Source organism: Watersipora subatra, chromosome 1 (genome assembly GCF_963576615.1).
Source record: "Watersipora subatra chromosome 1, tzWatSuba1.1, whole genome shotgun sequence".
NCBI classification, from domain to species: Eukaryota; Metazoa; Bryozoa; class Gymnolaemata; order Cheilostomatida; family Watersiporidae; genus Watersipora; species Watersipora subatra.
This window is the reverse complement of record NC_088708.1, coordinates 32,541,726-32,665,924: the sequence shown is the minus strand read 5'-3', so window position 1 is coordinate 32,665,924 and position 124,199 is coordinate 32,541,726. Positions and strand designations below refer to the sequence as shown.

General features: G+C 36.4%; 4 protein-coding genes across 4 annotated transcripts; 2 read left to right on the top strand and 2 right to left on the bottom strand.

Annotated features, from left to right (window-relative positions):
* Positions 1-3,296: 3,296 nt before the first annotated feature.
* On the top strand, positions 3,297-6,148 carry LOC137397636 (tribbles homolog 2-like). The gene is made up of 4 exons (XM_068083937.1): positions 3,297-3,550; positions 3,997-4,382; positions 4,576-4,868; positions 5,468-6,148. The coding sequence occupies exons 2-4, from the start codon at positions 4,056-4,058 to the stop codon at positions 5,943-5,945; spliced, it is 1,098 nt and encodes a 365-aa protein (XP_067940038.1). The 5' UTR covers positions 3,297-3,550; positions 3,997-4,055; the 3' UTR covers positions 5,946-6,148.
* On the bottom strand, positions 6,146-55,522 carry LOC137397628 (fasciclin-2-like). Its single transcript, XM_068083926.1, has 18 exons — positions 55,430-55,522; positions 49,995-50,211; positions 46,533-46,669; positions 45,545-45,679; positions 45,288-45,428; positions 41,129-41,241; positions 39,506-39,686; positions 37,616-37,773; positions 36,591-36,774; positions 35,026-35,249; positions 27,761-28,061; positions 22,213-22,341; positions 20,056-20,183; positions 17,375-17,540; positions 8,770-8,977; positions 8,087-8,243; positions 7,593-7,706; positions 6,146-6,533 (listed from the first exon to the last, which is right to left on the bottom strand). The coding sequence occupies exons 1-18, from the start codon at positions 55,476-55,478 to the stop codon at positions 6,438-6,440; spliced, it is 2,838 nt and encodes a 945-aa protein (XP_067940027.1). The 5' UTR covers positions 55,479-55,522; the 3' UTR covers positions 6,146-6,437.
* Positions 55,523-55,639: 117 nt separating this feature from the next.
* On the top strand, positions 55,640-81,231 carry LOC137410534 (DNA-directed RNA polymerase II subunit RPB2). The gene is made up of 20 exons (XM_068095965.1): positions 55,640-55,773; positions 62,678-62,904; positions 63,488-63,600; positions 64,358-64,614; positions 65,674-65,960; positions 66,605-66,801; positions 67,002-67,143; positions 70,177-70,341; positions 70,451-70,594; positions 72,273-72,412; positions 72,646-72,757; positions 72,973-73,127; positions 74,175-74,367; positions 76,371-76,539; positions 76,695-76,886; positions 79,131-79,471; positions 79,905-80,126; positions 80,288-80,448; positions 80,551-80,746; positions 81,091-81,231. The coding sequence occupies exons 1-20, from the start codon at positions 55,758-55,760 to the stop codon at positions 81,178-81,180; spliced, it is 3,519 nt and encodes a 1,172-aa protein (XP_067952066.1). The 5' UTR covers positions 55,640-55,757; the 3' UTR covers positions 81,181-81,231.
* Positions 81,232-81,247: 16 nt separating this feature from the next.
* LOC137410535 (WD repeat-containing protein 11-like) lies at positions 81,248-116,280 on the bottom strand. The gene is made up of 26 exons (XM_068095966.1): positions 116,191-116,280; positions 115,818-115,887; positions 114,896-114,937; positions 114,281-114,431; positions 113,862-114,032; positions 113,594-113,683; positions 108,977-109,073; positions 104,716-104,893; positions 104,246-104,339; positions 103,025-103,209; positions 100,890-101,115; positions 100,086-100,344; positions 99,782-99,890; positions 99,275-99,342; positions 98,075-98,183; positions 94,869-94,975; positions 93,404-93,518; positions 92,585-92,747; positions 92,052-92,348; positions 89,994-90,091; positions 87,668-87,834; positions 87,170-87,264; positions 86,396-86,493; positions 84,253-84,336; positions 81,942-82,086; positions 81,248-81,389 (listed from the first exon to the last, which is right to left on the bottom strand). Exons 1-26 carry the CDS (start codon positions 116,253-116,255, stop codon positions 81,259-81,261), a joined length of 3,414 nt encoding a protein of 1,137 aa, XP_067952067.1. The 5' UTR covers positions 116,256-116,280; the 3' UTR covers positions 81,248-81,258.
* Between the last annotated feature and the right edge of the window lie 7,919 nt (positions 116,281-124,199).

Here is a 124,199-nt window from a genome sequence, read left to right as displayed (position 1 = left end):
TGTATTAGAATATTTAGCTATATTAGAATAGATAGCGCAAAGTTAGCTTGACTTAAGCTTTATGATGGCAATCTAACAAAACTGAAAGCTGCAAAAACTGTAAGAGGGTTGAGTAAGAGGGTTGGGTTAATCAAACCATAATATGAAGCTTTAGCATGGTGTATAGTAAAGAATATATTTGAACTTTTATATCACTTAGTAAAGTGTTATAGCAACTCAATTTACAATTATAGTGACATTTTTAATGTTAGTATTTGACATTTAAGAGATTTGAAATACTGTAGTAATGGAAAAACTGAATTGAAACATGGTTTATGATCCGACTATTCATGTAACTAAAAAAGAATGATTCAAAAGGAGAGCTTGAAGGTTGCACAAATTAAAGGAGGGTCATGACATCTCAACAAAAATCAAGCCTTTTGCTGGTAGCCAATATAGATTCCATTTTTACTGAACTTTTAGATGTTTTTGAGCTTTAGATTACGTTCAACTAAACACTTTAGCAATGATTGGATAAAGGAAGACAAATGTTTGCTGTTCTTTTGAGTGAATTTACAAACGCTCTACTGATTCTTCCCTTGCATCTCAACCCAGCATGCAAGTCTAACCTTCTCTAGCAATTTTACGTCAAATTTACAATTCGTAAATCTGTTAACTCTGTTCAAGTTCAAGTTAGGATAGAGTCCCTAGACCACCCATAAGTGGAAGTGGAGACCATCAGACTCATACAAGTGTCAACTTAAATATTTGCATATCTCTGGTTTTTTTTAGTATAAAACTGTTAAAATACAAATTTTGGTTAGATGAGATAGCTCTTGGCTGGCCCTGACATTTTGCACGAGTTCAAGGATGCTCATCATTAAAACACTGCTCAATAAAACCATTTAGTTCTTGGCAAGAGGGGTTTTCAGATTGCATTATGTTATGAAAGGTCTTGACTCTCTGATTTTCCCTACGATTCTGTAATGAATTAAGTCCCAACAATTTCCTCTCTTGGGTAACACCCTCCTTCCCTTTAGACCACTATCAAAACGAGCAGCCTTGTTTTGTATCATCTCAAGTGATTGAATAAGAGATTTCAGGCTGGGGTCCCCACACCTCTGATGCACACAGAGGTCGGGCTGGGGTCCCCACACCTCTGATGCAAATTCTACTTTAGGCCGACAAAGAGTTTTATATGCCAGCAGTTTTATTTTAGATGTCGAAATATTACGTCTGAGCATGCTCATAACCCGCATCGCTTTTCAGTGTTTTCTTATAGATGTGCTCACTCCAGTTAAAATCACTAGTTATGAAAGCTCCTAAATGCTTGATACTAATAATAAGATTTAAAACCACATTAATAATTAATGTGGTTGTTTAACTAAACAATTATAGTTTAGTTTATACTATATAGTACAAAAATCAACAATCTTTGAAGTTTCAAAAATTATAACAGAACACTTAGATGTATTAAAAACATCTCCTATTTTTCAGTCCACTTCTCCAAGATATTCAAATTTTCCTGAAAGACTTCAACAGAAGCGGCACTGGTAACTGGATGATGCAACAATGCATCATCAGCATATAGGCGAATAGTTGAAGTCAGGGAATGACTAATGTCATTAATATACAGTAAAAAGAGCCCGAGGCCAAGGACCGACCCTTGAGGAACGCCCGAGGTTACTGCCTTAACTTGTGAAAAAGAACCCTTTAAAACCATCCTCTGTGTTTCATCTGTCAAAAAATCTCAAATCCATGAAAGAATGTCATTCGTAAAACCATAACCTAAAAGTTTATTCATCAAAAGTGCAAAGGACACTTTATCGAACGCTTTTGAAAAATCTAAAACCATTGTCTGCACGCACACCCTCCTTTGTCAACTTCCCTTAAAATAGACTGTATGGTAGTTAATAGTTGACTGGTGCACACGGCAGTCTTCGTCTAAAACCGTGCTGTGGAGGTATGGAGCTGTGGAGGTATGGGTATGGCATTTAACTTTGAACTAATATGATGTAAAATGATCTTTTCAAGAAATTTTGAGCAAATACAAGTTGAAGACGCAGGCCGATAGTTACCGACTGTTTGCTTACTACCAAATTTAAATATTGGAGCTACATTAGCTTGTTTCAATTGCGGGGAAAGCCTACCCATATCTAAAAAATACTGAAATTCTAGTGTTAAAACCGATGAAATTTCATCAATAGCCAAACAAAAATCTTTCTCTCGGAGTCCACCCGGCCCAGGTGCTTTCCAAGGTTTCAAGTCAGTAATTAATTTTTTGACTCTATCCCTGGTTATCTTGATTGTAGATTTATCAAACAAGGGATAAGGAATACAGTCTTATCTCAGACCAAAAACCCTACCAAAATAGTTGTTCAACTCATTTGCCATGTCCTCGGACTCCTCCAAAAATTTTTTTTCATGTTCACTACTAGTCAACAACTTTATGCTGTTGTTTGTGCCGGTCTTGATCATTGAAAATTGATAAAAAAATTTGTGGTCTCTCTCAGCTATAGGAGTGAAAATATGTTTAGTTAGGTAGTGATTGTGTATTTTCCTAAGTCTTTTTTGGTACTTTTTCTAAATATTTTGTATTTTTGGAGGTTTAACTCATTCCAGACGTTCTGTATTTGTTATACAACTTTTTTGCTTGTTTACAAGTTGCCTTGCAATTTAATTGCAAAGCATGTCTGTGACATTGATCTCATTCAATTGTTTCGATGCCTAATTTTTATCAAAGTCACCTTTTAAAGGATTTTGTAACAAAGTTCAGTGCAGGACTTCGTTATGAATCCATGAAGAATGTTTGACTCCAAAGCTACAACGCATCAAGGTTGACAAGTAATTGTCTATGTGTTCTTTGAACATGTAGAATAGCTTAAAGATTTTTTTGTCTAAATGTTTCTAATGCTTTGACTCATTATTCCTTTATCAATAACTTTATTTTGTATATTCTGCTGAAAATGCGACTAAAAAATTGTATTTGTCTCCAATATGAAACGTAAGTACTATAGGACATTACTCTGAACATTCAACCTCTGACAGTGTATCTTGCTTGAACAAGATTTACAATCTTGATTTTGGATAATTAAATGTCGTTTATGCAACGTTAGAGCTGTATGTCTCAGAGAGTCTGTATGTCTTTTATACCGGTAATAGGTATGTAACGGTCTTCAGAGGTCGTTCTGGTCGTTCTACGTCAATGCATTTAGAGTTGTTCTCTTTATGCGTAAACTTAGCGCATTAATACAGTGCCTATTCTCATCTGTTTACCTACGCAGCCTGATTGACCAGGATATTCATCGCAAATATTGTGCAATTATTATTAGTTACGAAGAGCTGAACTTAAAGAGCTGTTTAGTCAAATCGTTATTTGTTTCGTGTAGTTAATCATTCTAGTTGATAAAAATGCTTATTTGCGAACAGGGTTGTTGAAACACGCCTTACCTAGTCACCACAGTCAAAAACGAGTAGCTTTTTTGAACTTGTCGAATTTGTTTCTAACTAGTAATTATTCCAACGCAACGTACTTCCTAAAGCTATAGTTTCAACTAGTACACGCTTAAAGGTATGTGATATTTGTCTATTTAAACTCCTCTGTTGTTTGGCTAACTATATTACTTTAATATGAATAGTCATGTAATCTTAATTTGCTATGTTGAACTTGCTAATATTATTATTTTCATCAGTTAAATTAATATGATGTGGCATGTAGTTTTAGCCATGCTTGGTGAGTTTGTTAGTTTAATCTGAGTCTAGACTATTTTTACTTATGCTTTGCAGGCTGCATTAGTTTGGTGATGCATAGTAGGCTCAATTACACTAAATAAAGAAGTTTCTAGAAAATACCTGCTAACCAATCCGGTTAGTTTGATATCACGCCTACATTCAAGCGTACAACTAGACGTATCGGGCATCTTGTGTTAAAATATGTGGTTTACGATTTAAATGTTTGTTTAGAATATTCTTTACCGAGCAATGATTATTCTATCACATCCTGCTGTCGTATTGTAGATTTACTTCAACTCAACATGGATATGGGCTTCTGTTGCTGATCTCAATTTTTCTACGTTATGGCAAGCCTTGTTGTTAGAAGGCAATCTCTTGGTAATCGACCTCCTCGCATTATAATTCCTCCCCGAAACAGTAAGGATGAAAATGATATTACTTACGACGAAACCCAGTCTCCTTCATTAGATACGGACACACCCGAGCCATTAGCTGTTACACCTCCCATCCCTGCAGGATTATCTCCCGATCTGCAACCAAATACTCCACCTATTATCGACAGCAAAAATGATAAAGTTTTACAGATTGGAAAGTATTTGCTTGTGGCACTCATTGACAACCTTGTATACAAAGCTGTAGATATCCATACCAATGAAGAAAAGGTTTGCAAGGTGAGGAAATTACATCTGTATTACCGAGATTGGATTCTGAACTTGTGTTTTTAATGTTGGCTTGACACTAATGTTTTGCTGGAATGATGATTTAGTCTAGAACAGATGAATGAGAAGTTGCTATGCAGCCACTTGTAGTACAGGAAATTAGAGATTGAGTGTAATAGTTATATTGATGAGTTTGATGTTGCAGGTCTTCACCCAGGAAAACTATCGATCTAAAATTGCTGCATACTGCAGACTTTATGAAAACAGTTCAGTAGTGGAAATCACCGAAATTATTCAAGGAGACAGATTTGTCTACGTGTTCTTTAACAAACATTATGGAGATCTGCATTCATATGTTCGAAGCAAGAAGCGGTTAAAAGCAGATGAAGCAGTACGCTTATTTCAACAGATCGCTCAAGCAGTAGCTGAGTGTCATGACTGTGGCGTTGTCATAAGGGACCTTAAACTTCGCAAGTTCGTTTTTACAGACAAAGAAAGGTAGGCGTAACATTAATCATTATTCAAGGGCATGACTTGTATAAGTAGTTGAAAATCTCCACTTCGGTGATTTTTTTCATTATAAACATGAACTTCTTGGTACCCTCCCGGTGGTGAAACACGCTTTCACATTGTTTATAAACCGTTATTGGCGGATAAATTAGGTCTTTTTTATTGCACACCAAAAGGCTTTTCATGAAGTTGGCTTAACAGTTCCTGATCCAGTAAATAACCTAAATTTATCAGGCTTTTTAAACATTTCACTGGAAAATTGTTGTTAGTGGGCTTTTCTTTCTGAGCCTAGGTAATTATTAAATATGCCATGTATCTTTTAGTAACTGTTCATTGGCTTGGCATGACCACAGAGCTATCGTGACGTCGATACATTCATTTGAGAGTGAATACCATTTCATAGTGCAATTCATCATATAGTACTGCGATTGGCGATTAAATAAGCTCTTGCCAATCATCTTGTATTGCATCATCATTTGTACAGGTCGCTTATCAGGAATTTGATAGCTGTGTATCAGCTAGAATATCCTGGAACACTAAGGCCATTTGTACTTACACGGAATTTCATGAATCACATGATATTTTAGAACGAGGATACAACTGGAGGGTCTAGAGGATAGCCATCTATTAAATGATGATGATGATGATATCCTCAAAGACAAGCAAGGCTGTCCCGCATATGTCAGCCCTGAAATATTGGAGTGTGCTCAATCTGGTTACTCCGGAAAAGCTTCGGACCAGTGGAGTTCTGGCGTTATGCTTTATACCATGCTGATTGGACGGTATCCGTTTCAAGAATCTGAACCAAGCAAATTGTTTGAAAAGATAAAACTTGGCAATTTTAGTATTCCAAATATTGCGTCCAGTAAAGCTAAATGCTTGATCCAGAATCTATTAAGGAGGGATGCAGCTGATCGGCTCACAGCCAGAGAGGTGCTCCGACACCCCTGGCTCAGAGTTGCTCAACACTCTCCACCCTTCAATACTCGTGTTCCTAATAGTAAGGAATGTACTAATGATCATGTAGTTCCTGACAGTTACAACCTTCAATTGCCACACAGTTAACACTACAAAGTAAAGCTTGTAAAACCAGTGCAGGCTTTTCATTATTCCACCCATTGCTAATTAAAGAAATACATATTTTTTTTGGAAATTTAAAAAACTTTTCTTTCGCATTTCTCGTATCATATATTATTGAAGTTTCCATGTTTGGAGAGTTTCACTTTGGAGTATTGCAGTTTGAATAAAATTTTACAACCAAGAAATAATTTGTTGATTACAAGATTTATTGATGCAATAAAAAGTTGAATTTAGTTCTGAAATAATACAAATATTGTATATGATCAAGAAAAACGCATACCTATAACTTGTTTAAAACAACACTAAAAAGAGTACTGGAATGTTATTGTGGAATGGCAAAAATATACACTTGAAATGCAAGTGCTTTTAAAAAGATGTAAACAATTGTTTTTCATAAAAATGGTACTCAAGGAATGGTACATTTCCTTGGGAGAGGGTTCTATAGCCTAGTTGAATAGGTGATAAGCTGTGGCAGGCCTACATCATAGTTGATCTACCAGCCGGACGCGGTGCAGGTGTGTATCGCAGCCTCTCGTGGTAGTCAATATCATTCTCTTGGTTTCCTTTATAGCTCTAAAATTTGCATACATTATCATTACAAACTTGTCAACAGCCGCAATGGCCCATATGACTAGTGAGTGATAAGAGTACATGTATGTATAGTAAATTGCATCAGCAGTAGGTAATAAACAAGTTGGGCATGGTTAGTTACCTATACAGCAAGCCAACTTGCCACGTTAGCGCATTTTATTGAAAACAAGTTTGTGAGGAAACTAGTAGAGCTATGCGCACGCACGAAGTCTTATTTGATCAACAATCACTTGACATCCTAGAATGAATCTTTTGTTGGCAGGCATGATTCACAGAGCCATGGCATACAAAAACATCAATGACCTGTTGGGAGCGTAGGGAAGTGTTTCACTTGTTTAGAGGAGCGCTGAAGGAGAATAACAACAACATTACTGAAAAAATACAAACCATAAACAAGTGTACTAGAGTTTTCCTGGACACGTTTGATTGAAACGGAAGGCCAGCTAAGACTGACAAAGCGAACGATTCGTGTAGTCAGCTAGGGTACAGGGTAAAGACATCCTATACATATGGTACAAAATTTTCTATTTATAAGGTGCAAACACACTACCATAAGTTCATAAGATGCAAACATTCCATCTATAAAACACAAGTTGTAAAAGATGCATAATGTACAAACATAATAAATATGTACATACATATGCCATAAATTGGTACAAACACTACATATATGGTATAAACATTCCATACATTAGGTATAAACACACTATACAATTGACAAACGTGCAATACATAAGGTACAAACACGCTATATATATATGGAATAAACATGTTATACATTAGATACAAACACAGTATACATAAGATAACCGAATATTCTAAGAACTGTATCACCTTAATAAACGTGATAACACTGTCAGACTGCTTGCCAAGAGTTACTATTTGGTAGACCAATTTTTTCCCTATTACTACTTACCGAGTGCAATGATGATCGTGATGATCTATCACGTGTCCATTCTGTTGTTATAAAAAAGGGTTAACAGAGCATGTAGCAAAAGTGAATGAACAATAAAGTGAAACGTGAATAGTAAATAAACCTACCTGTATGGGAGGGTGAGGAGTGGTGGTAGGCTGGTACTGATGGTACGGTTGCTCGCTGCCATAGCGACTTGGCACTCTTGGTGGGGCGACTGGTCGAGCATTGGTGTTAGTCCTCTACAAACAAGTAAAGACAGCCCTCAGGATATGATCATACAGAAAATACCACCGAATCATTAAAACTACGCCTACTGAGCTCAAGGGAGGCTTCATATAACTAGCTATACAACTGAAGTCAATACAGCTTGTAGCTAGTACTTGCACCATTTTAGAGTGTCAACAAGTTAGGAACCGACTAATGAAAGTTTTACAGCACAAAGTCTATTCAGCTCAGGGTTTGTCAAGTGCCCTCAGCTGCTTTTATTGGCAGCTCTACTTAACCAAAGTTTCTACATAGTTTTATTTATACCACATCTTCCTACCTCACACACAGGGCATCCAGCCACGAAGATCCATTCATTAATGAAAAAAGTTCAACAGTGTGAATAACAATTTACCTGTGGTGCTATTGGCCTCTCCGATGTTGCTGGCCTGCTAGATTGCAACCTTGCAGTGTTTACATACTCATGTGGTACTGGTGTATCTGACAGGGTTTCGCCAACTTTCTGCTCTTTGACGCTGCTCAGTTGGAGAGATGCTTGGCTATTGCTATAGCTACAAACAAAACAACACCCCAGCTGAAACAGATGATACTGCAATTTGATGAGAATGTTAAAACCTGCTGAATAAGTTGGCAAATGTGAGGTGAACTGACAGACGTACTACTACTGTTATTGCAAGGAACACTCAGGGTCAGTTAGTAGATCTCTGGTAGTGCTACTAGTTAGGAAAATCTTGCCTGGTGGCTAAATTTCAGTGGGTCATGTGGATGACTCGGGGACTACTCCTACTTTAAAGGTGAGACAATGCAGACTGCATACTGTAGATTGCATACTGTCGAAATAACATAGCATCATGATTTTTACCATTTCTTTTGATTACTGGAAATATGATCTTTTAGTCAGGATTATGAATGAAAAATGGCGCATGGTTGTCGAGAAAACTCGGTATCTTGTAAATTAGAGAGCGGTGGACCGATCTGGCTTGACCATGAACAACCAATCAATGTGGCAATAGTAAAGAGTATTACCAAAAGACAACTAATAAGCTTGTTTTGTAGTAGACTGGACTGGATACTTACTCAAATCCACCGCTGAGTGGCACAAATTCTTGTTTTTTTAGTTCCTTATCGGAGCTAATGCCCCCGCAGATCATGGCGAGAATTCCACGATTTATGGAGCAAAAACAGATCATGTCGAGTGCAATGAGCACTGCGAGCAAGCCTAGAACAGCTATGATGATGATAAAATGCAGCTGCAAGACCACCTCTTGTTTGCTTCCGGATGGATCTACAGATGAGAAATGAGTTGTTAGTCCTACAATAAGCATGACGACGTCTAGAACTATTACACTATCACAACCATTTTTTAGAATCAATTCGTGCATGAGTCAATTGCTGCGATATTTGTTTAATTTCCTAATCTTACGACAGCAAGTATAGACGTTTGAAAATAATATTTCTTCTTTGTTTATACTTGCACTGTTTTCTCTATGAGCATAGTATCTTAGATAGCATTAGTTATTACTTTAAGAACAAAAAGCGCTGAATAAAATTGTTGCTGCTGGTATTGCACAACCATACAAAACTCATGACAATAATTGCAAATTCAGAAGATTTATCTACTAGGTTGTGAGATAGCGAAGGTTGTTTCTGATGAAAGCAGCGCGTATGTGAGAACAACAGCAAGTCTGTACTTTCACTACTTTGTGGCAGCATTAACTTTCAATATATAAACATGTTTAAAGTTGATAGCTTCATTACATACTCAAAAGCTAGAATATTTGGGTCCCTTCCCATACATTTATATGACCACAATGGCTGCCTAAATAAATACCTTGCCCACGCTTTTGGTATTTCACGACAAAAAGCAATGATTTAATATACAGAAACAGAAAGAATACTTTGAAATAAACTGTTTGCTCGAGCTAAGTTATCATTTGACGCATCATATATATCTATATATATACATATACACAGGGTTATATGATGCAGGCCCTACTAATGCTGAGGAAAGTTGCGCAGGTAAATGATCATCCAAGGTGGAACCTGTATGCAGATTCATACAAAGATGTATCAAAAGGCCATCCATCTTTCTTTACGCTAAATGACGAATTGAATTGAGCTTCTGAATTTGTGCCATGCATCTCTGGAGAAACACCCGAGTCAGACAGCGAGAATCTGTGGTCAGGGATAAATCTCGAGGTACAGGCGTGGTCAGGTATTTTTCTTTGTGTAACTGACAGATGGCCAATTGGAATGGCAAAAGGAAGATGAATAGAGTGTGAGTAGAAGATTGAAGACAAGCCTATTAGTTTCTATGGTGAAGCAACCGCCCAACTTGGATTAATGACATTGCTGGGAGTTGCTCTGCATGTCTATATGGGTAGAGTGCTCATACTCACACTTATGCAAAAATTGCACAAGACGTTGAAGATGACATACACTCGCTTTCTGATAAAAACGTACATATTTGATAACATTAATGAATCTGCTATACAGGGCCAATTAATGTTATGCTTTTGTCTTATTTCGCTAGGCTAGTGTTTATGAAGCTTATTTAGTATAGACAAGACCACTTTCTTTGAATAGTAATTTATTTTCCTCATATATAAAAGAGAATTTGCAGTATTTTCAAAAGTTTTTAAAACTCCACAAGATAAACTTTTGAAAATTTATTTCAGGTTGCGCGTTAGCTAAGCAAATCAGGTTTGGAGTATATTTCATGATAAGGATAAGGCAACTTATAACTTACTTTAGAGCTATTAAAAACTGAAAGTCTCTTAGAAACCTACTTTCTATATTGCACTCCACAAACAGTAATTACAGGACGCCTTTCTAGTAGCTATGCCACAGAAATAGTTCAACGACTGTTATCAAACGCAGAGACGGATGCATTGTCTCGGTCAATATCCTCGTCACAAGAGACAAACTTGTCCCTGGTCACATACGCATGTCCTATAAACGTTATCTGCACGTTAGTCATGGCCTCAGCAACGTATGCGTACATCGATGTTATATAATCTCTTCTAAAGTGTATACTCAGCTTAGACCATCAACTGTTTAAACAATGATCAAACAGCTATTGATCAAAGCACATAGAGGCTGGGCTATTCATAGCGTACCGTGTGCTGGGCTGATGCAAAGGGAAGCAATCGATGGGCGTAACTGGAACACTCCCCTTTATTAACTGAGTCGGAACAAAGAGCTGAGGTATGCAGAATGATTTGCATGTTGCTAGCAAATTCTTCAGTAAGTTAAGAGTAGAGGAATGATTTAGCATTAAGCAATCTCCAGCACTACGCATCTCCCAGGTGTAGTCTAGGACGACCAATGGGATGCTTCATACAAGCTAACGGAGGCGTAAACCATGAAGCTAGTTGCAACAATGTAGATAAGCGGATTAACTAAAACGAAAATAAATTATATTCTTTGTCTGATCTGCTCAAAAGGTCTGATTGGATGGAGATATAACGTTCAATCCATTGACGTTCCTCTAGAGCACCTCGGTAATTCTATTAACAAAGACAAACTCATTTCTTACCATATTTCACTATGATACTACTAACATGAATACCTTTGATATACATTATTATTCAGTTCCAAACCAAGTACATGTACTTAGTTGACATTGAACAGCTATCATGCTTTATATTAAGGGTTTGAATAATAGTGATAGGCCAATGGCCTATTACTGAAAATGCTCATAGTTAATGCGCTTTTGGATTAGCCATACCTGCACTTCTGGAGTGTAAAAATCATCTCTTGTTGACAGATTGAGGATATACAATAAACGTTGAGTCATACTCCTATCCATAAATTTGAACATAAGCATAGGCTACCTCCTACGAGTAAATAACTTGAACGCATCCTAAGTGTTTCTTAAAACGGTGAGAATAAAAACAGGCTTCTTTTGGATGTAGATGTAATACAACACTGGCTAATAAATGTTTTGTAAGATAGTGAAAACTTTCACCAATGCGATTATCTAATGACCATAGGTAAGTAGATAGCTTCAGTCCCCCTTAATGGCACTCACACAAGTAACTGACGCTCCGATTACACACTAGCATAATATTGAGGCCATTGGTTTAGTCAACTCACTCTTGTCGAGATTTGCTTTTTTGCAAAGAAATAATTTTTTTTGAATAAGGACAGTCACTTCTAGTATGAGAACTGTATCTATAGCCTTACCAAGGCAACAGTACAAGTGTAACACATATTTGCTGGCCAACTGCAAGATACCCAACAAGATAGCAAAACTACAAAAGCACAACAAAGATGTGGATGTAAAAACGAAGTCTAAGCGGTCTTGATTGCTAGCAGTTTTCTGATGTAACTCCAGAAATATCTTGCGCATTCACAGGGCCTCACATGACTTCGGCTTTTAAAAGTTTGTACAATAACGACGGTTACAGAAAGAATGTTGTTATTACATATAAAAATTATATTTACCATAAAACCTCTAATTGAATGCCACCTTTAATCGAACGTCACCTTTATTTGAACGTTACCTTTATTTGACTGTCACTATAAGAGAAAGGTTGAAAAATAAAGCGCCACCCTTTAATTGAACGCCACTTCTATTTGACCGCGACTCTTTGGCATTCTTTGATTTTTAGAAAGCCATAATAGAGAGTGATCAGTAGAAGTATCCACAAAATAGCACTAATAATGACTTGGTTACATCAATAACAATTAATTCTTTTGCGGTTGCTGTTCGTATCAAAGTTAATTCCCCCCCTGCATCTGTTTTACCTAGGAAATCTGATTTACCAGGTCTGATTTACCTAGGAAAAACAACATAGGCTGTTTGCGGCAGTTATGCTTTAATCTTCTAGTCTTCATTTATCTTTGCTCTGACTGGCCGCTTTCAACACTTCCATAAACTTCCAAACTTTCTAATTTTTTGAGCAGCTTTTAGATGATGATTTCAAGCTCACGACATCTCTGGTGAGCAGGTCCCTACCAGCTATCGAATTTGGCCGACAAACCTACTTAATGCCTATAAAAATAATTTTATACTTCGCAACAAGCTAACATATTAAAGAGACTAACTGAATGTTTTAATAGCTATTCAATATCAGAAGACTTAGTTAGCAAACATTAATTTGCTTTTGAAATGCAATTACGGTTTTTGTTAGCAAATCACTTTTACAGGTTTGCTTACACATTAATAATAAAAAGATGTGAGTTTTGAGCTTACAACAAACGATATAGTACGTACCGTAAAACCTCTATTTGAGTGCCATAGCACTGCACCTTTAAACTCTTCTATAGTGGCGTTCCATTTGAGGTGGCGTTCTAATAGAGGGAATAGCGCTTTTTAATTAGCTTGTCAGAATTTGGAGAAGATAAATTTAGCCTCTTAGGAGTGAAGAGACACTAATGTCACCTACATTTGCACTTTTCATCGGGCAGATAAACATTAATGCGTCGGCGTCAGCATGTTTGATAAATCATTTTTTATATACGTTGAAGTATCAGACAGAGTTAAGCAAGGAATCACTTTGAGTAAAACACATTAGACTGACATTACAGTCATTACTTATTTCAGTGGTGCTGGTTTCAAAATTTTGAGAAAAACTGAAAACAACTTTGGAGTTACAAAACAGACTTCGATATGCGGTAACAATGGCTGCTATTACGTAAATGGCTGCTATTATTATTCATCTAAAGTCTAAACGCTTTAAAGTTTTCAGACCACATTAGGGACAAATCTAAAAACAAAGGATCAGATTTATACCTTAGTGACTTTGATTCAGAGTGTAGTTCTGATGATTATGACGATATTCTCAGGCAATAATCACTAAAACGGTAAAACCAAGGCAACCACGACAACAACCACGAATGATTTCATTGCTATTGATGTAATCTAGCCATTGTTAGCACCATTTTGTAGATCATTTATTACTGATCACTTTGTATTATGGGTTCATAAAAATTAAATATAATGAATGTCAAAGTGGTGGTCTACTAGAGGTGGCATTCAAATAAAGGTGGCGTTCAAATAGAGGTTTTACAGTAACTATATAATAGTGTGGAATGATTCATCTAGTTATCCCACGACCAAACAAAAGCGAAGCGATTAGTTGGGAGATTTATGATAAATGCACATGTGCACACAAATCCTGAAAATTATTCATCAACAATGAGACAAACCCTTGTATCAAAATTTCATGAACGAATTTAACCATCGTTTTGTAGTCATTAAAGTATAATAACGATACAAAACACATACAAACCTATTTAAATATGTTACCAAGTCTTTTTAAACCGTCGGCATTATCTTAAAACTTACCCATCTGATCGGATTATACACAAATAGACAGATTTATTTGGAGGCAAATCGTTATTAAAACTTGCTAAGCCTCACTTTTATCAAAGTTAAGACCCGAAATTGAAACGCCGAACGACAGGGAATAGAACGATTAAGTCGTGCGCATTTCACGAAAAAAAACGTGCACATTTTACCAGTCTATAGCATTGTCGAATTGCCGAAGGTTTCTGTAATTAATGTAGGAGTACTGAAATCGTTTCATTTTTGCCGATTTCAAAGTATCTGACATTTTAGACACATTTGAGTACTTTGGTATTCTAACTGACGTCCAACGCAGTGTGAGTAAAGGAAATGACGATGATATTTTTTTCTAACGATTCTTATGAGATTACGATATTTAATTATAAGTTTGGATATTCTTCTTGATACTTCTTGATAATGTTAGCTATGATGTTTTGAAATGTAAACAAAATTGTGCATTGGTTTTCTATTATTACTATATTACTATTACTAAGTTTGGATATTCTTTTTGATACTTCTTGATATTGTTAGCTATGACGTTTTGAAATTTGAACAAAATAGTGCATTGGTTTTATATTATTACTATATTAATTATATTGGTTATTCTAATAATATCAGTGCATTTTGCTTCTAATATTGGCCAATATTGCATTTCTCCTATTGCAGGGGGAGAGATATAAACATATAATCTTTTCCTTTCATTATTGCTGTTTGTTGTATATAATCACACCTACACCCAGTACATTACAGCTACCATTGCAGTTATCCTATTGCACTGCAGTGCCATTTGACTGCTAATATTGCATTTCTCACCCATTAGTAGCCTTTCTTTTTTCCAATATCACTTTGGTCGTGGGCTGTATGACAGTGGAATTTCTAGTAAAACTAGTACATTAAATGTTAGAAAAGTTTGAGAAAAAAAAGAGATAATAGAATCGTCCTTGAAAAGAATTTACTATACAGTCATACATCGACATACGAGCTTAATGCATTCCGGGACCAAGCGTGTATATCAATTTCCTCAGACCTCACATCAATTTTTCTTATATGAAATAACTAACTACGAATTAATCCCCGTTCCCACCCTTAAAAATAACCTAAAAACAGGATACTACGATGAAAAACCGTGCTTTTAATTGTTCTAATTCACTACCTACGCCTACAAAATAATCAAATACTTATCTTGTGGTTATGATCTGTAATAAGATGTAACATTACTATGTACATAACTGTATGGAGTTCTTACCTTCAAGACAGACGATAGCAGCTAAGAGCAATGTAACAGAGACTTGATGGCAACACTTCGGTATGCTACACTTTTGTGACGCTAGATAATATAAACCTTAAATTTCACTTAAAATGAATTTAGTTTACTTTGCAAATACTTACAAATGAGTTATAAATCATACACTAAACTTAATTCAAATTTTGCCTCATCTGTATCTTCCACTTTAGTCAACCTTTTTAAAACTTTAAATTGATCCGACAAGAAAGAACGAGTGATGCTGTTTTTGTGAGCAGCCTTTCGCATACTCGGCCACCTACTTGAGCATACTCGGCCACCTACTCAGCCTTACTCGGCCACCTACTCAGCCATACTCGGCCACCTACTCGAGCATACTCGGCCACCTACTTGGACATACTCAGCCATACTCGGCCACCTACTCGGGCATACTCGGCGGACGCATGGTGAACCGTCTCGTACGCTCATATCTGAATTTTGTCTGGTATCTCAACGTAAAAATTTGCTCAAAATTTTTTTTGTACCGCATCTCAAATTTCTCATATTTTGGGACACTCGTATGTCAAGGTATGACGATAATAATTTGCTAATTCACTCAAAAGAATGGTGAAGGGAGCATATAACATATTGTATTTGGATTGTAACATTGTAACATTTGGATTGTACATATAACATGTACAATCCAAAAAAGTTTTTGTTTCTAGATACCTGTACACAAGGGCATACCATTTTATAAATAGCAGATAATATGAACAATTTTATACAATAGGATTGAAAGGTTTGATACTAAACTTGGTCAGTTTTTGTTTGACAATGTAGCTTAGGGGCACCAGCATGAGCTGCCACACATAAAACTGTGAAGGACATTGAACAGTGGTCTTCAGAAAACTACTTAAAGAATGACGTGTCAATTGCATAATCACTGCTTCTAAAGCGTGGTTCTCATATACGTCGCAAAGCGCCGGCGACAGCACCGCAAGCTATTAGCGGTGAAATGAGAACCTACGCGCCGGGTACCTCCGTGGACCGCTGGTAGTTGCCAGCAGCAACGCAATAGTTTAACGCTCTTCAACTTTCGCAAAAGGCTGCAGGCAAAACCTTCCCGAAATGCACTGTACAGGTGAAGGTCACCATTATAGAAACGGCATGGCGACATTTTATTTGATTACGCGATTATGTTTAGTGATGCAGCTTATATGTGAACAGATGCCATCGAGCTCAATGTCGCAAGCGCTTTGCTGTGCAGGTTACCACTGGAACCTCGCAATCGATATGGGAACCAGGCTTTAGATGCAATACAATCAGGAACTGGAGGTTTATTAGCCTTTGAACTGGTATAAGCAATGAGCTTTGCTGTCATTATAAATACTGATATACGTACTAGTATTGCAATTGTTGATACATCGATAGAGCGGTTATATACACAATGGTATATTGATGACTGAAATGATAGTTACACCGGTGTATAGGTTATTGACACCTCGGCTATTGATAAAATGGTATAAATATTATTTATAGACTGGTATATTGATTGCCAATATAATAATTATTAGGAATGAACACTTTCTTCTCATAGACAGCTATCCCATGACTAAACTTGTTCACAAGACTCGAGACAACCCACTTTCAGAGAAATGATTATCATAAAACTGTGTCATGAACCATAGAATGCCATATCTTCATTGAGTATTGATGGCTTGAATGAACACTGCAATGAGTAGTAAATATTAAGTTTTATATCTGACAGGAAAATCATGAAGCGTGAAAGAAAAAAAGGAGTTGTGAGATCATAGTAGCATTCAGACTGGAAATGTAAGGTATACCATTAGAGCAGTGTTTAGAGAGTTTTCATAAGATGATAGAGAATGATCATAGCTGGGAACTGAAAAGTGGCGAAGTAGCATTTTAAATTCTGGAATGGCGCTTTTATGGTTTGTAGTGAGTATTTCTATGGGTTGTAAAATGACTGTTTGTTATAAACTTCCTACAGGTGGTGGTTGCAGAGCGCGGTGTTGTGTATAGTATGAAAGGATCAGACATATATAAAAGAGAGCTATCAACATGATTGATGCTAAGGAGGTAAAAACTGGGGAGAGTGTTTGCTCAGAATGGGCAAAAGTTAACAATGTTCAGGTGATGCATACCTGGAAGAGTACGGAATGTAGGAAGTGGAGAGGGCTCTGGCGAAAAACCTTTTACATTTTGGGCCTGAACCATGAGCTCGTATAATGTGTCTGGCTCTAAATCTGTTATGGGAAAATAATAAGAGCCGGTAACACTGTAACGAGATTCCCATTCCGTTGTGCCAACCTGAAAATAGATAATGATAGAGTTAAGAATTACTAGAGGTAGTACTACCCTAGGACAATTTTATTTCGCTAGTATTTAGTTTCGTGAGTAGTACACAGAGTAAAATTTCGCTGCAACTTAATTTCGCGGCTCTGATGAGTGCGAAAATATAGTGATGTGAAAATAAAATGCGATGGAAAAAAACAGATTACATTCCTCAGTTCCAGTTCGCTAATAAAAAAAATTCAATTTGGTACTAGTTCGTATTTGTAAACCGCAGGTTGAAATGTGTGGGTGAGATCGATAATTCAATTTGATCACTTGCTGCCATTTGTTTCTTGGACTACCATTGGCGTATAGGTCCCTCCCGCCGTGACTTTCACACTCGAATCCGAAGAAGAAAATAGATAGGTAACAACCAACTTCACAACCCAAACTGTATAACCCTTTCGCTGCCATAAACGCATTTATGCGTTTTCTAGCGGCCACTGCCATAAACGCATTTTTGGACCTTCTCATCAATTGCGTGGTAACCTGATTTTATTATTCGTTGACCACATAACCCACGGCCTTTAAGAGTTTTATGAAATTGACTGTGTTGTCCGAAGATTTTTCTATAAAATCAGCCTAAAACAATGAAGCAGTTTTAAACTTTTGTTTGAGAATTTCTAATCTAAAAACAAACATTTTTTTGTGAGTTCATTAACTACCGCGCGCGAATCATAAAACAGGTAATTAGTTGTTGATGACATTATGGCCAATTAAGATTTAGATTTTCGTAATTATACAAATAATTAAAGTAGCAGCACTGTCTCTGACAGTGGTGAAAGTAATAATTTTGAAAGAGTAAGGAAAATTGTGGAGGATCGTTTTAGCTTCGGATCGATCATAGCTTCACATAGCTTTATCATCGCGCACAAGTAGAGATACATTGAATTTTTGCATAGCAATATTGGTTAAAATGTTGGCAAAATAAATTATGTAACAAAAATGCTCTAGATAGAGATTGAACTTGAACAAATACTGTATACATATCATGAAGCGATATCGGCAATTTCGGTAAAATGGCTGGCACTAGGCCGATAGCGAATTTGTACATGGTTGGCAGTGAAAGAGATAATGTGGTTGGACCTGATGAGGGTTGATATTGTTTTTGGTTGGTAGTAAAATTCATCACTACAATAATTATTCTTCAATTTTATGACTTCACCTACCAGACTTTCATCCTCATCAGTTACAAATTCGGTGATTAAACTGATATCATCTTAATTTGCTTTGCCATGCTGCTCAGTCAGTGTATCAGCTATAATGAGTTTACCAGAAATTTCCCATCGAGCCCAGCCACAGACGAAAATTGCCTGCATTTTTAATATGATGATTTTATTGTGGATACCAATAAACAAAGCTATTTAACTTCGTGTTTTCGCTCATTCGTTATGATAGTTCGTTCGGTATGATAGATATTCGTTCGTTTCACTCATGAATTTTTCGCGAGAGGATGACACCGCGAAAATGGGAACGTTAGATGACGCGAATACATAAGTGTCCTAGGGTATACTAATAGTGCTATATATAGCCGTATAATGAATGTTAATAGAGGTACTACTACACTAACAGTGCTATATATAGATGTATAATGAATGTTAATAGAGGTACTACTACACTAACAGTGCTATATATAGATGTATAATGAATGTTAATAGAGGTACTACTATACTAACAGTGCTATATATAACTGTATAATGAATGTTATTAGAGGTACTACTACACTAACAGCGCTATATATAGCTGTATAATGAATGTTAATAGAAGTACTACTACACTAACAGTGCTATATATAGATGTATAATGAATGTTAATAGAGGTACTACTACACTAACAGTGCTATATATAGCTGTATAATGAATGTTAATAGAGGTACTACTACACTAACAGCGCTATATATAGATGTATAATGAATGTTAATAGAGGTACTACTATACTAACAGTGCTATATATAGCTGTATAATGAATGTTAATAGAGGTACTACTATACTAACAGTGCTATATATAGATGTATAATGAATGTTAATAGAGGTACTACTATACTAACAGTGCTATATATAGATGTATAATGAATGTTAATAGAGGTACTACTATACTAACAGCGCTATATATAGCTGTATAATGAATGTTAATAGAGGTACTACTACACTAACAGTGCTATATATAGATGTATAATGAATGTTAATAGAGGTACTACTATACTAACAGTGCTATATATAGATGTATAATGAATGTTAATAGAGGTACTACTATACTAACAGTGCTATATATAGCTGTATAATGAATGTTAATAGAGGTACTACTATACTAACAGTGCTATATATAGCTGTATAATGAATGTTAATAGAGGTACTACTATACTAACAGTGCTATATATAGCTGTATAATGAATGTTAATAGAGGTACTACTATACTAACAGTGCTATATATAACTGTATAATGAATGTTGATAGGCTAGCGCTATACAGCTAGCTTGGTCCCTACTACAAACCTTTCGCCAGCTAATCCGATAATTCTTAATTATTTCACCTCCATCCTCTGGTTCCCTCCACACTACTTGGTGACTTCGCCATGAAAACGCTGTGGTATTTGATATGATGGACACTTCTTCGGGAGACGCTGCATAGCAAATAACATTTCCTCCATCAGTGTGTTTAGGAAAAGTCGAAAAGAGAACTCAGAAGTGCTTTAAGCGATAAATTATTTCATAAGCAATTGGGCGAATCATAAAAGTTTTATTAATTCTAAATGAAAAAAGACACTCGCTAGCTTTTACTCAAGATTTTGCAATGGACCGAGTGCTCTCGGCGTGAAAAGAAAACACTCGTTTAAATATGCATGCCTTGGGCAACAACATACAAACATAATTTGGCTTATTATCTGTGCACGCGCCTTGCATCAAGAAAAACGGTACAAGTATTAAACGCTGAATAAAATAAGGATGGTGAAAATTAAAAAAGTAATAATTAAAAATTAGTATAACAATATAATTAATAAGGTTTATCTTTGTTTCAACTTCAGATATTTTTGGTATTCCAGACCTAATGTAGTGCCTCACCATTGTCTACTTGAGTGTTTTATTAAACTCCCCCAGTCGTTAAATTGGACAGAAATATTTTTATACATAAACAATGTAGATAGAATTGGTTATATCATACACAACTATTCACCTTTTGTCCAATTCAATAAAATTTTTAATATCTATTGTTTTGTAGTTACAGCACACTTTCCATTGATTAGCCAATCGGTCTGCTAAACTATTAGCCAGTGTTAGCCCAGGCCTCTCTGATGAACGTAAAGCTAGTTGAGGTGTGCAAGACCCTCACCTACATGAATGATATCACCTTCAAAATGTTCAAAACCTTAATAGTGCGTTTATACTTTAATAAAAGACTTTCGATAAATGGATTTTATTGCAAACCTTAAATGGCTACATTCGTTTTAGCTCAATACAATGATATTTCTCAGTAAGTAAAATCACAAACTGAAAATGTGTGTAATTGATACATGAGTGCGAGTTTAATCATCAACTAGTTAAAAAAACAGCATGACATGTAGAAAAGGGACTGAGAGATGTTGAACAAAGATGATGGGAGACAAACACCTAGTAAAACAGCCATTTAAGAAAGCGTAACAAAAGAATTTACAAACAGTATACAGTAAAACCTAGGACAGTGGGAAACATGGCATGTTTCCCACTGTCCACTGTTTCCCCTTCGGCTTCCATTACATGAGACAATATTTCATTCTGGAAGCCGTTTTGTAAGTAGAACATTTTGTAGCTAAAAATCAAGTTTACCATATAAATGCCCTAATTCGGTCCAAGCCTCCACAAAACTACCGTATAACATTTGTATAGATGATAAATACACCTAATGGTTAAAACCTGTAACAAATGCTGAGAAAAGACAACGGGAGGTCGGAGGTCAAAGAAGAGGATATAGCATTACTGCCTTGGTTTTGCTCTGAATGAATGCTTTTAAAAACAAACAAAATAATTTATTTACATCGGCATAAAATGAAAAACTGTCATCATACAAAAAACGCAAAACGTGAATTGATAGGAATGAAAGTTGTCCTACTCTGTACGCATTATATGATAACGCCAATCATACCACAAACGAAAACGAAACGCCTGTCATTTACTGAGTTATATGCTGTACCCATGGAAAGCAAATGGGCCAAGAGCCGAAACAATCAAACGGGCCAAAGTAAGTCCAGAAGTAAAGTCTTCGTATGTAAAGATTCAACTATACATGTTTGTATGTATACAGAAACCAAATGTAGATTAACATAGCCAAAGAAATGCACTTCTCAAAAACACAACGAGAGAAAATACCTATGCCAAACCGTATCGATAAAATATCTATTACTAACAGTATCAATAAAATATCTATTACTAACAGTATCAATAAAATATCTATTACTAACAGTATCGATAAAATATCTATTACTAACAGTATCAATAAAATATCTATTACTAACAGTATCGATAAAATATCTATTACTAACAGTATCGATAAAATATCTATTACTAACAGTATCAATAAAATATCTATTACTAACAGTATCAATAAAATATCTATTACTAACAGTGTCAATAAAATATCTATGACTGATCGAACAAAAATGAAACCAAATTACTGACTTGATTGATTGGTGGTAACAATAAGACTGTTAGGAGCTATGCCCCGCCCTCGCTCATTCCTAGCATACACCTGTAGAGAGTAGGTAACGGCTGCCTGCAAGTTCTTTATTTTCATCTCATGTCGTTGAGCTACAAAGGTAGGCTGTGCATTAGCGGGTTGGAGTTATCTGATAATGCAACTCTAGTTATAGTTCCTCAGAACATTCACAGAATCATGCAAATCATACAGAAGCACCGAAATGCTTTTTAAAAAACCAAATCAAGGTACAGTAAGACTTCGCATAACGAAAATCTCCTTTTATGGCATGTAGATAATTCATGTAAATTTTTTACATCGTGTTATGTAAGAAATTCTGTATCACATAAAGCATTAAGTTGGTGTAAATTCTATAACTTGATTTGAATAATGAGAGTCCCACAATTAACCTCAAAAGTATCATTTTCCCTCTTACCGCACTTGGTAGAGAAAACGACCTGTGGAAAATTTCTTTATACAGTATATATATATATACAGTATATATATATATATATATATATATATACTGTATATATATACAGTATATATACAGTATATATATATACTGTATATATATACAGTATATATATACAGTATATATATACTGTATATATATAGTATATATATACAGTATATATATATATATATTTATATATATATATATATATACTACTGAATCCCGGCATTGTATGGCTGACTTGCAACAAAATTCACATTACAGTTATTTGGTATCAAAAGATTCGCCGTGTCGTTTAACCATTCAAGATTAACCATACATTTTTGAGCTTTTAGGAGCTTGTAATCACATTACCACATATTTTGCACCTACAACACAACAGAGTAAGACATGTAAATCTTTTCATATCAAATAACTGTAATGTGAATTTTGTTGCAAGTCAACCTTTAAGGTTTTCAAACTCTATCAAATAGCTCTAAAATCAAACTTCATATCAAGGTTTGTGCAGGTTAATTACATTAAGAAACAAACTAAAACAACTATAAGAGTGTTTAAATGTAACTATGAAATAATTAGCAAGTAATGGCTAAATACAGTCTGTTTTGCTACGATTACAATAAAAGATGATTCGGTAATGGTAATGAAAAACAACTGAAAAAAACACAATAAAAATCCTGAATATGTTGAATTAATAATAACAATTTATGTATAGAAGTGTGTGTGTATAAAAAAGGTTACTATTCCAACAGAAGCTATACCTAGTAGAACTGGTAAAAGCTAGAAGCTAGAACTAGTACTTCTCGATACTGGTACAAATGTAAATTTATGTCAAAACGAAATATTGGACTGTTTTTGACTGGTGCTTTGTCTGACCGAACGGAGAGAAAATGTAGAAGCTATTCCTACTCGAGATAATACAATTGTCTGTGTGAAAAGTATTAGACTGAAACCAGTTTAAAAATTGAACCTCACGAAAAACCGGAAATAGAAGTTTACGAAAAACACAAGCAGTCTTGGTGTTTCATAGAGTTAATAGAGTTTCAACTAATACGTCATTTAGCGTGTGAAATTGGGAAAAGGTGTATACAGCATGCAGTAACGGCTACAAATCGTAAAAGCCTTCATAGACTCGTGGTTAGACAATTGGATTACAAACCTGTGGTTGCAATCTTCATGAGGTTATATCTAGCAGGATGCAAGATTTTAATAGCTATAGCCGGACATACCAAATGCCATACACACAAACTTTGAGATTTATATAATTATATAAACTAGCTGTGCTACCGGTGTTGCCCGGGTATTAAAAATCAGCTTATAAACATTGAGAGCTATTGAGAGTTACCTGCCATTAGTCTGGCACATTGCTAATGGAACATTTGAGAAAGCTTACTAATAACAGCTACGGCTTCTACGGAGCTACGCTATGACTTTACGTCATGACCTAAGGCGCTAGCCTATTTGCTTCTATATAGCGACATATATTGCCAAGTGAACTGATCAAGATCTGTGGATCAGTTAGTAAGGCAGTCGACTGATGAATGGGATGCACTAAGATCAAATCTTCTGCTTTACAAATCCTTTATTCCATGATTTTAATAGCTAATGCTGGACACGCATATAGCCATACACACAAACTTTGAGACATAGATAGATACGTATATTTTTATTCTTTATATTTTGTTATAAACATATATAATTACTTTTTCCTTTTCTCGCAGCATAGACCATGCTGCAGAGAGAAAAAATAAAAGATTTGATTTAAAAGGACATTGAAGGTATGCCGCCCCATTGGCTTAATGTAAAATTACCGTAATCAAAGACCCTAAATCATGTGTAAATGATAAGAAAAAAGGTAAAAGTTGTCGAAACAAATCGAGTAGAAATTACTCTTGAAGTATATGACTGTGGTATAAGATTCAGTGGTGTTGCAAGACTATATACCGTGCTCATTTGACCATATAAAAATGATCAAACAGAAGATGCCAAGGGTGATCTTTTGAGCGGGTAGGTTATGTACGTGTATTTTACCTTTGTATAATGTGACATCCTTATAACGTAAACGGTCTCGGAACAGAATATATACTTTGTCAAGGCGTCTACTGTATTGCAACAAAATGCCGATGTGATCTAGATCGACTTGAGCAAACTATTTTAACTGTTAAATATCAGGAGAGTGCTTGCAGAATACTCAATACTGCTTGCTGTTGCTCTACATTGTGTTGTACTAAACAGTACTGCACGGAAAAATGTTCCCAAGAACTCACTTGGTATCTCAATCTGACCAAAAGGAGAATCTCTGCAGAAACATAAGTAGGTGGTCTTAGAGCCTACCAAGTGGAGACTAATTGACAATTACGATGAAATCAAGATTAAATAGTGCGATGTGGGCATTTTGGGAGCTTGTTAGAGGAAACAAGCAAAGACAAGAACATGTCAAGACAAGAACATGTAATGGAGTGTACTGTTTAGAATAGGTTTTAGTCGAGTGTACTGTTATGAACAGGTTATAGTAGAGTGTATTGTTATGAACAGGTTGTAGTAGAGTGTGCTGTTATGAACAGGTTGTAGTAGAGTGTACTGTTATGAACAGATTATAGTAGAGTGTACTGTTATGAACAGGTTGTAGTTGAGTGTACTGTTATGAACAGGTTGTAGTAGAGTGTACTGTTATGAACAGGTTGTAGTAGAGTGTACTGTTATGAACAGGTTGGAGTAGAGTGTACTGTTATGAACAGGTTGTAGTAGAGTGTACTGTTATGAACAGGTTGTAGTAGAGTGTACTGTTATGAACAGGTTGTAGTAGAGTGTACTGTTATGAACAGGTTGTAGTAGAGTGTACTGTTATGAACAGGTTGTAGTAGAGTGTACTGTTATGAACAGGTTGTAGTAGAGTGTACTGTTATGAACAGGTCAGCCAAATCTTGGTGCAGGAGCTGAACAAAATGGAGGTATGCAGAAAGCCTCCCAATCTGAAGGCTAGAAGACAAATGAAAAGCAATCAACTTAGCCTAATAGAATCAGTCAACAAAAGGAAAAGTCATTTGCCATCTGGTCACACTAGTGAGCACATTCTACATTGAATAAATAAGAAGTTATGCGATCTTCGATTCGCTGTTTTGCCAACATTTATCTATTTATTTATCTATTATATATATATATATAAATATATATATAGAGTAATGTCACGCTTCTCTAGTATAGTGCTCTATTACTAGAAGTAAGAGCTAAAATATAAAAGAAGTAAGAGATGACTAAAAATGAGTTTTTGTTACTAATAGTTTCATGTACAGAGTACAATCATCAGACAATAACTCAAACTTTGAGCTATTGTCTACTAAACTAAACTTTGAGCTTTATATATATATAAAGCTCAAAGTTTGTCTGTATGTCTGTATGTGTGTAGTTTGGCATGTCTAGCTATAGCTTTTAAAATTTTGGAATTAAATGCTCACATTCTGCTAGATTTGAACTCACAAAGAAAGCGACTGAAAGTTAGTAATTTAATTGTTTAACCACGAGTCTACGACAGCTCTTACTATATACATATACTGTATACACCCTGTTCGTAGCTCTTACTATATACATATACTGTACACACCCTGTTCGTAGCTCTTACTATATACATATACTGTATACACCCTGTTCGTAGCTCTTACTATATACATATACTGTATACACCCTGTTCGTAGCTCTTACTATATACATATACTGTATACACCCTTTTCTCGATTGCATGCGCTAAATGACGTATTAAGCTAAAATCTATTAACTCTATGAAACGCAATGCTTTTTCATGTTTTCGTGAACTTCTTTTTCTGTTTTTGTTTGTAAGGTTAAATTGCTAAATCGCGGTCAAGGCTTTTAATGGGGACAATTGTATTATCTCAAGTAGGAATAGCCTCTATATTCTCTCTCCGTTCGGTCAGACAAAGACAGTCTGATATCTCATTTTTACATTTGTTCCACTATTGATAGATAGCGTCTGCTGGAACAGTAACCTTTTTTATACACACACACACACGCACGCACTTCTATGCACGAATTGTTATTATTAATTCAACATATTCAAGATTTTTATTTTGTTTTGTCAGTTCGTATTAATTGTCTCATTACCAATTCATCTTTTATTATAATCGTAGTCAAACAGCCTTAATTTAGCCATTACTTGCTAATTATTTCATAGTTACATTTAAACCGTTCTATAGTTGTTTTTTGTTATTTCTTAATTTATTTGATCTGCACAAAATGTTTTCCCCATAATATGAAGTTTGAAAGTTACAATTGTTTGAAAAAGTTTGAAAACTTTAAGTTGTTATATTTTTTCTCTTAATTTATTCAAACTGCATAAAACACTTTTCTCATTATATGAAGTTTGAAAGTTAGAATGGTAACTTGTTATATGTTAAATAAAAATAAATTTTCAGTGCAAAGAGTTTTATTACCCGGGCAACACCTGCCATTTAGTAGTAGTAGTAGTATAGATGATGATGCTTTGTTCAGCGGTGTAGCAAGCTATGGAGCGTTTTAATACTAAAATCCTGAAGCATTTATTTATAACCACATGAAATAGCTTTGAATAAGAAAGATCTCATTGTCCGTTTGAATGCAACCTAAAGATAGTGAACAGTAATAGCCACTGGACTAAATAAAGCTATTCCAAGAGAACTCATTTGGGAGTGTTCTATAAGATAGCTATCTGTCTCACTTTCTCTAATAAGTCAGGCAATTTATACTAGATACAATTGCTGAATAATAATAATAAGATATAACTATTGCATCTCTAAAATTCAAAGCGAAATCAACAGTTCAGCTAAACAACACAATCCAACCAATAAGCCGCGCAACAGAGGATTGACCAATAGCAAAACCCTGTTCCTAGGAATGATTATTGCAGCCCGGAATTGTGGTAAGAACCTCAGCTACCTACAACTTGCTAATACGCAGGTGTGTCTATCAATAGAAGAACTAAAAGTGGGCATATCTACCTGTTGGATACCATTCTAAGATTAATATAGAGGGTTGGATAATAGACTTCTACAGAAACAAAGGTAAAATTCTAAATCTCAAACACCTACCCAAGGTGAATAGCTCGCTCTCCTCAAAGTTGTTTGTCCCGTGTTGGTTGTAGATGACCTCAAACGCTATCACGGGTATGCAGTTGTCCTCCATCGGCGGTTCTGCAGATAGAGTTATCTCTCTTGGCCTTTGCTTTACCGCTGTGACTGAACTGACCCGCTCAGGTAAGTCGGCTTCCACTACATTAATTATACAGCTATCCGCATCTGCTGGACCAACATTATTTGTTGCTATGGGAAAGTAGTTACCAGTTGGGGCATAGCCACCCTGTATTCCATCCTTCGTCACCAGCCAGTTGATCTACAGAAGGACTTGATAGATCAACAACCACTCAAGATGCAGATCTGTGGTCTGTGCTATGAAGCAGCAGTCAACATGAAACTCAAGATACAGGTCTGTGGTATGAAACATCAGTCAACAGGAAACATAACTAGATAAGTATACCATTACCTAGCAGTTGCCCATACAGGGACGTAACTGTCATTGTCACATGGCACACTCAAAGAGGGTGGCATGCATTGAGATCAACTGTTTGAACACCCATAGGATAAGCTGTCATTTAGTTGCATGTTAAAATATAAAAGCTGTGTGCATGCTGCTCTTTAGCTTATAAGATGGTTTAGTCGATGCCAATGTGCCAGTTTGGTCCGTAGCCAGGATCAGAAGAATTAACTTTTGGCGACCAAATGAAATAATAAAAAAATTACTTTTTGTTGTTACTGTAGCAAACGGGCGGAGGACGATTAACCTGCAATATCTAACATTTATAAAAATAAAAGGTTTGTGTAAAATTATTTGGAAGCCTTTTTCACAATTGTGGGGCATAGTTGTGTAGAAGAGACGAGTGGGAGTATTAGTTTCATTTGTGATTACCAACGAATAATTATGTAGGAAATGCACAAAAGTCACAATTGAAAAATTAAATATCTGCTTGATAACCAATGTGTCCATTTTTTGCATGTTTGATAAAGAATTATAAGTGGTCTATACGCTGTACATCAGTTGTGTATTAGAACTCAAGTTGTATTTGAACTCAAATCAACATTTTAGTTGACGTGAACCAGCGCAAAACCTTTTTGGACACTCACTTTCAAAAATGTGCCTGAGTAAATTGTGCCAATATATTAAACCACTCCTCTTTAGTTTGGCTGTTCATTACTCAGCTTCGAGATAATGCCAATATGTGTAAAGATGTGATATAGCCCAAAATGGTGCAAAAGAAGACAATGGCATACTGCCTAGGTACAAGTACTTATATTGTTTTCACCGACTTGGTGACCAATCCAAGAAAAATAGAAATTGTCTCATTCTGGAAACCACATACATGTATGCATTATACCAAACAATCAGGCTTCTATTTAAATGATACTAAGCAGTTCTCTGAGATCAACGAATGGCTTTTCTCTTGATAGTTGTTGACATTTTTATTCATGCTCTTCTGCTTAGTACTGTGGATGTTGCCAGGTGAATGTCGATATTCCTGCTCCCGCTAAGCATGGCTAGATTACTTAGTCTAAAGAACAACAATAATATGAGAATGTAATGCTAATCAAATTACCTGTCTATAATATATATTAGTTCATTGACCCGAACACCTAACACCGCCAATAAAAAGCTAGTACTGCACACGTATCTTCATAACTATGAGCCAGATCATTGTTTCTACAGCAAGACACAGCCAGGACAAATCAAAACTGAAAGTCTACACACGCAACCAAAGATTGCAAAGATTATTCAAATAAATAAATAAATGGAAATCAATATTATATCAGCAAGCGATAATTGCAATAATGGATGAAACGATCTCCTTACTTGATGATTTTCGAGAGCTTGAGTTGTCTCGTGATGCTGTATGCCGTAGTCACAGAGGTCATTGGTCAATACTACTATTTATTAGTACTACTAGACTACTGCATATGTGAGAACGTTGTATGTACTGGATCACCATCATTATGGGTAGGCACCATGGGATTCACCAATGTTCAACGTGATGCATGAACAAGTAGCGGCACACAATTGGTAAACCAGCAGATACACCCCATGCTTGAGAAACTAATATAAAAAAAACTATCACTTTTGCTTTTTGGGTTGAGTATGGTAAAACAAAATTTGATAAATTAAAAATATCCAGGCTGATCGCTGTGACCAGAAATGGTAACCAATTATGAGACAGCAACTATCGGTGTTGTCTTGATGAAAATAATTAAAAACTGGCGTGCAGGTTTGTGGTAAGATTTTTCTCATCCTTTTCCACACTTAGATCATGAACTAGACATCTAAGAAGACGAACAGGCATTATATTGGTCTTCCAGCAATAAAAGCTTCGAATAAATTATCTTCACAGCACCCATCCATACAAAATAAGATTGCTGATGTCATTAGGCTTCGCTTCGACGGTTACTCAAATAACCAGTAAACGCACTCAGTTCTACAAAGGCCAAAGGCGCACAATTTTTGTAAGAGCACATGCACCACTCGGTATGTTAACTAGCACATTGCACCTGTGCGGCGATGTCATAATACAGCTTTGCTCTACATAACATGTTATAGCTGAAGACATCAAAAGAGATGGAGGAAACTCGTAAGAAACAGGAATGCTTGGGTATTTTCGCTTGTCCAACACATTTGTTTATGGCTTACGCCAACCTTTATATAGAAAAACTGCGGCATCGGCATTGCTTTCACTTCCCATCCCTTCAAGCGTTTGCTATTAGCGCATAATGTGCAGATTATCCCTATTTTATTGCCCATCGTTTAGGATATGCAAGGACTCCACCACTCTGCTATCTATACCATACTGGTAACAAAGCCTTTACCATTCCTCTAGCCAGTTTTAAGGCTGTTTCCATCATGGCTCGCATGACTAACGTGGTAAAATGGAAACCTACACTATCGGCACACCTTTAGTTTTAGACGCTGATCACAAAAATTGAACGCTGTTCAACTTTCCGAAAGCAAGGCACAGACAAAATGTTTCCAAAATACATCGATTGTGCAAAGGCTGGCATAGGAATGTTGCTGGATCTTTGCTGCCTAAATGAGAGCTACGCTTTTCACCTTCCGTTGTAGCAGCTTAACCATCTAGTCACCGAAGATGCAGTTTCACGTGAACACATGCCACAGGAGCCTCATGTTGCAGTGTTTTGCTGTGTGAAATGGCTGCCAGGGCCTCATAACAAATATGAGAACCACGGTTTATCTGGAGAAGGGGCTGAGGAATTTTATGGATTCCCACTACCAAACCTATATTCAATAGCGTTACTGTTCTCAAGGCCTGATAGTATAGAATAATTATCACTCTGTTCTGTTGCGGATGGAACCATCTAAAGAGAAGTGATGTATAATGCAAACTTTTCTATATTTCACAGCACACAATGTTATGCGAGGTTTACCATTGTTGCATGAAACGCCTGGAAGTGTCCTAAACGCCAGATATCAGGTGATCTACAAAATTAGTAAACTCTTACATGGGGCGCATTGTTGACAGGAGTTGTACAACCAATTAATAAGAAAGCCATTCACATAGCAAACATTTGCCTTTGAAAACATGTGCATTTCAATACACAATTAAAATGTTGATGCTAGTCCCACTATTTGTGACACACTGCAACCACAAATACTCTCAAATTGATAAAAATTTTGATGTCTTTGACTGAGTCGGACAGTAAACTAGAGTCAAACTCTTGCTTAAATATTTAGTGTGAGCAGTTTTGCTCTAAAAGATTCTTTTTTTATTGTAATTTTAAATATTTGATTTTTTATAACAAAATTATGCCATAGCATGCCAAAATACTATAAACACAACAGCCACTAATAATGAGTTTCCTTTTAAAGTTAGGTGTATAGTATAATTGCCAGTAACTTACATTTGTAAGTGAATTAAATTGTCAACTAACCAGAGATATTCAGCTGTGTGTATTAACAACATAGCCTGCTTTATAAACTATGGAGCTGCGAGCTGAGTACATTTTTTTTTTATATATGATGAAGTAGCAAAGAGGTAATCAAACCGGCAGCAGGTTCAAGGAGTGCCCAAAAGTATTTTCTTTTGAAGCACTCCATTTAGCAACGGTAATTATTTATAACTCTAAAAGTACAACGGAGTGATTTGCTTGAAGCAGTTGAAAGTTTGTCAAGTCTCATTCAAACATGCTTGTAGAGCTGCTTGTAGAGCTGTGATAAGTTGGAATAAAGAGGAGATGAATAGAAGAGACCGGCTAGTTAAAGCAAGGCTGACAGAGACCATCAGTTACTATTTTCTTCACAATGAGTCATCTCACATTTTTAGTTGGTGTGTCATTAAAATGTTGCCCTTGCTGTACTTGCTGGCTGTTGGAGAAGCCTGATTATTTCATCAGCTTAAAACTGAGCTTATTTAAGGACAAAGGTCGAAATACAATACCATCAGCTATTTCATGCGCTGTCACAAAGCTGCAACTGACATAATTTGACAATGACTCTTTGATAATCCCTGAATGGTATAGGAGGAATGGTACATGGGATAGCAATGAGTCATGGTGGATGATATAGGAGGAATGGTACACAGGATAACAATGAGTCATGGTCTCACGAATTCTATTAAAAATATTCCACCATCAATCGGCTCATTGGAATTCAATATGAATGCAACACCATCAATTGCAAGAACACTTTCAATTCAATAACAAAAGCATTTACAGTAGGCCTAATGAGCAAAAAGGAAGAATGACTAAAGCCTAAGTTAACTTTTGCTTAGGAACTACTTGGGTAGGCAGGACTGGGCAGGACTCGGTCGCTCAAAAAGCGCATACAAATATCCATTGTAGCTGTCCATAGAGGAAATATTCATACCTTTTATATTATGCAATATGGAGATATAACATAGACTGCTGAGCCTCTCTCCTTGACAGCACACAACACTTATGGCAATGAAAAACAGATGACCAATAGAGATGAAATTTAGCAAGAGGCAACAATTGGTTTCCTATAACCTATTAATCACTTAGAACTGATGCAAGTTTCTGTCATGCTATGTTTCGCCAAAAGTCAGTTCGCCATGGCACAGAAAAAAGTTTGTGAGGCTAAGGATGGTCTGTCTATGTAAGTTAGACTTTGAGGGTCTTCGAGGAACTGGCATACCGGTGTATGACTTGTATCACTGCTGAACTCCGTATATAGAATCATGTTGCTCTAGGTCTTAAGCAAATTCTTACGTATTCAAGAGGCAAAAATAACTCAACAGAAACATACCATCAATGATAAAGCGATTTCCGTCATTAATAGAAGTTTTCTGTTGCAGAACAAGCTAAGCTCAGTAAAGCATTCTTAACAGTGAAACAGATACATCATCCATTGTTGATTATATTTCCACTGCCCGCCGGCCAACATTTGTGTATTAAAATTCCCCATGGCGGTTTATGTACATGAGCGTGACTGTTTTGTCAACAAAATGTCGTCACACGAAAACTGTTAACACTACAATGTTAATGAATGGACACTAGCTTCATAAAAACAGATCAAATGGAGTCAGACGAACAGCTAACGGAATGTTTGCCAGGCACAAATAATAGAGCTATCCACATGTACAGTCAACCCTCGCTTCTTCAGACTTCACTTACCCAAACTTTCAATTGGCCAGACAACATCTGTGGCCTGGATGATTGTCCAATGCAGCCTCGAAAGTGTTATACTGCAGTTTAAGCAAATATACATGTATATCATGGAACTAGGGTAAGTAAGCTACAACCAATGTCACCGTCAATAAAGCTTACCTAAGCAAGTATATTTAGCATGATTCCCTACGCGCAGAGGTACACAGAATGGGGCATTCCAAGTCTAAAACTGTACCCCTCGGTAATTAGGAAAAATGTGATGGATTTTGTGCTGATTTTGGGACACGATGGCGCACGATAACTGACTCATGTAGGGTTGATTGACAATGGATAAGCACATTAGTGGTGATACATCGGTAATAGCTTCGGACTGAAATCTTTTTTAAATATTTTAATGTTGTAAGGCTATGAAGACTGAATGCAAATACGATTGTTGCATGTTAAAAATGTTTTATTGTATTCATTTGAAGGACACCGATAGAGTGTCTTTGGAGCAATTATAGTATTGAATATATTTTGCTTATTTGCGATACAGTGCTTATATCACACCCCATTTACAAATACTATTTTTTGATATTTTGTAATGTATACCCACCCAAGGTATGTGTGTAAGAGATTCAGAAGTGCCTACTAAAAATAAGGATATATCTATGCTCCATAAAGGTAACTATTAGCGACCATTGGAAGTATTGGGCTTGAGCCTGACGCTTTACATAATTGTTATGATTTACGAAAAGAAATTTCAATTTGGGACAAATCTTTATCTTGGCATCCGAAGCAAAGTCCAAAATACAATGCTCAACATTTTAAAAACATTTCAATTCTGTAATCAAAAGTAACAAAGCTGGTCAAAATGAAAAATAAAATGCAGCAATAAAAACAAATACACAAACCATGTTAATTATAACTGTATCTAGTGTAAGTTAGTGTAAGTTACGCCACATACTTTCATCACTAACTCTACCACCAAACCTGTGCATTGCCGAGTCAACTATTCCATTCACATGTCTCTAAAGTAAAGTGACAACAAAAACCTTTTGTCAGTAATTATTACTCTAACTTTTACATAGTTGTATAGAACGCATTTGTTTTAATGCACATTTATTTATTTGAAGTACAAGCCAAATTTCAAGAATATATGCTCCAACACATGCCAGTTTTGACATACAAATAATAAGAATATATGCTCCAACACATGCCAGTTTTGACATACAAATAATAAGAATATATGCTCCAACACACACCAGTTTTGACATACAAATCAAATATCTGAAGAGATCGACTTGTTGCGTTGATTATTAATTATGTCTATAATACCCAATTATTACAGAGAGGTAAAAGGTAATCACTGTGTCAAGTAGTTCGTCATATTGTTTTGGGTGAGAATCACAAAAATAAATTTATTTTGAAATTATCGGTAATAGAACCGTTTTTGTGCATGAATCACATCTGCCATGACTTCAGCGAGCCAGTGAGGTATGAACGTTGTGATAGAAATAGGGGAGGTACGAGCTGTCTCATTGCTATGGCTGTCGTAGATAACTCCAAATGTGCTATGGTATGCTAAGTTATATTCGAATCAAGAAAGGTAGCAAGCAGTATCAGATAAGCCTCTCCACATGGCTACTGCTACTATGGTTCATATGCTAATATTAGAACACAAAAGAACCAACCTGCAAGTTTGCCATCCATTCATCCCGCCTTCCATTTTCCCAATAGGGCTCCAAAAATATCTGGAATGCGCTTTCATCGGGTAAGATTTGTCGGCCATCTCCGCGGTTCCAAGAAACTGAAGGCTGAGGGAAACCGGATATGAGTGCTGTAATATTCCTCGGGTGGTCTTCCCAGATGCATTGAGTGAACATCTCTGGTGTCATCAAATCACAGTTGGGCTTGTCTGTAAAGCATTAATGGAAACTATTTACGCTACTGAGAGTATAGGGGGCAACCTTAGCCTAAGTAACTTGGACAGAAGGTAACCTGACTATTTCTCTGTTCTTGTCAGGCTTTATGCACACGGGCCATACGGGTGACATACGGGTGACATACGGGTGACATACGGGTGACATACGAGTCACATACACAACGACCATGAAACAATTTTTAAAACTGATGCTGATTAAATTTATTACGCATAGAAAAAAGCCTTTGAAATTATGATTCAAAAACTGCCAAATCAATATATGGCAGTTTGAGAATTCAGATAGCAAAATATTTTTTTATATTATAAGTCTAAAATATCTGAATTAAAAGCAATATGGCTCATATAAGAAAATCGTCACTAGACTAAAACATCAATTTGGTGGCCAAAAAATAGTTGCAACTTGGCACAGGAATAAATATGGCCGACAAATGGCAGTCAGATCTCCACAAGCAAAGAGCTTCTCTAAAAAGTGAAACTAAACAAATAAAATAGTAAAATGAAACAATATCATTTAATAATTCTAAAATCCACACTTTTGACCTTGACGCAATTCAAACACGGTCACTACAATTGTTAGTCTAGTTAGTGCTCATTAAAACACGGTCACTACAATTGTTAGTCTAGTTAGTGCTCATTAAAACACGGTCACTACAATTGTTAGTCTAGTTAGTGCTCATTCAAACACGGTCACTACAATTGTTAGTCTAGTTAGTGCTCATTCAAACACGGTCACTACAATTGTTAGTCTAGTTAGGGCTCATTCAAACACGGTCACTACAATTGTTAGTCTAGTTAGTGCTCATTCAAACACGGTCACTACAATTGTTAGTCTAGTTAGTGCTCATTCAAACACGGTCACTACAATTGTTAGCCTAGTTAGTGCTCATTCAAACACGGTCACTGCAATTGTTAGTCTAGTTAGTACTCATTAAAACACGGTCACTACAATTGTTAGTCTAGTTAGTGCTCATTAAAACACGGTCACTACAATTGTTAGTCTAGTTAGTGCTCATTAAAACACGGTCACTACAATTGTTAGTCTAGTTAGTGCTCATGAAACCATAAAAAGAGATGATATAAGGTCCATTTAAAAAACATTGATCTTGTCAACTGCCATGAAAAAATGCCAAATATCACAATATACCATTTCAGCTATGTCAAACTTTTAGAATATCGACTGAGCTTTTATTATAGTTGATGATACTTGAAAGAACATTGAGTTAACCTTAAAAACTTAATGGAGCTAGCCTCAGAAACACAGAAAGAAATGATCACCATATCTGAGCAACAGGTACAAGACACACAGGTACTCACGCCGTATAATAATGTGCATGTTGGTCTGATTTTTGCCAGCTGAGTTCTCTGCAAGACACGTGTAGTTAGCCGTGTCGTTTGGAGTAGTGGCATTGATTCTAATCACGACCTCTTGTGGAATAATCAGCTGGTTTTCTACTTGAGCAGACGATGGCTTTTCATACACATAAATTCGTTGATCATCCTATAAAAATCAAGCGTATAAGATGAATGAAATGAGCAAATAAGTTGGACAAAAACGGCCAAGTTTCCTCAAGCTTTTACTGAAAATTAGTTAACAAAAACCCAATTTTCCATGTAAATAGGGTATTGTAAACATACATGAGCAGATGAGCATATCATTAGAAATCTCAGGCTATGAGCCTTCTCACAGACATACGTAAGCATTGACGCTTGTGTCTGTAGTATACAAAGGTAAAGCTAAACTCATAGACTGCCTATATCTGAAAATGTGCCAAAACTGTTAAAAAAAATAATGAAGACTAAATATTGTATAATAGCCCTGAGGGATGTGTAGGTGTCTGTTACTAATATCACTACCAATATCCTTGAGGGATTTGCACGTGTTTGGTACTAATATTTTTGAGGGAAACGTAAATGTTCGTTACTAATAGAGTTACTAATATCCTATAACCCTGAGGGATATGTAGGTGTTTAGTACTAATATCCTATAACCCTGAGGGATATGTAGGTGTTTAGTACTAATATCTTATAACCCTGAGGGATATGTAGGTGTTTAGTACTAATATCCTATAACCCTGAGGGATATGTAGGTGTTTAGTACTAATATCCTATAACCCTGAGGGATATGTAGGTGTTTAGTACTAATATCTTTAAGAGATATGTAGGCACTCGTTACTAAACAGTGGGAGCTCATCAAATAGTTCTGAGTTGAAATGAACAGTCGATAAAAAAGAGAATGCAACATCAAATATTGCCAGCACATACGATGGACACAAAACACTTCTACATCTTTGAGCTCCACGGACTAGCGCTAAACAAAAGACAGGCTCTTAGGTTCTCACCGGTTGATAACCATTGACATAGGGCTGACTAGAACCCTCTTTTTGAAAAGCCATCTTAGCATTTGGCTTGGCTTGGCTTTGACATATCATTTCTACTATTCCTCCTTCTTCAGTTTCGGTCTTGTTCAAATTAACATCATCTGAGAAAACTGGAAACACTGAAACAAGAAAAGATCGATATGCTTTAGTAAACGCTTTACATACATATACACACTAACTACAGCAGATCATACACAACATACATTCACACACATACCAGCTAGAGCAGATCTTACACAACATACATACACATACATACCAGCTACAGCAGATCTTTTACAACATACATACACATACATACCAGCTACAGCAGATCATACACAACATACATACACACACATACCAGCTAGAGCAGATCTTACACAACATACATACACATACATACCAGCTACAGCAGATCTTTTACAACATACATACACATACATACCAGCTACAGCAGATCTTACACAATATACATACTAACTACAGCAGATCATACACAACATACAAACATATACATACTAACGACAGCAGATCTTACACAACATACAAACATATACATACTAACTACAGCAGATCTTACACGATATACATACACATAAATACCAGCTACAGCAGATCTTACACAATATACATACACATACATACCAACTACAGCAGATCTTACACAATATACATACCAGCTACAGCAGATCTTACACAATATACATACACATACATACTAACTACAGCTAATCATACACAACATACAAACATATACATACCAACTACAGCAGATCTTACACAATATACATACACATACATACCAACTACAGCAGATCTTACACAACATACATACCAGCTACAGCAGATCTTACACAATATACATACACATACATACCAGCTACAGCAGATCTTACACAACATACATACACAAACATACCAGCTAAAGCAGATACTATACACTATAAATACATGAATATGCCAATTACAGTGCATATACAATCAGGCGTAATCTACAGATCAGACATCCATAATATGTACATATAACAACTTCAGTACTTCAGTTATACATGCACATGCCAACTTCAGTCCATGCACATGCCAGCTTCAGTACATGCACATGCCAACTTCAGTACATGCACATGCCAGCCTTAGCAGAAGTACATGCCAGCCTCAGCAGGAGTACATGCCAGCCTCAGCAGGAGTACATGCCAGCCTCAGCAGAAGTACATGCCAGCCTCAGCAGGAGTACATGCCAGCCTCAGCAGGAGTACATGCCAGCCTCAGCAGGAGTACATGCCAGCCTCAGCAGAAGTACATGCCAGCCTCAGCAGAAGTACATGCCAGCCTCATCAGGAGTACATGCTAGCCTCAGCAGGAGTACATGTCAGCATCAGCAGGAGTACAAGCCAGCATCAGCAGGAGTACAAGCCAGCCTCAGCAGGAGTACAAACTAGCCTCAGCAGGAGTACACGCCGGCCTTAGCAAGCGTACATGTCAACCTTAGCAGGCGTACATGCCAGCTTGAGCAGCTTTGCATGACAAAACTATTATACAAGCGCATTGACACAAAACAACAATAAAGTATATGTACATAAAGGTATCACTACCCCTTACTAGATCTTAGTATAAACACTTTGCAACCGAGACAAGAAAATACCAGCGATCCTTGATAACTGAATGACTTTCAACGTGAACACGAAGAAGTGCGAGGGAGATCTGTCTCCTTTTACCTTTTCCTCTCAGCTAGAATACATCAGCTCAACTGTCTCAGGCTGTTAAAACTTAAATATTAGTCACCAGCATTTCACATCCGCTTTTCTTCAACTTAGTAATTCTACAGTTTGTTAGTTATAAGTTCGCTGTAAGCTAACATTGACAAGTGCATACCTTGCACTTCAAAGTACGCTTTGCCCTCAACCTCATCGGCACGGTTGCTTGCCTTACACCAATACCAGTGCTCATCGTCAACTTGTACATTTATTATTGTCAAATCGCCTTTGCGTTCGGACACTCGAAATCGGTCTCCAAGCTCAGAAACATCATAACCAGCGCTGCTTTCCCTTGTCCCCTAAAAAAGTGCCAGCGCATAACTGACTGATCAATGGAGCTTTATAAAATCGTGCTTCGGTGTGATTACAACAGATCTTATGAGAATAAAGTGAAAACTATTATCATCGTTATAACTCTATAAGTATTATATCATTGAATATAAATTATAACAACATAACTCTCTAAGAGATTCCAACAATAGCCTTTGTCAGTATTCGTTAAATAATGAACTGAAGTGCATTTAGATAAAAGCAAAAATCTACTATAGTCCAACTTCAAGGTACGACATATGATGTGAAGTTTGAGCACATATCTGACTCATCATCTGAATCATTTTCCAACATAAAAGGTCTGCAATTTATTGAAACTGTAGTTTTATGTATGTATGTAGACAGTTATGTTTTATATAATCGGGTTTTATGGTGTTGAAATAACATTTCAAAGAGTGCTTCATACCTTCTCTTTTCAGTTCTCAAACTAAGAATCTGAGAAGATGATCGCAAGTGGTAGTAATGTAGTAGTAGAATTACTGTAAGATATTATAGGAACACACGACCAATTATATTCACATAAATATTTAAAAACCTTGAAGCCGTTTAGTAGTTATCGTGAGGAAGAAATTGGAAGTGATGTGAAGAAAAGAAAGCGTGGAGCGAGTGAAAGTGGAGAGGCTAAGCATGATTTTGAAATAAAGTTTAAAGAACATCATATAAACTCCAAAGACATAAACAAGTTTTGCTAATTTAAAAGCTCGTATGGTCTACGTTAGGCTGGCTCAATCTCTATTGCTTCTTCCAACTAACAACTGTCCTTCATGTAAAGGTGATGGGACAATAAAAACCTCTTTATCCATAATTATTTCACCAGTTTACTTTTTTATGTAGTCTTAGTTTTATAGATTTTTATAGTTTTATTTTATGCATTTATTTGAATGACCTATATAATGACCTAGCTCTTTTAACCATAAGTTTTCTACCTGCAGAATGAAATCTTATTGGAATATTTGCTCTAACAACAGCTTTGATCAACACAAAATAACTTGCAGTGGTTTATCTTCAGGTGTCGAGGTTTGTCTGTACTTTGCAATTTCTGTTTCATGCTTTTCCTATCAGCCTAATGTATGTGTTTCGCCCACTATTTCTATGCTATATACCTTTAAGTTAAATAAGATACGCAAATAAGGGTTTCAGTGATGAGAAGAAAACTCCTAAACTGTTGACGGGATGCAGACTTAGTTGTAACAGTAGACTAACATTTATACTCAATAGCACTTGAGACCCTAATGTCAAAAATTCGCACAAAACACTACCCGCTTTCAAATGATTCGCCTTATAACCAGAAGCAGTCTAGCAAAAGTAATTACTTTCATGTTGAAAGGGAGCATTTGACAAAGCAATGTTTCAATAAGAGATCTTGGGAGACAAAGTGCCAGTGACTGGCTGTTCACAAATTATTACTCACCAGAAACCATCTATAAGTGGGGGGAGGTGTGGACGAAGCACCACAAAATATGCGGGCATCTCTGTAGGCAATACCAGATGTGTTTACAGGAGGTGAAGTCATCTCGGGTATGCCTGTGAAACAGTTAGATGTCAAATTTACAGCACTTGCTTATTTTCAACTACGCTAAACTGTTAGTACTTGCTTATGTTCAACTATGCTAGACTGTTAGCGTTTATCAGGGTTTAAAGTCTACCCTGGACAGCTTAAAACTTTAGAACCGTACAAACTTGCTACTCCAGAGACAAGAATACTATAAGGTCATTAACTAAACTGTTTCAGACAATAAAATAGACATAAAGGACTTGACAACACATCCAATAAGCTCTTGTAGGCTCTGTATATGATATATGATGTACATAAGCTAGTGAGTGCCCTTACGAGCACTCACTAGCCAGACATTCATTTCTGCTTATTAATGTAGATTTATCACACCAACAATAATAGCCAATGAAATAAATGTATTGTTATTGCACCAGAGGAAGATAGATAACTATGACTGATTCATTCGATACAATCTTAATCATAAGTTATAAACATCGTGAAGTGCACAACAAAAATGACGATTATTGACAGACTCTGCTTATCGATGCTATAGTGTGTTAGTGACGCAGTTAGTTGCTAACCAAGAGACTTGCACAACTCGATTAGCCCACCAACTTTTAATGTCCGAATACGGAAACCTTTTACTAAACAAAGTTTAAGTAACATTCTGGATACCACGCTCAATAGTGACTTCAGACACAAACAAATTGCAACAATAACCATATAGCAATACGGTTCACTACATTCTGACTAAATTTTTAATATGACCACAGAAGAGGGAAGCATTCGAGAGTGAGAGAGTAGACAACTGTAAAAGATCATCTAATAACAACTAGTAATCACAGGACTTGCGCTGAGTTGAGTGTAAACCATGTTCAGAATGTTACAGAAGATGTAGCCGAAGGCAGAAGGTTTTGTAAACCATACCAGATAAACCAACACAGCAGAAATGATAGAAACATATTCAGGGCAATTGATGCAGGTCCTACTGTATGAAACATACCCTACAGGATGAAAATATTCGCGGAGTCAAGTTTTGCGCAAATAGCCTTTTTCATGCATATTCACGGACTTGAGAGTTAACTCTATTGCAGCTAGCAATAGAGTTAACTCTTAGCATGCGTACACCGCGTGTTTAGGTTTCTATTTAGCTGACAACTACGAGTCGATCATGCTAAGCTATAAATTTCTTGCCGCGTCCAGAGGTTTTCATGAATATTCATTGCTTTGGAGGCCTTTGATGAACCAACAGCTTGTGGTAAGTAATGAGTTTTTTTTAAATCATTTACTAAATTAATAATTGAATTTTACTTTGGTTCTTTGGTAAAACACAATATTTACTTTTTCCATCCCTACCGCTTTGTTATTCGTTTTAGTGTGAGAGAGGAACCCAATAATCTGCATGATCCATTTGCAGTAAAGCTAATAAACGCAGACTGCGCAACGGTTGGTCATCTGCCCCGTGAAATAAGTAGAGTAAGCAGCTTTTTCATCATACACAGAGGCACAATGACCGCAAGGGTGGTGGATGTTATTCCTAGAAGATCTACAATCATTCAGGAAGGTCTTGAAATTGAGGTAGAAGTGACTGCAGCTGCTAACGAGGAGAATATGTCTGTTTTAAAAAGGAACAAGAACGCCTTTACAATCACAAATGTTTGGCCAACCGGCAGAACGTTGCAATAGTAAGCCACGAGGAGAGTTCTGATGATAACTGCCTTACCAGCTATGTAGTAGCGAGAAAATCGCCTTTAACATCTACCCAAGACAGTGACAGCGATATAGAGCTGCTATTACTAAAATAACTAGTCAGAGAGCACCATTACATGCTAGTATTTACTTATCAAGGATATCAGTTTAATTTTATTGCCAGACAACCGCCATATGGGCATAACCGTTTTTATTTACTCCATTTATTGTTTGTAAAATTTTATTTGTATTCGAAATATTGTATTTGTACACTCAAGTTTGTAATTAATTCTAATATATTTATACATAAAAATATCTCTATATAAATATCTCTAAAACTCCTTAAGAAAGATCTATATAGATTTTATAATTAAATATAAAATATGTATATATATATTCTGAATATATATATCTCTACATATGAATATACATGTATATAATATAATCATGTTTCCAATATTTCTGCCTTGGTGAACCCATTCCGTATGGTAGCCCTCTGTGATGGTAACAGAAAGTGCCTGTAAATCTGTGAAAGCTGCTAGCAATAGAGTAAAACCTTCACTTGTGTATACCACGTGCTTAGGTTTCTATTTAGCTAAGAATTTTATGTCGATCATACTAAGCTATAAATCTTTGGCTTCATCCAGAGTTTTCATGAATGTTCATCGATTTGAGGCCTTTGGTGAACCAACAATTTGTGGTAGGTTATGAGTTTTTTTAACGTAAAGAATTGCAGGAGATTTTTTTCGATGATTATGCCGTGCCGAATAACTTGTGACAACCTTTAACAATTTTGTAAAGAAGTGCGATGCATTGGCAATGGGGTTAACTCAAAGCGCCAGCTATGATTTTACAACAATTCGGAACTCGGCTACATTTACTACTTCTGCCTAGCGAGTAGTAATTATTTTGAAGCGGTAGTTATTGTCCCTTGTGTTTAAAATAGAACTAATTATTCGCGAAATTTAACAATTCGCGGACTCGTCGGTTTGCAAAATCCATCGAATATTTTCATCCTGTAGAGTATTAAGGGGAATTGATGAGGGTCCTACTGTATGAACCATATTAAGGAGAATTGATGCGGGTCCTACTGCATGAAACATATTAAGGGGAATTGATGCAGGTCCTACTGTATGAAACATATTAAGGAGAATTGATGCAGGTCCTACTGCATGAAACATATTAAGGGGAATTGATGCAGGTCCTACTGTATGAAACATATTAAGGAGAATTGATGCCGGTCCTACTGTATGAAACATATTAAGGGGATTTGATGCGGGTCCTACTGTATGAAACATACACTATGTTTCCATGGTGCGCAGTACTGCGAAGCAGCCCCCTCCGAAGTCGAGGGGATTGTACGTTTTCATGCTGCGCAGTGGTTTTCAGCAAATACCGCAAATTAGCCAGAGAAGAGAAATTGTATAAATCGAATCGCCTGATGGAGAAATAAAATCGATCACGAATACCGAACGTCATAAACGGTCTTTTTATGATTCTGTCGTCATTATACTTTTATTTACAATAAACATTCACAAGGTTTTACAAACCTTAACACACTTTTTATATAGTAATATATTTTTAATATGTATTTTTAAGTAATATATTTAAACGTTAATTTAGGACTTGCCACCTATTTTTCGAAAAGCGTTGGCATCGATAACAAAGTCCAGGAAAGTAATCACCTCATCATCCTCGTGAATGCAGACCATAATTAAATTTAGGTGAAAGAAGATTGGAAGAATAGTAAAAAAACAAGATTAGCAGGACACCCTTTGTACTAGTTTATGGCCCTCGAAGAATCCGTCTCCACGGCAGGAGAGCTATGCGCAGCCACTGCGCGCAGTCGCTGTTTCCTTGCTGCGAATTTGCACTGGCTTCGCACTGATCAGTGCGCAGTGATTTCAGTGCGAAGACGCCGTTTCCATAATTCGGAGATAGCGCAACTCCGAAGCACTGCGCATCATTGAAACATAGTGATATTAAGGAGAATTGATGAGGGTCCTACCGTATGAAACATATTAAGGAGAATTGATGCAGGTCCTACTGTATGAAACATATTAAGGAGAATTGATGCGGGTCCTACTGTATGAAACATATTAAGGGGAATTGATGCGGGTCCTACTGTATGAAACATATTAAGGGGATTTGATGCGGGTCCTACTGTATGAAACATATTAAGGGGAATTGATGAGGGTCCTACTGTATGAAACATATTAAGGAAAATTGATGCGGGTCCTAGTGTATGAAACATATTAAGGGAAATTGATGCCAGTCCTACTGTATGAAACATATTAAGGGGAATTGATGGGGTCCTGCTGTATGAAGATAGCTGGCTTGTTGAGCAAAAGGGACATAGAAACCACCTCTTCAACAAGCAACTCACTAACGACGTCCACTGAAATTTTTCGCACTATTGTATCTCCTTGTTGAACAGAACCGATGCATTCATATTCGCCACCGTCTGCATATATTACATTCTTGACTGTGAGACCTCTTGGGGATGTTTCATACTTTTCTGGATTATCTGCAAATAGAACGATAGCCGTAAGCTGGCTAAACTAAAATAGTACTACATATAAACGTACGACCAATAAAACTTACTGTAACATAAGGCCTAGTGAGAGGCATATTGATACTTACTGAGGGGGTCGATGAATTCGTTATTGAAATTCCAGGCGGTGTAGGGAGGAGGATTTGATTTGACCTCACATTCAAGGACTGAGTCTTGTTGGTAAATAAGGATCTGCTGTGGGGCGGCGTTCACTTCGAGACCCTCTGCAAAAAGAGGGTAAACCGAACATACATACTGTGACACCTGTTTAATGTGTTCATACTAAAATTGAGCCCTATAAAATCAGACTCTGAAGATGTGTAGGCCTATCAACTTCATCAAGGGATTCATGCAAAATAGTCATTATACTCAAAACTCAGAGTACTCAGCTACTCAAATAGTCAGAGTACTCAGGTAGTCGCAGTACTCAAGTAGTCTGAGTACCCAAGTAGTCATAGTACTTAAGTCAAGCCAAGTTGTCATAGGACATTAGTTGTCACAGTTGGTAAGTAGCGGTAGGGGGGTCATAGTAGTCATAGTCAGTAGTTGGTAAGTTGTCATAGATCATTATATAGTTCTTATTAGAATCCTTTTAAATAGTTTACAAACTCGCACTATAGCAACTGATAATCAGTTTTGGTTAACACGACAGTCCGTACTACTAATATAGAGCTTTTCTTTGTGCTTATTACACGTGTGCAAGCAGTGCCGTCCCATGAGGCATAGCAACAGTCCCATGATGCATAGCAACAGCCCCATGATGCGTAGGAACAGCCCCATGAGGTATAACAACAGCCGCATGGAGCATAGAAACAGTGCCATGGTGCACAGCAACAGTCCCATGATGCATAGCATTACAAATTGAACTTATTGTAAGATGAGCTATGCATGGACTCATTTAGGACCTACACAACTCTTACTTTTCTACCGTGACGTCACATGCTGTGTGAAATGGCTTCAGAAATGTATAAACACTAAACGTAAAACGACTATGGAAATACAAAATGCCTTGAACATAGAATATTGTATGATACACAGTGGGCAGCTGAATATGTAAGGAGGCAACTTTAAGCGTACCATAAGCCTGCAACTCAAAACTCCAATTTGAAGGGATATTGTTAACCCTTCCGGTGCAGTTATAGATACCAGTATCGATATCTCTCAGTTCAGTCACGAACAGTCTCAGACTTGAGCCACTAGCCAACGTGTAAATCCTACAATAATATAACAAGAATATAATCAAGCTTTATTTACCTATCCAATAATATCGTTATCTAGAATACTACTTTACCATTCAGTCTTACGCACCTTTGCAAACAGGTTGAAGATGGTCAATTCAGTGAGCTACCTACCTATTCCACCTGGTGACTACTTATTACACTTACCAAATGTCAACTAGTTATTTCTCTAGTTGTCCACATGTACAGAAGTTACTCAACGCACCAAAATGAACCACTCTGCAGTGAACAACTAATATTAATGAGTGATTCATCCAAGAGTACAGGACATGAAAATTTTGCTTCTCATGTTGCGCTAGATGTGATACGCCCTATGTATGAGACCATAAGTTCGGTTTAGAACCTTGGCTGCATCGAGAGAAGACACTTCTTCCAAGTAAAATGAAATAAATAAAAATTTTAGAATGAAATATTTGTGAAAATTCAAACAGAGTGCAGACACTTTGCGAACTGCATAATACTTACTGCTAGTGAATGTTTTAACTGAGCCTCGTGTAACGGTACGGTCTAACTGCTTTTTGCACATTCTTTCAGTAATTATCTACCAGTGAACCACATATTCTACTCTTGGTTCTCTCCGACCGATGTGGATTGGTTCAATCCACACCGGTGGACCTCTCTAGATTCACTAAACACTCAAGAGTTGAAGACTCGCTCACCAAGTGTGTTGTTTTTGCTGGCTAACTTGGACATGTTGAGCAAGTAGCTAACTTTTAAAGGTTGACTTGCAACAAAATTCACATTACAGTTATTTGGTATCAAAAGATTCACCATGTCTTACTCTGTTGTGTTGTAGGTACCAAATATGTGGAAATGTGATTACAAGCTCTTAAAAGCTCAAAAACGAAAAGCCGCCGTAGATTGGAATCTCTTTATTTCTCTGACCTTGTCATTACAGTTTGGTTATTGTCTTGTAACGTGTTGTTCTCACGTGAATTGAAAGGCCAATAAAAAGCTCAATATAAAACCTATCGTAGCACTAGTTTATGACAAACACTTCGGGTTTTACCGAAGACCCGGTATCAAATATAGATGCTCGTTACTTTACTGTTTTTCTTCGGCTTGGTCTAATCGGCAAGTCGTAATCTGATCATGTGACTCAATACTTCGCAAATAATTTCTGCAGCACTTTTCGAGTATCACAGGTGACCAACAGGCTCGTCATGGTTATCAGACAATGATATGTATTCCTTCGAGCTAAGGTTAAAAAATTGAACGAATTTTTACGGTAAGTTATAAGATATCGCTGCTAAAATAAACAGCATCACAATGACGATAAAACAGACGCGTAAGAACAATAGACATGGTTTTATTGAATGCGTGAAGTATATTTGTGAAAATATTTCGACGAATAAGGTTGCAGGAAAGTGTAAACAGAAACCATCTACCACAACTACGTCACACTTGAGCCGTTTTGGAAAGAGAATCCAAACTACAGCGGTCTTGTGTGGCTGCGATTAACTGTTCGTTTTTCAGCTTTTAAGAGCCTGTAATCACATTTCCATATATTTTGCACCTACAACACAACAGAGTAAGACATCGTGAATCTTTCGATATCAAATAGCTGTAATGTAAATTTTGTTGCAAGTCAACCTTTAAGGTTTAGTTGTACCCTATTGTTAAAACTACAGTGCGCAGTAAGATTTTATGTAATAAACAAATATTAGGTCAGTCAAAACATTAGTCTTCTTGCAACTCACTTGAATGTAGACACATGTTTGGGAGCAGTATGAAAAAAAAACATCAAACTTCTCCAGCAAAATTAATAAAATTCACATACATGTAGCTCCCCATGTTATTGTGTATAGCAGTTGAACGAGATCAGCTTGTCAAGATATGGTCTAAGCAATAAATTGAGACACCACAGGAGTTGTCTTCTCTCACTGTAAGACAGCTCCATGTTTATTATCTGAACATTATTTGAGGACCTCCACAGGTTGTTCTCGCAAACTCGGTTCTTAGGTTAGGCGGTAGTGATAGTTTGAGATGAAATGTATCTTTTGTAGACAATATTTCATGATTATTGATTTTTAATACAGTTCAAGGCCAGTTTTAGTGTTTCGTCATCTATGAACTACGTCTAGCTTACATCTAGTTATTTTAGTTGTTGTTTTTTGCCAGTGAAACGATGTCAGAAGTGTGGAAACACTGTGAAAGACAGAAGAACTTTGAGACTATACGCAGGCAGTGTAAAGCTGCGACAAAATGCACTGACTCAAACACAACTGGATTAAATCGTCACCTAAAACGGCGGCATAACATTGCAAAACAATAAAGTATTGCAACCTATTTGCAACCGAGATACTTTCCTTGCCTAAACAGAAAACAGTTTTCTGAGGTTGTTAACTTGTATAATGAGCTGCAGAATGACAGTTTGTAGCGCTTGTGCTAGGTAACAATCTACATGTGTTTGGTATGTCTATGTTGTCTCAATCTTGTCTCGGGTCACTTAGCTATTTTGACATCACTAATTGGTCGGAGCATTTAGCAACTTTGATTAGCAGCTTATACATTGCTTTACAGAACTAAATATATATATAAGGAGTTACTACGTAACTGTGTATATGATGCTTGTCAAGTTGCCCTCAAACATAGATATATTTCATAATCATTAGCAAGAACACCGATAACTCAAATGCCTGGAAATTTGGTGATTGCATCTAGTCAACCCATTACAATATTATTAGCGTAATACATTGCTAACAGTATACTTTACATAAAACATGGTTCAATAAGATCTACAAAATAGGCCTAGCAAACTTTTTTATACCTAATTTGTTTTTATTGAAAAATGCACCAGCTCAAAAATGATCAGGGTGGTTGGTGATGATGTTAAATATATTGGTTAGCTGATGGAGCTTGGCTTAAATATTACAAATGTATTGAGTTGCTGATGAAACTGCCACCTCTGTTGGGTGACAATCATAGATTAAAAGTACAAACTTTAGAGGTTGCTGTACGATTCAAATTTGTAACATTAATATGTAAACATTATGAAAACTAATTTAAAAATAATCTTATGCACAAAACCCAATACATAATGCCAGAAATATTTTCATAACCAACTTGATAATTGACAATAAAACAGTCTAAAATTATATAAATATGTACAATACATTAACTAAAATAAGATCTACATATAAATAATCCTGCATGAATTGCTCTCAGTTGTGAAAATAAATTGAAAACCACATGGTTTATGCAATGTATTATGCTATTATAAAGCAAAAACCTCTGTACGATGACTACATGATAGACTACTTAGATACATCTAAATTTTAAAATATAGCATAAGCCATACCTTGAAGGATTCCCATCTATTACAGGCATTTCTGATCGCTTTTTTATAAGGTTTGATTCACTGTCTGCGTGATTATAGCTGTGAGGGCCATACCATTTCAAATCAATGGCGGCAGCGATAGAATCAGGAGAACATAAGATTGAAAACGCTCCACCATATTCTACATTCTGTCTCTTAGCCGATGGACTTCCTATTAACCCAGCTGTAAAGACCTCACCTGTAAATACAACATAATGAAAAATAATGTTAAAACTGAGATTAGAAAACATAGCACTGTATTCAAAACATTAATTGATACTATTTTAATACAAATTTGATTTCTTCCATATGATCATCTGATAATAATCTGCTATGTACTGCTAATTAACATCTAACAACTATAGTTTTATTTCAGCCAGCCTACACCATTTTAAAATAATAAACTCTGAGGAAAACAATTTTTCCTAAATTTTAATGAAAGACTATCAAACATACTAGAATGGTCAAAGAAAAGTAACAAAGCTGGGATAAGTAAAAATGTACAAACCGACAAAAACCTGAAGAAAAAAAGCTTTATTTTTTTAAGACTACCTCTGTGATCTCTAAATATTTCGTCAGTTCAGATCATCTGAAACAGTGACTCTTTCTGAGGAGCAAATGTATAAATTACCCAGTGTTGCACGGGTAATAAAATGATCGCCTCATGAATTTGAGTAACTTGACCTAGTCTAAATCTTTACTATAATAAGGCGTGAAGCCAGCTTGCCGTTACGCTTAATAAGGTTATGCGTAACACATTTTCGCAAGCGCTGTATAAGTATGTGAACAATCATTCCTATTGTGGCAAGGGCAATGCAGGGTAGTGGTTTAGCTCGCCCATCTGCAGTCCTAAAGCTTCCAAATTTCAACTCAATGTGAAGCAGATTTTTTGTTTCTAGATTTTAATCGCTAAACCCGATCACACGAATGACAGACAGACAAACACTGAAATTTATATACAAATTGCGCAGAGCTTAACAATCTTTTATAGGAACACGCGATCGCAAAATTCAACCGACAATGTTATGACAACCGAGTCTCTACGTCAGAGAATATTAAAGGCTTACAATCTTGCCCTACAATCCCTAAAATCTTGCCATCTATGTATTGTTTGAAATAGCTGAGCCATCTTTATCCCAATAAGCAAATTCTAAAAACACTATTTTTTCAAAAAAGCTGAACAAACCATTTTTGTTTGTTTAAACCGGCTTTTACGGTTTATTGCACTTTGGTTGCAAAATAATTGCATTAATTGGTTTACATGTGTATATGATACACTCTATATTATACGGCATGATTAAATATATTTATATGGTTTATTTAATTACACATAGACATTAAATGATAAACGATAAATGAAGGGACAGATACAGGATGGTATCCCATTAACTATCTTTGAGACAAAATGCTATTACAAGACTGATATGCATGTGTAGGCTGAAAAACGTCAATATGACAAATAATCTATGCATCATTTGGATGTCTATAAATAAACAATAATTTTGCTGCCTTCTGGGTTTCAAGACAGTTTCGTAGTTTAAAACAAATAAGTCTGAAAGTTGAAAATACCCTCTCTATGCGCACACTAAAGTTGATTGCTGTTGGTAATGCCTCGACCATATGTATCGCCTGACTAGGAATTCCTAGCGACATCCACCATGTCAATGGAGCTATCTCATTTACCACTTCTTGGTGAGAAACGAACTGGCATAAATTGGCCATTTCTAGCCCGGTACCTGATGACACGGGTTATGATTGATGGAAACTGTTCACACTGTTTAGTAGCTGCTTCCTATTTTGCTGAGGTCAAACGGGAACCAGGATACTTTGGAGTTAGCAAATTAACAATTAATAGTTAACAGTTAGCTGGAGCCATAACAGTTAGCCCTGCTAAGTGTTATGGCTCCAGTCGTTGATGTGTCCAGTTGAGTTTGACTGGTAGTATACACAGTTTGAGCCACAACACAGTCAACACTTGCTGCGCATGTTTCAATATGCATCCTGAGCAGTCTACATGACGTTGTATGACTATGTCACATTTCTTGCATGTAACTTTGAAACCTTTCCCTTCAGCTGTTCACACAAAATATTGCCATACCAGATCCTGTTTTCGAGGCATAGTGAGATCCAAAACTCTTGCAATGATTGTAGATAGGTTGCCAGTTACCAAATGAATGAGGAACATGTCATGGATATCCCAATATTAGTATTTTTAATTTTGTTTGATGTTTGTTAGTACAAACTGAGCAAAGGGTTCGGTGTAAGTGAAGACAAGCAAGTCTAGGTGGCTGGCATCAAAACTTCAAAGCATTATTCTCATGAAAGCGGAAAGAGATGAAGTCTGACATTTACACTTCAAAGCTTGTTGGCATTGAATTGAATAAATACTGAATCCTTTAATTTCATACCTATATTTGCATTGAAGTAACGATGAATGTTACTTCCATAAACATTGCTTACAATTACTAATAAAATTTAACACAAAAAAATAAAAAACTATAAAAAACCATAAAATCTTGGTTTTTCCGACCTGGTTTTACATAATTGAAGCCACCCGGTTCAAACCATTACCAGTTTAAATCGAGCTATTTCTGATATTTACATATTCACAACCGCTCTTTTAGTTCAAAAAATAAGAGCTACCAGACTTTGAAGAACACATGTAAGCATCCATGGAATTCGGTAAAACTCAACATGGTGAATTGAAGCTTTGCTATAATGGTTAAGTAAGTTAAGAACAAGGAAATGCCATCTGGAAATAAATTTTGCGAATGTGAATGTCAACTGCGATATACCAGCTGCAAAGCTAAAATTACATCGTGCGGTTCTCAAATAATAAGCGAAACATGTGAACACACTGTTATTATTTGGCACGCCCTTTTAGCTTAACGTGAAGAAATTCAAAAACAAACTATTGAAACCCACCAGTTATCACAACAGATTTCATGTCAAATGTTACAGATCGTCTCAAAAAAAGCCTCTGGTCAATCAAAAACACTTATCTACTTATAACGATTTTCAAATGATGGCGCGGCCTGTCGAGGCTGGAATAGTCTGCGTGTTATTGAGCTGTCTTTTTTTTCCTTTAAACTGCAGTCATTTTTTATCCATGAAAACCACACCCTGCCTGCCAATTGGGCAACGACCTCGATTAGCCAGGCTACTGTGCACAAGATGCTTTCATCAATGATTTTTAACGCGGTATTTCTTTGTATTCGTCTTACTTAATTAGAATAGAAACTTCAATTCAAAAAGTCAATTACCAAAGTCAAAAAATCGAACGTTAATTAAATATGAGCAGAATTAGATGTTCTATCATAAAATTACCAAGCTATAAACACTCCAAATGCCACCCTAAAAGATTTACATGAGAAGGTCATTTCAGACAGACAAAGATTAAAAAAATGTGCAAAGGAGGCAATGTCTTACTTTGTGTCAGTGGATTTTTTGAAAATTGTATACTTCAACCAAGAGATTATATGCAACTCTTACTATCGTCCAGTGAGGGGTTTGCGATGATACCTTATACATAAAATAGGCCTACTTGTTTATCAACAAATGAAAAAATAAATCATGTTTTTTTATGAATTAATAAACAAATAAATCAATTTGTTTTAATTTTTGTTAACATTCCCTTATTAATGTTTGTACCCTGATTAATACTAAGGCGAATTCTACCATGTACAGTATACACTTTAGTATACACCTTCTTTAATACATAATTAAAGAAAGTGTATACTAAATCCTTAAAAAGGCAAAACAAATAATCAGGCATATGTCCTAATTGGGCATTCGGCATTGTCCATCGGGCATTCAGGTAGATGTCCTTTAGGCACTTATCAGTTATTGCTTGTCCCAGATTGGTGAACTTTTTGATTTTACCAAATTAATTTTAGTGTACTTTCAACCATTTTATTGCCACAGATTATTTCTCACATTGAACTCACCACTTTCGGGAGTTCACCAGTACATCTACCTATGAACTGAACCAAAGTTTCGCAATGGCAACATTATCATTGGTCGCCCAACAGACTATATAAATGTGACTTCCATTGGATCAAGAACACTTTTATAAACAGAATACGGCCTAAAACTTGACATAACTCAAACCGAGCTACAGTTGCAACAATGCAATGTAAAGCAACACTCATGATAGTCTAATCATCACTTATAGGTTAACTGACACCATTTTAAAACTATAATATGGTAAAGCAATACACTCGTGTAAATTTTTTTTGGAGCATGAATTTGACATGACTAGAGAGATAGACCACTATAAGAAACAAAAACATTTGTGAGGCAAACCCGAGCTCGGATCTCATGAGAATATTTGTATTGACTATTTGAAAATGTGTCAATGTTGGTCAACCAATACGAGAGCGTAATCTAAGTAGGCCTAGCCATCAATGGCTTACATGCTAAAAGCGTTCTTTAGTTACATTATATGCTAGTGTGATTTTGTTATTCACAACTATATAAGATAGCAAAAACTGGTTCTTAGCAAGACTTTTTACAGTAGAGCTATTAACAACCAGTTTATATTATTCATTGTGTTGTTTGAAAATGGTAACAGGCTTCTACTTATGTCCAACCTATATATATGAGCAATCTTTATTGTGGTAATCAATAGCCATATTTTACAAAATGTTTTCCACAAGGTACCACAGCAAGTAAACTAACTAAAACGCAGTGTACAACAAAAAAATAAAAACGCAAAGAAACTATCTAGGCTAAACTAAATAACTAGTGAATAGTCTAATTAATATAATAATGTTGGAGCTGAATGCATAAAATATGTAACACGCAAGCTTGAGGATTGATATGAGTATTGCTTAAGCAAAAAGTTGACAAATAAAAGCTCTGTGAAAATTGTTGTACATATCTATGACAACAAATTTCTAGTTATGAAAACAACGTGTAATATATAAATGTTAAAATAGGTAAGGCAACATAACAACTAAAATATACTAACAACCAATTGATTGATCACACACGCCTAACAACAGAGTTATACTTTATAATCCTCTTTTTAACAGCAAATGATGGGCTAACTCAAATGAAGGCTAAATCCTATGATAGATTTATGGGGTTCCATAATTGTCTTACGCTTTCTCGACTTCTCTGCGATAACGTGGTGACAAACCAGACATTGGTCGATTCTCTGACCCAAAATAACTATCGTGTTAATTTATCAGTTTTAGCAAAACATTAGACATTCTTCGTAAATATGTTCAAGCGAGTAGCCTATTACCGTTCTTAGTCAAACTACAGATGTTGTGACAAACTTTAAAAACTTGGTTTTTCCATAGACTTGAAGAGGAAAAACTTTGTCTCTGCGCTTGTACTTTAACTCTTGATATTTATAAATGAATCACTGAATAGCAAATAATGATATTTTACCGATCGAAACTTTTTACCTGCGAGAATTGTCCAGGTAGTTAATATAAATAAAGCAACGGCAGCCATGTTCTGCTTCGACTTTTGTTCTACTTACGTTCGGCGAAATACATATTGGCGTAAATGGTAAAATTCGCCATAGAAGTAATTCGGGTCGCATTTTCTACAAAAGTTTGTAACTCAATAGTCACTCTGAGGCAACACGTCTACATTACACTATTGGCAAAAAGAACCGCATATCGTGCCTAAACAAAACTTCAACATGGCTACGCTCATCTGCGTTTTCTGAACGCAAGGCGCAATTCTTAGCAACATCCTCGTTTTATATTCTACTCAATTGTAACAGTTATGGAAGTTGATGATGGCAAGTATATAAATTATTAAGTGCATATTTGAGTAGCATGTTGTGTTCTTGTTATTAATACCAGTAGGATAAAATTTAAGTTACAGAATGAATAAAATGGTTGGTGATTCATTACCTATATAAAATGATAACTTGTTGTGTTTTAATGATGTTTAGTTTGATACAGTGTTGTTAATACTGTGGCAATCTTATTTAATCCTACTTTGGCTCTGCCAAACATCTATGTTGTATAAGTATGAATGTGTATTGAGTTTTGGTAATTGATTAAGTAAAATCAGGGTAAACTCCGTACCAGGCCAGGCAAAAACTGACGTTTGATTATAGTTTCCGAAATGCCTCTTCTAATTAACCATGAACTTTGGCACAACCGGTGTATGAGCTGTTAATACAGTCTCTGTGTCACAGCCGATAGCAGACTGTGTATACACCAGAGCAGCTCCATCAAGAGCCATCACTACAGACTCTATCACATCCGATAACCGACGATGTATAAACCAGCGCAAATCATGCAAGAGCTGATAATACAGGGTTTATATATAACAGCCGATGGCAGACTGTATATACCAGCGCACCTCTAGCAAGAGCCAATAATTCAGACTCTCTATATCACAGCCGATAACAGACTGCATAAACCAGCACCAATCATGCAAGAACCGATAATACAGAAAATGTATCACAGCTGATGGTAGGCAGTATAGACCAACGTGACTCTAACAAGAGCTGATAATTCAAACTCTATATCACAGCTGATAACAGACTGTATAAACTAGCGCAAATCAAGCAAGAGCCGACAGTACAGACTCTATATATCACAGCTGATGGCAGATTGTATATACTAATGCATCTCCTTGATCCAAGCTCTTTAAGTTATGAAAAAAGATGTGTTACACTTGAATAAATTTATTATAATATTGTAGTATGTTTCACCATACCAACTAAATTCCAACTGACTCTCGAATGTATAAACAACTATTTATATAAGTCAGCAGAAGATAACGCAACATATGCTTAGTGGTTATGAGTAGTTGAAAATTCTAGGTCAAAATGACAGTTATTTGTTAAATATTAAAGTTATTAAATATTAAATTTTGTTAAATATGCAGTATAAAAATTTGGCTACATTTTTGTAATATAAAATTATTTAATAAGGGAAGAGAGTTAATAACAAACACAATCAAATGAACATTCCTTTCCACTTTCGGTGATTTCTTTGTTTGCAAGTTCAGGGTAGCAGGTAGCTTATAATTTTTTAGCAGGCGCACTCTAGCCTGCATTTATTTCAGCAAACGCCTTAGTCTCCATTAGCCGTTGAATCACATCATAATTTGAATCACCTGGTTGGCTACATAAGCCCAGATTGATTCGCTAGCACAGTTTTAGCTCGTGCACTTATCCTCTCCTCGGACCCTTTCAGGGCCACTATCATCTAATAAGGAGTTGTTTCTTTGTCTTAGCAGTGGAAAGTCTTTTTTTAATTCATGCAATTTTACTACAGTAAGACAGTTCTGAATCTAGTAAAGTAAACGGCTATTGCTAAGCACTAGACAATTGAACAAAATATGAGAACATCAAATTGGTACTACAGCCTGTAGTATAAGTCAGAGATATCAAGGTGAGCCATCGGCCGAACAGCAACGGAGGCTACTTTCAACTCTCGTTAAAGTCCGTAAGTCTCTGCAGGCTCTGAACAAGGTTACCATGAAGAAGTCGAGCGTCTGCGTTGGCGTTTTTAGCTAGAGGAGGAAGACGGTGTCGAAGAGGGCATGTGTCACTGCTTTCTTAGAGACTGCCCATGACTAGGGGATGGAGTGGGCAGAAAGCACTTCATTCAGGCGTGCTATGGTCTTTTTTATGTGCTCCCGTTGCTTGTGGTCTTTCAGTGCATTTTGAAATAGAAGTTGAGCACTGCACTGAGTGTAGCACACTCGATGAAGTTGAAGATGCTCATGCTTCTTAAGGTCAAGGAGACTGCTCGTCTTCTTGTAGAACATTGCACACAGTATAGCACTGTTAGTTGCCTTTGAAACGCTCAGGCAAGACATGTATTTATAGCTAATAGACTATTGTACTCAAGATATATCTAAGTAAGCGAGCGTAACAGCCAGTACAATTGTTGACTATCATTTAATTATTGCGACTCCTGATTGAGTGATTTTTGTACATTTATTTATCTACGTATTATGTACACTGACCCATGAGTGGTCAATATACATAATACGTCAACAATATAGGTCAATCCTATTGGCTACCCAATGGTAGCCAATAGAATTGACCTATATTGTTAACCAATCGCCAGTGTTTCATTAATTTTTGTATTTCAGGCCTGTATGTTAAACACTTTGGTCAGATTTTTTGTGTGCGTCTGTATTGGTCTTAATAACTTCAAAAATTATTCATAAACAAAGTGTTAGTAATTGAGTTATTGGCAGACTGATCAGTATAGAGCACTATTAGTTGAATGAACTGCATTTTCTTTTCTATAAACGGGGGCATAGGTCAGCATCTCAGAGCTGCAGATACCCAAGATTTCAGGGGAAGACTAGTAGATTTGGCGGGCCTGTGACTCTGGGTGACACTAATGGTGGTGACATACTTGTGGTGAAGGCTGCGAACTATAACTGCATTTAATGAAGGGTGCTAGCTGGAAAAGCGTTCTGTCAGAATGTTGCAGATATTGTCACCTGGTGGTGTTTGCTTAAATTGCCTAGACAATTTGGCCAATTCGAAGCTTCTGCTTATCTACTCAAATTGCTTTGGGCATTGTATTTATTATTGAGCTAGTTGATTGTGTTGGGCAGTTATGACCAGCACTAGAAAATTGTGCCAGGTCACCATTTGGCTCTGGTTCAACAGGACAGCTTCCCATCCTAAACAACCAGATCCGTCTTTGATCGAACTCGTGTCGGGCCAGTCTTTGGTCAAACTCTGGTCAGGTCAGTCTTCGATCGAACTCCTGTCAGGCCAGTTTTGATTGATCTCCTGTCAGGTCAGTCTTCGATTGAACCCCTGCTGGGCCAGTCTTTAGTTATACTCCTGACTCGCCAGTTTTTGGTCGATTTTCTTCCAGATCAGTCTTAGGTCCGACTCAGCCGGGCCAGTTTTCAGTCTGGAATCAACTCGGTGTCAGAATCAACAGGGTGTTGCAGTTACTCTTTGTAGAGTTGCCATCTTTTTCATTTCACTAGTTAATTACATTAGCAACATACTGGGACATGCTACTACATCTGAGAAATATTACTATGTTTCAGTTTGGCATAGCGGTACTACCCTACAGGATGAAAATATTCGATGGATATAAAAATTTGCGATTTCGCGAACAGCCAATTCTGCGAATTATTAAATTCTGCGAATAATTAGTTCTATTTTTAATCACAAGAAAGAATAATTACTGCCTCAAATTAAAAACTAGCCGCTAGGCATAAATACTAAACGTAGTTGATTTCCAAAACCTTTTTAAATTCATTGCCGGGGCTTTGAGTTAACCCCATTGCCAATGAATCACATTTCTTTACAAAATTATTCAAGGTTGTCACAAAATATGCAGAATGGCATCATCGCAAAAAATAGCCGCTAGGCAGATGTACTAAACGTAGCCGAGTTCCAAAACTTCTTTAAAATCATCGCCGGGGCTTCGAGTTTTATTGCCATTGCATCAAACATTTTTACAAAATTGTTCAAGGTTTTCACAAGTTATTCGGCATGGCTTCGTTATTGCAAAAATCTCTCCTACAGTCTTTTTACATTGAAATCAACTCCATCAATCTCTAATACCGAAGTTGAGGACGGTAATGATTCTGATCTGGACATTATGGTATGTCTTTGATTTGCAGTGCAGATACGCTTTTCCATAATTATCTGCGTTAGTTAATTCTTTTGTTTAAAAACTGATCGCTTTCATTAAATACTTCAGCTATCGTTTTTTACTTCCTTTACACTTATTAATATTTTTTGTTTTTTGTGTTTACTGCAGATTGAGAATGAAACATAACCTACCCCGATTACAAAAACTAGAGACAAGTAGTAATATTCATCCAGGCAGGAATATTGGCAGAGAAGCAACCAGTCAACCTAAACCCCTTCATCAACAACAACTCCTTGATATCGCTGCAGCAAACATGATTATATATATTTTATTTCATGTATAGATAAATATGTTATAGTTTATTACAAACTTGAGCGTACAAATAAAATATTTCAAATACAAATAAAATTTTACAAACGATGAATGGAGTAAATATAAACAGTTTAGTCCATATGGCGGTTGTCTAGCAATAAAATTAAACTGATACTCTTAATATGTGAATACAAGCGCGTAATGGTGCTCTTCGACTGGTTATTTTGGTAATAGCAGCTCTATATCGCTGTCACTGTCTTGGGTAGATGTTAAAGGCAATTCTCTTGCTGGTAAGGGAGTTATCATCAGAACTCTCCTCGTGGCTTACTATTGCAAAGTTCTGCCGGTTGGCCAAAAATTTGTGCTCGGTAAAGGCGTTTTTGTTCCTCTTTTAAAACAGATATATTCTTTTCGTTAGCAGCTGCAGTCACTTCTACTTCAATTTCAAGACCTCCCTGAATGATTGGTGATCTTCTAAGAATGACATCTACCACCCTTGTGTCTCCATGTATGATGAAAAATCTTTCTCACACTAACACAAATAACAAAGCGGTAGGGATGGAAAAATAAATAAAGCATTTCACCGAAGAACCAAAGTGAAATTCAACTAATTTAGTAAATGGTTTTGAAAAAACTCATTACTTACTACAAATTGTTGGTTCATCAAAGGCCTCCAAATCGATGAATATTCGTGAAAACCTCTGAACGCAGCAAGAAATTTATAGCTTAGCATGATTGACTCGTAGTTGCAAGCTAAATAGAAACCGAAACACGCGGTGTGCGCATGCCTAGGGTTAACTCTATTGCTAGCCGCAATAGAGTTAACTCTTAATAGACAGTGTTTGGCCGCGAATAAATTAATTCGCGAATATGCATAAAAAAGGCAATTTGCGCGAAACTTAACTCCGCGAATAAATTCATCCTGTAGGGTAATTTATTTAACACTAGCTGTATGACCCGGCGGTGGCCGGGTAATAACAAAGTCTTTGGACAGAAAATTTATTTGTGTTTATCATATAACAACATATGCCATTCTAACTTTCAAACTACATATCATGAGAAAGCATATCATGTTTTATGTAGTTGAAATAAATTAAGAGAGAAAATAAAACAACTGTAAAGGTTTTCAAACTTTGTCAAACAACTTTAACTTTCAAACTTCATATCATGAAAAAATTTTTGTGTGTAGGTCAAATAAATTTAGAAACAAAATAAGACAACTACAAAAGTGTTTAAATGTAAATGTGAAATAATTAGCAAGTAATAGCTAAATTAAGTCGGTTTTGCTACGATTACAATAAAAGATCATTCAGTAATGATACAATTAATACGAACCGAGAAAACAAAACAAAAATTTTTGAATATGTTTAATTAATAATAACAATGTTTGCATAGAAGTGTTTGTGTATAAAAAAGGTTACTGTTCCACCAGAAGCTATACATGAAAACTTTGAATACGACAATACTGGTATCTCTCGATACTGGTACAAATGTCAAAATGAAATATTGTACTGTCTTTGTCTGACCGAATGGTAAGAGAATATCGAGGCTCTTCTTACGGAGATAATACAATTGTCTGCGTGGAAAGAATTGGCCTTGATCGTGGCTATAGCAATTGAACCTTATGAAAAACCAAAAGCAAAAGTTCAAAAAAACATGAAAAAGCATCGTGTTTCATAGAGTTAATAGAATTCATAGAGTTTTAAATAATACGTCATTTAGCGTGTGCATACGCTTTACGATATATGATAGTGTCTTTGATCGATACGCCTTGTATAGCTCAGTAGTAGAGCGCGTGGATTAAAAACTTGGTGTCGCAATCTCCATGAGTTCAAATCCATCATAAGGCAGAATTTTAAATCCCAAGATTTTAATAGCTATAGCTGGACATACACAGACACATATACACACACATACACAAACTTTGTGATATATATAGATACAGTAGATGCTCCTATAACGTAGAATACGTGTAACGTAAATTCCACTTACTATAGAGATTTTATGTAGTTTCTGCATTGTATCGCCTAAGAAATTTCATGTAACGTTAATGTTGAAGTCAGTGCAAGGCTGCAAGCTCTCCATTTCAATTTGAATAACGAGAGTCCCAATAGATAGCCTTAAAAATATCGTGTTCTCTCTTGTCGCACTCGGAAGCGAAAACTACGTTCAAGGGTGTTTTTACAATATATATGAGTACTCTGGTGGTCGAGCATGCTATAAGTGGTTGTCAGGTTTGCCGATTAAGCACATTTAATAGATAGCTGCACCATTGTTTTGAAATACCTAAAGGTTGATTGGTGCAGGTCTTAGCATGTCCGTCTAACAAGCTGACTGTTTCGAGTTAGAGTCTCATTGAAAGCAATATTTTATCGTAACATCCAACAATTGCTTCCGACAGATGTAGACCTATCTTATAGTAAGGATGCATTTTTCTTTTGCTTTATTTTAGACATATACAATTTATTTTTTGGCGGCAGAGACCATGATGTGTAGAAAAAGAAAAAAAATTAGTTTAAATTAACATTGAAGGTCTCTGCTAAACTCATCCTAAAATTACTGTAATCATAGACCCTAAAGTAAGTGAAAGGGATAAAAAAAAGGAGAAGTTGTTGCTTCAAGTTATTAATACCACAGTTAGTGTACAGTCATTAAATTAAAAATCTAATTTAGTTTTTTCCTTTTATATATAATGTAGAATCCGCATAACGTAAACATTCTCGAAACAGATTATTTATGTTATATTGGAATCTACTGTATTTTACTTAAATATGTGCACTTTTGTTTTAGATGACATGTATATGGGAGAGGATAGTGATGAAATCACCCCAGATATATGGCAGGAAGGTTGCTGGATTGTCATATCATCATATTTTGATGAAAAAGGACTTGTGAGGCAGCAGCTGGATTCATTTGATGAGTTTATTCAAATGAATGTTCAGAGAATCGTTGAAGATACCCCTCCGGTCGACTTGCAAGCTGAAGCGCAGCATAAAGGAGGCGTTATTGAAACACCGGTACCTTTACAGGAATTTAAAATTTATAAAGCAGACCTATTAATGGTTTCCACAGCTTTTTTTTTTCAATAATCCAAAGTTTAGAAATGCAAATTTGTAATTTTACTGAAGTTCAAGCAGCAAGCATGTTGTTTTTAACTTCCTCAATTAAGGAGCTTGAATTAATAATATAACGAAGCTGATTTGCTGTTAGAGAATGTCAAACATCTTACAAAACAATAAATGTAGTGTGCAGATGCTTATATGGCCTTATAATCTGCCGATGGTCGATCACACTTGACCATTAGTTTACCAGTTGCTAAGTCAAGTGTACATTATAAAATATTATAGACATGCTTAAAGAAGCTGAAACCTGTGACTTACAATTAATCCAGCTAGTAGTTGTCTTTATAGCAGCTTTTTTGTTAGCTGTAAATCATACAGGGCCTTACAAAGTGCCTCCATATTACTGCCATATGTTAGCTGTATATCGCAGGTACTGGCCATGTCAAAAGCCAAGATGTCTATCATATGTTGTGTTATAACCCATAAACTGTTGTGCCTTTTCACCAGTTTGATTTATAACGCTTGCTGTCTATTGTAGACGAGATACGTACTAAAGTTTGGACAGATCTATTTGACAAAACCAACTCACTGGGAAAAAGATGGTTCTCCTTCACCAATGCTCCCAAATGAAGCTCGACTCAGGAATCTAACGTAAGTATCGTGTTGACTGTTGCCAACAAGTTCTTTTGTAAACCGTTTTTTCAATCATATCGTTTTTTGTTAATTTCTTTTCTACTTTACAATACCTTTTAAATGTTTAGCTTATGAACACTGGCAGTTATGTGGATATACTAGAAACTAGACAAGAAATTTGTGAAGATATAATTCCTTGTGTTCATGATTTGTTAGTTATTAAAGGATCTGTCGAAACATGGTCAATTATGTTGTCAAAATCAGAGCTGTCTTTTTTTAATGTTTTGGAGTTTGCGTATTTTCAGTATAGCTAAAATCTTACACAAGCCCTGGTGTTGATATAAAGCAGAAAGTTGACATTCATAGTAAATGCTAGTCTGTGAAGTTGAGGCATTGTGGCTCCGCTGCTATCAGTGTACATAAACATAACATAGTGTAAATAAACATGCCTAGTTTATGTTGGTTTAATATGGTTCTACTTGAAACACACCTTCACTCTGGATGAACGGCACTGTTCCGTTAGACACTAGGTTAAAAAGCATCGGTTAATATGAAACAGTGCCTAATGGCACTGTTTCGTTTCAAACAGCAAAGTTGTTGCCATGTTAAAAAGCACTGTCCTGAGTTCTGCGGTCTATACAAAGGTGCGGCCCATGTATTGTTTTATAATCGTTTTTTTGAAAATAAAGCATATGCGGCTTATATAGGGGTGCGGGTTTATAGTCCGAAAAGTGCGGTACTCCCTTACGCTTGTAAAATTTTCACATATTTTTAGTTACTCCTCACCAATTTATGTGGACATCACTAAGACTGTGATAAAGGATGGAGAAGATCCTGTAGAGACGCAGCACCAGAAGACATACATCGGTAAAATACCAATAATGTTGCGCTCGAGCAATTGCTCTCTGCATCCCCTTAGTGACCGCGACTTGACAGAGCTGAATGAGTGCCCACTCGATCCTGGTGGCTATTTTATCATCAACGGCTCTGAGAAAGTCATTATTGCCCAGGAAAAAATGGCTACCAATACTGGTAAGTGTATGAGTTAGATGTGCGCACAAATCTCGCCTCATCCATGCTCTTTAGCACAATGGTATTGTTCTTGATAGTTCAGTCCGCTTTAGGTTTAGAACTTGTGCCCAGTTAACTTGCATGGATATTTATTTGCTGTTTACTGTAACATCTTGAATTTCTGCTAGTATAGCTTGTAGATGTCACTAGCTATCCTACTAGCTATCCTTGTGTACTCTAGAAGCTGGTCAGTTGTAGCTAACTTTCTGATTAGCCAATGATCAGTTGTGATTAACTTTCTGATTGGCATCTGATCAATTAAGGCTAAATTTCTGATTTTATCACTAATTGTAGCTAACTTCTTGATTTTTTGATTTTGTTTTCATAATTTGTTGTCAGTCGTTCAGTTTTATGGACGAGAGCTGCGATGGCTCTGTCTGCTAAATGGTGATAGACTGGTATTCTTTGACATTGCTTCAAGCTAGCAATTTCATCCTAAGGACGTTATACCATCAGTACTGATGACAGTAATCAAGGATGAGAGAATGAGGTTGATTTGTGTGAAATTTCAAATAAACATTCATTTTTGGGTGATAAACCAAGGGGTAAGTTAGTAACATTACTGGTTAGTACTTTAGTTTTCATGCCGAGAAGACAATTCCCTTATTCGTCATACACTGCATTCCAGATGCAGCGTAGTGTTCATGCTCTACAATAGTAGATAAGTACCAGGTATTATGGTATGACAATCAACTTCGTGAATGTTGGACAACCAGATACAATGTAATATAAAGTACTTTACTAAAATATAGCAAGCGTAATAAATTTACGTAGTCCACCGATCAAAATGTTTATGTAATTTTGTATTCTGGGGATCATAATAAATAAGAGTGTAATACAAAAGGGGCACAAATTCTACTGTTAGGATGCCAACCCTCAGTATACAAGATTATAATATTGTATGGTAGGCCAACAGGTAAATATATCACATTATCAAATTGTTTATAACACTGTCAAATTATGTGATTGTCTGACAGGTATATAACATTATCAATATGTTGGTGCTGTTGTATCTTGTAGTCTATGTCTTCAAGCAGAAAGATGGAAAATATGCTTACAAGACTGAGATTCGTTCGTGCATCGAGCATTCGTCTAGACCCACATCGACCTTGTGGGTAAACATGATGGCTCGGGGCGGTCAGGGCTCGAAAAAATCTGCCATTGGTCAGCGAATTATAGGAATCCTACCCTATATTCGACAGGAGATTCCCATAATAATTGTGTTCCGAGCTCTCGGTTTCGTCTCAGACCGTGATATTCTTGAGCACATCATTTACGACTTTGATGATCCAGAAATGATGGAGATGGTGAGTCCATTAGTATCTTTTCCGCTTTATAATATATTTTATACAGGTATCGTCTTTCTCATTCTCAGTTGGCTCCAATAAGCTTTCTTGGTTCATGGTAATGCCAAAATTTCCTTTTAATATTTAGCTCATGAGCTATTTACATGCATTACTGTGTTGCAAGTCTGTGTTGCAAGTTATGCTCTTCACTTCTATAGTTTCAAAATCATGGATTGCAAAAAGATTGGAGTTGGTAATAGCAATGGTGAAACAAGAAGGCTGTGCGTGCCCTAAAATTAGAGTGAAAAATTATTTTAAAAAAATTATCAACCTACCATTTTTGAAAATTTTTTGAAGTCCTTTAGTAGTTATAAGAAAACAAGTTGAAGCAATGCAAAGAGATGAATACCTGAAATGAGTGGAAATGAGTGGAAACCGGCTTCATACGTTGAGGTTTGAATGTACTCAGTTCGTACAATTTTTCAAAGGCAAACTTTGATAAAATATTCACTTGTTTGGAGTTGTGTCACCAGAATCACTTGTTTGGAGTTGTTAGGTTAGTCGGTAGAATGCTTTGACATGCACATGTAGTTACAATGAAGCATAAATTAGATAACATATTTAGCCTCGCTGCTCTGTCATCTTTCTGTATCACATACTCGCAGGTTAAACCCTCGCTAGATGAAGCGTTTGTCATTCAAGAGCAGACAGTCGCGTTAAACTTTATTGGGTCACGTGGTGCCAAGCCAGGAGTTACCAAGGACAAGCGTATTAAATACGCGAGGGAAATTCTTCAAAAGGAAATGCTTCCCCACATCGGAGTCAGCGATTTCTGTGAAAACAAGAAAGCCTATTTTCTTGGGTAGGCTGTAGCACTGCAGTATTTGTTGAACATAACTAACTGGTCTTAGGCATTTGTCCTGTTTTCTTTAGTTCATGTTTGGAAATAATTATTAATTCGAATGTATATAATGAGAGTATATCTCAGAAAGCCTTACTCATAGCGTGAGAAACTATGTACATAATTTGAATAGCCAATTGTATATACCGCTCTCCTTGCAGGTACATGGTGCACAGGCTGCTACTGGCAGCAATAGGTCGGCGTGAGCCTGATGACAGAGATCACTATGGCAACAAACGATTGGATTTGGCAGGCCCATTGCTCGCCTTCCTCTTTAGAGGCCTCTTTAGGAATCTTATCAAGGTAGCAGTTGTTCCCTCTCTACTATTTTTATAGTGAAATATCCAATGAAACTCTAATTATCGCTTTTATTCCACAAGTATGTACCCTAGGACACTTATATTTCGCTAGTATTTAGCTTCGTGAATAGCGTACAGAGTAAAATTTCGCTGCATTTAATTTCGCGGATCTGAAAATATAGTGATGTGAAAATAAATGCAGTAAAACAAACATAATTAGATTCCTCAGGTCCAGTTCACTAGTACAAAAAATTTTCAATTTGGGAACCGCAGGTAGAAATGTGTGGGCGAGATCGACAATGCAACTTGATCGCTTGCTGCTATTTGTTTCTTGGACAATCAATGACGTCTAGGTCCTTGCCGCCGTGACTATTGTGGCACCAATATTAGGTCTCAAGTGTTTATAGCACGCGATGGTCACGGCTCAAGGTTGTTATTGTTTTTGGTTGGTAATAAAATTCATCGCTACAATAGTTATTATTTAATTTTATGACTTTCCCTACCAGACTTTCATCTTCATCAGTTACAAATTCAGTGACTAAACTAATATCATCATCTTCCTCATTTGTCTTGGCTTTTCCACAGGCCCGTATTCCCTGGGGCGTCTGGCCGGCTGAGCCACCCCAACTTTTTAGGAATTGTTGGTGGTTAAGTATAGTCAAACTCGGAGAACTCGCCCTCGAATAAAATGTAAAATTTTATCACGAACACAAGGTTAACTCGAACGGATTTGTTTGGTCCGTTCCCACGTAATGATAAACTGCTTTAGATAACTCGACCTCAACATCGTTAACTCGAACAGTTATTTGCCCAACGGCTACGAGAACGGTTTTTATCGCTGTAGAATATCACTTTATTCCAAGCCATAGAGATAAATGTTAACTTTTAATAGTTCTTGGGCGTCATTATTATCATGATCGGCAAAATATCTTTGTTAACGTCCTGGCAGTCACATCATCTAAAACAAAAAATCTCAAATAATAGAAAAAGTGTTTATACTTTCTGATAAAATCTTTTAAAACTTTACGTGAGATGCCGGTTGAGGCCCTACATGAAATAAACCTGTTGAGGGGGCTGATACTGCCCCTCCAAACCCCCAGATGCTCATAACTAGTCGCCTAATATTAGCCGCCCCAAATTGCAACCAGGGAATACAGGCCATTTTCCAAAAGAACTTGTTATCTCAATTTGCTTTGCCACGCTGCTCAGTCGGCGTATTAGCTATAATGAGTTTAGCAGAAATTGCCCAATGAGCCCAACCACACACAAAGGTTACCTGCATTTCTAATATGATGATTTTATTGTGGATACCAATGAACAAAGCTATTTAATTTCGCGTTTTCGCTCGTTCGCTATGATAGTTTAGTTTCGCTCATGAAATTTTCGAGAGAGGATGACTGCGCGAAAATGCGAAAGTTAGATGACGCGAATACATAAGTGTCCTAGAGTATAGACTAGCTGTACAACCCGGCGTTGCCAGGGTAATAAAAAAGTCTTTGGACAGAAAATTGATTTGTATTTAACATATAACAACATTTGCCATTCTCACTTTCAAACTACATATCACGAGAAAAGTGTTTTGCGTCGTTGAAATAAATTAAGAGAGAAAATAAAAACAACTGTAAAGGTTTTCAAACTTGGTCAAACAATTTTTAAACTTCATATCATGAGGCAAATGTTTCGTGCCGGTCAATTAGATTAAAAAAATAAAACGACTATAAAAGGGTTTAAATGTAAAAGTGAAATAATTAGCAAGTAATAGCTAAATTAAGTCTGTTTTGCTACGATTACAATAAGAGATGATTCGGTAATGATACAATTGATATGAACTGAAAAAACAAAATAAAAATCCTGAATATGTTGAATAAATAATAACAATTCTTGCATAGAAATGTGTGTATCAAAAGTTACTGTTCCACCAGCCGCTATCCATCAAAACTCTGAATACGACGAGAATGGTACCTCTCGATACTGGTAAAAATGAGATATTGTACTGTCTTTGTCTGACCAAATGGTGAGAGAATGTAGAGGGCATTCTTACTCGAGATAATACAATAGTCCCCTTGAACTTCACCGCGATTTAGCAATTGAACCTTACGAAAAGCCGGAAATAGAAGTTCACGAAAACGCAATAAGCATCGTGTTTCATAGAGTTAATAGAATTTAATCGCCAAATTTTTTTTCGAGAGAGTTTATTGTTGATATCGTTTTGCCAAAAACAAATTAGCCCTAGTACAATGAGAATGGAAAAGCATTGCGTTTCATAGAGCTAAAAGTTCATGGAGTTTAAATTAATACGTCATTTTGGCGTGAAAACGGAAAAAGATGTATACGTTATGTAGTGAGAGCGAGCAATTGTAAGAGCTTCCGTGGTCTTGTGGCTAAAGCGCTGGATTATCAAACTCTGTTCACAGCGTTGGTGAGTTCAAGTCCAACATAAATATGGAATTTTAATTCCAAAATTTTAAGACCTATAGCTGGACATATTGAAAACAGAAAATGGACCATAGACAGCAGACAGACGACAAACTTTGAGAAATATGTATATAGATGTATGTATACAGTGCACCCCGCGTTACGATGTCCTCGTAATACTATTTTTTCGCCTTACAATGTGGAACATGATGTTCTATTGCCCCACGAAATATTTTAAGCCATAGAATATCAACAAAAGTTTATCTCGAATTTTGGCAGTCGATGTGCTGAATATGTCGAAATAACAAAAATGCCGATTCGCTATTTGCCAAAATCTCTCTCATAATGCCTGAAAGCGATAGATGTGCGCTCTCTCTCAGTTCAGCGTTATTTGTTATGAATTATAGTGAAAACGAAACCGGAAACAGATAACTGATAAAATTATAGGCTATGACAAGGTTGAAGTTTAGTAAAAATAAATGCAATGTATTAAAATTTACCTTTAAGCATGTGTTTATTAAGCTAAATTCATTTAAGTTAGATTGAAGTTTACGTTATACGTCTGTCTCGAAGGTAAGAACCTCCTATGGTACGTACTGCACATTTTATTTTTGACTCACAGGAGGTCCGCCTTTATGCGCAAAAGTTCATCGACCGAGGGAAAGACTTCAACCTTGAGCTATCGATAAAGACAAGAATCATAACAGACGGACTGAAGTATTCGCTAGCTACAGGGAATTGGGGAGACCAGAAGAAGGCTCATCAGGCTAGAGCTGGGGTTTCTCAGGTAGGAGTAGGTCTTCCGCATGGCTGATGCTCGCAGTTGGTTACAGGATGTAGTTGTTTGCTTCTCTCGCTGTCTGTATGACTCGACTCTGTCAGCTGGTGGTATTTAGGTGCTCAATCGTCTGACTTTTGCATCAACACTGTCCCATCTGCGACGTCTTAACAGCCCGATCGGCAGGGATGGAAAGCTGGCCAAACCAAGACAGCTGCACAACACCCTCTGGGGTATGATATGTCCTGCTGAGACACCAGAGGTAGGTTATACTAAAATACTGTGTATGTAGACACCGCAGTTACATTTTATTGCAAGTAGTTTGCAACTACAAGAGGTTGGTATGACTCATGGTATGCTGTCTCTGTCTTCCTATCGCCAACTAGCTGTGCTACCCGGCGTTGCCCGAGTAATAAAAAATGTTTTTGCATAAAAATTGATTCCTATTAAACATATACAACGTTTACCATTCCACTTTTTAAATGAAAGTATTTTTTTATTTCCGTGTGTATCCGGCATATGCATAATTCAAATATTTGAAAGCTCAAGGTATAGCTGAAACAGATTGCTGAAAAACATTTCTTACTTTTTATGGTACACATTCATTTGCTCAAGATTCAAAGTACCTAGATTATAAACTTGCAGGTGATGTAGTTGCTATTGGCTAAGTTTCTTTACTCCATAAATTTGAGTAAATTAAGCTAGTAACTTAAATTAAGATTTTAATATTTGTTATAATAAGAGCAGTGTCTGTCCAAAGCCAGCTAACAGCGGGAGAAAAAAGATAGCACCTCACAGGAATCGAACCTGTACATTCGGATTCATGGATTTGAAGCCAAGTGCACTGCCATTAAACCATGCATCCACCTTGTGACATTTTGGAATAATTGTGCATATAATCATTACACATAATCTCTCATAGTATACTAGACTGCATCTCTCATAGTATACTAGACTGCATCTCTCATAGTATACTAGACTGCATCTCTCATAGTATACTAGACTGCATCTCTCATAGTATACTAGACTGCATCTCTCATAGTATGCTAGACTGCATCTCTCATAGTATACTAGACTGCATCTCTCATAGTATACTAGACTGCATCTCTCATAGTATACTAGACTGCATCTCTCATAGTATACTAGACTGCATCTCTCATAGTATACTAGACTGCATCTCTCATAGTATACTAGACTGCAAGTGTGCATATTTTAACCAATCTCATGATCTCTCATAGTATACTAGACTGCAAGCGTGCGTATTTTAACCAATCTCATAATCTCTCATAGTATACTAGACTGCAAGCGTGCGTATTTTAACCAATCTCATAATCTCTCATAGTATACTAGACTGCAAGCGTGCGTATTTTAACCAATCTCATAATCTCTCATAGTATACTAGACTGCAAGTGTGCGTATTTTAACCAATCTCATGATCTCTCATAGTATACTAGACTGCAAGCGTGCGTATTTTAACCAATCTCATAATCTCTCATAGTATACTAGACTGCAAGTGTGCGTATTTTAACCAATCTCATAATCTCTCATAGTATACTAGACTGCAAGTGTGCGTATTTTAACCAATCCCATAATCTCTCATAGTATACTAGACTGCAAGCGTGCGTATTTTAACCAATCGCTATTAGCTGGACGAGTGATTGGCGACAGACAAACACTTGGTTATATATATATATAGCTTTAGTTGATATGCTCCGGACACACATATATTGTTTTGAAATTACATAACTGACTCTTGAAGCAGCACGTCATAATTGCTGTTGAACAAGTATAACTCACCCTCTACAACATGCACTGGAACCAGCTTAGTTTAATACTGAGTACTTGTACTGCACCATTAAATTGGAAACATGATTTTACGTGTGTCTGATGTCATGTGGCCAGCAGTTTTTCTGACTGTACTAAATTTCTGCCTCATTCAGGGCCAAGCTGTTGGGCTGGTGAAGAATCTAGCTCTTATGGCCTACATCTCTGTTGGATCTCATCCTTCTCCTATTCTTGAGTTTTTGGAGGAGTGGAGTATGGAGAACCTTGATGAAATTGCACCATCTGCGATCACAGAGTAAGTTTGCAATCTGTGGGTTTGCGGGGGCTTCTTGATCATGCTTGCAATTAAGCTATTAATTACTATTTTTCGGTTGAGAATTACTAGATAGGCCAAATGGCCACAGGAAATGTTTTGTGCCAAGAGAAAATTATTCACCATTGAAAGAATTCTGAATTTTTCGTGAATTGTAGTTTGTTCGACACGTTCAGCATAAGTTAGCTTTGATGTAAGTTCTATCCATGCTACAGCGCTACAAAGATATTTGTCAACGGATGTTGGGTTGGGATCCACAGAGACCCGGATCAGCTGATGAGTACCCTGAAGAGACTACGTCGCCAGATGGACATGATTGTGTCAGAGGTAGGAGCCCCTAATAACTTCAATTTTCTCATTTCATTTGGGTTATTTTTTTAGGTTAGAAAAATACTTTGCATTTTTACTCGTTGGTGTACATATCATTACCAGAGGGTCGCATCAAATCATATATCAATTGACTGAGGCCTCTTGACTGGGGCAATCAACTGGTGGTAGCTAAAAAATTGTCTGTTTATCTCCTAGTAGCGCTGTTACTGCAGGTATCCATGGTGAGGGACATTCGTGACCGAGAGATTCGAATTAACACTGATGCAGGGAGGATCTGCCGGCCGCTTCTTATCGTTGAAGATCAGAAGCTGCTGCTCAAGCGCAAGCACATGAATTTGCTCAAGGACAGAGAGCTCAACCACTTTGGGTCAGTCTTTCTTTAGTTCTTGCTTTTCTGCAGTACTTTGACCATTTAGCAACTGTAGTTTGTGTGTGCCATATAGTGTATAGGGTTATGTAAGGTGAACATTTACTATGAATTCTAGTCTCAGCGCCTTTTTAGTTTTGTCAGTATGACAGTACAAAGGGGAGCAGTATGGGAGCAGTGCTCAATCTCTCTCCGCGCGCTCTCTCTCTCTCTCTCTGCTTGTGTGCTCTCCTCGCTCTCTCTCCCCCCTCGCTCTCCTTCCTCGCTCTCCTCCCTCGCTCTCCCCCCTCGTTCTCCCCCTCGCTCTCTCCCCTCGCTCTCTCTCCTCGCTCTCTCCCCTCGCTCTTTCCCCTCGCTCTCTCCCCTCGCTCACTCCCCTCGCGCACTCCCCTCGCTCTCTCTCCTCGCTATATCTCTCCTCACTCTCTCTCTCCTCTCTCCCCCCTCGTTCTCCCCCTCGCTCTCTCTCCTCGCTCTCTCTCCTCGCTCTCTCTCTCCACGCTCTCTCTCCTCGCTCTCACTCCCCACTCTCTCACTCCCCACGCTTTCACTCCCCACGCTCTCACTCCCCACGCTCTCACTCCCCACTCTCTCACTCCCCACGCTCTCACTCACCACCCTCTCCCCACGCTCTCACTCCTCTCTTTACTATCGGCTCTTTTCTAGTCTTGTCAGTATGACAGTATTTGTGGCTCACTAGGAGCAGTGATCTCTCTCTTTTCTTTCATCACCTTTTCAGTCGTCATTCGTAACTTGCCATATTCATAGGCCATGTAATTGCCTCATTGCTATGGAGTGCTTTACTGTAGTCACAAAAACATAAGTCAAAGTAAAGTCAATGATCTTCATAACTTCATTGACTTGATTGAATAAGGTTACAGTACTTGCTAAATAAGTCATGTTCATTTCCCTGTTCTGCTTGCAATAATCATTGTTTCCGATAAACTGCTGTTCTTTAAGCATACGCTAGTATCTTTCTCACCAATGAACCACTTGCCGCTCAATACACACTTGAGCAATACGAAACTGCGCGGAGACTTGTTGCAGGTGGCAGGACCTCGTGGCCAATGGCCTCGTTGAATATATTGACACTATGGAGGAGGAGACTATCATGGTTGCCATGTCACTTGAAGACATCCAGGGTTCAGCATACTGTAGTACATATACTCACTGCGAGATTCATCCATCCATGATTTTGGGAGTCTGTGCCTCCATCATCCCTTTTCCAGATCACAACCAGGTAATACTGTAGTTATTTCTTTGATTTTTTGACCTTGTCCTAACTGTCAATGTGCTTAAAGGAGATTCCAACTGCTACGAATTTTGGATTAACCGGCCTTGTATTGATCTAAAGTGTGAGTTCTTTGGTGTATTATTATTATGTAGGTCAAAGTTTAATGCGTCAAAATTTATGTCAACTTAAATATTGCAATTCCTTAAATTCTTCTGACTAATTTTGCCAATCCAAAATATTTGCTAGATACGTGCAAGGGCGTGGCTAGCCCCTAGTCATATAGTATACCATATACAATCACACTTTGGCATGCAGTGCTACCTTGAGATACGAGCCGCTTGAGATATGAAATTTTTGTAATCCGAGTTAAAATTCGAGCTTGATTTTCACTTGAAATCCAAGCTGATTTTTGAAACAATTACTTGGCTTGCGTGGCAGTTAATAAAGACACGAGAGCTCTCAGTTTAGAATCTCCATGCTGGGTTGTGGAAACGCATATTTCTTGATTGTTTGGCATTTCTTAGATCATTTGTTTGTGCTATAATCGATCGAATAATAAGTAGCGTGTTGTCTGCACCACCATCACCCCTAAAAGAAACTGTAGAGAAGACTGAATGACATTTTAATGACAATGTTAACGACCGTTTGACGACACTTGTTGCGTTTCTATAGTATCAGATAAAAGCAGACAAATGCAAACTTTGCTAGCGTATTCGTCTGCCGTGAAGATAAGAATACAGTATTCATTTTTAATTGTCCTAATAACTTATTTCTTTTATTTAAGTTATTAGGGTGTTTCCCATTCATATATTCTGTACTATATAGTAGCTACATAATATTTACCCGAGTTATTATGGGGTGGGTTAGGAGTGATTATGGGGTGGGTTAGTAGTGTTGCGAAGAGATGAAATGCATCGCTTCTATTTCCTTTATTTTCAATGGGAAATAATTGTTTGAATTAGGAGTTTTTTGGAATTTAAGCTCTGATCTAGAGTGGACTAAACTCGTATCGCAACGTACCACTGCACTAATTTTTCCACCTACAATACAAAATTGGGGCGAAATTTATCTCAACGTTTGAAGTAAATTCAGTTTCTTTAAACGTTGTAAATCAATTCATACACTGTACGTATGTAAACGTTGAACTTTAAACGTTGTAAATCAATACATACACTGTACGTATGCTGAATCAATACATACACTGTACGTATGTACATATGCTGTTCAGCTTTCCTGGTAAGTTCTACAGCGCTCAAATAACATTAATGATGTTTCACACATTTTTGAGAAGTTTTACAATCACAAGACTAAGACTATCGTAAAAGTTACTAGTTGTGAAAAGAGGAAGAAACCAGAGTTTTTTAGAATTAAAACAACAAATAATAGAGAAATATGAGCAAACATCCTCGGATCCATAATTTTAAAAATCTCCCGAGCCATCTAATAGCTATTACGAGACAGAAAGTGAAAATAATGTGAGAAAAGGAAAGTCTTAAATGAGTGATAGGAAAGAGGCAGGCCATGATACTTGAATATAAGACGCAAAAAATATTGCATATGAAAACAAATAGCATAAATCAATTGTTTAAAGTTCACATCTTCTATGTTAAGTTAGCTTCATGTATCTGTCAGCCACTTGTCCTACCCACCGTCCTTCTGAATCCGCACACCTATGTCTCAGTTTATCTCTCTCTTCAATGTGAAGGCCTATTGCTTTATTTATTTACCTTACATGTGCTTTAGATTTTCTTACATCCAGTTTTTACAGTTTGATGTTATGTATATGATATAATATTATATTTAATTACTTCATGTGTTTATCGGAAAGTTTTTCATTCTAGGAATGATATAAACAAAATACGCTGTTTTATTATTATAAAATATTTCCTTCAGCGTATGGAGTCATAGTTATAGTACATGAAGCAAATATCGGAATAGATTAACTTGTGCAGGGCAAGGTGCATAAACTTATCATTGATCAAATGATATGTTTTATGTCTTTCTTACAGTCCCCTCGTAATACCTACCAAAGTGCTATGGGTAAACAGGCTATGGGAGTTTTCATCTCAAACTATCACGTGCGTATGGACACACTCGCCCATGTGCTCTGGTACCCACAGAAACCACTCGTTACTACCAGGTCCATGGAGTACCTTCGCTTCAGAGAACTTCCAGCAGGTCAACTTTCTGCAGCGTTTCATATATGTAAAATATGATTATTTTGATGGAACTCTTTTTGTCCTACTTTTTAATATGATTTCATATTATCTTATCTTTCATTTAGCCGCTTGTTCAAATGGTAATCTTCATTCAGGTCTATTTTTAATCGTTAGGTATCAACACAATTGTGTTCATCGCTTCTTTCACTGGATACAACCAGGAAGACTCTGTGATTATTAACGAGTCAGCGGTAGACAGAGGCTTTTTCCGATCTGTCTTTTATCGGTCATACAAGGACAGTGAGAGCAAAAAAGGACTTGACCAGGAGGAAGTATTTGAGAAACCTGAAAGACAAACAGTTAGAGGTGGGTTGTTGCGATCACTCGTACTTTTCTGTACCTCTGAGACTTTCAGTAATCCTTCATCTTTTACAGCCTTTATAGCCGTAGTTCTGTCATATGGGACACAACGGGAGACAAAATCAATCTAAATTTTATAATAGAAGTATGTAATAAAAAATCAAGTAATTAGCCTACACGATTTTAGATTAACAACTGAGTTAGTGGAACAAGTATTGCTGGATTATCTTGCAAGCATTGCTGGATTATCTTGCAAGCATTGCTGGATTATCTTGTCGTTTATTAAAGGCTGCATAAGTGAAAGTTATTAGTGAGGATCGTTTTGGCTATAAGCCCTCCTTACAGCATTGTCTTTGCCATTGGAAATATAAATGAGCAATTGTTTGACCATTTGTTGCTAGACCATTGTGTTCAGTTGAATCAACATGAGGAATCAAATATTTCAATTATAGGCTATACTTGTTTGTACTCAAATTGTCTCACAGCATATGAAATAGCTTTTATTCAATTAATGTACAAAGTTAGGTGGGTGGTACTGAATGATTTTCACTCTTTGGATCAAGACCAGTTGTCATTAAGCGTGGTAAGGGGAGGTTACTGTATATAAATAGGGTTTTAAGCTGTAAAATGAAATGAGACATCATAGTTTAGCAAACTTAAAGCGATAAGGAATTTTTCATAATTTATGTTAAAACTGTTTTCAAATTTGGCTCTTCTCGTTTGACCATTATGCCATTATGTGACAGTGTGTTCAAATGCTTCTGACCACATTTTACAGTTGCTTAGTTAATTTTTCATAGAAGCATACCATTTATAGCGCAACATTAAAATTGGGTTGTTTTAATTTTCTATCATAGCTAAATATGGGGAGCCTTTGCATGCGCTGTTTTTGTTAGATTTAAACAAGTTTATTTACAACAGAACAGAAATGTAGCTATCGTATATTCCCGCATATAAGCTGATTCTAGAATGCAAAAAAATTTACCAAACTATGGGATCCGCTTATATGCATAACTCTGATTGAAAGTAAACGAAATGACATTATGCTAACCTAATTTTAGCAACTGCAACTCAAACCTTTACTAACTCAACTTTATTAATAGAAGTAAAACATAATAAGAATGTCTACGGATATCATTAACTCATTCGCTATCAAATAAATTTTTTACTGAGACAATTAAATATTCGATAAAACCAAATATTTGATGTTGGCGCAATAAGTTAGCATTTGAAGAAATTAATTAACATAAGATTTTACATTCTCGGATGCCATAAAAAAGCCACAAATGTGTTGCAGAATCAGTTCTGTCATGCTACCGACCGTGGTTGACAAGTTGAGCATGCTGCGAGTCAGAAGAGATGCCACTATTACTATAGCTTACGCCATTATTATTATTGCTAAAATAAATACTCACTGTCACTATTAGTATTATTTCCCCACTTCTAATCATCAGAAGTTCATTGATCTACAATTTCTGAAACTTGCATAGCAGTAATACACCTGTTCATAGCGAAGAAGAGAGCTATGAAAATCTTTTTTGCAAAACGACACTAAGTTTAGCATGGGATGCAAACACGTTTTCTATTGGCTCAACGCAAGCCAATGATTGTTTCCTTTTGATTAAAACGGAGACATTATAGGCGAACTGTACAACCACTCACCAATCAGAAACATTTTGCGCGAAGCCTGCAAAATCTGCTCTATTTCCGTAACCTTTGCTTTGACAGGTACGGCATGTTATGATTTATAGGGTCGGCTGATATGCGAATTCTTATAAATTCATGATTTCAAGGCTGTTTTTCTAGGGTTGGCTTATATGTGAGATATGCTTGTGGTTGTGGTTTAGACTTGTGTTTAGCAAGTCTGTGATGACAATAATAATTTTTGTTGTGACGACAACAATTTTTATTTTCACTGAACTACATCACTGCTCATCCGCAAGCTTGACGACCTTAAACTGTTTCATGAGCCAATCGCTCATTAAAAGTAAGTTGTCTGTCCTTGTATTGACTTCCACGATATGTATAGACTGACCAAGTCACATCTCCTTAATTTGAATTGTAGGTTATTATTTGAATTTTATTTTAGTAATAATTAAAGTAATAATTAAAATAATTACTTTTATTGTTTTAATTATTATTAAAATAATAACTTTCATTATTGTAGACGTAGGTCAGTGCTAAGGCCTCTATAAATACAACTAATTCATACAAATAGAAAATAAAAAACTCAAAGATGAATATTGGTAGGTATGAGGCACGCTATATATGACAAACTTGATGATGATGGAATTATTGCACCGGGTACTCGAGTGTCAGGAGATGATGTGCTTATCGGAAAAACCGTCACCATCCCAGACAACGAGGATGAGCTGGAAGGGGCCACGAGGAGATACTCTAAAAGAGATGCAAGTGTGTTCATGAGAAGAAGTGAATACGGAATAATAGACCAAGTGATGCTGACCATCAACAATGATGGTTACAGGTTCTGTAAGATTAGAGTGAGAACCACCAAAATTCCACAGATTGGTGATAAATTTGCCAGTCGTCACGGTCAGAAAGGAACGTGTGGGATTCGCTACAGACAGGAGGTTGGGCCAATATTAATGTTGCAGTATTGAACTAACATTTAGTGTATCAATCATGATTGCTCTAGCAGCTCTATGGTATTGATTAGTAATGCTTTTAATCAGTTTCCCGGGTCAAGAGGGAGACAGAAGGTTTGTTGTAAAGAATTTTTGAAACATGCTTTTCAAACATTAGATGCTTCGCAACTTGATTTTTAAATAATAGCCAAAACTGGAAATAAGGCGATTCCTTGAACGCTTTCTTGTAATGTGTTTTCAGTTAACCTAACTTTGTGATTTAGCTAGTTTCAAATATGTGGCCCAGCATATCTGCTTTTTGTCATCAATGGCTAGAAATGCAGCTTTACATTTCTTACTTACTCGTGCAGTTTTCATTATGCTGGGTTATACTATAACATGGAAGTACTGGCTACAAGTTGTCTTGTTCTTTTATTAGGACATGCCATTCACATGCGAGGGGATAACTCCTGATCTTATAATGAACCCTCATGCTGTGCCCAGCCGTATGACCATTGGTCACATGATAGAGTGCCTTCAAGGCAAGGTATCTGCGAACAAGGGAGAAATCGGTGACGCGACACCGTTCAATGACACTGTTAATGTACAGAAGGTGTCTAACCTGTTAGCCGAGTATGGATATCATCCGAGAGGCAATGAAGTTAGTAATTTTATCACCAATGTTTAGTAATCCTTCATGTCAAGCAGAGCTTCCTTCGCTCTCTAGTTTTGCAATGCCCTCAGTTTTGCTTTTAAGGTATCGATCTTTAAATAAGGACCATGCTCTTGCTAACCATCGCTAGATTTCATTAATTTTTTCAGATTATATACAACGGACAGACAGGTAGAAAGATGAACTGTCAGTGTTTTGTTGGTCCTACTTACTATCAGAGATTGAAACACATGGTGGATGATAAAATCCATTCAAGGGCGCGTGGGCCTTTGCAGATCCTCAATAGGCAGCCAATGGAGGGCAGATCTCGGTAGGTTGTCAAACCATAACCTTTATCGTATGTATGAATTGTTTTTAACAGTCACTGTGAATCATTGATTAACACACTGGCAAACATCTTTTTAAATTACAGTGATGGTGGTTTGAGATTTGGTGAAATGGAGCGAGATTGTCAGATTGCTCACGGGGCAGCACAGTTCTTACGTGAGCGGCTGTTCGAGGTGTCTGACCCATATCGAGTACACGTATGCAACCTCTGTGGACTCTTCTGCATAGCCAATCTTAGGAACCAGACATATGAGTGTCGTGGATGCAAGAACAAGACCCAAGTGAGATTTATTTCTTATAATGGTTCTAGACCTGGTATAACTATAACATTGTCACTGCAGTACACATGCATTCATCTAGGTTTGCGAGCTCATCACGAGGGTCTCGTTTAGCGCAACCCAAAAGCCATCATTTGAAATTACATATAGGATTTATTGTCATCTGATTAAACTGACTAATAACAGGGAGAAAGGATTACTCCAAATCTTTAGCTAATTTGCAGCATTCGGAATGACGCCCTGTTTATTACTGTATCACTCTTCTTCCTACAGAACACGTTCATAAAATATAAAATGCCACTTACAGCAAAATATATAAGAATGTCAACGTACACCATTTGTTACAGGTATCTCAGCTCTGTATGCCCTATGCCTGTAAACTACTCTTCCAAGAGCTCATGTCCATGAGCATTGCACCAAGGATGATGCCCGTCTAAGCAATAAAAATAAACTATTGTAAATATTGTATAAATAGTAAGTGGCCAATGACAATAGTCTTGTCAATACTGCAATAGTTAGGAGAGACCAGTCAGCTGCTCTGCTCCGCGTGTTTCTGCCTTATTCCCAAAATATGCTGCTTGTTCCGTTAATCCAGCTTCTTTTAAAAGTCTCGCATATTGGGAGTATACAGCTTCAGTTATTGCTACTTTTTATATGGATAAGGATAGTACGTATTGCCAATATTGATCTGTACTAATAAAGCTGTCCAAAGAATTTTATATCATGTTTCGCAATCTAACCATTGATATGAGAGACTTTAATCACACCGAGAGCCAAGAGTTTCCTAAGGAGTTTACATACTACAAATTTCAATGTGTTAAATTTGAGGGATATTTGTCATTCTTCTACGATTAGGATGATTTTCAAGAGAATAAGGAATTTATATCTTTGGAAATCCATGGAGAAATGATAGATTTGATAAGTATGACTTTCACATGTAGATAGTAAAAAACTCTTTTTACAATGAATTCAGTTGCACTTTTTACTGCTAAAATGATGGTATTTTGTGACTCATTGAAGGCTTAGAGAATTCACCGCTGATACGGATACAGATGATGTAAAATGAACTATAACAGTAATATTTGGCAGCAACAAAAAACAAAAGTTAATTTAATTACTTTATGAACGCTGATCGACTATTAAAATTATAAATCAAAACATAATTATAAAAAGGTTGTAGAAGGAAAAGCAAGGATACGGGTTTGCTCTGTTTGAGGTAAAAGCTGATACTCGTTACAAGCCTCGAGAAACATGGCTGCTGTCGAAAAGCACTGCTGACTGTATAGCAACTCGACAGCTTTCAATAGGTCACCGACGCTTGTGGCTGCTAAGACAGCCTCTCCCTGTAACAAGTGAACTGAAAATTCACTGAACAGCTAAATTTATGATGTAATTGTCGTAATTAGTAAACTGACTGTGGTGAGCCAACTGCAGAGGTTTAGGTTATGGTCAAAAGCAACTTGGTCATTTAATGTCACTCTGCATGACATAGAGATCGATTTATGGATCGATGCTCATAACTCCGCTTCTATTGCACATAAAAAGCTAGTTTTGGCTGCAACCTGTAGCAAACATATCAATGAGTGCAATGAGCTTTTATGCAAGATTGTTAAGTGTAGATATAAAATAAAAATATGTCTTCAACTTTATAATGAAATAAAAATTGAAAATGCCGACAAATTGCAAAGAAGGACACAGGCAATAATATCATCGCAGGTCAATTGCAAGCAATAGATATCTGATACCAAAATGTTTAATATTGGTCCACCGGAAAAAGAAGGCAAAATATAGGTGACATTCGCTTCACCGGCAATAGGGTTAAATTTAGCTTCCGAAAATTCTGATGAGCCAGTTAAAAAATAGACCGCCAGTCTATTTGAACACAGCCTCCAATTGACCGCCACTATAGAAGGGTTGAAAATAGAGCGCCATGGCGCTCTATTAGGGTTTTCCGGTATAAATCCTAGAGGTTTTACGGTATATTACATGCAGAAACAACAAAAATTGACGTTTTTAAAACAAAAATGTTTGCATTGTTTGCTCGGATAGCTGCGTTCTGATTGTTGCTTTCGATGGAACGAACATTTTCTGGTTGTCCAATACCTCAATACCTTTTACAATGTCTTGTGATCTCAACTCTTTTTCTGCACTATACAACTAGCCGATATTAGCGTCCAAACAATTTTTTGGCAGAACAAAACTTTTATGCGTTGCATTTAGCACAAATGCAACGCGTAAATGTTTTGCTCGCTAAACGTAACCTTTCTACCATCGCAAATGTAAACCGTTTTTATGTACAGGTACTGCAAAGTATCAAGACCGCATTAAACAAGCAACTACTATTAGCCCGAGACAGTTATTAATTATTTCTATGGCATTGCTTTCAGAGATTTAATGAAAAATAGGCTAGAAGCTTTGGAGCGTGACAACGAGAGAATTGATGGTTATTGATGTGAACGATTAATTTATTAATAGTTATATGGATACTTTTACTGATCCCTTGATATTATGGGTTCGTAAAAATCAAAGATTGTCAAAGTGGCCTTCAAATGGAGGTGGCGCTCAAATAGAGGGTGGCACTCTATTTTTCAACTCTTTTCTCAGTGGCGGTCAAATAAAGGTGGCGGTCAAATAAAGGTGGCGGTCAAATAAAGGTGCGGTCAAATAAAGGTGGCGGTCAAATAAAGGTGGCGGTCAAATAAAGGTGGCGGTCAAATAGAGGTGGTACTCAATTAGAAGTTTTACTGTATATTGCCTAAAGTTTCCATCAATCTAGCGTAGCTTAATTGGTAAAATATTTGCCTGCCCAATGGGAGGTTCCAAGATCGAATCCAGCATAAAACAGATATTTCATTCCTAAATTTTAATAGCTGTAGCTGGACAAACCGAAACACCCACATACACACAAACTTTGAGATTTATATATACTAGTAGAATGCCTGGTGTTGTACTGGTATTAAAAATCAGCTCATCAACCATAGACCCATTAAATCTATGTATAGTATAGTTAATAGGTCTATTAGTTACTAGGTCTATTAGTTACTAGGTCTATTAGTTACTAGGTATAGTTAGTTGAGTATAGTTATTAGGTCTATGTTATAAACAATGAGAAGTAATGTAGTTGCCTGCCACTTGCTATTAGCCTGGCACATTGCCAACGGCTAATTTGAGTAAGCATACTAATAAGAGCTAACTACTTACTCTCACTATAGCTCTGACGTTTGAGTGCGCATAAAATTACGCTATTGCGCCGTAACAGAGAGTGGTAGCATATTTGCACCCACATAACGACATATATCGAATAATGAATTTAACAAGCTAGTGTGGCTTAATTGGTAAGGGATTGGACTGGTGAACGAGAGAGTTCGAGATCAAATCTTCGGCGATTTATATTCTTCATTGTAAGATTTTAATAGCTATAGCTGGACCTACTAAACTACACACAGACCAACTTTGGGAAATATGTATAGACGATAAAGATATATGTACAGCTACTATTCACATCTTACCATTTTGCGGATGGGTGGTGAGGAGAGATATTCCGTTATCCATCTACTCACCACATCAGCAACCTCTTGTCTTTCTAGCGTAACCTGATTGAAAAATTATAATTCAATTAATGAATTTGTACATAAAAAATTTGAAAAGTCATGCCATCTACCCATGGTGATGGCGATGTAAGTAGTAAAAGATAGTTCAGGTCGTAGTTTGACATTTATTTATATTTTCATATGTAAATACAGTAAGACAAGACTGATCATAGCTACATGTATATATATAGATATATAAATGTGTGTGTATACTATATAGGTATGTGTATACTATATAGGCTATAGTATAATTGAGGATGAGCATCAGGGCTGACCACCGTTCACGCGCTGCCTGTTTTCTATTGCTCAATCAATAAAATGCACGGAGAACATATTCTACTATGTTTATTAAACATAACATCAATCTGACTATGGCCACCAGTCATAAACTATGTTTCCATGATGCGCAGTGCTTCGGAGTTGCGCCCTCTCCGAATCATGGAAACGGCGTCTTCGCACTGAAATCACTGCGCACTGATCAGTGCGAAGCCAGTGCAAATTCGCAACAAGGAAACAGCAATTGCGCAGTGGCTGCGCATAGCTCTCATGACGTGGAAACAGATTCTTCGAGCGCCACAGACTAGTACAAAAGTTATTCTGCTTATCTTTGTTTTTGCTATTCTTCCGATATTTTTTCACTTAAATTTAATTATGGTCTGCTCCTAGGAAGATGATGAAGTGATTACTTTCCTGGACTTTGTTATCGATACCAACACTTTTCGAAAAATAGGTGGCAAGGCGCAAGCCCTAAAGTAACATTTCAATAATCTATTACATAGATTAATATTTATTAAAAATAAATTATTTGTAAAAATTGTGTTAAGGTTTGTAAAACGTTGTGAATGTGCATTGTAAATAAAAGTATAGTGATGACAAAAGCATAAAAAAGACCGTTTCTGACGTTTGTTACGCATGATCGATTCTATTATACATATATATACAATTTCTCTTTTCTGGCTAATTTGCTGAAAACCACTGCGCAGCATGGAAACGTACAATCCCCTTGACTTCGGAGGGGGCTGCTTCGCAGTACTGCGCACCATGGAAACATAGTAATACATCAAATGTTGTAAAAGTTTGATATAAAAACCTTTAACGTATCCCATTTTTTCTTAGGTTAAAATATTCTGCACATTGCAATTTGGCTCACACTTTAAAAAACTTTAAAGATCCTGTTAGGCTATGTTCAGGCAAAACCATCTATTAGCACCATATCGTTAATCAGGGTCTTTTACGCGGACTCCTAAAGTTCATGTCATTTGAAGCGTCAGTTTTTTATGTAGCTGGCTAAAACGTACATGAACCTTTTGGCCCGGCTAAAAAAAATTATTTCGACCAGTCACTTGCTAAAGTATAAAAAAGATTGTGAGTTATTGTTTATAGAATGTTAGACCTTGCTGAGCTAACATTCTAGCTGGGGCATTTAAGGGCATCGAACGCTAGCCTTAAATGCCTCAACCATTCATGATCTATCTCTCGAGTCAAAATCTTTTGCTTGCAGTGTGTGCAGAACATCTTAGCCGACACTCATATAGGCACAGATAATGTTTAGTGAACTAGCTTAAGATATGAATTTGAACGACAAATTCCGTCCACACACCGCTAGAAGATTTTATTTTTTAGAAGTCTAGAAACCCTTTGATACGGCATTATTATTTAATATGATCAAAAAATTGAAAGAGAAAGTAGTAATCCTTTATCTGCCTCAGCAAGAGTTAAGCTTCATCCAAAAGGATAACTGAGAATTACTGCTATAACTATTTGTGCGATAGTTTTATCCAGAAAGCTCAAACGCGACCTATTCATCTGTCAGCTGCTCTAAACAATTTGCCAATGAACGACTGGTCAGGACCATGGTAATTTCCCGAGCTGTAGCCAAATACGCAAGTTAGCTGCAAGAAAACTTGACCATGATTTTACACAATAGCGCTGCCTAACAGCAGGTGTTAAGAGATTGTTTCACATGGCCAAACAATACCTTAAAGAACCTAGAATCACTGTTGGCTAGTAGCACAGGCAGAGAGAATGCAACTACATATTCATGAAGAGGTTTTAAACCAACCTTGGCCAGCCTTATTGACTCCGCCCACTGCCCGTATGTCTGCAAATACCGACAGGCGTCAGCACTCTTTTCAATCAGACACAGAAGCTCAATTCCTTCTACAAGAATATTAAAAGCGTCTACGATAATAAAAACACATACCGGTAACTTCTGATCAGCAAATATATGTACGAAATTTGTAACTTACCAATAAACCGGAGAATATGAGACCCATGGAAATGTAAGCTCAGTCTCAGCCTAAATCTAAACCTACTCATAGAATATAGGAGTTGTCAGCTTTTAACTGGAATATCCACATGATACTTCCCTCTAGCTTTGTACATCCATAGATTACTTCAGACCCTGTACTCTGTACATCCATAGAGTACTTCAGACCCTTTACTATGCATTTCCATAAAGTACGTCTCACCATCTACTGTGAATATCCATAGAGGATACTTCTCACCATCTACTATGAATATCACTAGAGTATACTTCTCACCATCTACTGTGAATATCAATAGAGTATACTCCTCACCATCTACTATGAATATCAATAGAGTATATGTCTCACCATCTACTGTGAATATCAATAGAGTATACTTCTCACCATCTACTATGAACATCAATAGAGTATACTTCTCACCATCTACTATGAATATCAATAGAGTATACTTATCACCATCTACTATGAATATCAATAGAGTATACTTATCACCATCTACTATGAATATCAATAGAGTATACTTCTCACCATTTACTGTTTACTTTAGACTTACATACAATTCAGCTCACCCTCTAGTTTGCCATGGGCAATGAGACTCGTAGCGACCAGCTTTATTGTACTCTGAGAAGCTCCAGATGTCGTGATTGTCGCCAAGAGACACGCTCTAAAAGTTGACAAAATTTCTACTTAGCAATTGATCAGTGCCACTACTAAGAATGAGCTGCAAAAGGTGCAGAGAGAGCATCTGTTATATGTTAATACTAAATTTATTTCTACACTATAAATACTGTGAGATAGAGGTCATAAATCTATAAATACCTAAATACATAGCCATTAGAAAAATGGAACATCCTATATTGAAAACATTACAAAAAGGTTCAAATGTTAAAATAAACATTTTTATGTATGAAAACAATAATGTGTGACCTTATGGTCGGAGTTCAATTCAAGATTACCAACATAGGAAATGTGTTCTCATTCAATAGATAACTGCAACATTTTTTCCTTAAAAGAACTTATTGTTAACTATTCCTCTACCAACATGCAAAGAGTAAGCAGAAAACAACCTGAGTGACTGTAGGTAAAATGTTGGGCAGTCAGGTTCAGTCTGGAGCAGTGTGTGCACAGCCCGGTCATGCTCTCCCAGCAAGATAAACTTTTTAGTGCAGTCCAGACGTGCTTCTATCCTTCCACTCTTCATATTTTGCAAGAGGGCCCTCTCTAGTTCAGTATTCTACAGGAGTTCAAGGAATACAATGTGCAACAAATACGCACGCAATAAAACATCCTGGTTGAAGAAAGAAGGCTACGAACATCTAGCATGGTAGCAAGATCTGTATTTATTATCGTAATCCCACGAACAAACGAGTGGAGCGAATGTTTGAGAGTTTTTATGATAAATGCATGTGCACACAACTTACGAAAATTATTCATCAACAACGTCGCAAACCCTTGCATCGAAATCTCATCAACAAATTTAACCATTTTTTTGAAGATTCATTAAAGTATCATAACGATAAAAAAACACATATAAACCTATTTAAACATGTAACCAAGTCTTTGAAAGGTTACCGCAATATCTTAAAACTAACCTGTCTGATCGGATTATACATAAATAGACAGATTAATTTGGCCAAAAATCGTTATTAAAACTGGCCAAGCCTTACTTTTATCAACATTAAGACCGGCAAACGAAACGCCGAGTGACAGAAAAGAGAACAATTAAGTCGTGCACATTTCACGAAAAGATAACGTGCACATTTCACCAGTCTATAGCATTGTCGAATTGGCGACGGTTTCTGTAATGAACGTAGAAGTACAGAAATCGTTTCTTTGTTGCCGATTTCAAAGCTCATTTTGGAAACTTTTGAGTACTTTGGTATTCTAACTGATGTCCAAAGCAGTGAAAGTAAAGGAAATGACGATGATATTTTTTTCTAACGATTCTTATGAGATTATTACAATATTTAATCATAAGTTTGGATATTCTTCTCGATACTTCTTGACATTGTTAGCTATGACGTTTTGAAATGTAAACAAAATTGTGCATTGGTTTTCTATTATTACTGTATTACTATATTAATAATATTGGTTATTCTAATGATATCAGTGCATTTTACTTCTAATATTGGCCAATATTGCATTTCTCCTATTGCAGGGGGAGAGATATAAACATATAATCTTTTCGTTTCATTATTGCTGTTGTACATAATAACACCCACATCCAGTACATTACAGCTACCATTGCAGTTATCCTATTGCACTGCAGTGCCATTTGACTGCTAATATTGCATTTCTCAACCATCAGTACCCTTCCTTTTTTCCAATATCACTTTAGTCGCGGGCTGTATGACAGGGGAATTTCTAGTATATTATTATTGCTGGTTTTGGGCTAGAAATATTTTTTACTCAAATAGAGCTACACACTGAACAATCTATTAAAGCATGGCAAACAAAGTTGGTAATATTACTTGGTAAAGACTTTACCCCGCATGTCCAGTCATGCAAAATCTCCACGACTTTACTCAAACTATCAATATCACATATTATGTGTTTATAAAACAACAAAAAATTAATAATATAGTTTGTTTTGATCGACTAATCACAGAACTTTTAATATCACTTTTAATACGGTGATAGACCAAGATCGCTCAGTTAAATTATGATCAACAAAAGAAGCTTATGCAGAGATGCAAAAATGTCTAAATAAATATATGACCATAAAATTTCTCTTCCTCCGAAGTTTTTATAAAATCAATAAAATCTCTGTGTTACTACAAATATAACCTACCACATTAAATATATCCTATTAGTGTTAGCGCATTCTATTGCATGGAAAAGCAAAAAAGCACTTGAAAACTAAATCAGAGACCATCATTATAAACACAGTATTTTTAAAGCACTCAACTTTCATTAGGAAGATTTCAGATCTGAAATGATTGAAGAGCTCAAATATTGCAACAGTCATCTGTTACAAGACCTGAATATTGCAACAGTCATCTGTTACAAGACCTAAATATTGCAACAGTCATCTGTTACAAGACCTAAATATTGCAACAGTCATCTGTTACAAGACCTGAGCTCTGAATAGATGAAATTATTGCCTATTAGCAGCGAGAGATTTGCAAGTGGGAAGATCAAACTATGCCTGTAGCAGGTATTACACAAAATACTATTGTTTAAGAAGCTGGTGTAGTTTTTGGAATTATCTTCTACTCTACAGATGTGGCAGAGTGGTAGCGAGCTATGTTTTTTTAACGATTTTGCTATTTTAACTTGAATGAGCAGTTAATGAATAACTATTGAAATGACAAAATAAACTTACATTTCAACTGTTTTAATGAGAAACCATTATACAGAATATAGACAGGCTATTGTAGGTTTCACACTTACCTTGTATGAATTATTTTCACAGAAAAAATTATAGCTAGATTCAAGCGGCTCAACATCAGCGTGGCTAGACAAAGGAGTACTGCTAGGAGAGGCAGCATCTAGAAGTACATGAAGAAATCAGTACCTAACTCACCTCTTGTTAAGAAATGATACTGCACACCAAAGTTTTATAATCTCTTCCAATTGTCTGCACACTTCCTTACTTTTAGCATTACATTATAACATATTACATTATAACATATTATATTATAACATATTATATTATAACATATTACATTATAACATATTACATTATAACATATTATATAATAACATATTATATTATAACATATTACATTATAACATATTACATTATAACATATTATATTAAAACATATTACATTATAACATATTACATTATAACATATTATATTAAAACATTATATTATAGCATATTATATTATAACATATTATATTATAACATATTACATTATAAGATATTATATTAAAACATTATATTATAACATATTATATTATAACATATATTATAACATATATTAAAACATTATATTATAACATATTATATTATAACATATTATATTATAACATATTGTATTATAACATATTATATTATAACATATTATATTATAACATATTATATTATAACATATTACATTATAACATATTATATTATAACATATTATCCCACGTACAAACGAGCGGAAGCGAAGTATGAGAGTTTTTATGATAAATGCATGTGCACACAACTTTCGAAAATTAATCATCAACAATGAGACGAACCCTTGTCTAGAAATTTCATAAACAAATTTCACCATTGTTTTGTAGAGTCGTTAAAGTATAATAACGATACAAAACACATTTAAGCCTATTTAAATATGTTACCAAGTCTTTGTAAACCGTCGGCATTATTTTAAAACTTACCCATCTGATCGGATTATACACAAATAGACAGATTAATTTGGACGAAAATCGCCACAAAACGCTTGAAAAGCTTGGTTTAATAAAAGTTAAGACCGGAAATTGAAACGCCGAGCGACAGAGAATAGAACGATAAAGTCGTGTGCATTTCACGAAAAAAAACGTGCACATTTCACCAGTCTATAGCACTGTCGAAGGTTTCTGTAATCAACGTAGGAATACTGAAATCGTTTCATTTTTGCCGATTTCAAAGTAACTGACATTTTAGACCCCTGAGTACTTCAGTATTCTAACTGATGTACAACGCAGTGTAAATAAAGGCAATGGCGATAATATTTTTTCTAACGATTCTTATGAGATTTTAAGATTATGAGATTATACTTATGAGATTATAAAAACTATGACGTTTTTAAATGTAAACAAAATTGTGTATTGGCTTTATGTTATTACTATATTAATAATATTGGTTATTCTAATAATATCAGTGCATTTTACTTCTAATATTGGCCAATATTGCATTTCTCCTATTGCAGGGGGAGAGATATAAACATAAAATCTTTTCCTTTCATTATTGCTATTTGTTGTATATAATAACACCCACACCCAGTACATTACAGCTACCATTGCAGTTATCCTATTGCACTGCAGTGCCATTTGACTGCTAATATTGCATTTCTCAACCATCAGTACCCTTTCTTTTTTCCAATATCTCTTTGGTCGTGGGCTGTATGACAGTGGAATTTCTAGTATTATAACATATTATATTATAACATATTATATTAAAACATTATATTATAGCATATTATATTATAATATATTATATTACAACATATTATATTAAAACATTATATTATAGCATATTATATTATAACATATTATATTATAACATATTATATTATAACATTATATTATAACATATTATTATAACATATTATATTAAAACATATTATATTAAAACATTATATTCTAGCATATTATATTATAACATATTATATTATAACATATTATATTATAACATATTATATTATACTTTCTAATATATTTTCTCTACCTTCTAAAAAGGATTTACTGTCGATGCTACTCTAACAACCGGATGATTTTCCAGCATAGCGCTAGTAACACAGACACCTTTGAACAAACCTTTGTCTAGCGCTTCACACTGTCTGTGCTCAATCTTATTTTGACCAGCTCTGACACCGGTGCTCTTTAGGTAGTAGCCAGCGATTGTCCAGAAGTCGATAAGGAATCGATCTCCAAAAATATAGGCTAGTGTTAGACACCTGTCAGCTACTGAGACAGTCTTATCAGCCAGGTAACATTGCTCTTCGGTGCTAACTTCTAATTGGGTGGGGGTCAGATGGGATGAGATATGTGAACAATACGCTTGATACCTTAGTGACAACTGGCTTGGCATGAGAGATGGTGGAAGACTCGACTCTAAAATATACATCAGTAACAATATTTACTTATGTCTGTGCATAATGGGCAGGCATTAGTAAGTATGCCACATGTAGTAAGTATGTACATGTATGATGATACAAGAGAGTTGAACTCTCTTGTATCATCATACACTTTGGTCGTAGAACAGTCGTTGGATAACAAGAATTCAGGACAATACAAGAAGCGCTGACTCTTCTACTGTTATATAAAGAATGAAGTGATGATCGTGTTACCAGTGCTTTGCAAAAGAGGTGACATGAAACTGCTCAGCAAAGCGTCAGCAATGGCTACATATCCATCCGCTACTGAGAGGATCACTTTATCTGAACAGCACCAATCAGCATCATTCACTCGACCAATCGAAGCGGGGAACTTGAGGCTGCTTATGACAGCATACTAAAACAATAAAAAAGGGGTGGTAAAAAACGATTAAACATATGAAAATATGTAATTTGGTAGGAATTTCTCAAGTTTGAATTTGTTTCAACCGACTAGTAAGTTATAATACAATATAATGACAATCTACAAAAACCACCCTATCACAATGGCTAAAACAGTAAAATGTGCACATGCATGCATTTGCTGTTGACAGAAGACATGCTTCATCGTCAAAATGTGATATGGATATATGTATTTATTATGCAAGGGTTATATTTGTCAAGTAACAAGGGATTTTATCAAGACGTCACCTACACTTTCTAGTCAAACCTGTCACCTAGACTTCCTAGTCAAATCTGTCACCTAGACTTCCTAGTCAAACCTGTCACCTACACTCTCTAGTCAAACCTGTCACCTAGACTTCCTAGTCCAACCTGTCACTTACACTCTCTAGTCAAACCTGTCACCTGAACTCTCGTCAGATCGATTCAATATTCTTGTCTTCACCATTTTTCAACTGTATAGAAATTGCTGAGGAATTTATATAGACAGACTCGGTGTATGCAAATTCTTCTAATGCTGTTGCAACCTTGCTTGAATGGCATGCATGTGCAGTCTTAGAGAAGTAGATTGTTTGAATGAAGGTTGCTCAGATCAATTCATGGCATACTCACTGTATTCTTATCCCAAATCTGTAGTTCTTCATTAAAAAGAATTAGTATCATATTGTTCTCTTTTCCTGGAGCAAATCTCATCTTGCGTACCATGCCTTTTGAAAGTGAAAAGTTTCTACAACAGTCATATTAGTGAGTCATTTTACTGAATAACCAAATTCTACAGTAGTGATCGTAATTATGGAACGGCTTAAAATAAATTCATTTGTAGTTGAAGCAGCCATTAGATAAGTTAACCAATTTCGGGGGTTCCAGAAGAAACCAGGACTGTATGATGAGCTCTATTAGCCATTTTAAACTGTTGGTTTGTCATTGACAATCAGTTTACCAAGCTTATACAATACCATCAATTCTTAATCATGTTAAAACCTGAAGACTAGGCAGGCCAACTGACTAATCTTACATGGTGACCTTTCATACATTTCTTGACCGTCTGGAGGTATGGCACGGAGCATTGTCCTGCTGATGCAACCATAGTCCGTGGAACAGTTCTCTTGCAGATGAAAGCATTACCTTTTCCAAAATTTTATGATACTTGATAGCATTTATACTGCCTTCAACGACGTTAAGTCTGCCCAGGCCACCAGCTGCAAAACACTCCCAAACCCTAATAGATGCTGTGTGCTTAATGGTGAAAAGCATGCATTTCGGAGAACTCTCTTCCAGTTTCACATAGTTTTGGCCGCTATGGTTTTGAATGATAAATGTGCTTTCATCACTGAACAATACTTCTTTTCCCTGTTGAGGTGTCCAATCTAGGTGCTCATTGGGCCATGTCGATCATGCTTTTCTCTGATGTTCGTTGACGGAAATTATATTTCTTAAAAATATTCTTGGTTGCAAACAGAGTGTTCATAAAACTTTCTTCTCAAATATATACTGTATGTACGGTGTGAGTTTTCAACTATATACTGTATGTACGGTGTGAGTTTTCAAATATATACTGTATGTATGGTGTGAGTTTTCAAATATATACTGTATGTATGGTGTGAGTTTTCAAATATATTATACTGTATGTAAGGTGTGAGTTTTCAAATATATGCTGTATGTACGGTGTGAGTTTTCAAATATATACTGTATGTACGGTGTGAGTTTTCCACTATATACTGTATGTACGGTGTGAGTTTTCAAATATATGCTGTATGTACGGTGTAAGTTTTCAAATATATGCTGTATGTGCGGTGTGAGTTTTCAAATATATACTGTATGTACGGTGTGAGTTTTCAATTATATACTGTATGTATGGTGTGAGATAATAAAGAAAGTTAGTTTATGCCATGGATGACAAAGAGCATGAAAATTACTAAGTGGCCCTGTAATTAGGATCACAACCGTAAATGCGGTTAAAAAAAACCAGTCAATGAACTACTGAGCGGCTAAATAATCTCACAAAGTAGCAATTCAAATGATTACATAAAAAGTGATGAGCCAATCAAACGATAGATCTAATGTAGCCAATACTCACACAGTATTTTTATTTTTGAGGTCCCAGAAACTGACATTGCTATTGACATCTCCCAAGCTCAGTGTTTCATGTCTCCACGCGAGAGCTGTCACTGTGCCTGTGACTCCCTGATCCAGAACAAAACACCAAAGTTGAACAACAACTTTAATTTATACACTAAACTGATGATAAGGGATGGACAAGTTAGTCATTAACCGTTTACTAGTTGCCACGGTAAGAAATATTAGCTTTAGAGAGTGTTTCATCGGGTATATTGCCAGTATATAGAGGGTGTTTCATTGGACATACCGCCAGTATATAGAGGGTGTTTCATCGGGCATACTGCCAGTATATAGAGGGTGTTCCATCTAGCATACTGCCAGTTTTAGTTTTACGTAAAGATGGTGAACTTAATAGTCACCAAATGTGATAACACATCTGCTATACATTCAGTAAGTATGTAATCATAGCCTGTAAGTAACAATCATTTCAGCTAATACATAGAAATAGTCTATTTGTGATTGTGCTCCAAGTGGTCTTAAACTTCTGTCTACAAACATGAAGGCCTTTCCATTGCGAAAAATCTGCAAGACTCGCAGATTTTATTTATCAAAACTAAACTCTGGTATATGTAAAAGCCTTTGAATGTTAAATAAAATAATAGCAAATTTAGTAGAAAAATTATGTTACCACATTGTCTAGCTACATATATTTTCAAAGAGCGGCTCAAATTAAAAAATACAGACATACACATGATTAAAGCATAGAGACATGCAAATGAATATAAAATACAAATAAATCCATGATTTTAATATACATATTTAGTAATTATCTGATGCAAACACCCTAGAAAAAAGCATTAAAATCTTATATACGCACTGTACATACTAAAAGTTAATAACAAAATAATATATCAACTTTAGTGACTACAGCTACCTACAGTAACTTTAGAGTATTTAATGGTTATGATCTGCAATAAAAATTTTAATGCAATGAAATCATTTTCTCACTCCTTTTCCTTTATTTGTTGTTATCAATCTTAGGACCAATGGCTAACAAATCAAAGTTACGTATGTAGTAATACAATTATATACACATGATGAACTAAATTTATAGTAAATATGTTAAACGGTAAAATGCACAATAAATTTTCACTTTCGCTTACTTTTCACTAATTTTCATTTCACTCACGCAACATCAGGCACTTATGAAACATGAAGAATGCTGAACTGAGAGAGAGAGAGAGAGCATCATATCTCTTTCAGGCGTTGCGGGAAGGATTACGGCAAATAGTACATTGACATCTTCGTTGTTCCAACATATTCAGCACACCAACCGTCAAATTTGAATTTCGAATGACCTTTTTGTTTGTGTCATATGGCAAAAAAATGCTGTAACGAGAGGACAAAAAACATCGTGTTCTACATCGTAAAGCGACAAACTGTAAAACGGGGATGCCGTAACCCGGGGTGCGCTGTATACACCTAATTTTAAGTATATAGATGATTACATAATTATAACAAACAGATATACGCATGATTACGATACGCAGACACTGAGTAGAATATGTAGATAAACACATGCGTATAACGATATCTGCAGATATGTAATACTATGCATACCGTATAACCTCTAATTAAAAACCAGCCTCTATTTGAACCAGTTGACCACCACTATTATAGAAAAAGGGTTGAAAAATAGAGCGCCCGAAAAATGATCATTTTTCGGTCAAGTTTTCGCAACGAAAAAAATGCGCGTGTAACCAAATAGCTAAGCCGTTGTTGTCATATCACTGTATATGCCTCTTATAATATACTGTATACCCTTTTCACGAATGCACACGCTAAATGTGTACTTTTTATTATAATTAAAACAGTGTGCCCCCAGGTCATGATGCCCCTATTATAAGATTTTTTTCGCCTCACTATATGGAACACTGTGTTTTTTTGACAATTTCTTTCCTGGTGAGGCTATGACAAGGACAGTTTTATCTTACTTTTTTCCGTCATACGATATCAACAAAAAGTTCTCATGAAATTAAAATTTGGCGGTCGATGTACTGATTACGACAAAATAACAAAAATGTCACAATGCTATTCACCGAAATCCCTCCCACAACGCTTGAAAGCGATATATGATGCTCGCTATCTCAATTTAGCATCATTCGTTATAAGTTATAGTAAAAACGAATTCCAAAACCGATAAGTTATAAAATTTTAGCCTATGACAATGTTGGAGTTTAGTTTAGTAAAACACATACTAAAACTTAGCTTTGTATAAGTGTTTAGTAAGCTAAATTCATTTAAGTTAAATTCAATGTTTATGCTATATGTCTTTATCAAAGGTAAGAACTCCCCACGGTACAAAAGCTGCACGTAGTATATTGTGTTCATAACCACTAAATACACTAAAGTTACTGTAGGTAACTATAGTTACTAAGGTTAGCATATTGTGTTGTTACTAATTTTTAATATATATGTAAAATTTTCTTTTTTCCCATGGGGTGTTTACATTAAATAATTACTATGGGTTTCTATACCACTCTATTCGATATTTTCGCCTTCTGATGCCAAGACTGAAACGAATTAAAATCATAACTGTATACCAAATAATTTTTTATAGTAATCGCGGCAAAACAGATTATTTAGCCTTTTCTTGCTAATTATTTCCCATTTAAATTTAAACACCTTTACAGTTGTTTCATTTTTTCTCTTAATTTATTTCAACAAAACACTTTTCTCATGATATGAAGTTTGATAGTAAGAGTAGTAACTTTTGTTACATGTTAAATAAAAATAATTTTTCTGTGCCAAAGACATTTTTTATTACCTGGGCAATGCCGGACATTCAGTTAGTATAGTTATAAAATGAAAAAACACCTTCAAAATAATAATGAAATAAAGAATTGAAAGCACACAAATTTCAAAGCAGGGCACAGGGCCACAAGCTATAATATCATTGCAAGTTAATTGTCAACTGGTAGAGATATCTCTCGGCCTCTCAATGCATTTTTATTTAAAGATCATTGACAAGTCAGCAGATTTATTCCATCCAAAAGGGTTAATGTCGCTACGCCTGAAGGAGAGTGCAAAATATAGGCGCAAATATACAACGCCAGCTTCTATTTGAAGGCCTTCTCCATTTGACCGCCACTATAGGGGAAGGGTTGAAAAATTGAGCACCATGGCGTTCAAATAGAGGTTTTACGCTATATTATGTATATGTACCTGAATACCCATCTTGGAGATTTGTTTGAGTATGCTGCCCTCCACATTGTAACTGTGAAGCAGACCTGTATTATCCGTGAACACAAAGTGCTCCTTCACCTGCAGTAAACTACAAAGCCGAGGAGGAATGTATATCTATAAACACATACACAACTGCTATAGCATAGAACACAAGACTATCCCTAAAAATTAAAGTGTTTAAATAGTACAGGTAGAGACTACAGACTACAGTGTACACACAAAATTATCTGAAGGATAGCGAGCTATTCCAATAGTGATGGAGTTAGAATAAATTTAAGGTCACCTTTCTGGGTAAGTAATCTATGGAGGCTTTTATGAATACCATAGCCCGATTTGCTATTCACATTTCAAGCGCTCTAGTGCCCGAGGCCACCAGACCTAGCCTGTCTTGACAAACTGTTGTTTTTTGCGGAGTTGTTCCCCCGTCGAGCGGGCGAGCAACACAACAGCTTGTCACAAGACGTACTGCACCTGATGCATCAGCTGCACTGAGAGGGAGTTGTTCTCTTCCGTCTATGCGGCTTGGCTGCGATGTTATGGCGGTCACTCCCGAACTTAGTCAACAACAGCGAATAAACATGTCGTTATTTGAGCGCTCAGTCAATTTTATTTCTATTTTTGTATCAGTCAGTTTTATTTGTTCTTATGGATTTTATTTTCAATTTATTTTATTCTTAAATTCTACTAATGTTTACAACAAAGACTGGTCTTTGGTTAAACGCTGTAATCTTATTTTTTCTACATAAATTTTGGCGCGAAATCCGTTATGATTACCAATGGAGCGACCGCCATAACTTCGCAGCCAAGCCGCATAGACGGAAGACAACAACTCCCTTTCAGTGCAGCTGATGCATCAGGTGCAGTACGTCTTGTGACAAGCTGTTGTGTTGCTCGCCCAATCGACGGGGGAACAACTCCGCAAAAACAACGGGTTGTCAAGACAGGCTACACCAGACCATGCCATGAACTGGTTGGGTTGGTTAACAACAGATTCATCAAGTCAGTGTAGCAAGGACAGATAATCCTAAGTGTCAAACTGAAAAAACAATTAATGAGGTTGGCTCTTGCGTATAAAGTCCAAGGTTGCCCATGTGTCAACCAGGCCATCATAGCCTGGCCAGACTCGTATCACTAGACTTAATTAATGTAACTCCAACAAGCAGGGCAGAGCTGTCATACCTGGTAGTGCCCTCTGTGTGGCCTTCATCTGTTGCATGTTTCTTTCTGCCAGACGACGGAGACCACTCCTGCAACCAATACCAATCCAAACATCTCTCAATAAGCTAGCTTTTCTTCCGCGACTTTAACTAGCACTTCCTCTAGTAACATGAAGATGAACGTATATATATATATTTCTCAACGTACATGTCTATGTCGTATATCTGTCTGTCATTCCGGCTATAACTATTATTGCAATAGCCTAGCTGGGCAACAATGCTGACGCAATGTCATTGCCTACCGGCATTTGAAGCTTACTAATTAGCTTAGTGGAATTTTCCATTGGCAATGTGCCAGGCCACTTGGCAATGGCCTGCCACTTGCTCGAGAGTTGCCTGCCAGCAACTGGTAAGCAAATCTCATCACTTCTCATTGTTTATAAGCTGATTTTAATACCCGGGCAACGTCGGAAGGCACAGCTAGTGTACTATTATAGCTTATCAATATTGGTAAATATCAATACCTTACCAATGCTGTGACAGTTGGAAATGTATTTGGCATCTCCCGTAATAGAGTCAGCGTTCTCAAATCCCACAACTCCATCGGTTTGCCTTTAAAGACTATAACCATGTATTGCCTGTCAAAAAAAGCGCATCCACAATGCCTGGCTATCTTTCTTCCCTTACTACGGTTGGATCTGTTATTACCAGCGATAAAAGGCAAAAGCTATGATCTCAAGATGAAAACTATCAAGAATATGATATCTTTGCAATTAGCCAATAATACAGCAGCATCTTTATAACAAAGAGCAGATATAAATTGCTAGCCTTACTTGAGCTGAGAAACTCGCACTAAATGTATGGACTCGTCTGGTTTGGCCTGCCGAAAATTGACTACCTTGCCTGTTCTCACGTCAACGAAAGCTAGTTCAGAGCTGCCACCATTTCCAGATGCTTTCTGTGAAGCATGAGAGATGAAAGAATGGAGAGAGGTCCACTCAATGGCCCTCACCTGACAGGTGTGCACAGAGAGATCTCGGTAAAGCGATCCATTGTTGATATCATATATCTGCACTACTCCAGTCATTGAGCCTGCCATAAAGAAAACAGACTGAGGGCGCACATATTGTTAGATCTTGCTGCAGACGCTACCCTATTGTTAGTGAACAGGGGGCAAATGTACCTCCATAATGCAATGCCTTCAGATTGAAGTTTATTTTGACAAATCTAAATTACTCACACATAATACCTGTTAAAACTGAGAATTAGTATGAGTCCTCAAGAAGGTACAACAACAGCAATAAAAAAGAGTCATATAAAGATTAACAAAGATTGCTTGGTGATTGCTTATAGCCAAGTGAAGTTGTGTCACCTTACTGCACTAGTCCAGTGTAAGCAATAGTTATGGCAGCCATAATTGTTCTATAAATCAAAATTTAGTGGTTGCTAAATGCGGGTTTTATTTTAATCGTGTTTGGCATTTCAGTGAGAAACATGTTCCACCAGAAACTTTCAAGCAATTTTGATGTTTGCATATAAACAGAAAACCAAAGAAATATATATAGAAAGCTCAATTTCACCCTCAGGAGAGAACAACTCAGACCGGGACAAGCCGAATAGCAATCTCCGAGCCTTACCTATGGCAACAAACGCGCGGTATACATGGTAATTTTTGGTAGTGAGTGGGGGACACATCTTGACTATGAACGGAGCCTGTGAGAGACAGCTTGTGATGCCAGTCAAAAGAAAGGAATACCTGCGTCTCTCATCAATCACACACTTGGAAACCGTGGTAGTGGTAGAGGGCCGTATCACGTCTGACAGCCCCATGATCGGGTGAGAAGGATGCGTCAACACGTTCGGCTGAAATCATGTAGTCATATTTGTCAAAAAGCGTTAAAGATGCTCTTGTGTTGGTGTCTTTACCATGCACAAAATCGTCAACTATGTACTTATTGTAAAGAGCAGCTTACATGCAATCGACATGATGTTATGCAAAATCTTTAGGAAAGAGAGCTGATGTCTAAATAAGGTGTCACATGTCATCTCTACAGCCTGTAGTAAACTGACCAGCAAAATGAACTGCATGTCTTCTAAATAAGCTCTTACGGTCGCCAATATTTGAGAGGCTTTATGAGTGATCCCTGTTCTCGCCATTATAATATATTCAACTCATATCAAAGAATTTTTTCATTACCTTGTCTTACATTCGGTGCGAATTGTAAGAAAAATATCTATGGAGCATCCAAAGCTAAAACCGTTGGCAACTAGCCAAACATAGCTGTAGCTTTGTAAGTATTCCATAGAAAAATGTGTGACTCGTTTACAGAAAGTACAAACTGAATATTTTTAAATATACGGTTTTCAGACCAGAGATTATATGACTTCAGCAACAATGGTAAAATATCAATTTACGTCACAAGGAGATATTGCCCTTTTTGCTAATATTAGTTGCAATGATAAAGGATGCAATTCTTAATTTGATAATAATGGACAATATTCATGACTTGTTTAGCAGCTCAGTGAACATTTCACAAGTTTCTTTAGCTTTTGCAGTGTGAACCTGACTGACTTGAGCTTTTGCTGATTAATGCGCTCGACATATTCTACAGATGAAGAGAATTTAAAATGTCACAGTAGCTTTAAGGTTGACTTGCAACAAAATTCACATTACAGTTATTTGGTATCAAAAGATTCATCATGTCTTACTCTGCTGTGTAGTAGGTGCAAAATATGTGAAAATGTGATTACAAGCTCTTGAAAGCTCAAAAACAAACAGTTAATTGCCGCCATCACGAAACCGCCATAGATTGGAATCAGTTTATTTCTCTGACGTAGTCAATCTATTTGGTTATTGTTTTGACACATGAAGTTTTCACGTGAATTGAAAAGACAATAAAAGGCTCAATATAAAACTTCTCGTAGCACTAGTTTATGACAAACACTTCGGGTTTTATAGCAGAGCCCGTATCAAATATAGATGCTCATTACTTTATAGTTTTGTTTCGGTTTGGCCTAATCGTCTAGTCGTAATTTGATCATGTGACCCATACTTCCTGCCAAACAGCACAAATAATTTCTGCAGCAGTTTTCGATTATCACAGGTAACCAACAGTCTCGTCATGTTTACCAGAGAATGATATGTACGCCTTCGAGCTAAGGTTAAAAAATTAAACAAATTTTCACAGTAGGTTGTAATATATCAGTGCTGAAAGTGACAGCATTACAATGATGATGAAATAGACGCATAAGGACAATAGACATGGCTTTATTGAATGCGTGAAGTATATTTGTGAAAATATTTCGACGAATGAGGTTGCATGAAAGTGTAAACAGAAGCCATGGTGTTCAGCTACGTCTCATTTGAGCCGTTTTGGAAAGAGATTCTAATCTACGGCAGTTTCGTGATGGCGGTGATTAACTGTTCGTTTTTGAGCTTTTAAGAGCTTGTAATCACATTTCCACATATTTTGCACCTACAACACAACAGAGTAAGACATGGTGAATCTTTTGATATCAAATAACTGTAATGTGAATTTTGTTGCAAGTCAACCTTTAAGGGCTAAAGTAATCAGCATTATTGTCAGAACATTCTCATTACGAAGCTTGATGATTATGGTTGTGTATGGTTGTGTCAGACTACCTATACACTGCTACTCATACGATTGAGGTGAGTGTGTGAACATTCTTGACACAGCAAAGATGAGATGACAAGAGATCAAGGGAAAAACTGTTTTAAAGCTGTGAATACCGGAATACGTGTTAACAGTACCTTTGCTTGCAGTTGCCAAGCCAGGAGTTTGCCATCGCTCATGAGCACGGCGGCTCTGAGCTCACTGATTGGACAAACTGCTAGTCCATAGACCCTATGTGACCTTGTGACTCTAACACCGTCAGTACTGCACAGTGCTTCATATGAATAACTGCAAGCAGCCATATCTTTGTCTGGCGATCCACCTGTAAGTGAACAAAAAGGCTTCATAGCCACAACAAATTGCCTGATAGCTTATATTTCTTTAACTATCTACTGTCTATGGGTGTCTAGGATAAAGGTATATCAACATACTACTACTGTATGATGTCTATGGGTGTCTAGGATAAAGGTATATCAACATACTACTACTGTATGTCGTCTATGGGTGTCTAGGATAAATGTATATCAACATACTACTACTGTATGATGTCTATGGGTGTCTAGGGTAAAGGTATATCAACATACTACTACTGTATGATGTCTATGGGTGTCTAGGATAAAGGTATATCAACATACTACTACTGTATGATGTCTATGGGTGTATAGGATAAAGGAATATCCAACCCTTCATGTAAAGATAATGAGACTGAAGTTTCAAGATGACCAATAGTGAATTACACTATCTTTAAACTGTGTGCCTTGGTGTATGTGAAGGTATTTGCATGCATTGATTTGTACAAAAATTTTTAAGTGCATTTAGCTCCCCAGGTAGATCAGAGGGCATTGAGCTCTTCCCATAAATAGAACAGCAATGAGCATTAGATATCCAATAGTGGATCGATCTCCCCAGATAGCTAAAGCCAAATTGACCTCTCCAGATAGCTAAATCCACATTGACCTATCTCAATAAATAAGAGTAGTTTCCAAGAAGAGAATAGAACATTGATCTCTTCAGATGAGTAAATCAAACAATCAACTATAGTCGTTGCAGTGCGAATGAGCTCAATTGTTGTAAAGGAATATAGACTGTTTATAGTATTCCCTGAACAAATGGAGGAGAGCAAAGTATTTCCATGCTTTAGGTGACAAACTATTGGTAAATGGTACAGTATATCAAACTTTATCTAACATAACTCTGAAAATGCAGCGCAAAAAGATTGCTTTTGCATGAGGCCACATGTTGTCCATAATACACATTAGCTCACGATGTATGAATGTTTGTGCCCGGTCTTTAGGCAGTGCAGTAACTAGTGCCTAGGACTATTGTAAGTAGCAAAGACAATACTAGTTGGTCTTTACCTGAGGTATCTGGCATTAGTTTTCTCAACCTGAGCACAACAGTGCCATTGTCATGGAGACAGTAAATGACATCCCTTGACCAGCAAGGATAAACCTGCCAAAAAGCGAACAGGTTAACTGCTTTTCTCCATGTCTTTGACTAAGGTATATCATGAATAAAACATACTACTGGGGTCACCTTTATAACAGAAGTTGTCCTATTACAAAGTTCAGAAGTAACAATAGCAGAATAATGGCAGCCATGCTGGTGAGATATGGAAATATAGAGGTCAATGAAGTCTCAGAAGCAGAGCAATGCCAAGCCATATGAAACACAAAAGATGAAAAGGTTTTTCAGTTGCATTTCAAAACTTTACAAATCAACAAATATTTTTTATATTGGAATTTCATACAACCATTTTTAATACAAGAGAGCAAAAGCTTTACGCCATTAATCATAGGCAGTTTTGTTTGGACACATGTTTACTCACATCAACAAATGGGCAAGTAGAGCGATCTAATGATATTGTTGCTACAGTTTGCCTTATCTCCATATCGACCAATTGGAGATCCTGTTTGTAGACCAATAGCAATGTATCTCTTCTTGTCTTGTGAAACTGAATCTTCATGAGCTGGGAAAGCGGTGGGTCTGTGCTTCCTGACTTAACACTGCGTATCGAAAATTGAGGCTATTTTTGAGCAATCAGAAAACACATGTCTTTCTCTTGTATTTCCTTCACCACTAACGTATTACAATAATCAGTGACAGCACTAGCCAGAGTGACTGTATCTCCTTTAGATGCATGGTAGTACTAACATGGCGATAATTAGAAGATGGTTTGATGTTGAACAACATTACATAAAACCAAAGACGGCATTATGGTATCAGTAGTACAAAAATTAACTTTTAGCTGAGCCATTTAATACTTTTGTGAGATCTCTGATATTGTCATTTTATGCAAGACCATGTGATAAACCACTATGCCAGTAACTTGGCAATGTAAATTTGTTTACAACTATAGCTCGGCCTTGCAATACAACCTGTCTATCAACAGGTCTTGCCCTGATTTGTCTACCAATACAACTAGACCATGTGATGGTCTGTCTACCAATACAACTGAGCCATGTGATGGTCTGTCCACCAATACACCAAGACCATGTGATGATCTGTCTATTAATACAACTAGGCATGTGATGGTTTGTCTATCAATACATCGAGGCTGTGTGATGGGTTGTCAATTAATATGACTAGGCCATGTGATGAACTGCTTACAGCAACCAATTTATTCAAAATATTAGCTCTATCATAATAGTCTCCGATGCCCTCGAAGCCAGCAACTTGCGCGTGTGACTTGATTGATAATTGTATATACGCGCATGTTGAAAACCAGAAAGGATTTTGATATTTACCACATGTTGAGTCGATACAAATACAGCCTAATTAAGTAAAAAAGTAACTATTTCATGTTCACACCTTAAGACTTGACATGATCTGTTTATGCTTCCTTTTTTATAATATCAAATATGTCACAGAAGACATGGCTAGAAATTGTCAAAAAATTTAAGAACACGTTTAAATCAAGCCCACAATGCACTTTTAATTCCGCTGCAAAGTGATGAGCCATGCTAGCCATCCAAGATTTGTGCATAAATGTCATCAGCCATGAAAACCACAGTAAGATGTTTCTTTCTACCTGAATAGCAATTCCTCACAAACATAAACCGATAACTGTACAAGTTTTTTGTTATGTGGCGACACTCTAGCAGCATCTACCAACATTGTGTCAGACATACAGAAGATAATCAAATGCAAATAGTTCATTTGCGTATATTAAAATAAATATATTATACATATATATATAGGTTAGAAATTTTCTTTGTTAGAACAAAGACACCTGACCCAACTTAATACAAATTTGTACTAAAAAAAATTCAGTACAAACAGATTAGTCTAAACAATTACTCCACTTGTTACTACTAAAGTAATGTCTATATATAATGCAAGTCACCTGACGAGTGCAGAAGGACGAAACAGACCTATCATGACCTCAAAAAAAAAACAACCTGGATTTTGAGATAAGTAACCTTAACCTATTCCCAAAGTTTCGTTAGTTACACACTTCACAATTTTGAGAGCGTGGTGCTGTTAGCAGTAGGCCTTAACACTTACCTTTTATATAAATCTTAAAGTGTGCGTGGGGGTAGCTATTAAAATTTAGAAATGAAGATTCCATATCGCAGAAGATTTGATCTCAGGACCTCCATTCACCAGGCAAATACCTTACCAATAAAGCTACACAAAATTGATGGATTCATTGTTTGATCTCAGGACCTCCCATTCACCAGGCAAATACCTTACCAATAAAGCTACGCAAGATTGATGGATTCATTGTTTGATCTCAGGACCTCCCATTCACCAGGCAAATACCTTACCAATAAAGCTACACAAGATTGATGGATTCATTGTTTGATCTCAGGACCTCCATTCACCAGGCAAATACCTTACCAATAAAGCTACACAAGATTGATGGATTCATTGTTTGATCTCAGGACCTCCCATTCACCAGGCAAATACGTTACCAATAAAGCTACACAAAATTGATGGATTCATTGTTTGATCTCAGGACCTCCATTCACCAGGCAAATACGTTACCAATAAAGCTACACAAAATTGATGGATTCATTGTTTGATCTCAGGACCTCCATTCACCAGGCAAATATCTTACCAATAAAGCTACGCAAAATTGATGAATTCATTGTTTAATCTCAGGACCTCCATTCACCAGGCAAATACCTTACCAATAAAGCTACACAAGATTGATGGATTTATTGTTTGATCTCAGGACCTCCCATTCACCAGGCAAATACCTTACCAATTAAGCTACGCAAGATTGATGGATTCATTGTTTGATCTCAGGACCTCCCATTCACCAGGCAAATACCTTACCAATTAAGCTACACAAGATTGATGGATTCATTGTTTGATCTCAGGACCTCCATTCACCAGGCAAATACGTTACCAATAAAGCTACACAAGATTGATGGATTCATTGTTTGATCTCAGGACCTCCATTTGCCAGGCAAATACCTTACCAATAAAGCTACACAAAATTGATGGATTCATTGTTTGATCTCAGGACCTCCATTTGCCAGGCAAATACCTTACCAATAAAGCTACGCAAAATTGATGAATTCATTGTTTAATCTCAGGACCTCCCATTCACCAGGCAAATACCTTACCAATAAAGCTACGCAAAATTGATGAATTCATTGTTTAATCTCAGGATCTCCATTCACCAGGCAAATACCTTACCAATAAAGCTACGCAAGATTGATGGATTCATTGTTTGATCTCAGGACCTCCCATTCACCAGGCAAACACCTTACCAATAAAGCTACGCAAGATTGATGGATTCATTGTTTGATCTCAGGACCTCCCATTCACCAGGCAAATACCTTACCAATAAAGCTACACAAAATTGATGGATTCATTGTTTGATCTCAGGACCTCCATTCACAAGGCAAATACCTTACCAATAAAGCTACGCAAGATTGATGGATTCATTGTTTGATCTTAGGACCTCCCATTCACCAGGCAAATACCTTACCAATAAAGCTACGCAAGATTGATGGATTCATTGTTTGATCTCAGGACCTCCATTCACCAGGCAAATACCTTACCAATAAAGCTACACAAGATTGATGAATTCATTGTTAATCTCAGGACCTCAAATTCACCAGGCAAATACCTTACCAATAAAGCTACGCAAGATTGATGGATTCATTGTTTAATCTCAGGACCTCCATTCACCAGGCAAATACCTTACCAATAAAGCTACCCAAAATTGATGAATTCATTGTTTAATCTCAGGACCTCCATTCACCAGGCAAATACCTTACCAATAAAGCTACGCAAAATTGATGAATTCATTGTTTAATCTCAGGACCTCCATTCACCAGGCAAATACCTTACCAATAAAGCTACACAAAATTGATGGATTCATTGTTTGATCTCAGGACCTCCATTCACCAGGCAAATACCTTACCAATAAAGCTACACAAGATTGATGGATTCATTGTTTGATCTCAGGACCTCCATTTGCCAGGCAAATACCTTACCAATTAAGCTACACAAAATTGATGGATTCATTGTTTGATCTCAGGACCTCCATTCACCAGGCAAATACCTTACCAATAAAGCTACACAAGATTGATGGATTCATTGTTTGATCTCAGGACCTCCATTTGCCAGGCAAATACCTTACCAATTAAGCTACACAAAATTGATGGATTCATTGTTTGATCTCAGGACCTCCATTCACCAGGCAAATACCTTACCAATAAAGCTACGCAAGATTGATGGATTCATTGTTTGATCTCAGGACCTCCCATTCACCAGGCAAATACCTTACCAATTAAGCTACACAAAATTGATGGATTCATTGGGCGATATATGTCGCTCGCTATGGGGGTAGAAATAGGCTACCGCTCTGCGTTACAGCACAACTTAATTTTATTCTTGCTTTCACGGCTCTAATTAGTAAGCTTACTCAAATTAGCCATTTTCAATGTGCCAGACTAATAGCAAAGGGCAGGCAACTACATTACCTTTCCCTGTATATAAGCTGATTTTTAATATCCGTGCAATGCCGGGCATTTCACTATTATACATGTACTCGTATATATATATAGGTCTTGAGGAAAACAGTTGCAATTGCTCCCACATGGCTACTTGAGCAAGTTGTACAATACCTTGCTGGTGACTCATTGAGAATCAACACAGATTGATTGGCAGCCTCAGCAGGTTTCTTGTTCTTTTCCATTCGAGAGAAATCAGAAACAGTTTCACCTGTATCAAATGATAAAATTAACTGCAATCTGTTTTCACTTAACTGCTTCAGAATAAAGTAGATACGAATCAGTATGAAGAACTAGGAGTTATACAACCTTGCTATAACAGATTGTCTCTTTAGGGAACACTCTTTTACAATGGCGAGTTCATACCTGTTATGTTCCTCAATAACTTGAAGTTTATAATGTGGTTATTTTAAAGGTTTAAAATACTAAATCCTTCCAGTGTTTGGATAACAGTAGTAGTTTATTCGTAACTAATACTGATATTCAAACAGTAGTAGTTTATTCGTAACTAATACTGATATTCAAACAGTAGTAGTTTATTCGTAACTAATACTGATATTCAAACAGTAGTAGTTTATTCGTAACTACTACTGTTATTCAAACAGTAGTAGTTTATTCGTAACTACTACTGATATTCAAACAGTAGTAGTTTATTCATAACTAATACTGATATTCAAACAGTAGTAATTTATTCGTAACTACTACTGATATTCAAACAGTAGTAGTTTATTCGTAACTACTACTGATATTCAAACAGTAGTAGTTTATTCGTAACTACTACTGATATTCAAACAGTAGTAGTTTATTCGTAACTAATACTGATATTCAACAGTAGTAGTTTATTCGTAACTACTACTGATATTCAAACAGTAGTAGTTTATTCATAACTAACACTGATATTCAAACAGTAGTAGTTTATTCGTAACTACTACTGATATTCAAACAGTAGTAGTTTATTCGTAACTACTACTGATATTCAAACAGTAGTAGTTTATTCGTAACTAATACTGATATTCAACAGTAGTAGTTTATTCGTAACTACTACTGATATTCAAGCAGTAGTAGTTTATTCATAACTAACACTGATATTCAAACAGTAGTAGTTTATTCGTAACTACTACTGATATTCAAACAGTAGTAGTTTATTCGTAACTACTACTGATATTCAAACAGTAGTAGTTTATTCGTAACTAATACTGATATTCAAACAGTAGTAGTTTATTCGTAACTACTACTGATATTCAAACAGTAGTAGTTTATTCGTAACTACTATTGATATTCAAACAGTAGTAGTTTATTCGTAACTAATACTGATATTCAAACAGTAGTAGTTTATTCGTAACTACTACTGATATTCAAACAGTAGTAGTTTATTCGTAACTACTACTGATATTCAAACAGTAGTAGTTTATTCGTAACTACTACTGTTATTCAAACAGTAGTAGTTTATTCGTAACTAATACTGATATTCAAACAGTAGTAGTTTATTCGTAACTACTACTGATATTCAAACAGTAGTAGTTTATTCGTAACTACTACTGATATTCAAACAGTAGTAGTTTATTCGTAACTACTAATGATATTCAAACAGTAGTAGTTTATTCGTAACTACTACTGATATTCAAACAGTAGTAGTTTATTCGTAACTAATACTGATATTCAAACAGTAGTAGTTTATTCGTAACTACTACTGATATTCAAACAGTAGTAGTTTATTCGTAACTACTACTGATATTCAAACAGTAGTAGTTTATTCGTAACTAATACTGATATTCAAACAGTAGTAGTTTATTCGTAACTACTACTGATATTCAAACAGTAGTAGTTTATTCGTAACTACTATTGATATTCAAACAGTAGTAGTTTATTCGTAACTAATACTGATATTCAAACAGTAGTAGTTTATTCGTAACTACTACTGATATTCAAACAGTAGTAGTTTATTCGTAACTACTACTGATATTCAAACAGTAGTAGTTTATTCGTAACTACTACTGTTATTCAAACAGTAGTAGTTTATTCGTAACTAATACTGATATTCAAACAGTAGTAGTTTATTCGTAACTACTACTGATATTCAAACAGTAGTAGTTTATTCGTAACTACTACTGATATTCAAACAGTAGTAGTTTATTCGTAACTAATACTGATATTCAAACAGTAGTAGTTTATTCGTAACTAATACTGATATTCAAACAGTAGTAGTTTATTCGTAACTACTACTGATATTCAAACAGTAGTAGTTATGAAATGGACTTATTCTGTACTCATCAGTTGAGTTTATACTGATGAGTACAGAATGTGATTTCATCTATATAGCAATTTGTTAGCTTTATAAGCTAGAAAAAGCATAAGTATCAAAAAGCTTTAATGAATGATAAAAATGTAGCCTTTAGCTTTTCAATAATAGAATAATTGATTTCTTTGCTTTCAAGTATCTCAACAATCATTATGCTAATGGTTGGAAAAAAGCCAATTGGTAAAATATAAACGTGTCTATCTAAAAAATTATCATTTGTAATGTGAGGACAGTTTAAAGTCCAGGACAACATAAAGCTATTAATCAAACTTAACCCTTTCAGACCCAATTAAATAACTCTATCGCGCACATCCACGCCCAATTAACCAATTGGCTACTTACAAGTGCTAGACTCAGTGATACTAAACTGCCTGTATCTCCTTCTCTATTAATTTTATCTTAATTATGTTTTTTATTCAGGGAGAAGACATCTCAAGTTACATTTTTATATTAAAATAATGTAGCTATAAAACTTTATCACCAAAATAAAAAGAATTGCTTCAAATCACTAAACAATTAAAAAGTATTAGCTACTAAAAGCATGAAAACCAACCTAATTTGGCAAACTATATGTTTAGGTTGTAGGCATATTTGTTTCTATGAGCAATGAAAAGGTTTATGAAGATCCGCGTACTACAAGCCAAGATACATGTAGTTGTTGGTTTATGTAAAACATGGTTGGTCAACTTCTGATCGTATTCAGCTGCTATTGAGTAATCATGATTGTCAATATGTCCAATTTTAGCAGCAAGTAGTATAGCTGCTTAAAAATAAAACCATAATACATCAAAGTTTACTCAACTCGCAAAAAGCTTTTATCACAGCTGCCATACTCAGTCAGACAGTCAAAACTATTGTTATTATTCGATATGTCTTGTTCAGCCTTTATTAAAGTCTAGTACTTACCTACTTACCTATAAGTACATCTTACGATGACATTTGCTTTTGAGGCTTATTTAGAGCTAGTGGTTAAGTGATAACATTGTAGAGCTGGAATATCATTTTGAAATTATAATGATACTGCTGATAAAAAACGATCCTCAGATTTTGTTGATACGGTGGATTTTTCTTACAACTTGAGAGAAAATGCTTTATTGGTCTGTTTTACGAGCTCCAATCCATAGAAAACTGGTTCTGATTTAAAAGCTTACAATGTGTACAATTGAAATATTGTAGCATAATTATGATATAGCAAACGAATTTTGTGCAAATCGCTTAAAAAGACGATCCCGATCAATTCCATGTGGATAATGTTTCCCCTTATATTATAAGATTAGTGCTGAATGGGTTACGAAGGCATGTAGCAATGAAAAAATTTGGTTCCATGGTCAATACCACTCAGAGGTTTATCTCACATTCTAATATAATTTGAAAATTAGTATTCATGTTGGATCAAAAAGTTAAATGTCATTTCTTTCTCTTTACACATCTAACTACTAGAAAAATGTTAAAGGTTGACTTGCAACAAAATCCACATTACGGATATTTGGTATCTGAAGATTCCCTATGTCTTACTCTGCTGTGTTGTAGGTGCAAAATATGTAGAAATGTGATTACAAGCTATTGAAAGCTCAAAAATGAACAGTTCATTGCAGCCATCACGAAAACGCCGTAGATTAGAATCCCTTTCCAAAACGGCTCAAATGGGACATAGCTGAACAAGATGGCTTCTGTTTACACTTTCATGCAACCTCATTAGCTCAAATATTTTCAGAAATATACTTCTGTCAAGTACTGTTTCTGTATAACCATGTCTATTGTCCTTACGCGTCTATTTCATCATCATTGTAATGCTGTCATTTTGAGCACTGATATCTCAAAACTCACTGTAAAAATTCGTTTAATTTATTAACCTTAGCTCGAAGGCGTGCATATCATCATCTGATAAAAATGACGAGCCTGTTGGTCACCTGTGGTAGTCAAAAAATGCTGCAGAAAATTATTCGCGCTGTTTGGCTGGAGGTATGGGTCACATGATCAGATTACGACTAGACAATAAGACCAAACAAAACTGTAAAGTAGCGAGCATCTATATTTGATACAGGCTTTTTGGTAAAACCCGAAGTGTTTGTCATATACTAGTGCTACGAGAAGTTTTATATTGAGCCTTTTATTGGCCTTATATTTCACTTGGTAACATCAAGTGTCAAAACAATAACCACATCGAGTTGAGTACGTCGGAGATATAAACTGATTCTAACCTATGGCGGTTTCATGATGGCGGCGATTAACTGTTCATTTTTGAGTTTTTAAGAGCTTGTAATCACATTTCCACATATTTTAAACATACAACACAGCAGAGTAAGACATGATGAATCTTTTGATACCAAATAACTGTAATGTGAATTTTGTTGCAAGTCAACCTTTAAGAATAGGGTTTCTCTTTCACAATGCTACAATTAAGAGTTTTAAGAGGAGGCAAGTCAGATTACCATTGGTGATGAGCTGTAGCTTTTGACCATCTGAAGGACTGTGATCAGTTGCAAAGTCCTTCACATATTGAACAAAGGTTCCACCATTCACTACAACATAATAATAATATACAAACTGGCGTACCAAGTAATCAATTTATCTTTTACATTAAGCTGTTTAATAGAATGATAACACGTGAATGACACCTGCACACGAAACCCACACGTGACACCCTCATGCAACACCCTCATGCGACACCCTCACGCAATACCCACACCCGACACTCACATATCACGCAAGTCGAGTTGAAAGGGTCCCGACTGAAAGCAATCATTGGATCTGCAAAAGACTTCTTCCAGAATTGTTCTCCTGTGATAGCATTACAAAGAACTAGTAAGGCAGGTTGGTGTAGTGAGAGTAGGGCCAGGTCTGTGCTGTTAGGGTAGAACAACTCCAAGTCTGAAAAGGAAGATCTTGTATACAATATAATTTTGTTGTAGACAATTTTAACAAATAACAAAATTTTATAAGCTGACAAGCTGTCATGTTATGAACACTTATAATGATTAATAAAACCATATCTGTCATGGAAATCCGCAAGTGATAAATAAACTGACTTTTATTTAAGCTCAACACCCAAAACAATCTGGACTAAGAAAAATTTAAGCCTTTAGATCATAAATATCATATAAAGCGGATATGCTTACCGCTCACTGGCCTATCGAGCTCGGAGAGTTTATGCAGCATTGATCCAGCATTCACATCAAAGATCATTATAACACCTGAGACATCAGCTGAGGCCAAATATAAATTGCTGCTAGATACATCCCGTGGCAGGCTGCTGGGAGCCCAACAAAGCTACAGGTAAAAGGTGGCTAACAATGTGGTTCTTGTTATTACTCCTAGAAAATCACAGTATAGCTGTGGACACTAGCTGTGGACATGAAGAACAACGACAACAGTAAAATCCCACATTGAGGACCACAGTCTAAACCTATGAATAGCTTCAAATTGAACAAACAGTACGATGTATTAACATACTAGAATTTTTTGGCTAAACAGTGAGCAAGAAATAAGGTCTCCAGTGTAATGTCACAAAATTAAACACTTTCTGAAGAGGCAAATAGAACAGAGTTGAAGAACTCTATGACTATTCTAAGTCAGTTCTATGTCTATTCTATGGCCAGAGGTAAATCAGCTGGTTAAGGAGATCAAGAACAGCGCACTCAGATGCGCTGTACTCGATACTCAGATGCTGAGCAAGTCATATCGTAACTGAAAAAGCTGTAGGTTTTAGAGATGAGCTGAAGGAATAAACCTACCTTAGTTACGCATGACTTGTGTCCATTCAATGATGTCACGTGCTGTCAAGTACAGCAAAATCAAATCAATAAATCTATGCATTCTTTAACTAAACAATTTCAGATAAAGCGAAAAAGTAGATGTTACATCACATAGAGTGAAGGTGCGAAAGTTGTTTCTGGCTGTTAACACCAAATCATCAGCTACAAAAGAATAACTCCTTAACTTCATTCCAAATTTCTGAAATGATGAATTTCCTGCACAAGAAGAGATTAATCTGGTTTAAAAAGTAATATCAAAACTTGTGAGATTTTTTACAAACTTTTTCTGCAGCAAACATTTTTTGCAGCAGACATTTTTTGCAACAAACATTTTTTGCAGCAGACATTTTCTGCAGCAAACATTTTCTGCAGCAGACGTCCTCTGCAGCAAACATCTCAGAATAGAAAAGTGACAGAAAAGCAGTTACATCAAGCCAAGTTGATTATGCCAGTGGTTTTATTCTGGTGCTGAATCATCCTATACAGCCTCACTTTGAATGAGCACCTTTTGTGGACATTCTAGAAAATTCCACTTGAGGATCTTTCATACACCAAATTGCATTCCAACAACAACAAAAACTATCCTCATTTACAACTCACGACGTAGACAGCTCTTTAACACAGCGCTTCAAGCTGTGTCTATTTCTCTAAACTGCCGCTATGGTTTCCTGTTCTATTGTAGACACCAAGTGCTTAATATAGACACCAATGATCTAAATTACTGTAGAACTTGTACAGCTTCACAAACTTGAGTAAAACTACTATTGGTGTAGGACTATATAATTCACACTTCTATAGCATACACCGCAACCCTACATCACCTACTGCGGAGTCTCACAGAAAGTTCAGACATGTGAATGAGTCATACACAACAAGAGCTTCAACCCAGCTTCAGACCTACCTGCATAGAGTTACTGTTGACAACAGCAACCAATGTGTTTGCTCCATAAGCAATCAGACCAGTCTCACTCCTACAATAGTACAACTAGCTGTCTGATGTGGTGAATGTTAGCTTCCAGCACTGAGCTTGAGTTATCTATACAAGAATTGCTTGGAAGTAGTTTTAGTGAAATTGGACTATAAGAGGTTACTACTGTTGATAATGCAAGTAGTGAATAAAAGAAGGCGTGTTAAACTCAAATTAAGCTGAAATAACCTTGGTCCACATAAAGTGTGAAATAAATAGGCACCCTTACACTCATGTTTAGGACTGCTTAGAACAACGATTTTGTTACAATTTCATAGAAATGGAGCTACATGTATAATAGACCTACCAAGCCAATGCCCCTTTGTTCTGTTCCACAAGAGACCCAGTGATAGTTCTCCATGCTATTCTCATCACTCCTAGTCAGGTTAGTCAGTCGTCGCTATACATTCATAAACACACTATACTTGATTACAATTATTTTGAAAGCCTTCTTGAAACAATCTCATGCATAAAACAATAGCAGACAATATTTATCATCACCTTACAGAATGTGAGTGATTGAGATCAGCAATGTTTTTCAAGATGAGGGTAAACGCGCGTGTACATTTTAGCAACTTACATTAAAACTAACGGTGAAATTTGTCTGAAATTTGGTGATTGTACGTAATAGATTCTTCCGTATAGCGTAATGCTAAACATGTTTCAAGAACACCTTCATAACAAAAAGCTAATAAAACATGCATAAGACAATGAATATGCCAAATCTACAGATAAGATGTATTATAAAATGAATGTTAATCCAATGTTAATGCAGTACTGAAGTAGCAATATGTTTGCAAGATCCGTTGCATACAAAGTACATGATGAAAATCGTAGGCAAAACTGTATTGATAGAAACACTGTTTGCAGTGTCCTGCGTGTAAAACTACTTAGATAGAATGTGAAGTTAACAAAACAACAAAATGGAGGCTTAAATCAGCTAGTTAATTGCTGCTTTACATGTTGTACCGAGAGGCTGTAAACTGATACTACAAAAATATAAATTTGGAGTTTATTACAAAAACACAGAAGGTTTTGCTAGTATTGCAAATTAGTCCAGATATCGGACAAGATGGACATCGCCCATGACAAAGATCAGATGTAATGTTGTTAGTGACGAAAGTCATAAATAGATGGTGCACTCCACACTCCCCATGCCGCCACGGTTCAAACCCAAATTCAGTTTGTTTACCCTAGCAAATTCAAAAACTAGTGCTCTGCATTTTGAGTGAATACATATTTCTGTGTTTAAACATAACTCAAACTTCTATGTTTTCCCATATTCTCATGAGGCCCTGCTGCTAACTCTCAGAGAAAAAAATAGCATTATTACAGAACCTGAAACTAGAACTTACAACAAATAAGTAGTTAGTGCAACTGTAGCAAAGGTGTGTTATCAAGTGAAAAAACAGTTTATGGGCTATGCAAGGCAGAAAATTAGCTGAGCGCAATCGCTCGAAAATATGTGAATGACGGTTTTAAAGCTTTGTCTGCTGGTAGAAGAAAGCATGTAATTTACTAAAGACCCAAATGTTGAGGATGTGACAAAATGACTTGTTCAGAAATTTTCCAATGGCGTTTTAGTCAAGGGTGTGGAGATAACATCTGCTGTCACCAAGTTTGCGCAACATAGGTTAATTTAGCTTAAAGATAATGACTGGCTGTGGAGATTTCTGGATCGCCATAGACTGGGTAACAAAGTGACTTGAGGGGAAGTAAGAAGTGCTGCAGGCTAATTTGTGGAGCCTTTTGGGAAAAAGCTTAATGATTTAATTAACAGTGAGGCTATCATTATTCCAGTTGGACAATAGAAGCAGAACTGGAATGCTTTGAGCTCATTACCAAAGAATACTCGAGCTTTTATGCATGAGCATACCACATCTGGTAAGAAATTGAGTGAAGAACGTTTTTCAGTGTTGTGCTGTGTGAATTCAGACGGCTTGAGCCGTCTGAAGTTGGTAGTATTGAGCAGGCACAGTCGCCAGCGACCTTTGAAGGACTGCGTAAATCACCTACCAGTGCATTACTATCACTCTAAAGATTTATGGTTCACCATGGCAGTCTTCAAAGACTGGTCCCGCATACACTTTGTACCAGCAGCGTGTAATCATAAGGAAAATGACTTCAAGTTGCCTGTTGTTGAGGTAAAAACATTGCTTTTCTTGGATAACGCACTTGGTTACCCAAGTGGGGAGTAACTTAATGAGCAAGGATGAAAAGATATGGAGCATGTTTTTGCTACCTAATATCACCTCTCTTATCCAGCCAGAAAATCACGAATTAGGTAATTGCATCCTGCAAAAGTTTATACCAACGAAGTTATCTACATGTACTGGAAGAAGGGGAAGACGTTAATGATAGATGAGAGAAAAGAGCGCTAGATAACATCAAGAACAACATTCAATCAGATATATTTAACGTTACAGCTGCATGAAATGCTGTGAAAATCTGCTTCCTTGCCAATGCCTGGAAAAACCTTCTTTATGATCAATAGCTGGAATTTGACTTCATAGGATTTCAAGCCAGAGACTTCCATCAGAACTTTACAAGGGCCAGTAAAGAGAAGTCTGAAATTGGCATTAGGACCTGGTTAGAAGACATGGAAGGCAAATCTAGCAACCTGGTGTTGATGGAAGAAAAATTAACCGACTATGTTCGCGCCAGTGACAACAGAAAAGATTTTAGTGATGGAGGTGATAATAAACCAAGGCCTCCAAGACCCAAGCTCTATCATGAAATAATCCCTCAATAACCTTCAGAGAAATTATCAGCTGTAGACAACATCAACAAGAAAAGCAATGACAAATCAATTTGCTCTTCAGGATTGCTTGCCCTAACAAGTGGAAATTGACAAAAGTATTGATGGCCCACAATCTCAGTCACCCCAACCTTCTTAAAGTGGTTGTCAGCAACCAGCTTCATCTTACAAAAACTTATTATATTCACCACCGACCAACATCCACACCTCAAGCTAATTGGTTATCCACATAAAGTATATAAATAATTTTTTGTATTTAAACTGTAGTTTTTTTTCTCACAGACTAAATGTTTCAAAGTATATGCAGTATAGCATAGAACACAGTATATAGTGCAATGTATATGGAATTCATTAATGTGATTTTTTACCGTTTCTATAAGCCTATATAAAGGCATATCGGTTAAATCGGATGATCGGCTAAACCGGGCCCCTTACCACCCCTGTTAGCAGTTTTAAAGAAGGTTGACTATATATATATACAGCTTTCAGATGATGATGCTCTTGAATAATGATATCTGCAGGAGAATTTGAACCCGATTTTATTAAAATGTCACATCCAAATTTGGCAACATCAAAAGTGAAGGCTATTTTAAACCATAACTGTCACGTAAAACTTTTATCGTATTTACTAGATAAATCAGACACGCTGATTCCGATTTTGTACTCAAAATAAAGATTGGTCCACAAACTTTTAGAGTAATGAAGTTTTTTACACCGTTTTAATATCGATCTCAAAAACAACACGATCGGCACAATAAGTTTTGCCCATAAATATGTGACAGAACCTAGCTTTTTAGGAACGGAAGTTAAGAATGTTTAGTCCAATTTAGAGTGATAGAAATGGGTGTCTTAAAACCCATTTTTATCTAAATTCAGCCTTCAAAATGATCTGTCTTTTCTGAAAGGTAGATAAGCTATTTAACATTGCACATTTAAACATTAGCTCCAAAAAAATGAGCGTTTTTTCAAGCTCATTTTTCTTGGCGTTCAGCCTATTAAACATCAAGTAACAAGCTACGAGGAATTTTAAATAGTTTATCTAGCTTTCATAAAAGACTGAGATTATTTTACAGGCCGAATTTAGATAATAATGGGTTTTAAGCCAGTCCTCTCTATCATTCTAAATCGAACTAAACATTCCTAACTTTCGTTCCTAAATAGCTAAGCTACGTCAAATATCTACGGGCAGAACTTGTTGTGCCGATTGTGTTGTTTTCGGGACGGATATCAAAATGCTTTAAAAATGCCTTTATGACTTTGAAGATTAGTGGATAATTTTTATTTTGAGTACAAAATTGGAATAAGCATGCTAATGTATCTATAATATTTTATGGTGATATCATTAGCCTAAATAGCCAACTGCAAGGTGCTGATAAAACTACAGCAACCTACGTGCAAAGCTGTAAACCAATAATCTCATTTACCCACCCAATTGTCCTAATATTCTATATTTTACTATCATAGTGCTGTACTTTGTGAGATACTGGGATCAAAACTGCTGATGCATGATAAAGTCTAACGCGGTGTTGATCCAGATGTGATATGGAAATGTTGGCTTCCTAACTAAGATTTATTTAACTTTTGAACCTTGGTCAAAGAGATCATAACTTTAGATTAGTGTGCAGTTGCAAGTTTAGGTTACAGGACAGCACTTTTTCTTGGTTTTGAAAATTGGAAATGTCTAAGGTGGCACAACTGCCCTACTAATGATATTTAGCAGATTTTTAACTCGGCTCCTGATACTTGTGTGCTGATACAATATAGAAGATTGCCAACCTGGCCCCTAATACTTGCTTTCTGGTGCTATATAGAAAATTGCCAACTTTGCCCTTTGTACTCACTTGCTGGTGCAACGTAGAAGATAGCTAACCCAGCTCCCACGGACTCGATTGCTGGCGATATGCAGAAGATTGCCAACCCAGCCCTTGGTATTTGCTTGCTAGTGATATATAGAAGATTGCCAACTCGTGCACCTAATAATTGCTTGCTGTTGCTATGTAGAACATAGCCAACCTAGCCTCTGGGACTTGTTTGCTGGTGATATGTAGAAGATTGCCAACCTAAACCCTGGCCTTTGCTAGCTTGTGCCATGTAGAAGATTGCCTACCCAGACCCCGACACTTGCTTGCTAGTGCCATGTAGAAGATTGCCAGCCAGCTTAAGATTGCTGCTTCCCTGTTTGCTTGAGAGAGTCAAAGAGAACCTGGAAGTTTTCAGTCTTAGGCTATATTGTCTTTGTTAGCATGAGTAAATTTTTTATTAGCTTAAATAGTACCAAAGTTCATCAAATGTTTACGGCCAAAGCATAAATTTAATCTAAAAAACCCATTTAAATTTTTAAGTATTTTAAAACAGTCGGTTTGTCTACATAAAGCTATACAAGCCTAAAAGATAAGAGCTGTCTACTGGCTGTCGATGAGTTTTTGTAAATGTAAGTCAAAACCAGGTAGCGATAGCTACATATTTGTGTCTATTGATCGCAAGTTGGTGATTGCAGTATACATGAGGCAAAGCAGAAAATTATTTGCTGCATGAAAACGCCCACATTGGCAGTTGCAAAAGCAAAAAAGTTACAGATAATATTGTATTTCTGCCTAGCAAAGCTATTATTGCCTAAACAGTGACTTGCAAAGATAGTAAGATGTGAACAGCCTACAGATAAACAATGTGAGGTAGAAATGTGCGTCAGACTATGCCGTTAATAAGAACTCCGAATTGGAGATATTAAAGAAAAATAATAGATACGTTCTTCCTAAGTGGTTGAAAACGATTGCACGAGCGGAAATTTTGCGGAAATTTATGATTAAAAAAAGGTTGCTCATTTATATGCAGCGAAGAGCAGACAACTCATGTATAAATTAACTCTGTTCTGTAAAATGCATGGGTATACATTAAATTAAAGTTGACGAACACCATCGCATTCAAATTACAAAAATGGTCAAAACGCTCAACGGACAGACACCATTGTAGTCAGAGCGGTCACCAGTAGAGGTACATATAACCATAGAGTTATCTCCCCCTAGAGTGATAACTACCCTAGAGTTTCCGGTGCCATCAAGGAGCGTTTAGGCCACGCCCATTTTTTGTGCTAGTCGCTCGTAGTGATTGGCAGAACAATAACATCAGCCATGAGAATGATCATGAATTTGCACAGTTAAGATAGTAATAATTGCTCATATTAAAAAGATGATGATTATAGTTTATTACTCCAATATATGCTTATCATTTAAAGCCATTCAATACTTACATAACTTGCAAAGACACTGAATAGACAGTGTTAAGTAAGTGAGTTAATGCAATCAGTTACTCATAGATAAGATAGATGGTCATACTGGGGTTGTATTACATTAGTTTGATGGAAAGCTAATTGACTGCTATCAACCATGAGCTGTACTACCCGGCGTTGCTCGAGTAATAAAGAAGTCTTTGGACAGAAAATTTATTTTTACATATAACATACTGTATACAACATTTACCATTTTAACTTTTAAACTCTATTCCCTGGTTGCAAATTGGAACTGTAAATGTTAGGCAACTCGTTATGAACACCTGGGAGTTTGGGGGGCGGTGGCGGCCCCCAATGGGGTTCGGGGCAGCGCCCCGAAGCTTTAGACCTTTTAAGCATCAACAACCCTCAAAGTATGCATAAAGGCAATCAATTGTAAGTATCAAAATCTATATAAGTATATTGTTTATGGTTCATAGTAGGCAAAACGTTTTTTTTATTCAACGACCAATATAAAACTCATGACACTACAGATTTCTGTAAGGGACATTGACAGAACAAGAGCTATTACTTATTTATTGCAATAGCTCTAGTTCTGTCAATGTGTCGATGACACAAATATTTCATAACTGATTCTGTATCTCTTTCAATATCTTTATATATGTAAAATATTAGAAGATTATTTAGCCGAGCCTGCTCCATGGTGCTCCTCGTTGATGTTTTGATTCGCTTCAATGCAGAAAAGGATCTCTCACTCACTACATTACTGGCAGTCAAAACCAATACTAGATTAGTGAGCCTGGAAATTAGGGAAAATGCAAGTTTGGGGTCTTCACACCCTTTCACCCCAATTAAAAGCAATAAAGTTCAGTTTATAAGTCTTAACAAAGTCTTACAAGATCACTCATTTGGCGAAATCACCACGGAGACATTAGTAGTAGAATGCTAGTAGCTAATAGATTAGTTAATGGAATTTCCAACCGGTCTTGGAATTTCCAACTTGGAAATCCCAAGTGAATGAGCTTAGAACGTAATTCTTAGTACATAGCCGCCGACAATCACTAAAAAGTTGGGGCGGCTCAGCCGCCCAGCCGTTCCAGAGAAGACGGGCCTGTTCTTTAGTACTGCTATTTCTTCTACGTTTGCTTCGCTTATTCTATGACTGTGATCATCACATTAACAGTATGCCAAATGGTAGTTTTTGTGCAGCCTTTGGCTGCTCCAATTCTAGTAGCAAGACACCAGACAAAAAGTTCCATGGGTGAGTCGTTGTAGTTTAGTTTTGTCAAGTTACTCATTCATTTTTTCCGGTATATTTTATATTCACACAATAATATCATCAGTAGTTGAAATTAAAAAGGCTTGATTTAGCTGTATCAACAACTGAAATGAATGATCAAAGGTGTACCTAGAGAGATGATTGATTTGAATCATGTCCCTTGTTCTATCAATCATTGTTATGGTGTAGTAGGTATGCAAGCAAGTCAGTTACTTGTTTGATTCTGAACCCTCACTACCCTTTGTCTGTGTCCTTCCACTACCAGCCACTGGAGTTGATTACTGTTAGTTTGTGTTATCTATGACCTAATGCGACTGACCCTCCTTTATTTGTCACTCATTCACTATTCAGTTAATTTTTTATAATGTATACAGATTCCCGCTGAAGAATGAGAAGATGGCAAATAGATGGGTTCTTGCAACCAAGAGAGTAAATTTAAAACTTACTCCGTCAACCAAATTGTGCTCAGATCATTTCACAGATGCTGACTACACAGGTCCTCCAAAACAATCAAGATTGTTTCCAACTGCTGTTCCTACTATCTTCAACTTCCCAGAACACATGCAGGTTAGTTTGTTACGAACAGTGTTATCATCCAAAATAGACTGTGCATGTAAAGCTTCTTGATTCTTTATAAATGCTTTTATGTATGCACTCGGTTTGGCTTAGATCTTTGGTATTCTTGTAGTGTATCCATACCAGGTGGAGACCCATGAATTATCACGGAATTATTAACATAATTTTTAATATTGATCGCCCAAGACGCAAACTACATAGTATTAGTTTAATACAATGCTTATGTCCTTAGCCGAAGAAATCTCAACCAAGGAAAAAGAGACCACTCTCCAGCTCTGGTGATGAGACAGTAGAAGACTCCGCAACAGCTAGCTTTATTGACCCATCTCCCTCTATAGCATCAGAACATGACTACTTTGCTGATAAAGGTTTGCAAAATCACTATTGCAGTAGTCATCATACCATGACCAATTAAACGCATGACAAAAGTATTCATTTATGTTACTTGTCGGAGTCATCCTGCTCAACAAATATTAG

Coding starts and splice junctions, on each gene's coding strand:
- LOC137397628 (XM_068083926.1), bottom strand. CDS start 55,478: ATGGCTGCCGTTGCTTTATTTATATTAACTACCTGGACAATTCTCGCA. Junction 46,670..49,994: donor ATAGATGGGAATCCTTCAAG/GTATGGCTTATG, acceptor ATATTATTGTAG/GATTTACACGTTGGCTAGTG. Junction 28,062..35,025: donor AATGGATGGCAAACTTGCAG/GTTGGTTCTTTT, acceptor GTCCTTCTGTAG/ATCAACTGGCTGGTGACGAA.
- LOC137410534 (XM_068095965.1), top strand. Junction 70,342..70,450: donor CTAGAGCTGGGGTTTCTCAG/GTAGGAGTAGGT, acceptor GGTGGTATTTAG/GTGCTCAATCGTCTGACTTT. Junction 76,887..79,130: donor TGAAAGACAAACAGTTAGAG/GTGGGTTGTTGC, acceptor GAATATTGGTAG/GTATGAGGCACGCTATATAT.
- LOC137397636 (XM_068083937.1), top strand. CDS start 4,056: ATGGCAAGCCTTGTTGTTAGAAGGCAATCTCTTGGTAATCGACCTCCT. Junction 4,383..4,575: donor ATGAAGAAAAGGTTTGCAAG/GTGAGGAAATTA, acceptor TTGATGTTGCAG/GTCTTCACCCAGGAAAACTA. Junction 4,869..5,467: donor GTTTTTACAGACAAAGAAAG/GTAGGCGTAACA, acceptor ATGATATTTTAG/AACGAGGATACAACTGGAGG.
- LOC137410535 (XM_068095966.1), bottom strand. CDS start 116,255: ATGAGAATAGCATGGAGAACTATCACTGGGTCTCTTGTGGAACAGAAC. Junction 114,033..114,280: donor GCTCGATAGGCCAGTGAGCG/GTAAGCATATCC, acceptor CTTCCTTTTCAG/ACTTGGAGTTGTTCTACCCT. Junction 103,210..104,245: donor ACTAATGCCAGATACCTCAG/GTAAAGACCAAC, acceptor GTTCACTTACAG/GTGGATCGCCAGACAAAGAT.